The sequence below is a fragment of the Eleutherodactylus coqui genome, chromosome 3 (assembly GCF_035609145.1).
Source record: "Eleutherodactylus coqui strain aEleCoq1 chromosome 3, aEleCoq1.hap1, whole genome shotgun sequence".
NCBI classification, from domain to species: Eukaryota; Metazoa; Chordata; class Amphibia; order Anura; family Eleutherodactylidae; genus Eleutherodactylus; species Eleutherodactylus coqui.
In genome coordinates this window covers 251,547,141-251,684,441 of record NC_089839.1, presented here as the reverse complement: position 1 = coordinate 251,684,441, position 137,301 = coordinate 251,547,141, and the positions used below count along the sequence as shown (strand labels likewise).

At 45.6% G+C, this 137,301-nt stretch overlaps 2 protein-coding genes across 2 annotated transcripts; one reads left to right on the top strand and one right to left on the bottom strand.

Annotated features, from left to right (window-relative positions):
* Positions 1-31,033: 31,033 nt before the first annotated feature.
* On the top strand, positions 31,034-80,128 carry LOC136621646 (dimethylaniline monooxygenase [N-oxide-forming] 2-like). Its single transcript, XM_066597288.1, has 9 exons — positions 31,034-31,126; positions 38,165-38,300; positions 48,804-48,992; positions 57,379-57,541; positions 60,001-60,143; positions 69,411-69,610; positions 73,011-73,366; positions 77,504-77,576; positions 79,310-80,128. The coding sequence occupies exons 2-9, from the start codon at positions 38,169-38,171 to the stop codon at positions 79,659-79,661; spliced, it is 1,608 nt and encodes a 535-aa protein (XP_066453385.1). The 5' UTR covers positions 31,034-31,126; positions 38,165-38,168; the 3' UTR covers positions 79,662-80,128.
* Positions 80,129-89,425: 9,297 nt separating this feature from the next.
* LOC136621645 (flavin-containing monooxygenase 3-like) lies at positions 89,426-128,310 on the bottom strand. The gene is made up of 9 exons (XM_066597286.1): positions 128,192-128,310; positions 113,946-114,080; positions 113,185-113,373; positions 110,623-110,785; positions 109,541-109,683; positions 101,923-102,122; positions 93,214-93,569; positions 90,215-90,287; positions 89,426-89,943 (listed from the first exon to the last, which is right to left on the bottom strand). The coding sequence occupies exons 2-9, from the start codon at positions 114,075-114,077 to the stop codon at positions 89,601-89,603; spliced, it is 1,599 nt and encodes a 532-aa protein (XP_066453383.1). The 5' UTR covers positions 114,078-114,080; positions 128,192-128,310; the 3' UTR covers positions 89,426-89,600.
* Between the last annotated feature and the right edge of the window lie 8,991 nt (positions 128,311-137,301).

The following is a 137,301-nucleotide window of genomic DNA, read 5'->3' as shown; positions in this document are numbered from 1 at the left end:
AACAAAGCAGTTGTTTTGTATATGCAAACAGCTGCAATGTTCTCGGAGCTTTTAGCTGGTGTCCCACTGAGAACTGCCAGTGGGATACCAGCTGAAAGAATACTATCAGCGCCACCTGCTAAGAAAATCAGGGTGCGACGCTGATAAGAGTCATCGGTGATTTCTAGTTTGCTAGAAATCAGCGATGAACGAATAGTGCATGAACAGTGCACGATGGCTGCGTGTTTAGACACAATGATTATCACTCAAAAGATGGCTTTAGAGTGAATTTGGAGCTGTGCCTAAATGGGCCTTTATGGCTCATTAATATCTATGTTGGAGACAGATTCTTTTACATTACTGAAAAATAGTGCTGCATGCAACGCCTTTTTATTGGTAAAAGGCCAGACATATAACGGTAATCTGATAGACCCCTTTATAGTCAGTAGGGTCTGTTGGTGTCCAATGTGTGCTGGGTCCAGCACTGCTGTTAATTTCCTTGTACCTCTACTTAAAACTTTGACAACTGTTGCTCTTCAGTAATTCACAAATGCAGCGGTTTTGCTTATGCTCACTCCAGTGCTTGTCGATAACTAATATAAATATATTGGCCCACATTTTAGAAAAAGTCACACATTTTTGCACAAAAGTTTGCAACTTTTCTTGGCATTAGGAAGTTTTGAAAAGTGCTGTGAAAAGTGGGAAGACTTTATTAGGATTGGGCAATTATTAATTCTAACGTGGGCAGCATGGTGGCTCAGTGGTTAGCGCTGAGGTCTTGTGCAACCACATCCCCTGCATCCCCTATAGAAATCATTGGTATGGTACAGGGAGTAACCACAGTACCAAAGTTACTGGTGTTATAGTTTTACCTTCTCAGAGCATTGTATGGCACCTTATGCAGGCACCATACGATGCTCTGAGAAGGTAAAACCAAAACACCAGTAACTTTGGTACTGTCTTTTCACTCTGTGCCATACCAATGATTTCTAGTGATGAGGAGGCAGTGACACGTGCAGTTGGATCTATTGTCCCCCTTAAATGACCTGACAAAACGTTGGAAGACGACATCTTTGTACACATGGAGGGGTGTATGTAAATCCAATATGTTGCAGAGGGTCTACCAGATTCTGTCCAGATAAGACACCGCATTAATCACTCTAAACTGAACCTGAATTTGCAAACAGCGCACAGCCCGAAAGTCTGTGTTTAATAAGAATAATATTTTGTGCAGCGGGTTATACAGGTTATTCTGTGGGCCGCATACAATAGGGTGAATATTTCACGCATTCTCATTTCATCTTCAGTAGATGTCATGTTTGAAAAACAATCGTCCCTCTGGCTGCATGAAAGACCCCAGCAAAGTGATCTGCAGTACTGGCTGGCACTTAAGGCTCTTTTACACGTAACGGTTATTGGTCAAAAAATTGTTTGAATGAGTAAAAATGAACAATGAGCGTTCAGTGTTAATATGGCCAACAGTTGAATGATAATTCATTTGCTTATCATTCATTTTATGCAAACATAAAAATCATCGTTGGCTCGTTCGCTAATCGTTCGGTTTAAAGGGGTTTTCCAGGGAGAATAAATTGATGACCTATTGATGGTACTTAGTGGGACGTGTAATTCCTAGCTCACTGCCATCTTGGTTTGACCAGTCTTGAGTCACCCTATGATCCTAACTTACATAAAATCATCAATATAGCTCATTTTTATAAATAAAGCAAAACAAACTGTGCTTGGGAGTGAATACATTTTTGTTCTGTGCTTTATCCATCTTAGCAACTGTACCTTTGTCAACACATAATATTTTGGAAAAAGCCCTGGATGCCCAACATGTCCTTAAGTAAAGTTGTTGTGTGTCCTGACCCGATTTCCCGAAGAGTTGCCGGGAAGATCTTCACAGCTTATCTGGCTCAGCTTCTAAGTCTTGCTATGGCGTTTTTACATTTTTACAAGGTGGTTTCTGGAGGACTTGAGCATGTTTTACACTCCATTTAGCATTTCACCAGTTCCTGGGCAACCAAAAACGTTTCTACTTCTTTCTGTGGGCACCACAAAGTCTTCACTCAGTAAGGGCTCCTGTCCATGGATGATGATTCGCTGGCGGAAAATCGCCGTTGACTCACACTGTCTGAAGCTTTCCATAGCGTTGCTATGGAAAGCATTGGCCCCCTGTCCACAAGCGGAGAAGCATTGCGATTCTCCGCTGCGAATTGCCGGGATTCTCCGCGGTCAGCCTGTCATATTAATGGGATAGGCTGATAGCAGAGATCCATCTGCCGGCTCCTGCTCCCGGGCAGCGGCTCCTGCGCCCGTGATCCGCCGTGGGATACCACAACGCCCGTGGACAGGCAGCCTAACTGACAGTTAAACGGAAGTCTCAATGTTTGAATAAAACATTTTCCACTGCAGTCTGTCACACTCTTCTTAACTGCTTTATTATGGAGTGGCTATCGGTACTTTTTCTGGGGCTCGTTGTCATCGTAGTTCATAGAGGAGAGCCGAGGTCACACCCACCCCTGAACTGTACATAGTGTCTGCCATCTTTAATATAGATGCTACCTGCTGACTATTTAAAAATAATGGGACTCATTTAGCAAAATGCCTCAGAAATACTAGCCTTGCTGCCCATAGACTACAAAAAGAGCTCAATTTCAATTTCTTTACATCCTCTCAGAAAATTACATTGTATTTGTTTACTATGGACAACAAGGCTAGTTTTCTTATTTGACATTTTGGATAATTGAGGTTCTCATGCCGCCCTTGCAACTTTCTGGTTTGTTCTTTTTATTTGTTATATTTCTGGGTTCATCCAGTAAATTTCCTGGGTACCATATTATACCTTTGCACATATTTACCATCTCCCAGAGTGGACCTCTTTTTCATATGACTTAAAAGGTTGTCCAGAATTAGAAAAAATATGGCTGATTTCTGCTAGAATCAACACCACATACACTTGTATGTAGTATTGAGCCTAGTTTCATTCACATCAATAGACCTACGCTGTGATACCAGACACAGCCTCCAAGTATGGTGTTCCTCCATATATGGTTTTACCATGAATTATCATTGCAATCTTAATTAGTTTCACCTGTGCTAGTAGCGGAACCAGGGCAAGTCATGGCAAAGCCATTTGAGGTTTTGCTACTGTAGTGGCCTGAAGTGAATGAAAAGTTCCAGAGTGTGTTTAAATGATTTATGTCTGTCGGTGCTTTTGTAATGTCCTTGTTTTTCTTGCATGTGTATTGCATGTCTGAAGCCCCTCAAGGGTTAAATGTCTAGGTATATCTGGAAATGTATCCTTTGTGAGTCACATGATTGTGTTACAAATATGTGTTTGCAAGTTGCCAGAGGGGGAGATGAAAAAGAAGATGGGAGATAGAGAGAGTGAGATAAAGTAGAGCTGGAAGGAACTCAGACACCTTTATTCTGCGTGTGGGGAAGATGGAGGAGGCAGAGAGATTTCCGGATGCACAACCTCCACGGATGTAACTGCAAGCATCTTCAGTGCTGATGATGGGCAGAGAGAGAGAGAAAGAGTTGTTCGCATGCAAGTGTCCAGTTAGTTATTCTAGAGAAGCGCCCAGTAAGTTTATTCTAAAGAAGAGTCGCACCTAAGAAAGGAACGGTGGCGTCACCTGTGACAAATAAGATTTTTCAGGTAACTTTGTCCAGTTACCAACCCTGTTTATTTTTTCCTGTGAACTTCCACTGAATCGGGGAGGGTACGCTAGAGCCACTGTGACAAGTGTCCATCTCTACCCCGCCATCTCCTCAGCTGTGGGCCTGCTCTGCGGACCTCGTGAGTGTACATCTGGAAAATTCCTCAGAATCCAGTGAGAGTTCTCCTGTGTGCAGAATGTCTGCCAGCACATACAGAGCTGTACTTGCAGGTTACCCGCCATACCCATCAAGATTCTACTGGGGTGATGAGCTGGACTTGTTGGCGCTACTCCCTGCAATTTCTCCAGCTTCTCTGCCTGAGGAGGAAGAAAAGCAGAACCTGTTGTCTCCACGTCCAATACTGAGTTATAAACACCTTCTATTCAAGCCACTCAAGTCATGTTTGCTGAGATACTGGCTATGCGTGATGCAACTTGGATTTCACTTGTTTCCAAGAAAGGAATCCTTTACAAGTGCAAGACTCCTAAGGGGATCCAAGAGTTCCCGTACCCTCTATGGATCTTCATTCACATTGGTCCATTTTCCAAATTTCTATCTGAAGTACCTGATGAGAATGAATTTTTGTCCCATATTGAGACAATTTGGAAGGAGATTCAGATAAACTTTAGGAAGTCAGTGAGAGATTACAAGAGTGTGACAGACAGAAATCGATCAGAGGGTATTAGTTTCCGAGTTGGAGATTTGGATGTCCACTAAGAACATTAAGCTTAAACTGCTATCTTTTAAACTGGGGGTCACATTTCATTGGTCCGTACAAAATCAAAGAGAACATCAACCCTGCTGTTTTTATGTTAAAGATCCCCAGTTCATTTAAGAGGGCTGATGTTTTTTCACAAATCCTTAATTAAGAAGTATGAAAATCCTGTGAGTGGGGAGTCTTCCTCTTCCTCAGTTGTGGTGGATGGGAGTCTTCAGTTTGAGGTCAGTCAAATAACCGAGGAACTCATTACAAGATTTGGTACATTGGCGAGGGCACTGTCCTGAGTTCCAGCCATGGATGTCAATGTTGACCATCTTTTAAAGAGATTTCACAGACTAAATCCTTTTAAGCTGGGTCCTAAGGGTTCTGATGTCTCTCCCTAGAGGTGAAGTACTATCACTGCTCAACAGTAATGACAGGGTCATGGCATAATGATTGTGACACAGAAACAGACTGGCGGCACAATGTCAGTTCGCCACATTATGACACTTTTATGGTCGTATATCTATTATCCTTTTGGTTCCCCTGTCATTGCAGAGGGTTCAATTTGAGTAATATGTGGAGAATCCCTTAGGCGTTTTGTATTTCCCCTGGTTGGCCAATCTACTATAGTGGGAGTCTATATATTTCTGCCCCTGCTGCTGCTAAGTGTTGATTATTTATCTCATGTTGGGGAAGTTGATCTGGTCTATATCCCCCTGGGTGCAGTCATCTTAGGTAATATAAGTAGCTGGTGTATACATATTGCACACATGATCATATAAGAGGTATTTTTCCACGTGGTTCTCACCCAACTTTTTCTCTCCCAGTTCAGTTCCAACCAACTTTCCAGAGCTTCTGCACAGAGACTTTCCCTCACTCTGTGTTTCTCTAGACTTGCTTTTCACTTGCCAACAACTCTCTTACTGCACTTTTGACTGCTCCTTTACAATTTAGGCTTCAGCTGTGCGCCAGGTTCAGGTAATTCCTAGAATTGAAGTATACAAGTGACCCTGACAGCCATAGGTGTACCACTAGGGGTCACTGGGGTCACAATGACGACCAGCCCTTGTGCCGAGGGGGCTCAGAGAGTCGAGCAGTCCATAGTGGCGAACCTATGGCATGAGTGCCAATGGCCGCTCATCACAATAGTGCTTACTGGCCGGGGTGCTGCAGCTTCCCGGGCCGGTAATCACTCAGCGGCGCTGTTAGTGGTGCCAATCCTGTGCACACACTCTGACGTCAGTGTGTGCACCCAGGATCCTCCTCCCCTGAGTCCTCTCCTCCTTAGCTCCGCAGGAGAGGAAAAGGGAGCAAGGGTTCTGGGATGAGCGTTGAGAAGAAGAGCAGCACTGACAACAAGAAGGAGGTAAGTATATGGCTTGGGAGGAAGCTATTACTACTGGGGCTACTGAGGAGGTTGATATTACTACTAGGGCTACTGAAGAGGTTAATATTACTTCTGGGGCTACTGAGCCGGTTAATATTACTACTGGGGCTACTGAAGGCGTTAATATTACTACTGGGGCTACGGAGCCGGTTAATATTACTACTGGGGCTACTAAAGGCGTTAATATTACTACTGGGGCTACAGAGCAGGTTACTATTACTACTGGGGATACCGAGTGGGCTAATATTACTACTGCGGTTACTGAGGGGATTAATATTACTACTGGGGCTACTGAGGGCGTTAATATTACTATTGGGGCTACTGAGTGGGTTAATATTACTACTAGGGCTACTGAACAGATTAATATTACTACTGGGGATACCGAGTGGGGTAATATTACTACTGGGGCTACTGAGGGGGTTAATATTACTACTGGGGCTACTGAGCAGGTTAATGCTGTTGGGGCTACTGAGTGGGTTAATATTACTACTGGGGCTACTGAGGGGGTTCATATTACTACTGGGGCTACTGAGGGGGTTCATATTACTACTGCAGCTAGTGAGGGGGTTAATATTGCTATTGGGGCTACTGCGGGGGTTAAAATTACTACTGGAGCTACGGTTGGGTTAATATTGCTACTGAGGGGGGTTAATATTACTACTGGGGTTACTGTTGGTTTAATATTGCTATTAAGGTGGTTAATATTACTAATGAGGCTTCTGGGGTCACAATAGGGTCACTATTACTACTGGGGACAATATAGGGGTCACTATTACTACTGGCAGGCACAGAGGCTCTAGTACCCTGGTGTACCGCCTCTAGCTTGGATACAAGATGTGATACAGGTGGGAATGGAGGCTCTAGTACCCTGTTGGGCCACCTCTAGCTTGGATACAAGATGTGATACTGGTGGTAATGGAAGCTCTAGTACCCTGTTGTATTGCCTCTAGCTTGGATACAAGATGTAATACGGGCGGGTATGAAGGCTCTAGTACCCTGTTGTATCACCTCTAACTTGGATGCAAGATGCGATATGGCCATGGAGACTCTAGTACCCTGTTGTACCCCCTCTAGCTTGGATACAAAATGTAATACGGGCAGGCATGGAGGCTCCAGTACCCTGTTGGCCCGCCTTATATTTAGGATACAAGATGTGATACAGGCAGGCATGGAGGCTTTAGTACCCTGTTGGGCCACCTCTAGCTTGGATGCAAGATGTTTGGAAAGCTTATGATCCTGGAGGTCCGTTCCAACTCTACCATTCTAGGAGGATTTAGTGAATCCTGCACTAAGCAGGGGGTTGGACCAGATGACCCTGGAGGTCCCTTCCAATTCTACCATTCTATGATGATTTAGTGATCCTGCACTGAGCAGGGGGTTGGACCAGATGACCCTGGAGGTCCCTTACAACTCTACAATTCTATGATTCTGAAACAGGCAGATTTAATACAAGATGTTATACAGGCAGGTATGGAGGCTGTAGTACCCTGTTGGGCTGCCTGTACCTTGGATACAAGATGTGATATGGGCAGGCATGGAGGTATATAGGTTCAGCATATCATTCAATATTTGCTGCAACTGATACTCTAGATATTTCAAACTTGTAGGCTGTGGAAGTTGACATCTCAGATGGTCCATACATGTTCTATTGGTGATAAATCTGGTGATCGAGCAGCCACGGAAGTGGGACAATATTATGGGGGCTCCTGTTGTGTGCGGCCATGCATTATCCTGCTGGAAAATATATACAGTAGATGTATAACTTATACCAGCTGAAGATATATAATTAAATACAGGAGATATGAGCTCTCTGCAGGCCTATCTTTCAGAGTGCTATCGCATCTCCTAGTTTTTTCAATGGGGCTGGCGGCAGCAATGCGCCATGTGCTAGGCATGCATGATGTGATGCATGGTTTCCCCATTGTCAGCCGCAGCGGAGGATCGCTACTCGTTTTTGATACAAAAATGCCTCACATCCATGGCAAAATCTCAGGTTGGCGAGCGTGATATCGGGCTGTGATTCACGGCCCCATATTGAACTCATCTGTGTGAAATTAGCCAAAGGGGCTGCAAACAAATTTTTATGCAGTCCAGGAAATGAGTCATATTTAGAAAGCTTATGCAGAGGGGCTAGATCATGTATGTAAATTCGTTTTGCAGCTGTAGGCAGCACAATTTAGGTATGGGCACTTGTACGGGGGGAGGGCCCAAGCTGACCTTTTTCATCCAAGCCCATGAGCCTTTAAAGGGGTTGTCCCGCGGCAGCAAGTGGGGTTATACACTTCTGTATGACCATATTAATGCACTTTGTAATATACATCGTGCATTAAATATGAGCCATACAGAAGTTATATACTCACCTTCCCTACGCTGGCGTCCCCGTCTCCATGGTGCCGTCTAATTTCAGCGTCTAATCGCTCGATTAGACGCACTTGCGCAGAAGGGTCTTCTCTAGAGATGAGCGAGCATACTCGTCCGAGCTTGATGCTCGTTCGAGTATTAGGGTGCTCGAGATGCTCGTTACTCGAGACGAGCGCCATGCGGTACTCGTCTCGATTAAACGGGCTCAGCGGGACCAATCAGATGAGAGGCAGCAGTCACTCACCCATTCATAAATTCATGAATGGGTGTGTGAGTGGAATCTGTCTCTGATTGGTCAGGCTGTGACCAATTAGAGGCAGCTCATTCAGCAGGCGGGTATTTTAAATCCCCGGCTGCTGAATACTACTCACAGCTGTTCAGAGCAGTTCAGGAGGACTGCCGCTGGCCGCGCTGAAATCCGTCTGCCGGGACCAGGTGAGTATATATATATTTTTTATTTTTACACATTTCTGGATGAATTGCAGGGAAGGGCTTTTATATTTAACCCCTTCCCGACAATTCATCCCGCGATCGCCGGCAGCCCATTGCTTTCAATGGAGCCAGCTGTATTGCCTGCTCCATTGAATTCAATAGGCTAACATCGTTCTGCCGGGACAAGGTGAGTATATTTTTTAAAAATTTTTACTAGAAATGAGCGAGCACCAAAATGCTCGGGTGCTCGTTACTCGGGATGAAATTATCGCGATGCTCGAGGGTTCGTTTCGAGTAACGAACCCCATTGAAGTCAATGGGCGACCCAAGCATTTTTGTATTTCGCCGATGCTCGCTAAGGTTTTCATGTGTGAAAATCTGGGCAATTCAAGAAAGTGATGGGAACGACACAGCAACGGATAGGGCAAGCGAGGGGCTACATGTTGGGCTGCATCTCAAGTTCCCAGGTCCCACTATTAAGCCACAATACCGGCAAGAGTGGGCCCCCCCCCTCCCAACAACTTTTACTTCTGAAAAGCCCTCATTAGCATGGCATACCTTAGCTAAGCACCACACTACCTCCAACAAAGCACAATCACTGCCTGCATGACACTCCGCTGCCACTTCTCCTGGGTTACATGCTGCCCAACCCCCCCCCCCCGCACGACAGTGTCCACAGCGTACACCAAATAGTCCCTGCCCAGCCTTCAGCTGCCCTCATGCCACGCCACCCTCATGTCTATTTATAAGTGCGTCTGCCACAGGAAAAGCAGGCACACACTGCAGAGGGTTGGCATGGCTAGGCAGCGACCCCCCCATAAAAGGGGCGGGGCGATAGTCCACAATGCTGTACAGAAGCAATGAGAAATCCAATCCTGTGCCACCTCCATCTGGAGCTGCACACGTGGGCATAGCAATGGGGAACCTATGTGCCACACACTATTCATTCTGTCAAGGTGTCTGCATGCACCAGTCAGACCGCGTTTTTTAATAAATAGTCACAGGCAGGTACAACTCCGCAATGGGAATTCCGTGTGCACCCACAGCATGGGTGGCTCCCTGGAAACCACCCGCTGTACATAAATGTATCCCATTGCAGTGCCCATCACAGCTGAGGTAATGTCGTGGTTAATGAAGGTGGGCTTCGGCCCACACTGCATGCCCCAGTCAGACTGGGATTCTTTACAAGTGGACAGATGTAGTAACAACTCCCTGTGGACCCACAGCATGGGTGGGTGCCAGGAAGCCACCGGCGGTACATAAAAATATCCCATTGCATTGCCCAACACAGCTGAGGTAGTAATGTTCTGCTTAATACAGGTGGGCTTCGGCCCACACTGCATGCCCCAGTCTGACTGGGGTTCTTTACAAGTGGACAGATGTAGGTTAAACTCCGTGTGCACCTACAGCATGGGTGGCTCCCTGGAACCCACCGGTAGTACATAAAAATATCCCATTGCATTGCCCATCACAGCTGAGGTAATGTCGTGGTTAATGCAGGCGGGCTTCGGCCCACACTGCATGCCGCAGTCAGACTGGGGTTCTTTACAAGTGGACAGATGTAGTAACAACTCCCTGTGGACCCACAGCATGGGTGGGTGCCAGGAAGCCACCGGCGGTACATAAAAATATCCCATTGCATTGCCCATCACAGCTGAGGTAATGTCGTGCTTAATACAGGTGGGCTTCGGCCCACACTGCATGCCCCAGTCTAACTGGGGTTCTTTACAAGTGGACAGATGTAGGTTAAACTCCGTGTGCACCTACAGCATGGGTGGCTCCCTGGAAACCACCGGTAGTACATAAAAATATCCCATTGCATTGCCCATCACAGCTGAGGTAATGTCGTGGTTAATGCAGGTGGGCTTCGGCCCACACTGCATGCCCCAGTCAGACTGGGGTTCTTTACAAGTGGGCAGATGTAGTAACAACTCCCTGTGGACCCACAGCATGGGTGGGTGCCAGGAAGCCACCGGCGGTACATAAAAATATCCCATTGCATTGCCCAACACAGCTGAGGTAGTAATGTCGTGCTTAATGCAGGTGGGCTTCGGCCCACACTGCATGCCCCAGTCAGACTGGTAATATGTACCTTAACAGTAACCTCGTTGGTGGTAATGTGGTGGTGACTGCGGACCTGGTAGCGCGGTTTTATGTAGTTGGTTTTCGGAATGTGGCCAGGATTAAGTGGGCCGTGGCGGGGGGATGGTGGTGGTGCTCTCTTGTTGTGTCGTTAAAGGTGAAATTCTTGGACTGCCACCAGACGGACCAATGCAAAGGTATTTGCCAAGAATGTTTTCATTGTTGGAGGAGGAGGGGGATGTTTTGGAGGCACTATGTGTCCTCTCCACGTGTCCGTGGTTATATGCACCTTAACAGTAACAGCGTTGGTGGGAAATGGCCTCGCCGCCATCATGTCTTTGTGAAGCCTCTGTTTCCACACCCCAGTGACATACCATTAGCAGCGGTATAGGCAGAGCCCAGAATTATTAACATTTCAGCGGTAGCATTAGGGACAGGCCCCACTAACATATCACTAGCAGCAGTATAGGGGGAGCGCAGTCTTAGTTCCATTTCAGTAATAGTAGCACTCAAGACAGGCCCCAGTAACATTCCCATTGCAGCAGTTTAGGGAGATAACAGTCTCTTTCACATTTCAGTAGCTGCAGTATAGACAAGGCCCCAGTTACATTTATGTAGCTAAAGTGTAGGCCAACCCCACACACCTTTCTGTACCATGAGTGCAGGCGAAGAACATAGAAATTACTATGATTACACTGTAGGTGAGGGCCCAAAAAAATTGGTGTACCAACAGTACTAATGTACCTCAGAAAAAATTGGCCATGCCCAACCAAGATGGCAGGTGAAACCCATTAATCGCTTTGGTTAATGTGGCTTAAGTGGTAACTAGGCCTGGAGGCAGCCCAGTTGACCGAAAAATTGGTTCAAGTTAAAGTTTCAACGCTTTTAAGAGCATTGAAACGTATAAAAATTGTTTAGAAAAATTATATAAGTGAGCCTTGTGGCCCTAAGAAAAATTGCCCGTTCGGCGTGATTACGTGAGGTTTCAGGAGGAGGAGCTGGAGGAGGAGGAGGAGGAATATTATACACAGATTGATGAAGCAGAAATGTCCCCGTTTTGGATGGTGAGAGAGAACGATGCTTCCATCCGCGGGTGCAGCCTACGTATTGCTTAGGTATCGCTGCTGTCCGCTGGTGGAGAAGAGAAGTCTGGGGAAATCCAGGCTTTGTTCATCTTGATGAGTGTAAGCCTGTCGGCACTGTCGGTTGACAGGCGGGTACGCTTATCTGTGATGATTCCCCCAGCCGCACTAAACACCCTCTCTGACGGGACGCTAGCCGCAGGACAAGCAAGCACCTCCAGGGCATACAGCGCGAGTTCAGGCCACGTGTCCAGCTTCGACACCCAGTAGTTGTAGGTGGCAGAGGCGTCACGGAGGACGGTCGTGCGATCGGCTACGTACTCCCTCACCATCCTTTTACAGTGCTCCGGCCGACTCAGCCTTGACTGGGGAGCGGTGACACAGTCTTGGTGGGGAGCCATAAAGCTGTCCAGGGCCTTAAAGAGTGTTGCACTGCCTGTGCTGTACATACTGCTCGATCTCCGCACCTCCCCTGCTACCTGGCCCTCGGAACTGCGCCTTCTGCCACTAGCGCTGTCGGATGGGAATTTTACCATCAGCTTGTCCGCCAGGGTCCTGTGGTATAGCAACACTCTCGAACCCCTTTCCTCTTCGGGAATGAGAGTGGAAAGGTTCTCCTTATAGCGTGGGTCGAGCAGTGTGTACACCCAGTAATCCGTAGTGGCCAGAATGCGTGCAACGCGAGGGTCACGAGAAAGGCATCCTAATATGAAGTCAGCCATGTGTGCCAGGGTCCCTGTACGCAACACATGGCTGTCTTCACTAGGAAGATCACTTTCAGGATCCTCCTCCTCCTCCTCCTCCTGCTCCTCCTCCTCCTCCTCAGGCCATACACGCTGAAAGGATGACAGGCAAGCAGCATGGGTACCGTCAGCAGTGGGCCAAGCTGTCTCTTCCCCCTCCTCCTCATCCTCCTCATGCTCCTCCTCCTCAACGCGCTGAGATATAGACAGGAGGGTGCTCTGACTATCCAGCGACATACTGTCTTCCCCCGCCTCCGTTTCCGAGCGCAAAGCATCTGCCTTTATGCTTTGCAGGGAACTTCTCAAGAGGCATAGCAGAGGAATGGTGACGCTAATGATTGCAGCATCGCCGCTCACCACCTGCGTAGACTCCTCAAACTTTCCAAGGACCTGGCAGATGTCTGCCAACCAGGCCCACTCTTCTGAAAATAATTGAGGAGGCTGACTCCCACTGCGCCGCCCATGTTGGAGTTGGTATTCCACTATAGCTCTACGCTGCTCATAGAGCCTGGCCAACATGTGGAGCGTAGAGTTCCACCGTGTGGGCACGTCGCACAGCAGTCGGTGCACTGGCAGATTAAACCGATGTTGCAGGGTGCGCAGGGTGGCAGCGTCCGTGTGGGACTTGCGGAAATGTGTGCAGAGTCGGCGCACCTTTACGAGCAGGTCTGACAAGCGTGGGTAGCTTTTCAGAAAGCGCTGAACCACCAAATTAAAGACCTGGGCCAGGCATGGCACGTGCGAGAGGCTGCCGAGCTGCCGAGCCGCCACCAGGTTACGCCCGTTGTCACACACGACCATGCCCGGTTGGAGGCTCAGCGGCGCAAGCCAACGGTCGGTCTGCTCTGTTAGACCCCGCAGCAGTTCGTGGGCCGTGTGCCTCTTATCTCCTAAGCTGAGTAGTTTCAGCACGGCCTGCTGACGCTTGCCCACCGCTGTGCTGCCACGCCGCGCGACACCGACTGCTGGCGACGTGCTGCTGACACATCTGGATTGCGAGACAGAGGTTGCGGAGGAGGAGGAGGAGGGTGCTTTAGTGGAGGAAGCATACACCGCCGAAGATACCACCACCGAGCTGGGGCCCGCAATTCTGGGGGTGGGTAGGACGTGAGCGGTCCCAGGCTCTGACTCTGTCCCAGCCTCCACTAAATTCACCCAATGTGCCGTCAGGGAGATGTAGTGGCCCTGCCTGCCTGTGCTTGTCCACGTGTCCGTTGTTAAGTGGACCTTGGCAGTAACCGCGTTGGTGAGGGCGCGTACAATGTTGCGGGAGACGTGGTCGTGCAGGGCTGGGACGGCACATTGGGAAAAGTAGTGGCGACTGGGAACTGAGTAGCGCGGGGCCGCCGCCGCCATCATACTTTTGAAGGACTCCGTTTCCACAACCCTATACGGCAGCATCTCAAGGCTGATAAATTTGGCTATGTGGACGGTTAACGCTTGAGCGTGCGGGTGCGTGGCAGCGTACTTGCGCTTGCGCTCAAACACTTGCGCTAGCGATGGCTGGACGGTGCGGTGCGAGACATTGGTGGATGGGGCCGAGGACAGCGGAGGTGAGGGTGTGGGTGCAGGCCAGGAGACGGTAATGCCTGTGTCCTGAGAGGGGGGTTGGATCTCAGTGGCAGGTTGGGGCACAGGGGGAGAGGCAGCGGTGCAAACCGGAGGCGGTGAACGGCATTCGTCCCGCCTTGTGGGGTGCTTGGCCATCATATGTCTGCGCATGGTGGTGGTGGTGAGGCTGTTGGTGGTGGTTCCCCAGCTGATCTTGGCGCGACAAAGGTTGCACACCACTGTTCGTCGGTCGTCAGGCGTCTCTGTGAAAAACTGCCAGACCTTAGAGCACCTTGGCCTCTGCAGGGTGGCATGGCACGAGGGTGTGCTTTGGGAAACAGTTGGTGGATTATTCGGTCTGGCCCTGCCTCTACCCCTGGCCACCGCACTGCCTCTTGCAACCTGCCCTGCTGCTGCCCTTGCCTCCCCCTCTGAAGACCTGTCCTGAGCAGGCGTTGCAAACCAGGTGGGGTCAGTCACCTCATCGTCCTGCTGCTCTTCCTCCGAATCCTCTGTGCGCTCCTCCCTCGGACTTACTGCGCTTACTACTACCTCACCGATAGACAACTGTGTCTCATCGTCATCGTCCTCCTCACCCACTGAAAGGTCTTGAGACAGTTGCCGGAATTCCCCAGCCTCATCCCCCGGACCCCGGGAACTTTCCAATGGTTGGGCATCAGTGACGATAAACTCCTCTGGTGGGAGAGGAACCACTGCTGCCCAATCTGAGCAGGGGCCCGAGAACAGTTCCTGGGAGTCTTCCCGCTCCTGAGCATGTGTCATTGTAGTGGAGTGAGGAGGCTGGGAGGAAGGAGGAGCAGCAGACAGAGGATTCGGATTTGCAGCAGTGGACGGCGCAGAACTGTGGGTGGACGATAGGTTGCTCGAAGCACTTTCTGCCATCCACAACAGGACCTGCTCACACTGCTCATTTTCTAATAAAGGTCTCCCGCGTGGACCCATTAATTGTGTGATGAATGTGGGGACGCCAGAAACGTGCCTCTCTCCTAATCGCGCAGCAGTCGGCTGCGATACACCTGGATCAGGAGCTCGGCCTGTGCCCACACCCTGACTTGGCCCTCCGCGTCCTCGGCCGCGTCCACGTCCTCTTGGCCTACCCCTACCCCTCAGCATGCTGTATTACCAGTGATTTGATTTCCCAGCCAGGAAATAAATTGGCGCAAGCCTGCTGTTAAACTTAGCTGGCTGCGTATGATTTTTGTTTAAGTTCTCCACCCAGCACACACGTACCCAGAACGCTGAGGACAGTCAGAGGCAGGCCAAATAGAATTTTTGCCCTTTTTTTTTTTAAAGGAAAGGCCCACTGCCTATATTCAATCAATAATAAATGTGTTGTGGCGCTGCTGTGTGTCACAGAACTGCAGTCTTGCACTGTTATGAACTGCAGCAGAGCGGTGATTTCCCAGCCAGGAAATAAATTGGCGCAAGCCTGCAGGCCAAATAGAATTTTTTCCCTTTTTTTTTAAAGGAAAGGCCCACTGACTATATTCAATCAATAATAAATGTGTTGTGGCCCTGCAGTGTGTCACAGAACTGCAGTCTTGCACTGTTATTAACTGCAGCAGAGCGGTGATTTCCCAGCCAGGAAATAAATTGGCGCAAGCTTGCAGGCCAAATAGAATTTTTTCCCTTTTTTTTTAAAGGAAAGGCCCACTGACTATATTCAATCAATAATAAATGTGTTGTGGCGCTGCAGTGTGTCACAGAACTGCAGTCTTGCACTGTTATGAACTGTAGCAGAGCGGTGATTTCCCAGCCAGGAAATAAATTGGCGCAAGCCTGCAGGCCAAATAGAATTTTTTCCCTTTTTTTTAAAGGAAAGGCCCACTGACTATATTCAATCAATAATAAATGTGTTGTGGCCCTGCAGTGTGTCACAGAACTGCAGTCTTGCACTGTTATGAACTGCAGCAGAGCGGTGATTTCCCAGCCAGGAAATAAATTGGCTCAAGCCTGCTGTTAAACTTAGATGGCTGCGTATGATTTTTGTTTAAGTTCTCCACCCAGCACACACGTACCCAGAACGCTGAGGACTGTCAGAGGCAGGCCAAATAGAATTTTTTCCCTTTTTTTTTGTTAAAGGAAAGGCCCACTGACTATATTCAATCAATAAAATATGTCTTCTGGCCCTGCCTACACAATTCTGCCCCTGTAGTATTACTGCAGGGCGCAATGCTCTGCACGGCCGATTTGGAAAAAAAAAAAAATGTGCAACACTGCTAACAGCAGCCTCCACACTACTGCACACGGTTAGATGTGGCCCTAAGAAGGACCGTTGGGGTTCTTGAAGCCTACACTAACTCCTAACACTCTCCCTACAGCAGCTCCAACACGATACCACTGTCCCTGATCTCTGTCACAACGCATCTGAGGTGAGCCGCGGGAGGGGCCGATTTTTATACTCGGGTGACACCTGATCTCCCCAGCCACTCACAGCAGGGGGGTGGTATAGGGCTTGAACGACGCAGGGGGAAGTTGTAATGCCTTCCCTGTCTTTCAATTGGCCAGAAAAGCGCGCTAACGTCTCAGAGAGGAAAGTGAAAGTAACCCGAACATCGCGTGGTACTCGTTACGAGTAACGAGCATCCCGAACACCCTAATATTCGCCCGAGCATCAAGCTCGGACGAGTACGTTCGCTCATCTCTAATTTTTACACATTTCTGGATGAATTGCAGGGAAGGGCTTATATATTTAACCCATTCCCGCTGCAGGGCGTAAGTTTACGTCCTGGGAGCGGGGTACTTCCCGCAACAGGGCGTAAACTTACGTCCTGGAGCTAGCGCGGGATCACATATGATCCAGCGCTATCCCGCAGCGGGAGCCGGCTGTCAGTCACAGCCGGCGTCTCACTGCAACAGCGGGGGCGCATGGGAGATGCGCCCGCCACTGTTAACCCCTTCCCTGCCGCGATCTAAGTAGATCGCGGCAGGGAAAGAGTTCACAGCGGGAGCGCGGCTCCCTCTGTGTCTCCGGCCGGAACTCGCGATGTCATCGCGAGAGCCCGGCCTGTCACCATGGCAACAGGACGCCAGACACTGGCGTCCTGTATTGCCTATGCCTTGGATCGCTGTATGAGCGATAAGGCATGGGAGAGCAGTAGCTCTGCCATGCCTTATGACAGCGATCATCAGGGCAGTGGTTAAAGTCCCTCAGAGGGACACAAACAGTGTAAAAAAAAGAAAGATTTAAAAAATGAATTAAAAAAATGTAAAAAAAAAAAGAGTAAAAAAACCATTTTTTAAGCTTTTTCTCAGATTAGCATAAAAAAAGGTAAAAAAAAATAAACCCCCACATATTTGGTATTGTCGCGTCCGTAACGATGCGTACAATAAGTTGCACATGCTTTTGACTGTGCACGGAAAAAACGCTAAAAAAATGCTAAAAAACTGAGGCAAAATGCTCATTTTTAGCATTTTGCCTCACTAAAAACGCAATAAAAGTGATCAAAAAAGCCGTATGTACGCCAAAATGGTACCAGTAAAATCTACAGCTCGTCTCGCAAAAAATAAGCCCTCATAGAGCTCTGTACATCAAAAAATAAAAAAGTTACGTGACTTTGAATGCAGCAATTTAGAATAGAAAAAAGATTTCCAAAAAAAAGGGTTTTTATTGCAAAGTGGGAAAACCTAAAAAAAATGTTAGAATTTTGGTATCGTTGTAACCGTACCGGTCTGCAGAAAAAATGGAAAGTCTCATTTATGCTGCATGATTAACGGTGTAAAAAAAAAAAAAAAAAATCTATGGCAGAATTGATGCGTTTTCTCTCTCTGCTATCATTAAAAAAAAAAAAAAAATTTACAATATAGTCTATGTACCCAAAATTGGCATCGATAAAAACTACAGTTCGCCCCGCAAAAAACAAGCCCTCATACGGCCACGTCGATGGAAAAATAAAAAAGTTATGGCTTTTGATAAACGGAGAAGAAAATCCGCCAAAAATTGTTGCGTCCTTAAGCCCAAAATAGGCCATGTCTTGAAGGGGTTAAGCCCTTCCCGACAATTCATCCCGCGATCGCCGGCAGCCCATTGCTTTCAATGGAGCCAGCTGTATTGCCGGCTCCATTGAATTCAATGGGCTAACATCGTTCTTCTCTGCCACAGCTGTTACAGCTGTGGCAGAGGAGAACGATCTTTATGCTGACAGTGTGGGGGGTCTCACTCTTGCCACTATTGTGGCTTAATAGTGGGACCTGGGAACTTGAGATGCAGCCCAACATGTACCCCCTCGCCTGCCCTATCCTTTTCTGTGTCGTTCCCATCACTTTCTTGAATTTCCCAGGTTTTCACAAATGAAAACGTTAGCGAGCATCGGCGATATACAAAAATGCTCGAGTCGCCCATTGACTTCAATGGGGTTCGTTACTCGAAACGAACTCTCGAGCATCACTGAAAGTTCGACTCGAGTAACAAGCACCCGAGCATTTTGGTGCTCGCTCATCTCTAGTCTTCTCCCTTCTGGTCGGTCCTGGCACGAGCGGCGTTCTGGCTCCGCCCCCTTCTAAGCATCATCGTGTAGCTCCGCCCCGTTACGTGTGCCGATTCCAGCCAATCAGGAGGCTCTGATAGCAATCTCTGATAATAATAATAATAAATATATATATATATATATATATATATATATATATATATATATATATATATATATATGTGTGTGTGTGTGTGTATGCACACGCGCAAGCATGTGTCTGTAGCTTTTACTATAGGCCTCAGTTATGTCTATTGTATTTTTAACCTATTTATAGGTGTCCACCTAGGGACAGTGTAGGTGGCTCAGATTTGGGATGTCAAGCTACTCTTATCAGGGCGATTGCCCTGCCTTAGGCAGGGGTTTTCCCTCTTCTAGCTGATAGGGCTAGATTTCCGCATTTTGTCTCCATTGTTTTTGGGGGGGGGGGTTTCAGTGTTATACGTGGGACTGACTGGTGTTAATTTGTCCTGTGTGAACACTGCCTTGCGTCTGTTCTGGGCGTGATACTTTAACATTCAGCACAAACGTAACAGTCGCATGTCACTATTGCAGTGACCGAGACACACCATTGAGGAGATGTCGGGGGTAGTTGTTAGGGTTTTCACGGTGGCACTACAAAACTCCTCCCCTGAGGGATGCGTGCAACCCCCGGCTATGGCACCACTAGGCCTCTTACAGGCAACGCTATGACAGCAGTTACCTGAATAAATTGTGTAGTGGGCTTAAATAAAGATCTCACGGGTGACGCCACCATTCCTTACTCCACAGGATGTCTGACGGGAAAAGTAAGAAAGTCCACACACAGATATTTAACAACTACAGTCACTGGGAACGGTCAGAGACTGGAACTTTACTTTTAGAGATTATAACTTCTTACACTAGTGCAGGAATAACAGGTTACAGAGGTCAGGGAGGAGAACACAGGAGGAAACTGGGGCTACAGTCTACATTATCTGTATGACTCCGCTCCTGGACACTCCCACTCCGGGACACAGGATGACACCGGGCCTACAGTCTAAGTCACATGTGTCAAACACAAGGCCCGTGGGCCGAATACGGCCCGCTGCCTCGTTTCATGTGGCCCGCGGCCTGCCGATGCTGCTCACCACTAAGCTATTACCAGCTGGGGTGCTGCAGCTCCCCGCTGGCATATTAACATTTTTCACAACACTTCTGCCCTATTCAGCAATTCCAGCAACCTGGTTGGTTGTTTGGTGAATCAGCTAACCCAAACAACCAATCAGGCTGCTGGAACTGCTGAATAGAGCAGAAGTGATGTGGAAAATGTTAATATGTGAGCGGAGGGGAAGCAGCTCAGACAGCAAGGAGGAGGTATGTATGTGGTTTAGGGGGGCTAATGTGGTGGCTGCTGCTGGGGGGGGGGGGGGAGTTAATGGTGGCTGCTGAGGGGGGAGGGGGTTAATGGTGGCTGCTGAGGGGGGGGGGGGTTAATGGTGGCTGCTGAGGGGGGGGGTTAATGGTGGCTGCTGAGAGGGGGGGTTAATGGTGGCTGCTGAGGGGGGGGGGTTAATGGTGGCTGCTGAGGGGGGGGGTTAATGGTGGCTGCTGAAGGGGGGGTTAATGGTGGCTGCTGAGGGGGGGGTTAATGGTGGCTGCTGAGGGGGGGGGGTTAATGGTGGCTGCTGAGGGGGGGGGTTAATGGTGGCTGCTGAGAGGGGGGGGGTTTAATGGTGGCTGCTGAGAGGGGGGGGGTTTAATGGTGGCTGCTGAGAGGGGGGGGTTAATGGTGGCTGCTGAGAGGGGGGGGGGGTTAATAGTGGCTGCTGAGAGGGGGGGGGTTAATGGTGGCTGCTGAGGGGGGGGGTTAATGGTGGCTGCTGAGGGGGGGGGGGTTAATGGTGGCTGCTGAGGGGGGGGGGTTAATGGTGGCTGCTGAGAGGGGGGTTAATGGTGGCTGCTGACAGGGGGGGGTTAATGGTGGCTGCTGACAGGGGGGGGGTTAATGGTGGCTGCTGAGAGGGGGGGGTTAATGGTGGCTGCTGAGAGGGGGGGTTAATGGTGGCTGCTGAGAGGGGGGGGGTTAATGGTGGCTGCTGAGAGGGGGGGTTAATGGTGGCTGCTGAGAGGGGGGGGGGGTTAATGGTGGCTGCTGAGAGGGGGGGTTAATGGTGGCTGCTGAGAGGGGGGGTTAATGGTGGCTGCTGAGAGGGGGGGTTAATGGTGGCTGCTGAGAGGGGGGGGGGTTAATGGTGGCTGCTGAGAGGGGGGGTTAATGGTGGCTGCTGAGAGGGGGGGTTAATGGTGGCTGCTGAGAGGGGGGGTTAATGGTGGCTGCTGCTGGGGGGGGGGGGTTAATGGTGGCTGCTGAGAGGGGGGGTTAATGGTGGCTGCTGAGAGGGGGGGTTAATGGTGGCTGCTGAGAGGGGGGGTTAATGGTGGCTGCTGAGGGGGGGTTAATGGTGGCTGCTGAGAGGGGGGGGGTTAATGGTGGCTGCTGAGAGGGGGGGGGTTAATGGTGGCTGCTGAGAGGGGGGGTTAGTGGTGGCTGCTGAGAGGGGGGGTTAGTGGTGGCTGCTGAGAGGGGGGGTTAATGGTGGCTGCTGAGAGGGGGGGTTAATGGTGGCTGCTGAGAGGGGGGGTTAATGGTGGCTGCTGGAGGGGGGGGGGTTAGTGGTGGCTGCTGAGAGGGGGGGGGGGGATTAGTGGTGGCTGCTGAGAGGGGGGGTTAATGGTGGCTGCTGGAGGGGGGGGGTTAGTGGTGGCTGCTGAGAGGGGGAGGGATTAGTGGTGGCTGCTGAGAGCGGGGGTTAATGGTGGCTGCTGAGAGGGGGGTGGTTAATGGTGGCTGCTGAGAGGGGGGGGTTAATGGTGGCTGCTGAGAGGGGGGTGTTAATGGTGGCTGCTGAGAGGGGGGTGTTAATGGTGGCTGCTGAAAGGGGGGGGGTTAATGGTGGCTGCTGAGAGGGGGGGTTAATGGTGGCTGCTGAGAGGGGGGGCTAATGGTGGCTGCTGAGAGGGGGGGTTAATGGTGGCTGCTGAGAGGGGGGGGGTTAATGGTGGCTGCTGTGAGGGGGGGTTAATGGTGGCTGCTGAGAGGGGGGGTTAATGGTGGCTGCTGAGAGGGGGGGTTAATGGTGGCTGCTGAGAGGGGGGGTTAATGGTAGCTGCTGAGAGGGGGGGTTAATGGTGGCTGCTGAGAGGGGCGGTTAATGGTGGCTGCTGAGAGGGGCGGTTAATGGTGGCTGCTGAGAGGGGGGGGTTAATGGTGGCTGCTGAGAGGGGGGGGATTAATGGTGGCTGCTGAGAGGGGGGGATTAATGGTGGCTGCTTAGAGGGGGGGATTAATGGTGGCTGCTTAGAGGGGGGGTTAATGGTGGCTGCTGAGAGGGGGGGGTTAATGGTGGCTGCTGAGAGGGGGGGTTAATGGTGGCTGCTGAGAGGGGCAGGTTAATGCTGGCTGCTGAGAGGGGGGGTTAATGCTGGCTGCTGAGAGGGGGGGGTTAATGCTGACTGCTGAGAGGGGGGGGGGGGGTTAATGCTGGCTGCTGAGAGGGGGGGGGGTTAATGCTGGCTGCTGAGAGGGGGGGGGTTATTGCTGACTGCTGAGAGGGGGGGGGGGTTATTGCTGACTGCTGAGAGGGGGGGGGGGGTTAATGCTGGCTGCTGAGAGGGGGGGGGGGGGTTAATGCTGGCTGCTGAGAGGGGGGGGGGGGGGTTAATGCTGGCTGCTGAGAGGGGGGGGGGTTAATGCTGGCTGCTGAGAGGGGGGGGGGTTAATGCTGGCTGCTGAGAGGGGTGGGTTAATGGTGGCTGCTGAGAGGGGGGGTGTGGGAGATATCCTATATGTTCACCATTTTGTATATATTTTCTGTTATCAACTGTGAATATAATGTATTTTCTATAATGTTTTAAACCTCTGGGAGAAGGAACATCGCCCCCCCACCTCCACAGCTAGTGCCGTGTGCTCAAGAACTGGAAAAACCGGTTCTAACTGGCCAAACCTTTTTAGGTTGTCTTGGACAGCAGAGAGGAGAAACACAGGATGTTCTTCTCACGAGGACATATTCAAGAATGAACTGAGCGTGCTCACTGAAGTTCCTCCCAGATGGATGACACCACAAGCTACCTCACAAATACCTCCCTCTGAGGACAACCAATCAGCACGCTAAATAATTGTAACTGTATACTTCCTGGGTGGAAACTTATTTAAGTTTCAACGCGCGCAGAATAAAGACAGACTCTTTTGGGAACACATGATGTAGGCCGTGTGGTCTTTGAAAGGCTCTCCAGGCCTGTACACATATTATCTTAATTTGGAAACGCACAGTATATCGAGATAGCGAATTTTGCGCTAACAAATTTGGAGGCACCGCTGAGATAATGAAGATACAGAGATATGAAGATATTTCATCGTTATCCGGACACAAGGGGACTTCGAAGCAGAGACGGACAGATAATGAGCTCGAACAAGGTAATAAGCTATTCTTGTACCTGTCCCATCTCTCCCTCTCTGCTATGATCCGCCCCAGGCCGGGTGAGTTGAAATATGATAAGTCTGTATCTAAAGAACTATGAAATAGATATACTGTGTTGTTTTTATGTTGTCTGTGAAGGAAATGTCCTGAGTGAAAGAAGGTGTGAGCTATGGGGGTTTATATATTCTCTGTAGAAGTGAATGGTGCGAACAGACTGCAGGTTAATAAGGAACAAAGAATGTGTAGAATAACTTGTTAAAAGAAAGCAAAAAGGAAAGTTGATATAAGCAATTTTAGCTGAAGGTTATAGTAGTGAGTAAAGTTGCTGAGAGTGTCCATGCGGTGAGTTTCCATTGTTCAACATGTGGCTGAAGAGGTCTCCCTTTGTTATGTGGGGGGAGGGGTGCACATGGAGTGCTTGCATTTGCCATGTCTGCATACATCAACTCAAGGGAATTTGGGCTTGGAGTAAAGATGTGGGCGCGCCAGAGAAGTCTCCTCCGATTATGGCAGGCCAAGCAGGCTGTTGAGGTTCCACAATGTGGTGCCAAAAGTACAGATCTGCGCCATGAGGTGCGGGAGTAGAGAATCTCAATTAATTATTTTTTCCAATTACGACAAGATGGGCAGGGGTGAAATTGTAAGTGCTTATTAGTGGTAAGCCAGACCTGTGTCGTGAGTTGTGGGAAAAAATATGACTCGCAAGCAAATTCAGTGAGATGATGTTTGTAAACATAACTGGACACACAAAAATGGGAAAGGAAAAAGCAAGTCAATGAGTTAAGGAAAGGTAGAAGGTTTAACAATGAACGGTGAAAATGGCTGCTATCTGGAGTGGTGAATATAAGTATGTGGGTGGAAATGGGCATAAGTTGTATTGTGTTTGTCATTGGATAGCCTATTCTGAACAAAATATGTAAAAACCGCGGTACATAAGAGTTTTCTTATATATATACTTTGTTCAATATGGGAAGTTCTATGAACAGTAAATACAATCCCAGTTTCTACTTCACATGATATACTTATCAGTCTATATATATGAGTGAATTAAAACCCCAGTGAGTGTGAATTTGTGTGTATAAATGAAGGGCCCGTATGAGAGTTAGATTGTGTTATATGGTGTGTACTGTCTGTAACCAGGAATAAAATGAGGCAAGAAAGACCAAACGCTGAGCCAGGCCACAGGGGGTGGAGCTAGGTGATGTAAGGAGATGGGAGGGAAGAACAATAGGAAGAGGTCCTGCTCCACCCTCCACACAGACCAGCCTAGGAGAGAAGAGTGTCTCCATTTTAAGTGGATGTTGGTATATATATGTATATTGTGGTAATGTATAGAGGGAAGGTCACTCTTAGACTCCATGTTAAGTCTCTCACTTGAACAAATGTAGGTGGCCAAAGGAGGGGCATCTAATTTATTTCTGAGGGTAGTTGTGTGAGATAATAGTCCAGGATTGCCACAGTATATATATATATATAGGTTCTTTGAGTATGTGGAGAATTTAAAAATATTGAGTTGTGTTATTTTGAATATCATTGAATTAAGATACTAAAATGAGATAGTTGTGTACTTGAGACACCTGATAAGTACTTTAGTCAAATTAATAACAAAAGTTCTATTTTAGAGAGTATCTCATTTTCAATTAACAACAATATTTTACATGAAAATAGTTACATTTGAAAAATAAGTAAATTTTTAATGACAGAATTTGAGTATATCCCAAATCGTATCAGGGGTACGAGTCCCTTAGTAAACCAGTAGTTAACCATCATTGGTGCAGTTGTTATGGTTGTAGTTTGTAATAACAATATTTCCTCTCCTGTTTGCAGTATGTTTCGTACAGGTACCAGAGGTGGTGTGGGGCCCCTTTAATATCATGCTTCCTCAAGGGGTCATAAAATACTGCACAGAGTACAAACTAAACATCTTTCAGCTTCCAGACTAGCTATGTATGAGACTGCCCTGCTAGCACCCTCACATATCGCAATCCAGTGGGGTATAGTTCCAAATGTCGTTTCATGTCTTTTACTGAATTTAGAAGGTTGAGAGGAGGGGCAGCAGGTGCAGACCATGACATTAAATAGCAAGCACATGGTTGTATGATTGTAGAAACACAAATGAAAAGAGAAACTGGGTGTCCTAACAATAATGTTGTAACTGCCATGATTAATGTAAATCTTGAGTTTTACCCATAGATGGTTCCAAATATCGGTGAAATGGACAAGTAAAACAGGCTATGCAGTGGTAACCAACAGAAAGAGGTAATTATACAAAAACCACTCTTTTCCTCCTGAGAGACTCAGTTACTCAGGAAATAGAGGTGATGGCGCTCACTGAAATATGTAAGCTGGCTGCAGGTAAGACTGTTTGAGTCTGCACCGACTTAAGGTACACATTGGGAATCGTACACGATTTCACATCTTATGGGGCACAGTGGACGTTTCATGGGGTCCTCGAGTAAGCCAATCCAGAATGCAGAAGCAGTGTCTTTGTTCTACAAGGTTTTAGCTCTTTCCGCACAGGTGACTTATCATCAGAGTCCAGGCTTATGCCACAGAGACAACCACTGAGGCTGGAAGGAACCAGAGAGCAGGCACCGCAGCAGCCTGACTTCCCTTGAATGAGGTAACGGCTGGTAACCTGCTTGCACCTGAAACAGGTGTAGATATTTCTCTGTTGCTTGAATTACAGGAACAGGCCTCAAAAGAAGAAAAAGGAGGAGTGGAAAAGCGAGCGGAATGCTACTGGGGTCTGGCAGAAAGGTAAATGCCTGTGCCTCCCCTGCACGCTGTGCACCATGATGTCACACCTGATCCCTGAGCTAACCGATTCATCCAAGGAGGTAATGTGTGGTATGGTGTCTTCTGCTTGGCTTACCCCAGGGTTCAACACTGCTGCAATAGGGTTTGTACAGGGGTGCATGATATGCGCCCATTACAATCCAGGCCAATTGGTCAAGGTACCTTCTCGATGCGAGCCAGACTATCTGTATCAGTGACTGCAGGATGATAGCATACAGCTACCACAGGTAGGTGTTTGGAGTTGTTGGTTTGCATAGACCTCTTTTCATGTTAGTTGGAGGCGTGGCTTGAGAAATAAAAATAAATAAAATAAAAATAATTTTTAACACGCCAAAAATATGACCTAAAAATATGTTTTATGAAAGTAATTTTGAATATTTGGGTACACCAGAAGTAATAATAAATAATAAAGGTAAACATTTTATTAGTCATCTACTTGGTTAGAACCACGCCTAAATGTAAGACTAAGTTGAGGCCCTATGAAGGTTTTTGTTTGGTAATGCTGCTGTAATAGGCCTACGCTTATTCCAGGCCAAAAAGGAGGGCCTCACCTCCCATGTGAGTGCCTAACATCAGGAGTTATATCATCTGTCACTCATAAATGTGTATTCTCCGTGTTTCCAGATCAAAATGCAAAGAATCCTTTCAAGTGCTGTTAACCACTACGGTCTCAGTGAAACTTCAAGAAAAGCTAATTTGGGTTCATGTCAGACATTGAATAAAGATAATCAAGGAAGGGGACAAATGTGGCCCATAATCCTTTGTTATATGTAGGACCCCTGCGGTCATTGGGCTGTCATTTCTCTTCTTCCTCATAAGGGATGTGGTAAATACGTAACTACTGATGGAGAGGATCATGACAAATCTAGGAATGGGATGTGGTAAATACGTAACTACTGATGGAGAGGATCATGACAAATCTAGGAATATTGCATTGTGGTGCAAATATAATTGGCTATTTGTAGCCCTCCATTTTGTCCTTCATCCTCCATTTTGTATTTTCCTTTATTCTCCATTTTGTATTTTCCATACGAATAGCTATGAACATTCATGTGGCCTTCAAAACCTGTTTGGTGTAGGAAGCTTTGATGTAACTGAAATGTGACAGAACAATGCTACCTGCTTTTACTACAATTCCATTTGTATAGGTTTGTTTGAGCTCTGTCCATATACATTGTATGGCCAGGAATCTGTTGTCTTGATAATCCTGTGATACCATCAGCATTGTCTAGGGAATTGAGTTGTTGATTCTGAACCTTTGATCAATGAAACTGGCTCCTTCAGATGGTGGGGGGTCTCAGACTGATAACATCTTGGTTTACAAAGCTTGGGTACGACTAAGCAAGTTTTAGTGTATAAAATAGGACAAAAATGTCAACAGATACAATAAGGTAGCAGTAAGTGTACCAATGTTTCAGCCATATTGTGTAATCAGACCAATGTTAACATGTAACAAACAATATAACCTGAGAACACACTTGGAAAGCCAGTCACATTCAACATGTTGTATGTCATTTAAACTATGAACAAGGTGGCTTATGCAGAAAATGTGGAATAAAGATCAATCTTTCAGGAGCCATCTATCTAAAATACCGTTGGGAAAACTGTAACGTGTTGTGTGGTATTTTCCATATCCTGGATATCACCCAGCAGCAGGAAGGGATAAGGCAGGAGGCAGCCACATGGCGGAGGTGACAGCTAGGGTCCCCTGTAGGTGGTAGGGAAAGGCCCGAGAACACAAATAGGAAGGAAAAACCATCCAGGAGAATGAAAATACGCACAACAAAGGAGGGAATTGTGGGAGATATCCTATATGTTCACCATTTTGTATATATTTTCTGTTATCAACTGTGAATATAATGTATTTTCTATAATGTTTTAAACCTCTGGGAGAAGGAACATCGCCCCCCCACCTCCACAGCTAGTGCCGTGTGCTCAAGAACTGGAAAAACCGGTTCTAACTGGCCAAACCTTTTTAGGTTGTCTTGGACAGCAGAGAGGAGAAACACAGGATGTTCTTCTCACGAGGACATATTCAAGAATGAACTGAGCGTGCTCACTGAAGTTCCTCCCAGATGGATGACACCACAAGCTACCTCACAAATACCTCCCTCTGAGGACAACCAATCAGCACGCTAAATAATTGTAACTGTATACTTCCTGGGTGGAAACTTATTTAAGTTTCAACGCGCGCAGAATAAAGACAGACTCTTTTGGGAACACATGATGTAGGCCGTGTGGTCTTTGAAAGGCTCTCCAGGCCTGTACACATATTATCTTAATTTGGAAACGCACAGTATATCGAGATAGCGAATTTTGCGCTAACAGGGGGGTTAATGGTGGCTGCTGAGAGGGGGGGGTTAATGGTGGCTGCTGAGAGGGGGGGGTTAATGGTGGCTGCTGAGAGGGGGGGGGGGTTAATGGTGGCTGCTGAGAGGGGGGGGGGGTTAATGGTGGCTGCTGAGAGGGGGGGGTTAATGGTGGCTGCTGAGAGGGGGGGTTAATGGTGGCTGCTGAGAGGGGGGGTTAATGGTGGCTGCTGAGAGGGGGGGTTAATGGTGGCTGCTGAGAGGGGGGGGTTAATGGTGGCTGCTGAGAGGGGGGGGGTTAATGGTGGCTGCTGAGAGGGGGGGGTTAATGGTGGCTGCTGAGAGGGGGGGGGGTTAATGGTGGCTGCTGAAAGGGGGGGGTTAATGGTGGCTGCTGAGAGGCGGGGGGTTAATGGTGGCTGCTGAGAGGCGGGGGGTTAATGGTGGCTGCTGAGAGGGGGGGGGGGGGTTAATGGTGGCTGCTGAGAGGGGGGGTTAATGGTGGCTGCTGGGGGGGGGTCACTATTAGGGCTTGTTCACATGGGTATTTCGGTAGCACAAATACGTTGTGTATTTGCGCAATCAAAAATCACTTATGCCTGCATATTAGGGCACGCAAAAAAAGAGCGCAGATGGGCCCACTGAGATGGTGCCCAAATATGCAGTGAATACATAGGTTTCCTGCGCATTCACCACGTATTTGCGTGGCCCATTCACTTCAATGGCTTATCGGGGTGCGTAGTACGCAACAAAGTAGATCATGCTGTGTGAAAATATAAATCATGTGAATGAACTCACTAAAATCAATGGCTTCTATTCACTTCATATGATGTACGCAAATACGCTTGCGTGAAGGAGCCCTTACTATGCTGTCTTCCATTCGGCCCTTTGAAGGTCACCATAAGCCTGATGTGGCCCTCGGTGAAAATGAGTTTGACACCCCTGGTCTAAGTTATCTGTATGACTCCACTCCTGCACAACACGCACTCCAGGACACAGGATGACACCGGGCCAACACTCTAGGTTATCTGTGTGACTCCGCTCCTGGACAACACACACTCCAAGACAGAGGTTGACATCAGGCCTACAGTCTAGTTTATCTGTATGACTCCGCTCCTGGAAACACACGCTAAGGGACACAGGAAAAAAACGGGCCTACAGTTTAGGTTATCTTTATGACTCCGCTCCTGGACACACACAACGAAGGAGGACAGAACACTGCACTGACACTCACTTGCATACAGGTGTCTGAACACTGCACAGCAGGCTCCTTCTCTCTTTCTCTCCTAGGTTAAGTCATCTGGGAACCTCTCTTCTTCTTCCATCCTTCAGCACATGAGGTTTGAAGGTACCCCCATTCAGCCGACACTCTCCCTCCACACACTACCATTGAAGAAAAATGGAACCCCTTACTCTCACCTTACACTCATATTTATACCTTACATACCCATGTGACAGGACAATTGATTACAATTTTCAGACATATCCCAGACATTAACCTCCTACATGCTGCAGCTGTGCAATACACATAACTAAAGACAAGACAATTTGCACAGAGCATCCACATAAGGGCTTATTCCCACAAGCGTATATCGGCCGGCGTTTTCACATCTGGCCGATATACGCTTCCATCTAAGCAGTTTCCCCTTCCCTCCCACTCACTGGCTCTCTGCCTCTCTCCTCCACTCCTGCGTTTGCAATCACAGGGGACAGGACAGGGGCGAAGCGAACCTCCGTTATCTTCCGCCCACTCCCATTGCTGGCGATGGACAAGGGGCAGGGAGAGGGCGGGAGCTTAGCCCCACCCCGTCCACTTCCATTGCGAAACACTCAGAGGGGAGGAGAGAAGCAAAGAGTTGGTGAGTGGGAGGGACAGTGTATATTGGCCGGGCGTGAAAACACGGCCGATATATGCACGCCTGAATAGGCCCTAAACGACATGACATGTATGACAGTTATGGAGGGGCCAGATATATGTACTTCGGGCCACTACACTAGGTTTTTTCTTTTGCTACAGCTTAGATTTCCTTTCACAGCAATGGCGTACTTGAGAGATGAAAATTTGCCATGGATTATGTGTCCGTAGCAAATTTCCGCAGTGTGAAAATACCCTGTTACTCTTAGTTGCAATTTTTTCAAGCAATGATTATGCATTACACTTAGTTATCTACTGTACATAACCTTTGGCCATACACTTGGTATATATTGTACTGCTCTCTTATGTAACCTTACCAGCACAATGATTATGCAACTTTTTCTGCTCGTACCCGCTAGTAATGCATCACCTGAAACACCAATAATGGGATCCACCTCTGTATGACTACGTTCACATTAGCATTGGGGGGTTCAGTTTTCCGGCTCCCATGAAAATGGAATCCCCTGGCCAGAGGCGTAACTTGAGGCTCCTGGGCCCCAATGCAAAACCTGTAACAGGGCCCCCAACTATAATGCTCTATTCATAGTACTGGGCTCCCTATATGGAGAAGAGAGGCCTTATGGGCCCCCTAAGGCTCCTGGGCCCGGGTGCAACCGCATCCCCTGCATCCTCTATAGTTACGCCCCTGCCCCTGGCCAAATGGATCCATTTTATGATGGAAACAAATGACTCCAAATGGACCCCATAGATTAAAATTTAGGTGCGTTCCGTTTCCGTTCTGCTATCCGGCATTTTCCAGACAAAATCGCTCAGTATGCTATTTCATCTAGGATTTTAATGGATTTCACCAACATTAGCTCCAAATGAAGCCCCCAACACTGATGTAAAGAAAAGCCTATTTTAGTTCACACTTTGCTTTTTCTTCACTTAGCCTAAGCATAGAGCAATTGCCTTGGTAGATCTGAACGAAATGTTTTTCTGGGTGAATCATTAATTTCTCCAGTTGACCTTAGACCTTTTATTGCTTGACATGAGACAAGAAGCAAGATGCAGAATACTTTCCTGCAGAACGAGTTCTGCTGATGGATTAGATGGGTTATATGGCTAGTTTCACAGTTTATGCAACAGATGGTGCAAGAGAGCCGTCCGATGAGAACTAAAGAAAATACTTGATTTTCAAGGAGGAAGGCCTTTGGTGTTCACAACAGCTGAAACCAGCCAGTAACTAGGGTAAGGCAGTAAATCTGTCTGTATTTGTCTTGTTATGGGACCTATTAACCACATATGCTACTGTTGCCAATGAGTCTTGCGGTTTGTTTGCATTAAGCATAATTGTGCTGTATTAGTAATGTTTGCCATAGTTATTAGCTATGACCTAGAGAGAAAGTTCTCCGGTCACAACTAGTACCTATTAGACTGCGCACTAGAGGCTTATAATAGACATTTAGGAAAACAAGGATTTTCTTGTAGGACGTATTTTTTGGGTTTGGAAGTTATCTTCCCTGTTTAATTCAAATGCGCTAACATTCCCGCGTGCGGACAGGTTGGGATTTGTGCACAGAGCTAAGCCATAGGGACACCTTGCACGGCTGTACATGTAGTATGTAGGCTGATGTGCTTGTGTACGAGCCTTGTTGGGTGGCACATGTACAGAGTTAGGGCGAAGGTCTCCTTCTCACGAGCGGATATACGGCGACAGCGTTTGTATGTTTTCACACCTGCTCAGTATAAGCGCCTGAATGGGCGTTTTTCCGCGTTTTCTCATCCATTCACACGACCGTGAGCGTTGTTTATAGCGAAAAAATACGCCGCACCCCTGAAATTCCTCGCTTTGCCAAAATCCTGCGATTGCCTTCCAGTGCCTATATAGAGGCACCTGTAAGCTTTTTGCAGCATTGGACACTGCAAAAATTCCCCCCTCCTGAGAGCCATGCGAGGTCCTTTGAGGTCTCATTGAATACAACGGGCGAGGCATTCTGAGGGAATGTCAAAAATAGAACATGCTACAATTTAGGGATTTATTCACGTGAGCGAAAAAAATCATTCATTAGAATAAGTCCATTCAAAAGAATGGAGTTCATATTTGTGCGAGTTTTGTGCGTATCGAAATGCACAAAACTCTTGCAAGTGTTTCGCCTGTGTGAATGTGTCCTTCGGCCTCATGTCCAAGGGCGTTTTTTCACTGTGTATTATGCGTGCATTGCATGGCCATGGGATACGCATTGAATGGAGTTAATGAAAGTCAATGGACTTTGTTGATACATATTGGATCTATGGAAAGAAAATGAGTTTTAGGGCTTATTCACACGAGCGCGTTTGTGCACACATTGCACAGAGAATAGAACTCATTGTTTTCCATGGGTTCATTTTCACTTGCTTTTGTGCATGCATTTTGCGCTGCCAGGGACCATTCACATCGGCGGAGGACGCTCCAGGGCCATGATTTAACCCCTTAACGACCAGCCCATAGTGTTTTTACGTCCTCCCGAAGTGGGCTTTATTCTCTGAGGACGTAAAAACATGTGTCCTGCAGAGAATAATGCCCCTCGGGCTGTGGACGTGACAGCTCCATGCTGTCGGTGTCCGCAGGTAGCTGACAGCATGGAGCTATCATCCCGGGCTGTTCGGACCCCCCCCCCGTCATTGCGATCGGCGCTATGCAATGGATAGCGCCGATCGCAAAAAAAGTAAATAAAAGTGCCCAAAAAGTTAAAGATTCAGCTGCTCCGATGGATCGGATCCATCGGAGCAGCTGAAATTACTCACCGAGGTCCGCGGCACGGCTCCCCGCTGTCCCGATGCTTCGGGCCCCGTAGCCGTCCTTCTGCGTATGCGCGCCAGGCGGCATTACGTCAGCCGCATGCGCAAAAAGTGTAAAAAAAGAAAAGTTTCACCTCCCTTCATGGATCGGATCCATGAGGGGAGGTGAAAATACTCACCTCAGGTCCGCCAATGTCCTCCGGCCGGTGTCGGGACCCCCCGCTGGCTTCTGCCATGTGCCGATGTGGCGCGCATGTGCAGAAGCCGGCGAGCCCGGCAAATTCAAAATCTCCCTGCACCCGGCTGTCACAGATAGCCGAGTGCAGGGAGATATGACTGGGGACCGCTGTATGCGGTTTCCAGTCATATGATCACCGTTATCCATCAGATAACGGTGATCATATAAAGTTAAAAAGTAAAAAAAAAGTTAAAAGTTTAAAAAGTTAAAGTTTCATCTCCCCTTACGGATCGTATCCATAAGGGGGGATGAAATTACGTACCCAAGGTCCCGGATTTGTTCCCTGGTGGGATGTTGATCCGTGGACCTTATCCCAGCTTCAGCGCATGCGCCCGTCAGTATGATGGCGGACGCATGCGCAAAAGTGAAAGATTGCCCAAGAAATGTAAAATCTCCCTGCTGCTGGCTACCAAAGGTAGCCAAGAGCCTGGAGATGTCACGGGGAGCCGCGGTATGCGGTTACTGGTCACGTGATCGCCGTTATCCAATGCATAATGGCGATCACGTAAAAGTTCTTTAAAAAGTGGCAGTTTCATCTCCCCTCACCGATGCGATCGGTGGGGGAAGATGAAACATCTTCTCGGAGGCTTCCGCATTTGAATCCAGATGCGATTATCCTCCATGGACCCTTCCGGCTGCTGCACATGCGCCCGCCGGCAAAATGCCGGACACATTCGCAGGAGCCGGGGAGCCCAGGAAATTTTAAATCTCCTTGCTCCCAGCGACCAACGGTCGCTGAGTGCTTGGAGCAGTGACCGGAGACCTCGTTGAGCGGTCCCCGGTCACGTGATAAAGTAGCGATCTAAGATTAGGCCGGTCACACATGACCGGAGAGGAATTACGGGTTCTGCAAGCGCTTGATCACCGGTAATCCACGGATCAATCGCATGCATTGGATTACACAATTCCACCCAATTACGGAATCCACTCGCAGAAACAGAACACGGCATGCTATATTTTACTGCGGATATCCGCGACCTAGAGCCCATTGTGCTCTATGACCGCGGATATACCCGCAGCCCATATACAAACACATTGTGTACGGGCTGCGGGTACCCGGGTCATCTCTAAGCGACGGCACGGGAAATATAAACAAAAAACCGCCTGTGTGAGTACGCAGTTATGCGCAGTACATTACGCGGCTGTACGCTGGGTCACAGCCGGGCTCACAGCTGGAATCCGCTGCGGGCCTCCGCAAGCAGATTCCACATACGGCTGCGTGAGCCCGGCGTTATTCAGACCGCTACCTGTAATCCGTAATTTACAAGAAGCCCCGGAAACGCTCGCCTTCCTGCAGTTCCAGGAGCAGCTTGTTGAGCGCCTTCTCTGTGAGACCACCGCACCGCGCAAAATTACAAAGCCTCACAGAGCGCCACTTTTTACACCCCATACCTGCTGCTGAGGTTACGAAATACCCCCCAAAATACATGAGAGGAGGGGGGATACCCGGTTTTCTTGCCCCATGTGCCCATCCCAAGCAGCCTCCGTAATTACCCCTGTCTTCGGACATAAAACGCAGTTTATATTATTACCTTTATCTAATATTTAGGGAATGCCAAAAAAATGGGGATGGCGGGGGGGATTATTTTTAGGAAGTCAATTTTTTTTCTGTATAAGTGGGCAATGGGACCTGGAATTTATTCAGTTCTGCCCAGAAATCCAGCGGGCATTCCCTCCATTATGGGCCTAGCCATGTGTCCTGTAAGTAGATTAGGGCCACAATGGGTATGTTTCTGAACACGGGACAAATGGGGGGATCCATTTTGGGGTGAACGTCTTCATTCCTATGTACACTGTAAAAAAAACCAAAACAGTTTTTAAATTGACAAAATTGCCAAACAAATGAAAATCATAATTTTTTCCTTTTGCTTTGCTTAGATTCATTCAAATACTTTGGGGTCAAAATGCGCAGTACACCCCTAGATGAATTTGTTAAGGGGTCTAGTTTTCAAAATGGGGTCATTTGTGGGGGTTCTCTATCGTTTTGGCCGCTCAATGGCTCTACAAGTGGGCAATGGGGACTGGAATTTATTCCGTTGTACCCTGAAATCCAATGGGTGCTCCTTCCATTATAGGCCTAACTATGTTTCCTTTAAGTAGATTAGGGCCACAATGGGTATGTTTCTGAACACGGGACAAACGGGGGTATCCATTTTGGGGTGAACGTCTTCATTCCTATGTACACTGTCCAAAAAAAACAGTTTTTAAATTGACACAATTGCCAAAAAAATGAAAATCATAATTTTTTCCTTCTGCTTGGCTTAGATTCATTCAAAAACTGTGAAGCCAAAAAAGTCATCATACCCCTAGATAAATTTGTTAGTGGGTCTACTTTTCAAAATGGGGTCACTTGTGGGGGTTCTCCATCGTTTTGGTCACTCAATGGCTCTACAAGTGGGCAATGGGGACTAAATCTCCTTCAAGCAAAATTTCTGTTCCGAAAGCCACCGATTGCTCCTTTCATTTTGGGCCCCATTGTGCATCCAGACATACGATTAGGGCCACAATGGGTATGTTTCTGAGCACGGGAGAAACAGGGGTATCCATTTTGGGGTGCAAGTCTTCATTCATATATGTGCTGTACAAAAAAACTGCTTTTGAAATGACAGAATTACCAAGAAAATGAAAATCGTAATTTTTTTCCTTCGGCTTGGCTTAGATTCATTCAAAAACTGTGAAGTCAAAAAAGTCATCGTACCCCTAGATAAATTTGGTAAGGGGTCTACTTTTCAAAATGGTGTCACTTGTGGGCGTTCTCCATCGTTTTAGTCACTCAATGGCTCTACAAGTGTGCAATAGGGCCTAAATCTCCTTCAAGCAAAATTTATGTTCCGAAAGCCACCGGTTGCTCCTTTCATTTTGGGCCCCATTGTGCATCCAGACGTAAGATTAGGGCCACAATGGTATGTTTCTGAGCACGGGACAAACAGGGGTATCCATTCTGGGGTGCAAATCCTAATTTTCATGTGTACTATAGAAAAAAGTCCTGTCTTTAAAATGACATATTTGCAAAAATATGAAATTTTAGTTTTTCTCTTCTAAATTGCATTGACTCCTGAAAAAAAACTGTGGGGTTAAAACACTCATGACACCCCTCAGTGAATACGTTAAGGGGTGTAGTTTTTAAAATGGGGTCATTTGTGGGGGTATCTATCATTTTGACTCCTATGAGCCTTTCCAATCTTGGATTGGTGTAGGAAAACAAAGTGTTCCTCAAAATGCTGAAAAGTAATGTTACATTTGTACGTCTCCTAAATGGTTAAAAAAAAACAAAAGTTTTTCCAATGTGCGCCCAAAATAAAGTAAACGGATGGAAATATAAATCTTAGCAAAAATTTCTATATTATGTTTGCACATATTTGAGATATTGCAGTTGGAAATGTGAAAAAATGACGATTTTTTTCAAAATTTCCCCCAATTTTGGCGCTTTTAATAAATAAACACAAACTCTATCAGTCTTTTTTTTCCACCTAAATGAAGTACAACATGTGGCAAAAAAGCAATGTCAGAATCGCTTGGATATGCAAAACCTTTCTGGTGTTTTTCCATGCTAAAGTGACACGTGTCAGATTTGCAAAATTTGGCCTGGTCATTAAGGCGCAAACAGGCTTGGTCACTAAGGGGTTAAAATGCTGTGCAACCTAATTAGTCGATGATGTTATTGATTTCCCTGTTAGGGCACCTACCCACTTGCGTTGCCAATTTTCGCGCGTGAAAAACGCGGCGTTTTCACGCGTTTTTTGCGCGTTTTCCACGCGTTTTTCGCGGCGTTTTTTGCAGCCCTCCATTGACAATCATGGGTGCATTAAGAGAAAAATAAGGAGACATATGCAACTGACAGTTCCTATGTGAAGAACACATTCTATACTAATTGCTCTTGAGAAAAAACGCAAAACATCACAGGAAAAAAAAATCGCAAGTGGGTAGGCGCCCTTAAATTGCACAATTTCACATGGATCAAATGTGCATCTGCGCACCCCCTATGTTTCGATCCTACCATGCTTCTGCAGCATTTTGGCAGCATTTTTGATTTACGTTTCAATTGCTGTCAAAAAATGCTTCCTGAAAACCCCATTCGTTTTCCCATAGGTTGCACCGCTTTTGTAGTGTGCTTTACAGCTGTGCAGCTTTTACAAGTAAACCCATGTGCCTCACCAGTAAAAGCCCCAACCCTGAACACTGCAGGGCAGGCAACAATATCTGTGCATGTGTGCTCCACTGCATAATGTCAGCACAGGGATTAGGTTACCATGTTTAGGCTGAAGAAACAAAAGGCAAACGTTTCTCTAGTTCAACCTGTTCTCCTCCAATTATCATTGGGGAAGCCCAAAAATGTACATTAGGCAGAAGACAATTTTCCTCATCTAAGGCACCTTACATCCAGGCTGGAATTAGAATGCAGAACACAACGAAATCCGCAGTTGCAGAATTTCACGGACAATCCGCAGGTCAAAGCACAGCTTTTGTTTTGGTAATCCAAGCAGGTTATAATTCATTTTCAATTTTGCTATAAAATCAGCAGGTAGCCTATGTCCTGGGTGCGTCCTATGTCCTAATTCTGGCACATGTGTAAAGGTCCCTTAGGGCTTATTCACACAGGTGATTTTGCGCAGGAATGCGACCATTAGAATCAATGGTTTCCTTTGGAAACATTCAGACAAAAGGATTTTAGCCGTGCAAAAAAAAAATCTTAACTAAAAAGATGGACATGAGTGACTGAATTTCAGCAACTCTAATTCCCTGCAGCATTATAAGTTCGGACCTGACCTATCTTTGGCATGCAAAGAAGCCACAATAGACTCCTATGGGAGACTATGTGAGGCAACCGGCAAAGGGAGTCTTAGGAATGGTTGTGATTGGTTTATCAAGTACCGGTCTGATTGGCTGAGCTGCGGCGCTCGAGAACCAATCACAGCCAGCATTTCCTGGTGTCGGGGATTTTAAACCTCCAATCTAGGAAGGGCTGCCTGAAGACTACAGAAAAGGGTGCCGGAGCAGCAGAGGAGACGGAACGGACAGCGCCTGAAGGGTGATGTATTATTTTTGTTTTTATGCAGATAGGGCTTATTTTAGGGCTTTTACAGTAAGATTGCACATATAGGGGTAACCTATTATAAGTATATACGTGTTTGTTCTTAGTCCTGGAGTTTTAACCATTTATTATTAAATTATGTTTTAAATATAAGGGATTTCTTCTTAGTATTTTTTAGTTCAAATTAATTCCACTTGCAAATGTTCAAATTAAAGAAGTACCCTGTCTGTGTTTTCAGCACTATGGCTTCGACAGTGGCTATAATTGGTGCCGGCTGCAGTGGACTCACAGCCATCAAATGTTGTCTGGATGAAGGTCTGAGCCCGACATGCTTTGAGAAGAGTGATGACATTGGGGGACTATGGCGGTATACAGTAAGTAGAACGATCACTGAGAAATGTAGCATTTCTATATCAGATGTTTAACCTTTGAAACGAAATCCGAAAGTTCAATTATAATCAAGATTTCAACAAGATTAAGCAGAGTGAAGGTTAAACAAAAAGTTGCCAGTTTCAGCAGGTGATTTGATCTGGTGCAATCTCTTGCTTCCTACAAAGTTTGAACTTCCATGTAGAAATTAAAGTGGTCGAGAGAACAAATCAACGAGTAAGGCCCCCTGTACACGCACGGAAATTCCACGGCGGGATTTCCGGCAGAATTTCCGCCCGTGCTCGCCTACATTGGATTGCATTACAATACGCAATCCTATGCAGACGGCTGCGATTTGTCCGCGCGAAAACACAAGCGGAAAACAAAATCACGTCATGTTCTATTTCTGTGCGGGTCTTGCAGAGGCCCGCACAGAAATGTCAGTGGTGACGGGCCGGCTCCTCTCTGCACATGCGCAAGGCAGACAGCACAGAGAGGAGACGCCGGGAGCGGGTAAGCCGCAGGCCTCTGCAGGGGCCTGGGACCACATCCCACTGCAAGAATTCTCGCAGCAGGATCCGACCCAGCCGTCTGCAAGTGGCCTAAAGCAAATTGTTGCATAAGCAAATATCCGATACCTTGTATCTTTAAGGCTGCCTGTCCACGGGCGTTCTTGCATTGCTTTATCCGCGGCAATAATCCGTCCGTGGGTAATGCAGTGCACACTTTCCATAGCGTTGCTATGGAAAGCGCAGCCCCTGTCCATGAGCGGAGAATCATAGCGATTCTCCGCACACGGGATTCAAATCGTGGCATGCCGCAATTCTCCGTAATGAGCCTATCTGTCAGATAGGCTCGCCGCAGAGAACTGACAGCGCCTCCCCCCCCCCCCTCATGCCTGCTGCAGAGTATTGCTAGTGCTATTCCGCAACGGCTGTGGACAGGGGGCCTTGCTTTTGTCTATGACCTGAACTATGCATACCTTTGTGGGCAGGGATTTTCTGTATCACAGATGCCTTGGCTGCTAGTGGGCAATGTTCTGGGATGTAACTATATCGGCTGCTATTGCATCTTGGCTTGTGGGGGCTCAAAAGATCCATCTGTAGGGAAAGAAACAAACAAAAAAAATCTATTTTACACTTTTTAGGCATCAAACTGATTAACTTCTCACAGACTAATGCAGAAAGGAAAAGCCCTTTAATTTTTTACAATGGAGCCCCCATTGGCATGAGATCTGATAGGGGTTCATGGGCAAGAATAAATGTATATAATCAATTATTATTTATGAACTGCATTTTCCAGGTGGACTTGACAGTAACGCTGTACTAGAAGTTACAGTATAATGTACAGTTATTTAAATATTGGTACAACATTTTAACCCATTCATAACTTTTTGTCAACTAAATCTATTGCATTGATGTGCCTTATATTGTCATAGCATCAGTGCAAAACAATAGAAGGCTGCCCTCTACTGATTGATGTTCGTATAACTTTATAAAAGTGTCAAGCGAGATAGACGAGCATTATCATGAGTGTTCGGCCTGGAATAAGGCTTCATGTACACGGCAGGACCATGTGCGGAAGGCTGTATTAAAGTACATAAAGTTTATGCGGCACCATAGAAATAAGCTTTCCATGTGCCATAGTGTGTTGCTCCATGCAGCACCGTATTATGGGGCTCTTCTGTAGCCTAGTTCCACAATATGGCATACAATAAAGGCTTTGAATATGAGCCCTTAGGATTTCATTTGAACACAATGCAACCTCCAATTTCACAACATGTTCATACAAACTAAGTCATTAAAATATTAAATTATCCCCAAAAGAACGGTAATGACAACACAGATGAAATCTTAGCCACAATTTAATCTGTAAATTTCTGTTTGCTTTGGCTACATTTTGCTATAGTTTTAATTGTAACCTCTCCATTTCTGAAACTTCGCAAACTAACATATAGTCGAGTCATGTGACTGTGAAATAAAAAATACTAGAAATATTCCATTCAGTAAGTGTCCATGTTTGCACAATTTCTATTCCCTGATAAAGTGAAGAGTGGCATGTTTGCTAAGAAATGTTACAACATGTTGGTTAATATACTTGTGCAATAACAAGTTTTAGTTCTTTAGCGGCCAGTCTGTTTTATATTACACTGCATTAACCCTTTGCAATCCAATTTTGGATTCAGGATTTCCTAGGGGGTTTTCTTTCTGCCATTATACAATGGCGCCATCTGCTGGCTAGAGCCATTACTGCGGTAAGTGACATGCTGGAGAGGCCCCCCCGACAGCAGAGCAGCCAGTAATTTACAGTAAGAATACCCTGCCGGACATCTTCCGACATCAGAGCTCTACAGCCTTCAATCAGAATGTCTTTAGATGTCAGGCAGTGGATTGGAAAGGGTCTGTATATGTAGCAGGTCCCGGGTAAGGAGCTCGGGTACTTTTAGAAAATGTGAAATAAGGAAACGTAGAAACAAGAATTAAAATGTTTTTACTTGAGGATAGATAGTATGGAATAGTCCACACCAGCAAAACAAGCAAATCATAGAATAGTGATAACTACCTACTGACTGCCAGCTATTGGTACTTTTATCTAACTCAGCAATAACTTCACATTGACAATGGTTATCGTTGTATTCACAAACATCACAAATTAAAAGATCAACAAAGAAATCAAATAGATCCCCATAATAATTTTTAAACCACCGCAACTAAAAGCTCATGTATACCAGCCGATAATCGCAAAAGAAACATCGCTAATCGGCGATCGTTTTAGCGATAATCGGTGCGTCTAAATGTGCGCCCATTAGAGATGAGCGAACGTACTCGTCCGAGCTTGATACTCGTTCGAGTATTAGCGTGTTCGAGATGCTCGTTATTCGAAACGAGTACCACGCGATGTTCGAGTTACTTTCACTTTCATCTCTGTGACGTTAGCGCGCTTTTCTGGCCAATAGAAAGACAGGGAAGGCATTACAACTTCCCCCTGCGACGTTCAAGCCCTATACCACCCCCCTGCAGTGAGTGGCTGGCGAGATCAGGTGTCACCCGAGTATAAAAATCGGCCCCTCCCGCGGCTCGCCACAGGTGCATTCTGACATAGCTGAGGGAAAGTGCTGCTGGTGCCGGAGCTGCTATAGGGAGAGCGTTAGGAGTTTTTGTAGGCTTCAAGAACCCCAACGGTCCTTCTTAGGGCCACATCTAACCGTGTGCAGTAGTGTGGAGGCTGCTTTTTGCAGTGTTGCACATTTTTTTTTTTTTGTATATCGGCCGTGCAGAGCATTGCGTCCTGCAGTAATTTTACATTGTCCAGGGCCAGTAGTGGTGAGGCAGGGACAGAAGACATATACAGTGTATATAGGCAGTGGGCCTTTCCAAAAACATTTGGAAAAAAAAATCTATTTGGGCTGCCTGTGACCATCCTCAGTGTACTGGGTCTCTGCTGGGGGTAGTTGTCCTAATTCATACGCAGCCAGCTAAGTGTTACAGCAGGCTTGCGCAAAATTCTTTCCTGCTTCTGCTGTGCGTTCCGTAAGCGAAGTCAGCCTCCAACTACAGGCCAATAAGCGGCACATTTAATTACAGCGTTCTGTTTCTGCACTACTGGTAATACAGCATGCTGAGGGGTAGGGGTAGGCCTAGAGGACGTGGACGCGGGCGAGGACGCGGAGGCCCAAGTCAGGGTGTGGGCACAGGCCGAGCCAGTGCGGTGGCCAGGGGTAGAGGCAGGGCCAGACCGAATAATCCACCAACTGTTTCCTAAAGCGCCCCCTCGCGCCATGCCACCCTGCAGTGGCCAAGGTGCTCTAAGGTGTGGCAGTTTTTCACAGAGACGCCTGACGACCGACGAACAGTGGTGTCCAACCTTTGTCGCGCCAAGATCAGCTGGGGAGCCACCACCACCAGCATGCGCAGGCATATGATGGCCAAGCACCCCACAAGGTGGGACGAAGGCCGTTCACCGCCTCCGGTTTGCACCACTGCCTCTCCCCCTGTGCCCCAACCTGCCACTGAGATCCAACCCCCCTCTGAGGACACAGGCACGAGTTCCTACTGGCCTGCACCCAAACCCTCACCTCCGCTGTCCTCGGCCCCATCCAGCAATGTCTCTCAGCGCAGCTTCCAGACGTCGCTAGTGCAACTGTTTGAGTGCAAGCGCAAGTACGCCGCCACGCACCCGCACGCTCAAGCGTTAAACGTGCACATAGCCAAATTGATCAGCCTGGAGATGCTGCCGTATAGGCTTGTGGAAACGGAGGCTTTCAAAAGCATGATGGTGGCGGCGGCCCCACGCTACTCGGTTCCCAGTCGCCACTACTTTTCCCGATGTGCCGTCCCAGCCCTGCACGACCACGTCTCCCGCAACATTGTACGCGCCCTCACCAACGCGGTTACTGCCAAGGTCCACTTAACAACAGACACGTGGACAAGCACAGGCAGGCAGGGCCACTATATCTCCCTGACGGCACATTGGGTGAATTTAGTGGAGGCTGGGACCGAGTCAGAGCCTGGGACCGCTCACGTCCTACCCACCCCCAGAATTGCGGGTCCCAGCTCGGTGCTGGTATCTGCGGTGGTGTATGCTTCCTCCACTAAACCACCCTCCTCCTCCAACGCAACCTCTGTCTCGCAATCAAGATGTGTCAGCAGCAGCAGCACGTCGCCAGCAGTCGGTGTCGCGCGGCGTGGCAGCACAGCGGTGGGCAAGCGTCAGCAGGCCGTGCTGAAACTACTCAGCTTAGGAGAGAAGAGGCACATGGCCCACGAACTGCTGCAGGGTCTGACAGAGCAGACCGACCGCTGGCTTGCGCCGCTGAGCATCCAACCGGGCATGGTCGTGTGTGACAACGGCCGTAACCTGGTGGCGGCTCTGCAGCTCGGCAGCCTCATGCACGTGCCATGCCTGGCCCATGTCTTTAATTTGGTGGTTCAGCGCTTTCTGAAAAGCCACCCCCACTTGTCATACCTGCTCGGAAAGGTGCGCCGGCTCTGCGCACATTTCCGCAAGTCCAAGACGGACGCTGCCACCCTGCGGACCCTGCGGACCCTGCAACATCGGTTTAATCTGCCAGTGCACCGACTGCTGTGCGACGTGCCCACACGGTGGAACTCTACGCTCCACATGTTGGCCAGACTCTATGAGCAGCGTAGAGCTATAGTGGAATACCAACTCCAACATGGGCGGCGTAGTGTGAGTCAGTCTCCTCAATTCTTTACAGAAGAGTGGGCCTAGTTGGCAGCCATCTGCCAGGTCCTTGGAAACTTTGAGGAGTCTACCCAGATGGTGAGCGGGGATGCTGCAATCATTAGCGTCACCATTCCTCTGCTATGCCTCTTGAGAAGTTCCCTGCAAAGCATAAAGGCAGACGCTTTGCACTTGGAAACGGAGGCGGGGGAAGACAGTATGTCGCTGGATAGTCAGAGCACCCTCATGTCTATATCTCAGCGCGTTGAGGAGGAGGGGGAGGAGTATGAGGAGGAGGGGGAAGAGACAGCTTGGCCCACTGCTGAGGGTACCCATGCTGCTTGCCTGTCATCCTTTCAGCGTGTATGGCCGGAGGAGGAGGAGGAGGAGGATCCTGAAAGTGATCTTCCTAGTGAGGACAGCCATGTGTTGCGTACAGGTACCCTGGCACACATGGCTGACTTCATGTTAGGATGCCTTTCTCGAGACCCTCGCGTTACACGCATTCTGGCCACTACGGATTACTGGGTGTACACACTGCTCGACCCACGGTATAAGGAGAACCTTTCCACTCTCATACCCAAAGAGGAAAGGGGTTCGAGAGTGATGCTATACCACAGGACCCTGGCGGACAAACTGATGGTAACATTCCCATCCGACAGCGCTAGTGGCAGAAGGTGCAGTTCCGAGGGCCAGGTAGCAGGGGAGGTGCAGAGATCAGGCAGCATGTACAGCGCAGGCAGGGGAACATTCTCCAAGGCCTTTGCCAGCTTTATGGCTCCCCAGCAAGACTGTGTCACCGCTCCCCAGTCAAGGCTGAGATGGCAGGAGCACTGTAAAAGGATGGTGAGGGAGTATGTAGCCGATCGCACGACCGTCCTCGGTGACGCCTCTGCCCCCTGCAACTACTGGGTGTCGAAGCTGGACACATGGCCTGAACTCGCGCTGTATGCCCTGGAGGTGCCTGCTTGTCCTGCGGCTAGCGTCTTGTCAGAGAGGGTGTTTAGTGCGGCTGGGGGAATCATCACGGATAAGCGTACCCACCTGTCAACCGACAGTGCCTACAGGCTTACACTCATCAAGATGAACAAAGCCTGGATTTCCCCAGACTTCTCTTCTCCACCAGCGGACAGCAGCGATACCTAAGCAATACGTAGGCTGCACCCGCGGATGGAAGCATCGTTCTCTATCACCATCAAAAACGGGGACCTTTTTGCTTCATCAATCTGTGTATTCTATTCATCCTCCTCCTCCTGCTCCTCCTCCTGAAACCTCACGTAATCACGCCGAACGGGCAATTTTTCTTAGGCCCACAAGGCTCAGTCATATAATTTTTGTAAACAATTTTTCTACGTTTCAATGCTCATTAAAGCGTTGAAACTTGCATCTGAACCAATTTTTATTTTACCTGGGCTGCCTCCAGGCCTAGTTACCAATTAAGCCACATTAACCAAAGCGATTAATGGGCTTCACCTGCCCTCTTGGTTGGGCATGGGCAATTTTTCTGATGTAATCCAATTAATTTTTTGCCCACCTGCATTAAAGCTGACATTACATCAGCTGTGATGGGCAATGCAATGGGATATATTTATGTACCGCTGGTGGCTTCCTGGCACCCACGCATGCTGTGGGTCCACAGGGAGTTGTAACTGCATGTGTCCACTTCTAAAGAACCCCAGTCTGACTGGGGCATGCAGTGTGGGCCGAAGCCCACCTGCATTTAATCGGACGTTACCTCAGCTGTGATGGGCACTGCAATGGGATACATTTATGTACAGCCGGTGGGTTCCAGGGAGCCACCCATGCTGTGGGTGCACACGGAATTCCCATTGCGGAGTTGTACCTGCCTGTGACTATTTATAAAAAAACGCGGTCTGACTGGGGCATGCAGACACCTTGACAGAATGAATAGTGTGTGGCACATAGGTTCCCCATTGCTATGCCCACGTGTGCAGCTCCCGATGTCGGTGGCACAGGATTAGATTTCTCATTGCTTCTGTACAGCATTGTGGGCTATCGCCCCGCCCCTTTTAAAGATGGTCGCTGCCTAGCCGTGCCAACCCTCTGCAGTGTGTGCCTGCGGTTCCTCCTCATGGCAGACGCACTTATAAATAGACATGAGGGTGGTGTGGCATGAGTGCAGCTGAAGGCTACGCAGGGACACTTTGGTGTGCGCTGTGGACACTGGGTCGTGCGGGGGGGTTGGGCAGCATGTAACCCAGGAGAAGTGGCAGCGGTGTGTCATGCAGGCAGTGATTGTGCTTTGTTGGAGGTAGTGTGGTGCTTAGCTAAGGTATGCATTGCTAATGAGGGCTTTTCAGAAGTAAAAGTTGTTGGTGGGGGGGCGGGCACTCTTGCCGCTATTGTGGCTTAATAGTGGGACCTGGGAACTTGAGATGCAGCCCAACATGTAGCCCCTCGCCTGCCCTATCCGTTGCTGTGTCATTCCCATCACTTTCTTGAATTGCCCAGATTTTCACAAATGAAAACCTTAACGAGCATCGGCGATATACAAAAATGCTCGGGTCGCCCATTGACTTCAATGGGGTTCGTTACTCGAAACGAACCCTCGAGCATCGCGATAATTTCGTCCCGAGTAACGAGCACCCGAGCATTTTGGTGCTCGCTCGTCTCTAGCACCCATCGTGCGCTTTTCGGGCACGGTTAGCTGATCGTTAAATTCAGTCCAACCTAAAAATCGTCCTTCACTCTTATCAGCAGTTCTCCACGGAAAGTGTTGATATCATTGTTTCCCCTTGGAGAACAAAGGATCTGAATGCAGATAATAGCCCTCGGGCTATTAACTGCATTCAGGGAAGGCTTCATTTGCACACTTAATTGGTACTTAAGTAGTTGAGTAACTACTTAATAGTTTATGCAAAATGATCGCCCAAAGCTGTCACTCAAACTGTCATTTGAGCGACCTTTGAGCGATCATCTGCTTGTGTAAATGGGCCTTTAGTGGTCAAGAATAACACAGTCCAACCGATTTGTTAGCCACATTCCTTTGAAGGAAATATTCCCCTAACTTGTCTCAGTCCAAAGTAATCAGGCCCTTGTGAGCCATACACTCCGCGTTGTAATCGACCCATTACATGGCGCACACTACCTAGTCAGAGACCGGTCTCTTACGTGTCTTATTTTATGAGTAGCTCAAGCGAGTCCTACTCACAAGCTTCATAGTGTGTGTATGTGTGTGTGTGTAGCGGTGGTGGTGGGGTCTCAACCTGGTTATTATTCTCTTAGATAGTCCCTAGGAGTTCCAGTCTGCAACAAACATGTCCTGAAGCTGGGCGGTTTGGCAGCTCATTGGATCAGAAGGTTCTCAGCTCCACCAGTCCTCAGCAACAACTCACTCAGCACAGCCAAACTGTATCCCCTGAACTCTTCACCAGCAGCAACTCCTAGTTCACTGCTAAGCCTTTTGATATAATTACTCAAAACCTCTTTCTAGACGTTTCCGCAACATTCTTCTTGAGCATACTCAGTAAAAGTCCCTAGGATATAGTGATTCCACTGATTTTTATTGACCAAAGTCACAGACTGTATTGACTCTAGTGGCCAACTTTAATATTGCAGTCTGTCCATTGACTTTAATCGGACTGGCTTTACACTAGTCATAGCAGGGGCAGCGTGCTACGTATGAATAATGAAAAAAAACTGTTCATTATAGTGTGAATGAGAAAACATCTATGCCATGTACCAAAGCATTTGCAACATTAGCCTCTGCGTTACAAGTGAAAGAAATTGCTAAATTTATAAAAATCCTCAAAGCTCTACAAACATCCTCTACACCATCCAGTTGTTCATTTGATCAGTATGCTTGCCCACTGAGCTGATTTCTGCAGGAAGCAAACAGCTCCTTTCTCACTACAGTGGCCAGGCTTGGTATTACATGCAAAGGTCCTATTCTCTTCAATGAATGGGAACTTTGTCTGTAATACAGGGAGAAATCAGCTCAGTACATAAACCCACTTGCTTGATGAACAGCTGATTGGTGGTGGGGGTCTCGAGCACCTGACCTCTGCCGATCTCATATTAATGGCCTATCCTGTAAATAAGCCATTAATAGTTTATAACTAGACAATTTCTTTAGTCAAAGTCAAACAACAAGTGTCCTTTACCTAGTACCTCTGTTATAGGCATTAGTGGATGTCATAGAAATCCTATGCTCATCTTATCCTATCATCTTGATATGCTGTTATACCTAAGGTGGGGGGACCCCTCTAAACTGACCATAGATGTGCAGATCTTCATTCAACATGATCGTTCTATAAGTACAATTATATTTCACAGGAAGCATAAGATATATCTAGTCAATTGCTCTGTTAACACCATCATGGGCATTGTTAATAACTGCTGACCAAGAACATTTGTACGTCACAGAAGGGGAAATATAAAAACGTAAAGACAATCACAGAAAATGGCCATATACTTACTGACTAAGGAGGGCAGATGACTGCATCCCCTCAACATGCAGGTATCAAACTACCAAATGAGGGAGCTAATTCCACCTGTGAGGGACACCGATGAGACAGTCACTCACACTGCCTCTTAATATAGAGGGGGGTAGCTGCTTGGTGTATACTCCCACACAGAGTGGATACAAAGTGGCAGACCATTCTGATACATTTAGTCCACCATGCAGACCAGCAACCTATTAATGATGCCATAATAGTTTGGCGGGTTGCCCTGCACCTCAAAAAGTGAACCACATTGGTACTGCCACCCTGGGCTCCCCCTGGCATTTTAAAGCCACACTGCATGTGAATGATAGATAATAAATGCAAGGTATTAGTTGGATTTTGGCCAAGATACATCAGCTCACTAACTGCGTCAAGGTTCTTTCCTTATAGTGAGTGCCTACACTACTATAAATATGTCACAGAAGGGGAAATATAAAAACAATCACAGAAAATGGCCATATACCTACTGACTAAGGAGGGCAGATGACTGCATCCCCTCAACATGCAGGTAGCAAATTACCAAATGAGGGAGCCAATTACACCTGCGAGGGACACCGATGAGACAGCCACTCACACAGCCTCTTAATATAGAGGGGGTAGCTGCTTGGTGTATACTCCCACACAGAGTAGATACAAAGTGCCAGACCTTCTGATACATGTAGTTCACCAAGAACATTTGGATTAACTATAATTTTTTTTACTATTAATATAAAGATTTACAGAACCAATCACACTGCAGCTATAGCCTTTGGTCTCTAACCTATTTGTATGACTATTTTATATATAAAATTAACTTTTACTATGATGTATAGTACAAGCTCACTAAAATCTGGTTATTGTCTATCTAATCACTAACAGGAAATGGTGGAGGATAAAAGAGCAAGTTTATATAGCTGCGTGGTTACCAACAGCTCCAAAGAGATGACTTGTTTTACAGACTTCCCAATGCCAGACGATTTCCCGGCATATTTGCACCATTCAAAGGTCATGGAGTACCTAAGACTTTATGCTGAACACTTCAGACTCCTAAAGTATATCCAGTTCAAGGTGAGGCCTTTCTCGTTCTTCCTATAGATGGAAATAATCTTCGACGCTTGACTAAAAATACTAATTACAATATGAAGCGATAAGAAACAAATGGGAAGTTGCAATTTCAGTTTTGCCTATATTAGTCACCAGATTATCCAGATGGCTGCTCAGAGTAAAACTAGAATTTTGCTAAGGATTATGTCCTATTTCATCCACCCTTTATATCAATTGAACAGGGGTCCATTTTTCATATAGCAGGACACTGTAGACAGAGTAGACTTAATAGCCCTGTCTAGAGGTGTAGCGAGGCTTTTCTTTATCTTGTGCAAAAATACAGTTTACTCCCCCAAGACTTTATCTTAAACCAACAAGTACAGGGACTTCTTGGTGCCCATTATCCACATGCCTTCACAGCTATGCCAAGCCTTATTGTATTAGAACTAGAGATGAGCGAACGTACTCGTCCGAGCTTGATGCTCGGGCGAATATTAGGGTGTTCGGGATGCTCGTTACTCGTAACGAGTACCACGCGATGTTCGGGTTACTTTCACTTTCCTCTCTGAGACGTTAGCGCGCTTTTCTGGCCAATTGAAAGACAGGGAAGGCATTACAACTTCCCCCTGCGTCGTTCAAGCCCTATACCACCCCCCTGCTGTGAGTGGCTGAGGAGATCAGGTGTCACCCGAGTATAAAAATCGGCCCCTCCCGCGGCTCGCCTCAGATGCGTTGTGACAGAGATCAGGGACAGTGGTATCGTGTTGGAGCTGCTGTAGGGAGAGTGTTAGGAGTTAGTGTAGGCTTCAAGAACCCCAACGGTCCTTCTTAGGGCCACATCTAACAGTGTGCAGTACTGTGGAGGCTGCCTTTTGCAGTGGTGCACATTTTTTTTTTTTGCTATATCGGCCGTGCAGAGCATTGCACCCTGCAGTAATACTACAGGGACAGAAGTGGTGGTTAGGCAGGGAGAGTGTTAGGAGTTAGTGTAGGCTTCAAGAACCCCAACGGTCCTTCTTAGGGCCACATCTAACCGTGTGCAGTAGTGTGGAGGCTGCTGTTAGCAGTGTTGCACATTTTTTTTCCAAATCGGCCGTGCAGAGCATTGCGCCCTGCAGTAATACTCCAGGGACAGAATTGTGTAGGCAGGGCCAGAAGACATATTTTATTGATTTAATATAGTCAGTGGGCCTTTCCTTTAAAAAAAAGGGAAAAATTCTATTTGGCCTGCCTCTGACAGTCCTCAGCGTTCTGGGTACGTGTGTGCTGGGTGGAGAACTTAAAAAAAATCATACGCAGCCAGCTAAGTTTAACAGCAGGCTTGCGCCAATTTATTTCCTGGCTGGGAAATCACCGCTCTGCTGCAGTTCATAACAGTGCAAGACTGCAGTTCTGTGACACACTGCAGGGCCACAACACATTTATTATTGATTGAATATAGTCAGTGGGCCTTTCCTTTAAAAAAAAGGGAAAAAATTCTATTTGGCCTGCAGGCTTGCGCCAATTTATTTCCTGGCTGGGAAATCACCGCTCTGCTGCAGTTCATAACAGTGCAAGACTGCAGTTCTGTGACACACTGCAGGGCCACAACACATTTATTATTGATTGAATATAGTCAGTGGGCCTTTCCTTTAAAAAAAAAGGGAAAAAATTCTATTTGGCCTGCAGGCTAGCGCCAATTTATTTCCTGGCTGGGAAATCACCGCTCTGCTGCAGTTCATAACAGTGCAAGACTGCAGTTCTGTGACACACTGCAGGGCCACAACACATTTATTATTGATTGAATATAGTCAGTGGGCCTTTCCTTTAAAAAAAAAGGGAAAAAATTCTATTTGGCCTGCAGGCTAGCGCCAATTTATTTCCTGGCTGGGAAATCACCGCTCTGCTGCAGTTCATAACAGTGCAAGACTGCAGTTCTGTGACACACTGCAGGGCCACAACACATTTATTATTGATTGAATATAGGCAGTGGGCCTTTCCTTTAAAAAAAAAGGGCAAAAATTCTATTTGGCCTGCAGGCTTGCGCCAATTTATTCCCTGGCTGGGAAATCACCACTCTGCTGCAGTTCATAACAGTGCAAGACTGCAGTTCTGTGACACACTGCAGGGCCACAACACATTTATTATTGATTGAATATAGGCAGTGGGCCTTTCCTTTAAAAAAAAGGGAAAAAATTCTATTTGGCCTGCAGGCTTGCGCCAATTTATTTCCAGGCTGGAAAAACAAATCACTGGTAATACACCATGCTGAGGGGTAGGGGTAGGCCTATAGGACGTGGACGCGGGTGAGGACGCGGAGGCCCAAGTCAGGGTGTGGGCACAGGCCGAGCCAGTGCGGTGGCCAGGGGTAGAGGCAGGGCCAGACCGAATAATCCACCAACTGGTTCCCAAAGCGCCCCCTCGCGCCATGCCACCCTGTAGAGGTCAAGGTGCTCTACGGTGTGGCAGTTTTTCACAGAGACGCCTGACGACCGACGAACAGTGGTGTGCAACCTTTGTCGCGCCAAGATCAGCTGGGGAGGCACCACCAACAGCATGCGCAGGCATATGATGGCCAAGCACCCCACAAGGTGGGACGATGCCCGTTCACTGCCTCCGGTTTGCACCACTGCCTCTCCCCCTGTGCCCCAACCTGCCACTGAGATCCAACCCCCCTCTGAGGACACAGGCAGTACCGTCTCCGGGCCTGCACCCACACCCTCACCTCCGCTGTCCTCGGCCCCATCCAGCAATGTCTCTCAGCGTAGCGTCCAGACGTCACTAGCGCCACAGTTTGAGCGCAAGTACGACGCCACGCACCCGCACGCTCAAGCGTTAAACGTGCACATTGCAAAATTGATCAGCCTAGAGATGCTGCCGTATAGGCTTGTGGAAACGGAGGCTTTCAAAAGCATGATGGCGGCGGTGGCCCCGCGCTACTCGGTTCCCAGTCGCCACTACTTTTCCCGATGTGCCGTCCCAGGCCTGCACGACCACGTCTCCCGCAACATTGTACGCGCCCTCACCAACGCGGTTACTGCCAAGGTCCACTTAACAACAGATACGTGGACAAGCACAGGCGGGCAGGGCCACTATATCTCCCTGACGGCACATTGGGTGAATTTAGTGGAGGCTGGGACAGAGTCAGAGCCTGGGACCGCTCACGTCCTACCCACCCCCCGAATTGCGTGCCCCAGCTCGGTGGTGGTATCTGCGGGGGTGTATGCTTCCTCCACTAAACCACCCTCCTCCTCCTCCTACGCAACCTCTGTCTCGCAATCAAGATGTGTCAGCAGCCGCACGTCGCCAGCAGTCGGTGTCACGCGGCGTGGCAGCACAGCGGTGGCTAAGCGTCAGCAGGCCGTGCTGAAACTACTCAACTTATGAGATAAGAGGCACACGGCCCACGAACTGCTGCAGGGTCTGACAGAGCAGACCGACCGCTGGCTTGCGCCGCTGAGCCTCCAACCGGGCATGGTCGTGTGTGACAACGGCCGTAACCTGGTGGCGGCTCTGCAGCTCGGCAGCCTCACGCACGTGCCATGCCTGGCCCATGTCTTTAATTTGGTGGTTCAGCGCTTTCTGAAAAGCTACCCCCACTTGTCATACCTGCTCGGAAAGGTGCGCCAGCTCTGCGCACATTTCCGCAAATCCCACACGCACGCTGCCACCCTGCGGACCCTGCAACATCGGTTTAATCTGCCAGTGCACCGACTGCTGTGCGACGTGCCCACACAGTGGAACTCTACGCTCCACATGTTGGCCAGACTCTATGAGCAGCGTAGAGCTATAGTGGAATACCAACTCCAACTTGCGCGGCGCAGTGGGAGTCAGCCTCCTCAATTATTTACAGAAGAGTGGGCCTGGTTGGCAGCCATCTGCCAGGTCCTTGGAAAATTTGAGGAGTCTACCCAGATGGTGAGCGGGGATGCTGCAATCATTAGCGTCACCATTCCTCTGCTATGCCTCTTGAGAAGTTCCCTGCAAAGCATAAAGGCAGACGCTTTGGAATCAGAAACGGAGGCGGGGGAAGATAGTATGTCGCTGGATAGTCAGAGCAACCTCATGTCTATATCTCAGCGCGTTGAGGAGGAGGGGGAGGAGCATGAGGAGGAGGGGGAAGAGACAGTTTGGCCCACTGCTGAGGGGACAGATGCTGCTTGCCTGTCATCCTTTCAGCGTGTATGGCCAGAGGAGGAGGAGGAGGAGGAGGGGGAGGAGCATGAGGAGGAGGGGGAAGAGACAGCTTGGCCCACTGCTGGGGGGACCAATGCAGCTTACCTGTCATCCTTTCAGCGTGTATGGCCAGAGGAGGAGGAGGAGGAGGAGGAGGAGGAGGAGGAGGAGGAGGAAGAGGATCCTGAAAGTGATCTTCCGAGTGAGGACAGCCATGTGTTGCGTACAGGTACCCTGGCACACATGGCTGACTTCATGTTAGGATGCCTTTCTCGTGACCCTCGCGTTACACGCATTCTGGCCACTACGGATTACTGGGTGTACACACTGCTCGATCCACGGTATAAGGAGAGCCTTTGCACTCTCATTCCCGAAGAGGAAAGGGGTTTGAGAATGATGCTATACCATAGGGCGCTGGTGGACAAACTGATGGTAAACTTCCCATCCGACAGCGCTAGTGGCCGAAGGCGCATTTCCGCGGCCCAGGTAGCAGGGGAGGCGCAGAGATCAGGCAGCATGTACAGCGCAGGCAGGGGAACACTCTCTAAGGCCTTTGACAGCTTTATGGCTCCCCAGCAAGACTGTGTCACCGGTCCCCAGTCAAGGCTGAGTTGGCGGGAGCACTGTAAAAGGATGGTGAGGGAGTACGTAGCCGATTTCAGCACCGTCCTCGGTGACGCCTCTGCCCCCTACAACTACTGGGTGTTGAAGCTGGACACGTGGCCTGAACTCGCGCTGTATGCCCTGGAGGTGCTTGCTTGTCCTGCGGCTAGCGTCTTGTCAGAGAGTGTGTTTAGTGTGGCTGGGGGAATCATCACGGATAAGCGTACCCACCTGTCAACCGACAGTGCCGACAGGCTTACACTCATCAAGATGAACAAAGCCTGGATTTCACCAGACTTCTCTTCTCCACCAGCGGACAGCAGCGATACCTAAGCAATACGTAGGCTGCACCCGCGGATGGAAGCATCGTTCTCTCTCACCATCCAAAACGGGGACATTTCTACTTCATCAATCTGTGTATAATATTCCTCCTCCTCCTCCTGCTCCTCCTCCTGAAACCTCACGTAATCACGCCGAACGGGCAATTTTTCTTAGGGCCACAAGGCTCACTCATATAATTTTTCTAAACAATTTTTATACGTTTCAATGCTCTTAAAAGCGTTGAAACTTTAACTTGAACCAATTTTTCGTTCAACTGGGCTGCCTCCAGGCCTAGTTACCACTTAAGCCACATTAACCAAAGCGATTAATGGGTTTCACCTGCCATCTTGGTTGGGCATGGCCAATTTTTTCTGAGGTACATTGGTACTGTTGGTACACCAATTTTTTGGGGCCCTCACCTACAGTGTAATCATAGTAATTTCTATGTTCTTCGCCTGCACTCATGGTACAGAAAGGTGTGTGGGGTTGGCCTACACTTTAGCTACATAAATGTAACTGGGGCCTTGTCTATACTGCAGCTACTGAAATGTGAAAGAGACTGTTATCTCCCTAAACTGCTGCAATGGGAATGTTACTGGGGCCTGTCTTGAGTGCTACTATTACTGAAATGGAACTAAGACTGCGCTCCCCCTATACTGCTGCTAGAAATATGTTAGTGGGGCCTGTCCCTAATGCTACCGCTGAAATGTTAATAATTCTGGGCTCTGCCTATACTGCTGCTAATGGTATGTCACTGGGGTGTGGAAACAGAGGCTTCACAAAGACATGATGGCGGCGAGGCCATTTCCCACCAACGCTGTTACTGTTAAGGTGCATATAACCACGGACACGTGTAGAGGACACATAGTGCCTCCAAAACATCCCCCTCCTCCTTCAACAATGAAAACATTCTTGGCAAATACCTTTGCATTGGTCCGTCTGGTGGCAGTCCAAGAATTTCAACTTTAACGACACAACAAGAGAGCACCACCACCATCCCCCCGCCACGGCCCACTTAATCCTGGCCACATTCCGAAAACCAACTACATAAAACCGCGCTACCAGGTCCGCAGTCACCACCACATTACCACCAACGAGGTTACTGTTAAGGTACATATTACCAGTCTGACTGGGGCATGCAGTGTGGGCCGAAGCCCACCTGCATTAAAGGGGTTGTCCCGCGGCAGCAAGTGAGTCTATACACTTCTGTATGGCCATATTAATGCACTTTGTAATGTACATTGTGCATTAATTATGAGCCATGCAGAAGTTATCAAAAGTTTTATACTTACCTGCTCCGTTGCTGGCGTCCTCGTCTCCATGGTGCCGACTAATTTTCGGCCTCTAATGGCCAAATTAGCCGCGCTTGCGCAGTCCGGGTCTTCTGCTGTCTTCAATGGGGCCGCTCGTGCAGAATGCCGACTCCGTGTAGCTCCGCCCCGTCACGTGCCGATTCCAGCCAATCAGGAGGCTGGAATCGGCAATGGACCGCACAGAAGAGCTGCGGTCCACGGAGGGAGCAGACCCCGGCGGCCATCTTCAGCAGGTGAGTATGAAGACGCCGGACCGCCGGGATTCAGGTAAGCACTCTCCGGTTTGTTTTTTTAACCCCTGCATCGGGGTTGTCTCGCGCCGAACGGGGGGGGGGGGGGGGGGGGGGGAGTTAAAAAAAAAACAAAAAACCGTTTCGGCGCGGGACAACCCCTTTAACCACGACATTACCTCAGCTGTGATGGGCAATACAATGGGACATTTTTATGTACTACCGGTGGGTTCCAGGGAGCCACCCATGCTGTAGGTGCACACGGAGTTTAACCTACATCTGTCCACTTGTAAAGAACCCCAGTCAGACTGGGGCATGCAGTGTGGGCCGAAGCCCACCTGTATTAAGCACGACATTACCTCAGCTGTGATGGGCAATGCAATGGGATATTTTTATGTACCGCCGGTGGCTTCCTGGCACCCACCCATGCTGTGGGTCCACAGGGAGTTGTTACTACATCTGTCCACTTGTAAAGAACCCCAGTCTGACTGGGGCATGCGGTGTGGGCCGAAGCCCACCTGCATTAACCACGACATTACCTCAGCTGTGATGGGCACTGCAATGGGATACATTTATGTACAGCGGGTGGGTTCCAGGGAGCCACCCATGCTGTGGGTGCACACGGAATTCCCATTGCGGAGTTGTACCTGCCTGTGACTATTTATAAAAAACCGCGGTCTGACTGGGGCATGCAGACACCTTGACAGAATGAATAGTGTGTGGCACATAGGTTCCCCATTGCTATGCCCACGTGTGCAGCTCCAGATGGAGGTGGCACAGGATTGGATTTCTCATTGCTTCTGTACAGCATTGTGGACTATTGCCCCGCCCCTTTTATGGGGGGGGGGGGGGTCGCTGCCTAGCCATGCCAACCCTCTGCAGTGTGTGCCTGCTTTTCCTGTGGCAGACACACTTATAAATAGACATGAGGGTGGCGTGGCATGAGGGCAGCTGAAGGCTGGGCAGGGACAATTTGGTGTACGCTGTGGACACTGTCGTGCGGGAAGGGGGGGGGGGGTGGTTGGGCAGCATGTAACCCAGGAGAAGTGGCAGCGGAGTGTCATGCAGGCAGTGATTGTGCTTTGTTGGAGGTAGTGTGGTGCTTAGCTAAGGTATGCCATGCTAATGAGGGCTTTTCAGAAGTAAAAGTTGTTGGGAGGGGGGGGGGGGGCCCACTCTTGCCGGTATTGTGGCTTAATAGTGGGACCTGGGAACTTGAGATGCAGCCCAACATGTAGCCCCTCGCCTACCCTATCCGTTGCTGTGTCGTTCCCATCACTTTCTTGAATTGCCCAGATTTTCACAAATGAAAACCTTAGCGAGCATCGGCGAAATACAAAAATGCTCGGGTCGCCCATTGACTTCAATGGGGTTCGTTACTCGAAACGAACCCTCGAGTATCGCGATAATTTCGTCCCGAGTAACGAGCACCCGAGCATTTTGGTGCTCGCTCATCTCTAATTAGAACTGATACCTTCTGTGACAGATGAGTAAAGTATTGGAAAGCATTAGCTGTAATATAAAAGGTACTTGGACTTACCATCGTCTGCTACTGTGCGTGCAGATTATGCAGCACCTATCTAACGGGACCTGACCCAGAAAATCCAAATGTAGACTAGTGCAGCTCGTACTTTGGGTTGTAGTAACGCATATATTACATTGGATCTGATTCTGCGCCAATCACCAGAATTCTATTTGTTAACACTAAGGTACTACATAATTAAACAGTTTATGGCAATTCTTGCAGATGTGAGTAATAGTAACAACACTACTATTTTTTTTTTAAAGACCGAAGTGTGCCGTGTGACAAAGAGTCCAGATTTCTCCAAGACAGGTCGATGGGAAGTTCTAACAGAGAAGAATGGTGAAAAGAAGAAGCAGTGTTTTGATGCTGTTTTAGTCTGCAACGGCCATCACGTAGATCCATATTTGCCTTTAGAGTCTTTCCCAGGTAAATAACTAGTACACCTTAATGAGACTGATAACCCACTATGGGTATGTTCACATGTAATAGATTTGTTGCAGAAATTTTCTGCTGTAAATTTGGAGAAAGCCACAGCAAATCCACATCAAAACCTGCAGATTCTGGTTCAAATTCTTAGCAGGTTTCCCTGCAAAAAACAGCTAAGCACCTACAATTAAAAGAAAAACCTACATGCTCATGTTCCCTGGTGGTCCAGTGGCAAACTTTCTGTTTCTCTGCTGTTCTCTATACACCAGTCCTCCAGCTGGTCAAGACAAGGGATAGGCAAGGAAGGCAACTGCCCTAGGGCGTCACCCTAATTCAGTGAGTTGGGGGGTGCAAATTACTTGAAACTAAAACATTTTAAATGGATGAAGCATTGCACCCTGGACACTGCAATTATGTTATCACCAGGCTGATCAATGTTCTGCCTGCACCCAGCCCCAGCACTGTACTTACCATGAATATGCTGGGACTGAATGCAGGCAGAACACTCACTGAGAAGATTAAGGAGATGGCCAAGGATGGAATGCAGATGAGACCAAGACCTGCTTTGAAACCTACAGTATTTTTGCAGTCTTGCAAAAACACTATCCCATTAGTATTTTTATCCCCTTCATGCCCTGTGCAGTAATAGTGCGCTGCAGCTCACATACACTGTGTGCCACCATACTATTATGGCACTTAGGAGTTGTGTCTGCACCATCACTTGCAGGTGCCAACTAAATTATACAGCTGCAACCTTCCCCAAATGGCTGAAAATGTAGAAAACTCAGATTCACACTGTTTAACCACCTCGATTACGTGGCCAGTGCTGTCAAAATATTTAACTGAGGGAGGTAGCTCCATCTGCCATCCATGATGTAATCATGGAGAGCCAATAGGTCGCAACTGGAGTCCTTTTGTCTTAAACTGGAGAACATTGGCTTTGCTATTGGGTTACAGAATAAAAGTTTAAAAAATAAATTTTCTCCTCATTTTAATTTTTTTTAAACAAAAAAATTAGTTAAAAAAACATAACTAATAACATGAAACAACACTTCATCATTGGAAGTCGGGGGTGCAGAAATCGGTGGGAGACTAGGAAAGAATTGTTGGGGGGAGGGGAATATAGTGTTTGGTTTTTCTTTTTTTAATTATAAGTTTTGAGTGGATTTTTTAACTTGTGGATTTTGCTGCATAAACACAGAAAATCTGTAGCAAAATCCACAACTATTGGGTTTTGCTGCGGATTTTGACTTCCCACTTGCACTCAATAAAGCAAATTTCCATGCTGAAAAGTTCCAGTGAGTTAAGATTTGGCATCTCCTCTGCTCTGTTGCTAGTATATTCGACTGCATTTCCATCAGAAATTCTGGTTGGAAATTCCACATCATTTCTGTCCCATGTCGAGGTTTCCCAATGTTGACATGACTGAATAAGGACACATAATAGATATCTCTAAGCATTTATTTTCAGAGCTGTATTGTCTCTGTGAAGGAAACAATCAGTCGGTGGTGCTGTCTGCACCCCCATTTAATGGTTTCCATCTATGATAATCCTAGTATGTAGGTGATTGTTACTATTAGTAAATTGCTCTTATCCAATGCTGTCAATTACTATAAATTCCATTCCATTAATCAGCAACTGCGACAGTGTCCCCCGTGGTGGCCGCAGTAGTGACGGTGTCCCCCGTGGTGGCCACAGTAGTAACAGTGATCCCTATAGTAGTACTAGGGATACTGCACAGCCAGAGGCCAATAGCAACCCTCCTACTGGACTCTGGTCAGCAACAACTGCTGAGTCTGTGACTACTGGCCTCTCACCTTGGTGCAGACATCAACGGTCACAGACTCTGCACTGCATCGCCAGATTAGAGCTACAGGTGAGTAGAATTCCTTTAAAAGGGGTTATTCAGACAGTGCCCGCCGGGTTGGAGCAGAAGCCACTGCTCCGACCCTTCTGTAGTAGCCAGTGCTCACAATTGCAAACACAGTTCTCACTGAAATCAAAGGGAGCAATGCTTGTAATTGCAGGTTGGGGTCCCATTAATTTCAATGAGAGCTGAACTTGCAATACCAAGTGCTGGCCAGTACCCACGGGCTTAGAGCAGCATCTTCCACTCCGGACTCAGCACATCAGGGCGGGCCCTGCCTGGATAACCCCTTTAAAGTCTAGTGCACTGCCAGTGGGACCCACTGGGCTGCCCAACTGGCAACACATTTTTTGGAGTAGTGCAGTATATTGGTTAACCCTTCACCTCAGTTAATCCCCACAATGCCAAATTGTTGGAATTTTACTATATTGAGCAATGCAGATCAAGTAAATCATACTTACAAATTGAAAAAAGAAAGGAGCGGCACAAGAAAACAACACGTTCTGTTCCAAAAATATCATTCTTCTACAAGAGGTAACATAAGATGTGTTTTATTCTATGGATTGACTTGACTTTCCTATATTGTTTTCAGGTATTCATGATTTTAAAGGCCATTACATCCACAGCCGTTTTTATAAGAAATGTGAAGATTATCGTGGGAAGACCGTATTGGTTGTAGGAATTGGAAATTCAGCAGGGGATATTGCTGTGGAAATTAGTGCAATGGCTAAGCAGGTAAAGTCTCTTTCCATAGCTGGATATTGTTTTGTAGACCCAAGAAACAATAAAACCGTGATCGTGGCGTCTGACCCGACTACAAACGGGAAGACCGTCAGACATTTTTGTTCAGAAAAATACAATTGGAGGGAGTGCTGGTGACATATGAACAATACAAGTAGTCAGCACTACGTCAATATAGAAGGTGACTATACTAGCTTCCAGATGATTTTGGATCCCACCTGTCCTTATCTATCCATAGGCACAGGCAGAAAGCAGAGGACCTTATGCAAGAACAGTTTAATTCCAATGGTTAATTTGAGGACAGTGAGATGTTAGTTGCAGACCCTCTCCTTCAGGACCTTTCAGAAAACCCTGCCTACCCTCTTCCAATTGTTCGCCATGGATGAGACTCATTAGTGTAATCTACTATGTGTAAGCTAACAAACATTAGGGAGCACTTCTATTTTTATTTTAAGGGGAAACTAACTTTTTAGACAACTCTGCCCCTTTTTATTAATATTACATGCTTTTATTAAACTTTTTCTAAATATAACAAGAACCGCCCTCAAGGAGGGCAGCAATAAACAGGAGAAATGGGAAGGGGGGGAGGGGAGGGGAAGAGGAAATAAGGACATTGCAAAGAAACGGAATGAACTGAATCAAAAGAAAATCAAGGCAAATGGTTATAACATATTTCTTTAACTTCAGTCCAGTTTGCGAGCCGGTGTCTAGAATTTGTTTTAGCAAAAGTGTGAATTTGTTTCCAGAAGGAGTATATTTGGGAGGATGGCCATAAACAATAGAAGTGGTCTGTAACTGCCTTCCCACATCTAGAACAGGTTGGTTCTGAGATCTCCAATAAAAAAAGTTTATTTTGACGGAGACGTATCCTTTCTGAATGTTAGGGTCGTTTTCCAATAGGAAAAAGAAGGCAGAAATCTAAGTGTCGCACTTAAAGGGGTTGTCCCGCGGCAGCAAGTGAGTCTATACACTTCTGTATGGCCATATTAATGCACTTTGTAATGTACATTGTGCATTAATTATGAGCCATACAGAAGTTATAAGAAGTTTTTCACTTACCTGCTCCGTTGCTGGCGTCCTCGTTTCCATGGAGCCCGTCTAATTTTCGGCATCTAATGGCCAAATTAGACGCGCTTGCGCAGTCCGGGTCTTCTTCTTTTCTCAATGGGGCCGCTCGTGCAGGATGCCGGCTCCGTGTAGCTCCGCCCCGTCGCGTGCCGATTCCAGCCAATCAGGAGGCTGGAATCGGCAATGGACCGCACAGAAGCCGTGCGGTCCACCGAGGGAGAAGATCCCGGCGGCCATCTTCAATCGGTAAGTAAGAAGTCACCGGAGCGCGGGGATTCAGTTAAGCGCTGTGCGTTTTTTTTTTAAGTCCCTGCATCGGGGTTGTCTCGCGCCGAATCGGGGGGGAGGGGGGGGGAGGGTTGAAAAAAAAAAAAAAACGTTTCGGCGCGGGACAACCCCTTTAATGTCTTAAGGATAAAGGTTGGTGTCAGTTGAAGATCATGTATTTGCGAGATCGCCAGTGCCTGAGGTGTCAAGGCATGTTGTAATTGTGGGTGTAAAAACACGTAGAACTTTACTAATTATGCCCTTTATCTGCATTTGAGAATAGAGTTTGGCTCGAAGCCTATCAGTTCAGTTGTCCTTGGTGAGTTTATGTGTTATGCTTATAGCACAGCTTTGTAATTGCATAAAATGAAAAGTATGGGAATGCCCAAACACAAAAAGGGTACATACTTGGTTGAATGAGATTGTTCTAGAACCAACCACATCTACAACCATTCACAGTCCCCCCAGCTGCCATCCATAAAAAAACGGGATGCTATTTACCATCTTAAAAGTTGGAGTTATCACAAAAGGATTGAGCCATAGAAGTCTGAGTAAATAGCTGCAGTTTGTGTCACATGATCACTCAAGAAGGCCAAATAGATATAAATAAGAGGTTGGGGGTATAGTCAGGTGCCAGGGCTGAGTAGGAAAGTGCACTAGCTCTATCAAAGACTGACTATCGATCGGATACTTTTCCAAGATGGTGAGTGAGTATGTGGAGAAGTGCTGCATCTAATCCCATAGGACACAAATGTTCGCTGTTAGATTGAACAACTTCATATCTTGAAAAATGTATGCCCCCCTCCAGATTTGGTCTACCTTAAAATATTTAATCCAATTCTGGGCTTCTTTCCCTGCCAAATAAATGAACAAAATTGTTTGAGGGCACACTCCTTCACAGGTCACAAATATAAGGGTAAGACACTAAATAAGTATAATACTCGTGGAAAGGCTATCATTTTGATAAGGTTTGCTCAACCAATAGAAGACTAAGTAAACTTTCCCCATGCTATCAAGTCTTCCCAAAGGGAAAAGAGACAGAGATTGGTCCTATACAAATTAGAAGGAGATCTAGTGATTTGAACCCCATGGTATGTAAGAGAGTGAGATTGCCAACATGAGAGGAAATTTCATATCTACATGAGATGGTCCCATCAAAAGCAATGCCTCCGATTTAACTAGATTACTCTTAAAACCCATCAATACTCCTTTTTCCTATATTTCAGCAAGTAACATACACAAGGTATCCTGAGGGCTAGCGACGAAAAGTATTAGACCAACGGCAAAGACTATAATCTTGAGTTTGTGTTTTCCAAATTGAAAAAGTTGCCAGTTCTGTAAATACCATAATAGGGGGTTAATGCCAAATTAAGTGAGAGGTGATATCGGGCATCCCTGATGGGCTTCCCTACTAGGCACGATAGGAGTAGATAATAAGTTTTCACAAACAGTCGAGTGGCTGCATTGCTGTGAATATTGCCTAGAAATTGAGGAAAAATACCACCAAAGCCTTTATAACACAGGGAAGTATTTAGACTTTGCCAGGAAATCATATCAAAGGCGTCTTCAGCATCCAGGCTGAGATGCATAGTTGTGGGAAATTTGCTTTGTTTGGCCAAAACTGTAGCAGCAACCACTGTTCTGATGCCCATAGTATAGTGATGCCCCAGGTGAACACTAATTGTGAAGAAAAAACTAGGTTGTGTAAAAAGGCATGTAATCTATCTGCAAGGATTTTTGTCAAGTTAACAGTTTACGTTGAGCAAGGAAACTATACTAATTTAATAGCCTGTGTTTATCCTATCAGTTTTGCAACATGCTTTCATTATTTTTTTTTCCACTGTAAATCAAGGTTGAAGTGCAATCTCTCTGCAATCCACTGCTTGTTGTTTGTCATTCAGCTTCTCTAGCAACTAGGGCATTTAGGATGTTTCTTAGCTGTAGGGAAAGGACTGTCTTCAACTTCCCTGCACTCACTCTGCTCTCAGATCTGCAATTAATGTGTACACAATCTCTGTCTCTCCTGATGTTATATTTACCATAACCTACTATGTAAAGTTCTTTATGTTGCAAATATTACATGTGTCTCCAGTTTGCTGTGAGCAATGCATAATTATTATTGGATTGATCTGTATTAGCTGCTTTACTAGTGCTTGTGTATTTGCATGGTCATAGTAAAACAGGCGATAAAAATCAATCCAATAATAATTAAGATGTTTTGGCTATAATATAAAGATACATGCACATACCAAGTTAGGTAAATAAAACCTCTGGAAAAGTAGAGATTTTGTACACCCTGACTGCAGGTCTGAGAGCTGTGTGAGTTCAGGGGAGATGTCTGTGAAGACAGACAATCCTCCACAGCTAATAAGACATCAAAATTTCCTGGTTGCTGGAGAAGCTCAATGCCTAACCACAGACAGTGGATTACAAAGGGGCTGCACTTCAGACTTGATTTACAGTGGTAAAGCAAAAATAAAAATGAAAGTATGTTCCAAAATTGAGATGCACAGAGGCTATTAGAGAAACATAAGTTGTCTGTAAGGTTAGTATCCTTTTAAGATAGCAATGACCCCCATTTCCTGCAGGACCTCTGTGCATCTGCAGAAGTTGCTCATTATATGATATACCCATCACTGCCTCTGTTACTATGGCCTATTCCTAGGTAACTGCCAAACCTATGATGTGCCTCATTATAGCCTTAAAGGGGTTGTCCCGCGCAAGCAAGCGGTGTTAAGCACTTCTGTATGGCCATATTTATGCACTTTGTAATATACATCGTGCATTAAATATTGGCCATACAGAAGTTATACACCTACCCCCTCCGGTGTTGGCGTCCCTGTCTCCATGGCGCCGACCGAAGCCTTCTTCTCCCTCGATTAGACGCGCTTGCGCAGTCTCCTCTTCTGTTCTGTGGAATGGGGCCGCTCCGGCATGCGCAGAAGACCTGTGCGGCGCAAGCACGCCAGAGCGGCCCCATTCAACAGAACAGAAGAGAAGACTGCGCAAGCGCGTCTAATCGAGGAAGAAGAAGGCTTCGGTCGGCGCCATGGAAACGGGAACGCCAACACCGGAGGGGGTAAGTGTATAACTTCTGTATGGCCAATATTTAATGCACGATGTATATTACAAAGTGCATTAATATGGCCATACAGAAGTGCTTAACACCGCTTGCTTGCGCGGGACAACCCCTTTAACAAAGTTTATTACAGAAACGGAAGGAGTGCTATAACAAACCATTGATGATAGTGGAAAGTGTCTTCTTAAAATGAAGGGTTGAGGAAAGGCAATTGCCTTAAGATGGATTGTAAACACTCCTCTCAATCCACATTTAAGAAACTGGTAAATTCCATTGCCCCATTTAACCATCTTGATATCCATCAAATGAGAAATCCAGCAGTGTTTCTGAGCTGATATCAGTAGAGACAGACATCGCAAATCTTCTTGGTCTATGACCTTTAACATGCCCTGTTATTGAATTACATCTGGCAGCCTTGCTTTGCCCCGAAAGCATATGGCCGTGTACTTTGTATCTATAGCCCCAGTGAGCATATTGCCCTTGGACCTAGATTATTTTCATTGGTGGTTTTAGGCATCTTCCAACTTCTTGGGGAGATAAAGTGCACAATGTTGTACATGTGAGATGCCGACCACAGCCCCGCTTTGTCAGTCTGAGAAATTTCACCAGACAGTGAATGCTCTGTTGCCCTCTATGTATTCAGTTACTGCTTTTTGAATAAGCTGCTATCATATGTGCTTAAAGGGGTCTTATAAGACTCAGATATTAATAACCTACCCAAAGGATAGATCATGAATATAAAGATCAGTGAGTGTCTGCCACTTGGAACCCAAACTTACCAACTACTTTTGAAGTGATACTCAGGCTGTTTCAGTGCACTTTACATTTATAGTGGTTGTGCCAGGTATAGCTGCTTAATCTAATTTACTTGAATGCGACTGAAGTACTATGTGATAGATGAATGTGATGTCCCATATAAAGAAAAATAGAAGTGGAGAAGAGCTCCTCTCCACTTCTATTTTTCTTTATATGGAATTTAGCCGTCTGACATCGGCCGTTTGAGGACGGAGCTCCCGTTGAAACTCAGATCTCCCTGCTACATTGGAAGATACTACTGATGAGGTGAGCCCATATTTCTTTTTTGGCTTATTGTGATGTCCCATACCTGCGAAGAAACCATAGCACTAGGAGGATGATCCCCCTAATCTGATATTGGTGGGGGTCCCAAGAGGCTGACCTCCACCAATCTCATATTGATGACCTATCACCATTACTTATTTGATAGTATCATCAATATTTGTTTCCATTTTCCCTAGAGGGACACGGTCATGGTATCTATGATAATACTTTATAATTACAGGGGTACTGTAGGGTGAAAAGGAGGTTCCCAGGTGGGGCTGCCTTTCTCAGGGTAATTACTGTATTTTTTGCTCTATAAGACGCACTTTTTTCCCCTCCAAAGTGTGTGTGTGTGTGTGGGGGGGGGGGGGGGGGGGGGGTGTTGCTGCATCTTATAGAGCGAATGTGCAGAAAATTCGTTGTGATACCCATTTTTAGCGCGATCACAAATTTAATGCGTGGCCGTGATTTAGTAAGCGCAATTGCGCGTTAAACTCGCAATCGTACGAACAAATGTGCGATCAGTCAGAAGTTTTCTCTCCTCCGCACTGCTGCCCATATGTACCGCTGATTAGTGGTGAACGCCGGTGGGCACTACTGCTGCTCCCTGCCTCCACCAAACGGCTTTTTCCCTCCCTGCTGTGACATGGAGCGCCGATTTTTCGACCTCTGCTTCTGCTTTTGCTAAGTCGCCCGACACTAACCCAGTGCTGTCCATGGGTGAGTTGAAAATATTTTTTCCCTATTTTCCCACTCTAAAACGGGTGTGTGTCCTATAGTACGAAAAATATGGTACTTTACTGACTGTAGGTTTGAAGTATAGGGCCATTTAGGGTAAGTGTAATTCCTCCTTTTGTACACCCTCCGCCCTTTCACTCTATTTGATAAAATATATTTAAGCCCCTGCACTCTAGCGTGTCTAATGCCTTGTGCAGTCCATGTTAATGCATTGACAGCATAGGGCCCCATTATGGGGCTATGAGGACATGCACATCAACATTTTTTCACATGGACCGATGGCATGTCTTGTTGCTGTCCGCATCACAAGAAATAGGACAAGTCAATGCAGGTTAGCATGCTGCCTCAGTGTAAATTGGACCGCACATGGGTTGGTGGTAGAGATGAGCGAACCTACTCGTTTCGAGTAATTACTCGATCGAGCACCGCGATTTTCGAGTACTTCAGTACTCGGGTGAAAAGATTCGGGGGGGCGCCGGGGGCGGGGGGAGGCGTGGCGGAGCGGGGGGTAGCAGCGGGGAACAGGGGGGAGCCCTCTCCCCCCCACTCCCCGCTGCAACCCCGCACTCACCCACAGCGCCCCCTGAATATTTTCGCCCGAGTACGGAAGTACTCGAAAATTGCGGTGCTTGGGCAAAAAAGTAGGTTCGCTCATCTCTAGTTGGTGGTCATGTGCTATCCAATGCGAATTGGGTTTGGGCCTTTAAGCGCAATTAGCATTTGCACCCAGCCTTATGTTGATTCATTTTTGCTTATACAACCGAATGGCTATTGGATTTATGATACATTTGGTGTTGTGAGTTCTACCCCCTTTGTATGGTGTTAATATTTGACAAATTTCTAAGAGCAGGGGTATCCTTACCAGTTTAGTAATGTTTGATAAGTTATATTTTAATGATGATGCTTAGTCAGCGAGGTATTTCTTCAGTGACTTAATAGTGCATCATAGCATCCATCATAAACGGAAACCACAATAAAAGTGTGAACATAGTATGAATGTGCTTCTTGAGTCCGGAGAAAAATCCAGTGTTCATCAGACTTTTCTTACAATTGTCCCCAAATTCTCTATCCTTACAAATACATGTAGGGTGCTGGGGGAATCCATTGTCTGAAGGATCGGACACTGTGTCATGGTTTCCATTGAAATAGGGGAAGTACTATGCAAATATGAACATAAGTCTTTTAAATGGTGGCAAACAATGAGTTTGCCTCAAACTGATAAACATTCTTGCCCCATCTGTGCCCTCTATTTAGTGCCAGACTTTAAATTCTTCTTATGTTTAGTTGCCAAATAATTTTGGTATTCATTTTACATATGGGCTCATAGTGATGGAAGAGACCACATAAAGCAGACTAAAATCTGTCACATGTATCATTCCATTCTCTATCTCAATTTGCGTTATTGGTCACATTTTTCTAAGGGCTCTTTCATACGAGCTCTATTAGCACGCCTTAGAGGTACGCACAGAAAGCGCTTCTATTAGAACCAATGGTTTCCTATAGAAGCTTTCAGATGAAGGATTTTTAGATGCGCTAAATCCTTGCGCCAATCAAAGATAGGACATGAGTGACTACAATGCCTGCATCTAAGGTCCGTGCTGCGAGTAAAGATACGACCAGACCTATCTTTGGTGTGAGCTGCACAGGAGTTTCCATTGACTCCTATGGGAGCAAGAGTCTATGGAAACTCCTACGTAGGAATAGAAGATTACAAGTCATTAGGAGGATTATAGCGGGACATATAAAACTTAGAGTGCAGAAGCACATTTTAAATATCCCGCTGTAAAATCCTGTTAGTCCCTGTGCGGATGGGGGGGGATGCCCTAGAGGGTTAATTTCATCTCCCTTGGTTGCCTTAATCCCTGCGGGGACTAACAGGAATTTACACCTGGACACTTAAAAGGTGCTTCTGGGCTGCAAGTTTTAAATGTCCCGTTGTAAACAGCAGTGACTACCTCCAACCACACTGCTGGGTAATTCTACAGCAGCAGGGGGCAGTAGGGGACTCATTTCACCTCTCCCCCCAGCATGGGAATCCCAAGGGATTTTCCCATAGCAGGCTGCGAGAAGGGGGCAGAGTTTAACCCATAGCAGGGAAAGACAGCGGGGCTATGAATTATTTCCCCGATAGCTCTGCTCTCTCTCCCTGCTATGGGTAAATCCCAAAGCCCTGCATGGCTTCTTCTGTCTCTCCTCCTGGAGCAGCTGCGCTTTTTTAAGCGTAGCTGCTCCAGTGAATGGATGATTTTAAAGCGCATGAAGCTCGGGTCTTCTGCACATGAAACACTGCCTTTCACGTGATTTTTAGTGCAGTGTTGGCGTGTTTTCTTTGCACACTTATACTGCGCTAAAACAGCACTCGTCTGAAGAAGCCTTCATAGTATGTTCACATATAGCAGCTTTGTTGCACAGATTAATGCAGTTGGGGATCTGTCCCATAAATCTGTGTGGAGCAGTTTGTACGGAATATGTATTAATTTCTATAAACGCTAATTGTAATTAGATGTACAGAACAGTCTCCTAAATATCTGCAGCAAATCTTCCACAAATGAATGGAACCTAAAGTTGACATGATCAATATGGTGCCTCGCGAGAGTTCACCAAAGGCATTAGAGCTTTTTTAATTTACAATTATAATTAGTAGATTAAGCATAAAATGATACAAAGAGGAAAAGGTTAAACTAATCACTGCTAATCTATTACTAATGCTAAATACCTGGAATATTGTGCAATCTTCCCCTAGGGCATACATTCGTGAAATTGCATTTTAAATGGTCCATCCACTACTGAATACAATCTATCAAATGTTACTGGATAAATTCACTTTTTAATGGGCGCTAACATAATGGTGATTTTTGGATTCATTTGTCCCAAATAATGGTAACATGGCAAAAACTGACTTAAAATGATAAATTAAGTGGCTCTTCTTTTTTTACTTCAGAATAGAAGTATCCAGAGCATGGCATCTGAAGTTGAGAATAAGTCTTGAATGAATATATATATGAATTTTTTTTATATTGTATATATTCAGCATTTGGATTTTCTTCCAGGTATACGTGAGTACCAGACAAGGTACCTGGGTAATAAGCCGCATTTACCACGATGGTCTACCCATAGATATGTCCCTCTCAACACGCTGCTATTTCTGGATCAGTAGTTCTTTACCTGCTGGACTTTTACACAAACTCCATGCCAAGCAGATGGGCAGCTGGTTTGACCATTCAAATTATGGCTTACAACCTGAAAATACGTAAGTTCAAATTGTGAACATTCTGGATTAATCTTAGTTCAAAATTATACAATTTCATATTCTATTTTTTCCACCACAAAGGAAAGTCCTTGAACAATAGTGGTCAAATAGTTCACATACAGAAAAATAACATGCAATTGAAAAAGGTATGCAATGACGTACAGAGCCTTGTAAAGGAGGCTGTATGGCAACACAGTCCTGTGCAACTCCATACAGACTCTCAGGGTCTCCATGTACTGCTGTATTAGGTTTCATCTGAATAAGAAAGATGGAACAATACCTCTGCAGTGTCACCTATCGGTGTATGGTATTCTGACTTGGTTTTCAATTCCCAATCATTGCTGTAAAGACCTGTATAAAGGTTTGGACATTGATTCACAGGAATGCTGCCATCCAATAGGTGGCGCTGCAGAGGCATTGTGCCATCTTCCTTATTTGCATATATTTCCCAGTGTAGTATGTATGGCCTTTATAAGTCTCCTCAATGACCTTCTAGGTGTTCTCCCTAATGAGTGATGATACCCCTCCTGACACATGTTTCGTCTGGTACTGTATTATATATAACTCTGTAATATGGCATGCAATGGAGCATGAGTATCTGCAACGTGCGACAAGCAAGAAGAGGCCTGCTATTACGATCATGTGGGCAAACTAAGCGTTGGGGCCCACACGATCATGATCAAGAGAGATGCACGCACACGGGTTTCAAGCAATTGACCATGTGCTACAAGAAAAGATGACATGGCCCTACCTGAGCGGGGACAATGCCCCTATAAAGGGTGGCCCAGCGGTCTTCGGTATTGAGCCCTAGCTGCTCCTAGGAACCACGCCATCAGAGCAGGACACATACAGATGCCACATGACAGGGACAGAACAGGACACACAGAGCCAGAAAACACAGCAAACAGCCAAAATGCAACCACTAATAGCAGATGATAGGCTATATATGAATACCAGGTATTCAATTACATTTTGATCAAAACGTGGAAGCTATCGGGCCACTTCACAGCTTCTATCTATACTGCTAGTTCCTACACTAACCAGGAGTCCAGCAGCACCGGACACAGATCACACAGCAAGCTGCGACATGACAGGACCGGACACAGATCACACGGCAAGCTGAGACAGGACAGGACCGAGCACAGATCACCCGGCAAGCTGCGACAGGACGGGACCGAGCACAGATCACGCGGCAAGCTGCGACAGGACGGGATCGAGCACAGATCACCCGGCAAGCTGCGACAGGACGGGATCGAGCACAGATCACCCGGCAAGCTGCGACAGGACGGGACCGAGCACAGATCACCCGGCAAGCTGCGACAGGACGGGACCGAGCACAGATCACCCGGCAAGCTGCGACAGGACGGGACCGAGCACAGATCACCCGGCAAGCTGCGACAGGACGGGACCGAGCACAGATCACCCGGCAAGCTGCGACAGGACGGGACCGAGCACAGATCACCCGGCAAGCTGCGACAGGACGGGACCGAGCACAGATCACCCGGCAAGCTGCGACAGGACGGGACCGAGCGCAGATCACAAAGCAAGCTGCAACAGGACGGGACCGAGCACAGATCACCGAGCAGGCTGCAACAGGACAGGACCGAGCACAGATCACCCAGCAAGCTGCAACAGGACAGGACCGAGCACAGATCACACAGCAAGCTGCGACATGACAGGACCAAGCACAGATCACCGAGCAGGCTGCAACAGGACGGGACTGAGCACAGATCACAAAGCAAGCTGCAACAGGACGGGACCGAGCGCAGATCACAAAGCAAGCTGCAACAGGACGGGACCGAGCACAGATCACCGAGCAGGCTGCAACAGGACAGGACCGAGCACAGATCACCGAGCAGGCTGCAACAGGACGGGACCGAGCGCAGATCACAAAGCAAGCTGCAACAGGACGGGACCGAGCACAGATCACCGAGCAGGCTGCAACAGGACAGGACCGAGCACAGATCACCGAGCAGGCTGCAACAGGACGGGACCGAGCACAGTTCACCCAGCAGGCTGCAACAGGACAGGACCGTGCACAGATCACCTAGCAGGCTGCAACAGGACTGGATTGAGCACAGATCACTCAGCAGACTGCAACAGGACGGGACCGAGCACAGATCACCCAGCAGGCTGCAACAGGATGGGACAGAGCAAAGATCACCCAGCAGGCTGCAACAGGATGGGGCCGAGCACAGATCACCCAGCAGGCTGCAACAGGACGGGACCGAGCACAAATCACCCAGCAGGCTGCAACAGGACGGGACCGAGCACAGATCACCCAGCAGGCTGCAACAGGACGGGACCGAGCACAGATCACACAGCAAGTTGAAGTAGCATGACTACTCCCCCTGAACACCAGACAAACACTGACAGAGCTGGGTTTATATGTGAGCAAAGACCCAGGGGATTGAAACCTTAGTACTACTGGTCCCAACAGCACAACGTAACACCTGCAGTCTCTGAGTGGTTTTTAAGAGGTGGCTGAGGAACAGTGTCACGGTGGCGATGAGTGCAGCGTGCTCTATGTAATCTTGCGCACAGATGAAGCTGAACAACTGGATATGGACGACTAATGGAATTAGCTGAATGTGCTGATTTAAAAGCTTTTGGTAGTGAAGAAAGACTAACACACACGTGTGTAAGTAAACTGCAAGCACACCATTTACTTTTGGAATGTGGCAGTCTGCAGGAATATTAAAATGTGTATATGCAAGTGTTACTGGTTTAACCAAGCCCTGGGGAGACAACACCTGAGATAATGGGGAGCTGTAGAGAGAGAACTGACTATGACTGACAACGACCCCCATCATTTGACTAACAGTAATTTGCCAACCTGACACATAAGCTAAAAAATCTAGTGCTCTCTTGTCTGAAGGATGTCTTGTCTCTGCAGCTGGTAATTCTGCAACTTTACTGACTGTTTGATAGAAGCTCTGCTTGAAAGGGATTTCAGGTCTTGAAGATAACAGCAGGTTTCTCTCTCAGCGTAATGGGTAATTAATTAGCTACACACAGTGATTCTTGCAGTGGTCATTACGCGTCTCTAGTTACAAGACCGGGAAGTCATTAAAATGGCTTCATATGGCTCCTGGCATTCTTCCTTTGCTTCTGGCTTGTTATACTCCCTTCCAAAATGGAACTTGATGGTAAGTCATAAAAAAACCCTGAACCTTCCGCTTTTCAGTGATGTGCGGATTGTGTTCCTGTCTTTTATAGTTTGTAAATAAATCTCCCAATCTGTTCCTTCTTTTTGAATGACTCTGCGTATATATTTACATCTTACCATGTAATGGGCATATTGAAACTGTGAAATATCTACTTTATGCATGTATGTTACACAATCAAGTAAGGCTTTATTACAATATAACTAAGATTCAATTGTATGTTGAATAAACAGGTCGTTGTTAAAAGAGCCGATGGTTAATGACCATTTCCCCAGCCAAATCTTATGTGGAGCAATAAGGATAAAGCCGCACATCAAGATGTTTACTGAATCCTCCGTCATGTTTGAGGATGGATCTACAGTGGAAGGTTTGGATGAAGTTATATTTGCAACCGGATACAGCATTTCCTTTCCATTTCTTGATGACTCCATTGCCAGAGTGAATGATAACCTCATTACCCTGTACAAGAATGTATTCCCACCTCACCATGAGAAACCTACGCTGGCATTTATCGGGCTTGTCCAACCTCTTGGTTCTCTCCTGCCAATATCTGAGCTTCAGGTCCGCTGGGCTACCAGGATTTTTAAAGGTTTGTTTAATTTTTCAATAGCTTCTCATTTAAGATATTTGTCATAATCTCAAGATCAGTTTTTTTTTGTTTTTTTTTTTAAAAAAGAGAAGAGCGCGGCCGCAGCGTAAAGAAAAAATAAATAGACATGCTGCATATTGTAAAGCCGCAGCCGCGGTTCCTGCCTGACTTACCGCAGCGGATTGGCAGTCCCGTGTGGACGAGATTTCCGAGAAATCTCGTCCACATGGCTGGCTAACCCCGAGATTAGCGGCTACAGGCGGATTTGCCGCGGCGAAATTCCGTGCGGAATTTCCGCGGAAAATCCGCCCTGTGTGAACCCAGCCTAATAGTGTGAGAATGAAAGATCGCAGCGCTTCCTATTTTTGGGCAATTCTGTTACAGAATATTCCAGTATTTCCTAAGACAGATAAAAAACTAAATCTCATTGCCCTTGCATGTACATGTGCTTTCCACATCAGTGCGATTTTCTATTTTCATTTATTGGAATGGCATGTGATTTTCACATTTGTGAAAATTGCAAGTACAGAGATGCAATGCGTTTTTCTTGCGAAATACATCCCAATTACAGAAAAAAATTTGCAGGTTTACAAGTGCAATATCTGTCCGAGTTTCTCAGACCGAGGGCTTATTCATACGCTAGCTCCCGTCCTCTCAGTTTGCCAATAGCCGGCAAGGGACGGAGAGGGGGAAGGAGTTTAGCAGAGCTAAACTCTCTCTCCCTGCCCGACGGTATCTGGGGCTCGGCATATACTCCCCGCCGTTTGAACAGGTGCATAAACGGGAGATGCAGCATGCAGCCATAGCTTGGTCACAGCTGCCTCTCGTTCATGTATTTTTTTTTGTTTGTTTTTTTCCGGCTGCGCTGCATATCTGACCGACTATTGCAGCACCCATATGAAGGAGCCGTCATATATAGCACTCATCCTAGATATGTCCCATAATAAACATTCTATGTTTCGGTCTAACCCATTTCAAGATTAATGTATTAAAAATGGTAAGGAAAAACACCCAGGAGGTAATTAAGACTAACATTCCATGTGGCAATCTTAAAGGGACCTTGTCACCCCCCCAAAGTAACATAAACGAAGTTATGGTGCTGTTCGAGAGGGTGATAGGGAGTTGGGTAATGTATTACGGTATTGTATATGTTATACTCACCCGCTCTCCTGATCACGCGCTGTCAGAACTTTTAATAAAATAATTAAAAGGATTTTCTGATATACACGTATTTAAAGGGGTTGTCTGAGTTATGTAAAGTGCATCTCAACAAGTCCCCTATGGTGTAAAATAGTAAAGCAGCTGATATGTCTTCCTGCTTGTCCACCATCGGCAGCTCTGGGTCTACATGCTGAGGTTCTCTTTACAGGCTGCAGTCAACCTGAGCCGTCTCCAAGCAAGCTACTGCAGCCAGAGCTAGGAGGGGTTAGGCAGCAAGGGAAATTAAGATGGTAGTCATGATGACTCTGCTGCTCCTCCTGGCACGGTGGTAAATGTGGTCTGGACGTGGTGCTACACAGTGGCACATTTTGGCAGTTCTAACTGCATGCTGCCCACAGGGTAAGATGGTGATACCCCAGTGGGGCGCTACAGTGGAGTTGGTTTAGGGAAGATGTTATTTTCTCATGCTGCCAGTCCGTGTATGGCTAGGGACGCACGCCAAACAAAATAATAGATATAAAAAAAAAAGAGTGGAGAACTAAACAAAAATGGGGGAATAACCTCTGTCTTGCCTGGAGTGCTTAGTGTGGTACCTCAGTGCAGATGTTAACGATGTAATAGATGGTGGCAAGTGACTCCAGTAGTCGGGCCGTACAGTAAACCAAAACCATTTTATTCTTCCAGAGCAGATGAGAGATAAACCCAACTTGTTTCATAGAGACTTTAGTAACAACAGTTACAGCTACAGTCATTAATTACTTCTCCAGATCCTCAGGGACGTGATACAGGGAAATGCATTTATTCTCTGTGCATTGCATTTTAGCTCTGTTCCCTGGCTGGGCCTGACTCTGACTGACATGTTTTCTTTTCTGCTTGGTGCCTAGGAATGGCTGACTTAGATCTCCTTCTACTCTCCTCTTATCTCTTTCCTCTGTTACTGAAACGTTCTTGCTCTTGAGTACTCACTTCAGATGTTCAATTTCCCACTGCACTGGCTTTCTCCTTGTTCCTCCCTGGCCTCTCTCGAGCTGAACCTTAGCTCTCCACTTGGAAGATTGACCTGACTCTGCCCACTTTCCTTTTTATACTGCCAAGCTAGCTCAACCTATGATGGAGATCTAAACTACCAATGCCAGGCTATCTACTCTTTGCTAAGCCTGGCTAAACATGCCCCTGACTGTTGCTAGGTGACCTGTAAACACCAGAGGCTGGAGAATATTGCCATAACAATAAAATATATACAATGTCATAACTTCTTTTACACTTATTAAAGATCACCTTAAGACCTGATTGTAAGGATATAGTCGGCACAGCAAGCACTGGAGTACTCAACTCTGGGGTACTACAGCAGCATCAGCAATAAGCTTTGAGTTCTGCTATTAGCTGCAGCAACAGGTTTATGGGACATCTCAGGCTGTCTGCAGCCTATAAACAAGAATTACAGCTGAGACTCGTAGCCACCAGAGAGTGACGAATGAGGAGTATCAACTTCTTTATCTCACACCATTGGGAACCAATTGAGATGCCCTTTACACATCTTGGACAACCCCTTTAAGCATTAGTGGCAGTGGATGGGATGACTTGGATATAAAAAAAAAAACCCTCTCTGCTGCTACGTTGCTTCCCGGCCGCTGCTCGTCGCATTCTGGGTTCTGTTAACAAGTACTGAAGTGATCACGTGGATTGTTTACTCATATGACCACTGCAGCTACTAGGAGGCCAGACAAGTATGCCATCCATGACGTCCTATAAATAAGCCCCAGGGCTTCTACGTTAGAAGGCCAAGTGACAGGTTTACAAGATGCTACCTGTAAGATGCCGAAGCAGCAATAGGGTGCCATGGCGAGTGTGTTAATTTTATATAGTTTAGGGCAAGGGGGACAAGCTGCATCATTTTAGAATAAACTCACTTTGAAATTTGACTCTGAGCTGAGCTCTGAGTCGCGAAGCCGGCCGTACCGGCCTCTCCCTCTCCTATTTGTTTATAGGCAGAAAGTTGTGACTCTGCATGCCGCGGGTGGACAGATGGGGGGCGGCCCGCCTCCACGACTCAGAGCTTAGTCAAACTTCAAAGTGTGCTTATTCTGAAGCACTGCGGCATTTCAAAATTAAACATACACCTGGACAATGGGTTTTCCTGTCTTGGGTACATGCTGCCTGAACAACTGTCAGCATGAACCTGGTGAGAAGCCTTTTAAAGACAACCCAAGATGCTCCTCTTGATATATATGGTGCATTTTCTTCCAGACTTCAGCTTAAGGCCTTGAATCCACAGGTGGATCGGATTTCGCATGTGGCAGCCCGCAGTGAAAGCCAACCGTGGCCGAGGACACTGCTTACCCGTCCGGGTCTTCTATTTTCTTCACTGTGGATGCGCTGACCAGCGTGCCATTGCACATGCACAGTGGAGTTTTTTTATTTTAAACTCCTTCTCTCGCAATTGAATTGCAGACGGGCCGCAGGTCAGACGGCTTCCATTGACTTCAATGGAAGCTCTCCCTGCAGGACCTGAACTGAAATGGAGCATGTTGCGATTTGCTTTCTGGACCAAAAGGTCCGCAAAACAAATCTGCATTCTTTAATTTATGTGCGGGTGCCCATGCTTCCCTAGGAGTGGCTTGATTTGAGGATCTTCTGCTCATCAGATCCGCCCGCGTGTTCTTTGGGCCTAAGACTGGCATATGAAATACCAATCTTAATAAATCTCCCCCAGTATGTGTTTGCTTGCCAAAAATGAATATCCATGTTTCTTACATTTTCCTTTATGAAATGTTTTGTTGCCTGAAAACAAATGCACGGGGGTTAATTGGGTCAGAATACTCTAATTTATGTACTCTTCTTTTATGTTAAGCTGTATCAAATGCATGAGCAAAATTACAATAACACTTCAACTACAGAGTACACAACTTTACATGATTACATAGATGAATTTAACAGATTCTCTTTAGTTTACAGCATGTCATTTTGCAATTACAGGGGCTTCACAGTTACCTTCAGCAGCAAAAATGGAAGCCCACTTTAGGAATAAAGCAGAATACAACATAAAGCGGTGAGGTTCTATCTTAAATTATTCTGTTGGTAGTTCTATAGGAAACCTGTCAAGTCAATGACAAAGTACTGATATGATTCAGGTTTCAGGAGATAGCAGTACATACCGTAGTTTGCAAATCCAACAGTTTGTGACACTATCACCAATGCACCATACAGAGGCAAGCCTTGGCATCTACATATTACAGCTGCAACACCTACTCAGGATTGCCCCCTATGGGGCAGAATGGAGTGTCACTCTGAACAAACGGCTCCCATACTGGTGGACTCGAGCTGTCCATGTATTTCTTGGATTGTTGTTTCACCTGCAGCAGCCACAACCGAGAAAATGTATTATGACATAATGGCCATTTATATAAACTCCTGGCTGACTACAGCATCCCCAGGCCAAAATCAGCTGCTTGCAAGGGTGCTAAGAGCATGACCTGGGATGAGCTTATTGGCCCCGCCGCTGCATTTTAAAAGGGGTTATCTCTGTTAAGACCATCCCGGTAACATACAAATGTATCATCCAACAACATACAGTGACTGCACATAATACTTTAGCTCATTGAGTGTGTAGAACAACCTTGAAGTCTACATTGTGGAGTACTGTCGGCTAGAAGCCAAGATCACCAAGCGTAACTAACTTTTGCCATGTTACGTGCAGCAATTTTCTTGAGAAGACTGGGAATGGTCGGTGAAATTAAGAGGAAAGGCCATCCAAGAACACATTGGCTTGATACCAACATGTGCCTGAGGGAGCTCAAGGATGCAGTAATCAATAGATCTGTATGGAGGAGGATGATCCATAGAATAACTGAAAATTGATCTTAACTGAACGTACAATTAATTTGATTGATATCTCAATCTGCCCATAGAATTTAAAGGACACAAAGTTTCCAAAGGGGTGGTTTTTTTTTTTCCTTTCGGCATATATTTTTGGATACCTTTGCTTTTCAAACCATGAATTACATTGGAGGGGGTTGTGATGCCCCCCAGGTATGCAATGCAGCTGTACTGCCTGTCCTGCTACCCTTTCCCGGGCCTTCATAGAAAACATTGAAGTTCCTCACACGACTAGTGATATGTTTTTATTGGAAGAGCTATTGTTTCCATTCTGGAAAAGGGAAATTAGATGAATAGATTTCATTCTCAAATTAGAGTCTAGCAAGCAAACAGGAAACAGGCGAGCACGGTTATTTGGCACCATATAGTAGGAATACTTTCTAACTAACAGAACAAATGTGCAATAGATTATGTAGTCAACTATTGAGTTGATTTAGTTAGCAGCATAATATAAAATATGTTTGGAGTCCAATTAGTTCCAGTTTTTTAACCATATTAATAACTGGATGTCCTGCTAAAGTTCTAACATGAAAGAATAATGTGGTACGGACACATTTGGCTATTGCTTTCAAATCATTCCATGATAGATATAATTCAGCACATGTGAACATGACCCTAGAAAGAGCAAAAACTAGGGATAAACTTCTCTTTCTTGGAAAAAAAGGGGTGCAGCTATAGAGGCAGAGGAAGCTGTCATACCTGGCCTCCTGTGAACCCTCAGCTACATAAGATGACACAAGTATTAAAGGCACATGGTACGGTAGATGGGAGATTTTTGTTTTGAGGCCCTGGAAGCTTAAAGTTGAGACTAGGCCTTCTGTATTCTAGAAATAACATACACATAATGCATTGTGCTTTGTTGTAGTCCACCAGGATATATATCCTATTCCAATTATGTTTCCACAGGTTTGGAGAGGGCAGAAATCAGACTTTACAAACGTACTTTATTGAGTACATGGATGAAGTAGCTGTGGAGATTGGCATTCGCCCCAATATTATACGTCTTTTAATCACGGATCCTAAACTAGCACTGAAGGTTTTCTTTGGTCCATGCACACCATACCAGTATCGGCTAACAGGTCCTGGCAAGTGGAGTGGGGCAAGGGATGCAATCCTGAACCAATGCAGCCGAACCATAAACCCAGCCAGGACCCGTGTTGTTCAGAAATCTGCAGACTCTAATTCAGTGATTAGACACTTAGTTGTCCTCTGTGGGTTGGTAATAGCAGTTGTTGTAGGATTCTGTAAAACCTTTTAGAGTTTTTTTTTTTTAAACTTGTACCTAAAAGAAGTTTGAAGAATTATTGCATTCTGTTTCTGATCAAAAATAGTCATCATTGCAGGGGTTCTTCGAGACTTACCTATGGATGACCGATCCTCAGCATAGCATAGTTGATCGGGGAGGTCCGCCGTTCATATGGGCATTGGTATAAGCATATAGCACTGTCAACATTGCAGCAGCCCAGTCTGGTACTGCAGGCATGGCTCCCATTGTATTCAATAGCAGTTGTGCTTGCAGTACCAAACTGGATTGCTGCTTTTATATTGACAGTGCTATGTGATTCCAGCGCTGTCCATTCTGACAGTGGGAATCAGCTGGTCAGCAGAACTCCAATCAACTTTTGATGGCCTATTCTTCGATTGGGTCAACAATGGTAAAAGTCCAGGAGCACCCCTTTATTTTAATTAACTTTTATTCCAATATTAAACAATTTTAATCTAAAACTGCTCAGCTGTTTAAATAGAAAATATGGTCTAATAAAGTTTCAATCCAATCATCCCTAGTAATTGCCATAGCTCTTTGTTATAAGATTAGTGGGAGGTATTCATCATATGAACAGTTGGCATTACTACAGCTTGGCAAATATTTTAACTAGTGATCGGAGATCTTGAAAAAGAACAGTCAATACTTCTGAATAGTTCCCATTGTTGGTCACTCTGAAGTATTAGCTTATAACCACTAACATTTTTCATTTGTGTTTATGAACTACTGGATTTATCAAGATCTCACTCATTGCATTCCATCACCTTGTATTCGCTTAGAGGGAGCCGGTCATGTCTTCACAGTGCCAAGTTTGTGATGCTGTTAGGGGACATCACAGGTTGGCGGGTAATGTTTTTTTTATACTTGCCAGCTTCCACGATCCAGCGCTGTCACTCCCTGAAGATGGCGCACAGCATGAAAATCTGCCTCTTTTCAGAGTCCCATGTGTGCCCTCTCCCATAGACTTGTATGGGAGAGCACACTAACAGGACTTTGAAAAGTGTTTTTTTTTCACGCCACACACCAATTTCATGGGGTGACAATGCTGGATCATGGGAGCTGGGGAGTATAAGAAATACATTGCCTGGCAACTTGTCACATCCCCTAACAGCACCATAAGTTAGTTTACAGCGCTGTGGGGACGTGATGCGTCCCCTTTGATACTTCAATCTACAAAAAAAAGTGATTTTTGTTGAAGATATATATATATATATATATATATATAAAATGTAGCATCTATTCCCATGGTCTATTGTTCTGATGGAAGTATATTGTATGTAGATGTAGCTAAACTACATCATCTTTCATAAAAAGACTGGCTGCAGCTTAACCCCCTAGTGACCAAGCTTTTTTCATTCTCTTTCCCCCCCCCTTTAAAAAATTGTAACTACACTTTCTTTATCCATCAGTGTAGCTGTATGAGGGCTTGTTTTTTTGCAGGACTAGTTGTATTTTTCAATGGTACTATATGTTTCTACGGCACTCAAACTGCAACAAAAATGACATGATATCTTTATTCTATGGGTCAGTACGATTACCAAGATACCAAACTTCAATTTTTTTTTTAATTTTTTGCTGTACTACTTTTATTTTTTTTCAAATAAATTACATTTTTAAAAATTATTTTCTGTGCTCAATATCTTAAATTTTCACTGACATAGTTGTGCGAGGGCTCATTTTTTCTGGTATATCCTGTAGTTTGCAGTGGTACCATTTTGGAATAAATACAACTTTTTGATCGCTTTTTAATGCATTTTTTTCTTGGAGACAGGGTGACAAAAAAAATGCGCATTTCTGGACAACATTTACCGTGCGTGGTAAGTAATGCATTATTTTGATAGATTGGACTTTTATGGACGCAGCAATACCAAATATGTATTTTTGTTTTATGATTTTAGATTCTTTTATTTTAAATATGACAAAAGGTGTTTTTTTTTTTTAAATATTTTTTAAATAATTAGTAAAACTTTGTTTTCAGTCTTTACCTTTTTTGGTCTTGTGATGCTTTGATTGCTCCTGCAGTATGATGTAATGCCATAGCCATATGGTGGGATTTAAATGCCGCTGTCAGACTTGACAGCGGCATTTAAAGGGTTAACAGCCCCAAGGAGCATTGCAGCTTATCAGGTCTGTTGCCGCTGGGTGTCGACTGTAAGAAACAGTTGGCCCACGATCTCACTTCATACATTGGCCACCGATAAGGCGTACCCGCACTCACAAAGGGGTTAAAATGTATGTCATGTCATGAAATGGGATAACTCAACAGATTTCAGGTTCAGTTGCACCTTGTCCTTAGCAGCTGGGGCAGACAATAAGAACATTGCCTGGGTGCTAAACAGTTTTTAACCATACAACCACATCTGTGAAAGCATTAAAACTAGCGGTACTTATCTGTCCTCGGCTCCAGCGATCCAGCCCCACAGTCCTCCCGATGTTTGTTTGGGAAAGGAGATCACCTAACCACTAGTCAGTAACAGGCTATAGCAGTCAGGTGCTGTTCTCCTGGTATTACTGCTATGATGAAGGCAAGAGAATGGCACCTGACCACTGGGGGCTCTAATTGGATGCAGCAGTTAAGTGATTTCCAAATACCAGGAGGATCGTGGGGCTGCATTGAGGCTGAGCACAGGTAAGTACCACTAGTTTTCACAGATGTGGATCTATCGTCAAAAACTTGTTTAGCTTCCAGACAACTCCTTTAGGGCTTATTCAGACGAACGTATATCGGCCGGGTATTCAAGCTGGCCAATATACGACGTCCCTCTCTTCAGAGGGAGGAGGCTGAAAGAGCAGGGAGCAGCGCACTGAGATACCACCCCCTCTCCGCCCCTCGGCACTATTTGCAATAAGAGGACGTGGAGCTATGTTCTGGGAGTTGGCTCCGCCCCCTCCCATTGCAAATATTGCCTAGGGGCGGAGAGGAGGCAGAGAGGGGGCGGGAGCTCAGTGGACTGCTCCCGTCTCTTCCAGCCTCCTCCCCTTGCAGAGAGGGATGCCGTATATTAGCTGGAGTAAATACGTGGCCGATATACGGTCATCTGAATGCGCCCTTAATCGTATAGATGGCCTGTAGTGCTTGAAGCGCAAGAGCACCAAGTTATATCCAGAACTCAACATTTTATAAAAATACCAGAAACACCTAAATAAGATTTTTATTGAATGCCTGGATCTATTACTATTAGAGTTGAGCGAACATACGCTGGCGAGCTTGATGCTCGTTCGAGTATTAGCGTACTCTATGGTGCTCATTACTCGAACGAGCACCATCGAGTACGCATCAAATCGCGTTCAACCCCGCCCCAGCTTTTGGCTCCATCCCGCTGCGACGTGCCTGTTTTGACCGCTCCCTGCCACAACGCAGCGCACGTCATTTGAAAATGTTTGGTCTGGCATGGAGGGGGAGAGACGAACCAAGAAAAAAAAAGCTCAGGACCCTGCGTTCCACATACAAAAATGCTCGAGTCTCCCATTGTAGTCAATGGGGTTCGTTACTCGAGTAAAGCTCTCGAATTTTATGAAAGGCTCGACTCGAATAACGCGGACCCGAGCATTTGGGTGCTCGCTCATCTCTAATTACTATCTTACACCTTACTATGAATGTGAGCAATTTGTTATAAAATTGTAACAGCACCCTCATGTTTATAAGATTGGCTCGAAGATCTATGCTATCAGCTGAAAGTGCTCATAATGAGCCCTAATGGTCAACCAGATAAAGCGTCACAGAAATCAATTCAGAATACCCCCCACTCCTCCTACATACCTGCTTGATTGGCGGCACTCATCCAGTAGTACATTGGACCTTCTTTGGCCCTCAGAACCGCAGCGATTCATAGTGGCATAGATTCTGCTAGGTGCTGACATTGTTCAGCATGAATCTTGGCCCATGCAGACAAGATACCTTCCTGCAGTTGCTGCAAAATTAGATGGAAGGTTTTGAGATGCTCTTAACAACCGACAGGAATGGTTCATTTATTCATGCTGATTGTGCCAAATTCTGACACTGCTATCAGGGTTAGTGCAACAGAAATTTGTCCGATTTGAGTGAAATTTTGCAGAGCGTTTTTCAGCACCGGGCGACGAACACTAGCATGAATAAAAATCGAAAAGTCACCGACGTCCCTGTAATTTTGTGTTGCCAATAGCAACCAATCATAGCGCAGCCTTCATTTCTTATACTGTTGAGGTAAAATAAAAGCTGTGCTGTGATTGGTTGCCATTTCTTATACTGCTGAGGTAAAATAAAATCTGTGTTGTGCTTGGTTGCTATTTGTCATATTGCTGAGGTGAAATAAAAGCTGCGCTGTGATTGGTTGCTAGAGTTCAGTTTTCCTTTCTTACACAACTGAGGTAAAATGAGAGCCGCTCTATGATTGGTTGCTATGGGCAACATAAATTTTCTTTTGGGCAGCTTTCATAACAGTGCGGTGCTAGGCTCATTTTTGTGGCCCACTTTGTGTATTCCAGGACCGCTAGTCATAAAATCACCATATAATGCATCGGTATATCACCTAGTATGTATGTGAACATATATACATATATATATATATATACACACACACACTTTTTTTTATCACACAACACACTGGTATATCACTTTGTATATAAAACAAATGCACACACAGTAAAGCCTTCCATGAACACCCCCCGTCTGACAAGATCTCCTTCCCATGAAGACCAGATTTTTATGCGGCTGATTTCCAAGTACATTATAGTTCATGTGCAGTGGCCTTCTTCAAAAAGAAAAGGCTGCCTATCATTCTGATGGGTGGCCATCTTTTTTGAACAGGTCTTTGGCAGGCTGTTCTTTGTAAAGACTGCATGCAATATTTATTTTGCCCTTCTCCGCACTGCTGTGCCCAATGAAATCAAATGCAGTTGGAGACAGCAAAGTTTGACAGAGCACAAGAGAGCCAGAGGAAAAGAGGGAGCTGCCATCTTGCATGATGCATCCCCTTAAGGAAGGCCATGCAGGGCTGTAAGGTGCTGCTAATTGTTATTAGCCATTTAGCTGTTCATGACCCTCAGCGACCCGAAAGGTTCCCTCCCTCCATGTTTTTTGGTTTTGTGTAACGGTATATTATATAGAACGTCCCGTGAGAGGAACGCCAATATACCCTGTGGGTTAGTGCAAATAATGACTCTACCCACGCATACGGCTGGAGTTGGAAGGGTATAGTGCATGGACCTGTCATGGTGGCATTTACCAGCTCTTGGTCCCAGAGGGAGTTACCGCAGCAGAGGATAGGGACAGTAGTCCTCAGGATGAGGGGGGGTAGTACTTGTCAGGTTTGTGATGCCACCATTCCCACACCGTTATTATATACGGCGGAATAATAAACACAGATTTGTGTATCGTACCTCGGGTCCTCCGGAACAGTTGAGACCCGGCAAACTTTACTTGTATGAACCCGGAACAGGTAATTACAGGTATCATTCACTTGGAAAACATTACAGGCAGAAGGTCAGAGGTTGGCAGGCAAAAATACACAGGAACAATATGGCCCTATAGTCTACGTTATCTATATGTCACCAGTCCTGGACACAAAATATACTCCGGAGGAAATAAGAAGGCATGAACCTCTCCACAAACACTCTGGCAAGAAAACACTTAGTATAAGGCTTAAACTAGAAGCACCCTGCACATTCTCCACATGGATGTAACAATCCCATACCTTTGTGTGGTGATCCTATGAGCGGACGGCCGCACAGGAAAAAAAAAAAGGAATGCCTGTAGTGTGAACGGGTGCCTGTTTAAGTAGCAATTTGTGTTTGGTGTGCTCTCTCTCTCTGGGCAGACTCACTCCTCTACATCCACACTCAATGCGCTATGGGATGTCGTTCTTCCCCTTCCATCTTCTCCAACATGGAGGCTGACAGTGCTTCCATGCAGCTCTTTGTTAGCTCCCCAGTTGAAGAAGAAGCAGAAGACGACCAGAACTCCCCAGATCTGAACTCCTCTCCTGCTCTCAGACACTCACATTTATAACCTCACTTGTACCACATGACACAGAAAGATAAATACATTCAGCAGCAGAGCTGACAGGCAATGATTTTAGCACAGTTAACACTTCAGACGCTGCAGCTATGCATCCACATAAGACGATACATGTGTGACAATTATGGATGGAACCAGGATGACATTCTGGAACACTACATTTGCACTGCTTCATTCAGCTGTGTGATATCCATGCCATTATCAGCTTTGACAGTATCGGCCATCGTGTTCTTTGGCGGCCGGGTCTTCTTTTGCCACTGATCTATCAAAGCATTATAGATATTTCTAGCAACTCTGCTCACATTACATGGCCAAATCCGTGAGCCTGAGCCTGACCATCTTGCCCTCCACTGATATATCGGGTCTTATACGATTCAGGACTACTCTGCTTATTACTCTCGCTTTCCAGGGCATGCGCAGCAGCTTTCGCCAGCACCACAGCTCCAAAGCATCAATCTGCCTTTTATAAACATTTTTCGCAGTTCAGCTGTCACATCCATACATGGCTATGGGGAAAACGGTGGTTTGTACTATCCTGCGTTTAGTTGCTATGCTGATATCCCTACTTATCCAGATTTTGTCCATGTTTAGCATCACACTTCGCCCCAATGCTATCCTATGCTTTCTCTCTGGCATAGATTCTCCAGCCTGGTCATTTATTGAGTCAGGGAAGATGAAGTCTCACCCACATTCTACGGCTTCATTGTCTATTTTGATTTGAATTTGGCCATTTTTTGCAGCTATCATAATTTGATTCTTCTTTAAATTCAGGTAGAGGCCCATTTTTCCACGTTCAGTTTTAATCTTCAATATCAGCTGCTTCAGACCTGCTTCTGTTCCTGCAAGCAGAGTTGTGTCATCTGCATAGCGGAGATTGTTGATGTTTCTTCCACCTATTTTCACCCTGGATAGAAGGGAGTCAGAGGAGGAGAGTTCACAAGCTCTACATGCAGCAAGCAATATATTTAGGGCTCCTTCACACGAGCATATGCACAATTGCGCACGCCTCAGCGTAAAGTATTTGTGCTCTGAACTAAGCTTTTTTTGCATGCTCAACGGCATATCGTACTGTACTCTGAGCCTGCAAGGCTCGTTTTTTTTTTAACACGGGATACAACCACACCATGATCTATTTAGCCTACTGAGATCCAGATGGATTCTTTTTCCAATGACATTGCGCTGAGTATTGCCCAGTTTATGTATTGCATGCAAATTCACGTTTTTTTGGTGCATGCAAAAAGAGGGAGATTTGAATGAACCCATTGAAATCAATGGGTTCTATTCTCTGTATATTGCATGCACACATTTTCTGCATGCAAACAAACACGTGAATACGCCCGTGTACAGGAGCCCTTAAAGTGAACAGAGCTCAGCCAGTGTGGTTAGCTTAAGCACGGCCTGCTGTAACCTTATGAGGAAGAAGCATCTTTTAAAGAAAAAAAAATTAAGAAAGCTGGCAACAAAAAAGGATACTGTAAAGTAATGCCTCATTTACATTTGCATTGAAGGGTCCATTAGGAGCCTCCATTGCAGATTCCTTTAAATTACTTGGGGGAAAAAATAGCGCAGCATGTACACCATTTTGTCTGGTTAAATTGTAAACACAACAACAAATCTTATGGACCCCCAAACTTCTGTCAAGCACCAAAATTCTGGTGCAGTAAAAAGACTGCGGAAAAAAATGTAGATAATTAGTTTGTCTGTTATATATAAGTTATAAGACTAGGTACATGGCCGAGATACAAAGAATACTGCAACCTGTGCTACATGCATTGACGACAAGGTGTGGAAGTGTTTCATTGGTTTACATTTATTTGTTTACTGTACAATACACGTGTCCTAACTGCATTAAAAACTTTTACTAGTATTCTTTATACATTTTCCTTCCATAAAACAGATTTTTTGCAACTTTGAATAAAAATCTCAAAGTGGTCTCAATACACAGTTTTTATATATAAGTGTACTTCTTGTGTCATTACATTTAAGTGAATGGCCAAACAATGTAAGAGGTGGCTAGGCTAATGAACCAGAATGAGAAACATCGTGTCAGTGGCTCTATAGTCTGGCTTAGGGCACCTTCACACTGGCGATAAAATCGTGTGAGATTTGTGCATTGCGAGACGAATAAATATGAAACTAATTCTTTTGAATGGGTTTATTCATATTTGTGATGTTTTCCTGCATAGCACCACGTTGTGATCTAGAAAACGAATCGCAGCATATTCTATCTTTTGGTGATATCACCCATGGTCTTCAATGGGGCCGGCGGCAGCACCACCGGTCGCATTGAAATCAATGGGAGACCATCACTATCCCCTGCCAAAGCTGTGATATGGGAGAAGATCGCTATCTCCTGCCACGGCTGTGACAGCTACGGCTGGAGATTCCTTCAGCCCTGCTGTGATGCGAGGCGGTTTCAAGCGTCTCACATCCAGGGCTTTTCAGAAGCATTCCGAGGGCGATGTCTGGCCGTGAATCACGGCAGGATATCGCTCTTGCCAGTGTGCAGGAGCCCTTATGGAAGGTCCTGAGTGCGGAACCTTCTTTCTAGGATGTAAACAAGCATACATACAAGATTCTAATAAAATATTAATTGCTAACAAAAATGTACAATTTCTTAGAGTCCGTATTACTTGTTGCTCCTTTTTCCTTTTCTCTCTTCTCCAATAGTATTGTCCTGTTAAACTTTGCCCATGCTAGCCCCCGATCTGCGCAAGGTAATTGATGGGACCAAAACAACCCATTATATGCATGCCGAGCGAAAGTATACTCTCACATTCACTTGGATATGTGCAGGTTCGGATTCAAACAAGTTAGCCAGTAGAGATGAGCAAGCATACTCGCTAAGGCAGACTACTCGAACAAGTAGTGCCTTACTCGAGTACCTGCCCGCTCGTCTCTAAAGAGCGGGGGGAGGAACGGAGGGGAGATCTCTCTCTCACTCTCCCCTCCCCCCCCCCCGCTCCCCCCTGCTCACCGCCACAACTCATCGCTCTCCCCCGCCGGCACCCGAATCTTTAGAAACGAGCGGGCAGGTACTCGCATATGGCACTACTCGCTCGACTAGTTTGCCTTAGTGAGTATGCACGCTCATCTCTATTAGCCAGCCGTCACCATACCCAGGTCCCATTATATGCTGGAATGTGAACCACATGTTGACTTACTTGATTGTCTATACTACAGTTGCAGACTATAAACTGTGTATTGTACACCGTATGCACTGGGTAAATTTGTAATATGTAATTTACATGTTATATTTCATGTTAAAAATGCAATTAAATACTTATTGATAAAAATGTAAAATTTAGGGCTCCTTCACACTGGCGATTGTGATATCGCCACGCAAAAGTCATGACTTTTTCCTGCAATTTTTTGTGCGTCTGAGCGTTTTTTTCTCTCAAAAAAGCATCGGTGCCACTTATGATTTTTTCACACTTTTTTTTCGTCAATTATGCGGCGATATGTTTAGTGTGAAAGTCGATAGGACATTCTACTGTTAAAAATGGATCGCATTGCACAAAAATCGCAAGTTCGTGCTTTGCGATTCAATAAAAAAGAGGCTCCATAGGGAAACTTGGGAGATAGGGCATGCCACGATTTTTTAATCCCGCAACATTGCATGAGTGAAAACATCGCAATTGTGAAGGTAACCATTGAAAATCATTGGTTTCATAATTCTGCGTTTTCACTTACATTGCATGAAAATCACACAATTTGATCACCCGTGTGAAGGCGCCCTAAAGGATAAAATGATCAGCACCTATTGATGTAAAAAATATTTCATATCTCACGGTAGAGCAAAATATAAAGAGAAACCAGTTTCTGACTGTCCAGAGACTAAATGTCCAGGTGGCCATGCTTGGTAATGAAGGGAGGGAAAACTTGTGGTCGGGAAGTGGTTAAATATAAGCACTGTTATAACAGTAGGGCCAACGAAGTTAAGCCCATGCTAAAAACAAAGCAAGAAGGAGCAAGGGCAAAACTAGAATCTTGACTAAAGTAGCTATCGAAGAGGATTCCTGATGAGCCGGGACGACCCTCATTCTCATTGCGGCAATGGTTCTATTCCACTGGTTTAATATAGCCTTCCGGGATCCATCCCATTTTCCTGGTCCATGGAGACGAAACTGATATGGGCTACAAGGCCCAAAGAATACTTCCCATGCCAATTTTGGATCTGTAAGGCTGAGACGTGAAAGATTGGGCTTGCATCCAATAAAAGAACTTAATTCATCCATGTAAGTGACAAAATCAGTGGATAGTGTCTCACTGCGACCAAACCTGCAATGTGTAAAAAAAGAGAGAATGATGTAGAATTCCAAGTCTATCGGTCCTAAGTTGACAGCCTGACAGTACAACAATGTCTTCTATGGTCAGCACTGTATATCCCTTCTGTTTAAGATGTGCTGCTATATTCCTTGTACTTATAGGTAAGGTTGCGGAAGACAGGAGAATTATAAAAAGCAATGTTACTACTATGAGTAACAAAGTGTCAGTGAACATCACAGTTCTTTTTACAGTAGGCCCAACAAATTAATATAAAGCAGCCTACCAGTTCTTTTTATCTCCCTCCTCTTCATTCAGTTCATCAATCATTATTTCTTTTGAAGGCAATTTGCAAGTTCCTGAAATTATATAATAACAAAAAATTACAATATTCATCATAATCCCCATTTTGGCTTGGAAGTAATTTTTCTTCCCACAAAGTCAATGAACTATGGAAATTAAATTAAGCACATTTTCTGAGCTATTTTTATTGATGGCCCATTCTCAGGATAGGTCATCAATAGCTGATTGGCTGGGGTGTATTGCTCAGGACCCTGTCTGATCAGCTGTTCTGGTGCCTGCTATCAGCGCCACAACACAGTACACGGAGTGGAAGCAGATCCCTCTGTCCCATGTAGTGGTTGGCGCATGTAGTTGCAGGCGCAGCTCTCTTTGATTTTAATGGGAGAGTAAGCACACAGCAGTCTGAAAAGAATCAGATTTTCAAAAAGCATCATCGGGACACCACAGGAACAGGGGAGTGGGTGAGAATAAAAAAACAAAAACAAACAAAAAAACACATCACCCGGCTCCCCATCACCCCCCTAAACAGCACCATAACTTAGTTTATGGTGCTGTTCGGAAGCGACAGGTTCCATTTACGTACAGGTGTTTTATGGTATGTTCATAGGTGGAGGATTTACTAAAAAAAAAATTCTGCTGTGGATTTCAGTGACATTCAGAGCTGAAACTTGTGGATTTGTACGTAGATTATCACCATTCAAGCTTAACTGGTGAACACCATGAATTTTTAGTGTGCAATCCATAGGAATAACGTGCACGCTGAAGATCATAAACTCTACGGTACGTTCATTAGCCCTTTCCAATCCAGTTTGTATCCTGGTTTTCCTAGGGGGCTTACTCTTTCAGCCATTACACAACAGCGCTATCTGCTGGCTAAAGCCAGTACTGCATGAGGTGACACGTTGGATAGGCTCTGACAGCAGAGAAGCTGGCAAGATACAGCAACAGAACCCCGAAGGACGTCTTCCAACATTGGAGCTGTACAGCCTTAAATCATAATGTCTTCAGATGTCAGACAGTGGATTGGAAAGGGTTAATCCATGTTGTGTGAATGGGGAATAAATTTAAACCTATTTACATGCATTTGGGAAGGAGTTGCAGCAGATTCGGTTTGCATTTATGAGCGGATACTGTAAGTCCAACGGAAAAAAATCATCTATATGTGAATAAGCCTAAGGGCTTATTTCGACAAACGTGGTCACAATTACGCTCGGTGGCACAGAGCGTATTTGTGTCTGAACGAGGGGAATCCCTTCCCCTTCGCCAGCTTTTCAAATGCCAGAGCGCAGGAGTTTAATAACCACAGAAAGATTGGTGCCGCCCGATTTTTTTCCTACACATAGTATCCACTATGGGCAGGAAAGATAGGGCAGGTCCTATTTTTTCTTGTCTGTAAAATTAACGAGCAAGAATCTTCCTATTGAAATCAGTGTTTTTTTTCTATTTGTTATTTTTTTTTTTATCACAGCCACATAAGGGGATAAAACCCTGTTTGTCTGAATCCACCCTTAGTGTTACTAAACTCGGAATCAAAATCTGTAAGAAATCCTCAAAAATACAGCATGCTACAAAATAGGTTTTCGTCAGCACTTAAAGTTTTTTTTGAGTTATTCAACAATGTGGCAGAGGACGTGAAAAGGTTAAAATAAAAAAATAAAAAAAAAGGTATACTGACTACTCCATTCCCACTGCACATATCCTCGCCACTGGTCTTTGTTTACAAAAACATCAGCAGTGACTTGTCTACATACACACCTGACTGCAGCACTCAATCACTATACACCCCTGAGATCTGTGATTGGCTGCAGTATGTAGACAAAGACCAGCGGTGAGGGTGTCGCCGGCAATGCTGGAACGGAGAGGTGAGGTAATTTTGTTTATTGTTTTTTTAACATTTGATGCCCTCTGACACACTTTTGTTTAACTTGGAAAATCCCTTTAATATTTTACATGGTCTAGCAGAAATAATTAATCATTAGACAAGACCTTTTACTAAACTGTTTAACCAAGTCCAAGCATTCGGGCTGTGGCCGTAGTTGCTCGTTAGAAGATTTCTCTTCCATATATGAATGAGCATTTCGGTGCAACAATATATTATCACACTCATAAAAGTTGTTTTTTCAACTGCTGCCAATAGCAATTTTTACTAAAAATTTGTGTTCAAAAAGGTTAGTTGACATCAGAACTATCTTTTCCATGATTCATATGCTGCAGAATGTATTCACTAAAAACTGAAGAATGGAATGCCAGTATTGGGTGAAGCTCATTCCGTAATGTATGAATACCAACTTAAAGAGATTCGGGACACTCTTGCATTACTGCACCCAGTAAACCTATCCTACTGTGCGGGAACATTATTCTTTTTGCATATTTTATCTTCTCCATGACATGGCTGCAACGCTTAATGGAGTAGCCCTGCTACATGCACGTCAGACACACACAGCTCTGCTACGTTGCTTTCGCATATGAGCTGCACGTGATTTACGAACTTCAGCAACTTGCTGAGGAGACATGTTCGCTCGTAGCTTTCGCATATCTACAAGAAGAAAACCCCTTTTCAAAATTCAAGTGTCCTGGTGATCAACTAGTAGATGCAGTTCCAGCTTCTCAAAACCATCAATCAAGCAGTTATCTCTCGGGATGTTACATCCAGCCATGCATTTCCCTTGCAGTAGATGTAACATCACTGCACAATAGGTTGAGTTCACTACAAGAGAAGCCACTTATACAGTACTTAGGGTCATTTTGTTCTTGCTCACCAATGGGTTCCAAGCAGATGATGGCCCTCTTTGACATGCAAATACAAAAAGTCACGGAATGGGATTGCCGATACCTCTTGATATTGAAAGATTATGGGACAAAACACCGATTACGGTTATGCATGTAATCAAACTTTGAAATATATTCTGCAATGACCTTTTATAGGGATAGCTTTTGTTGTTTGAAGTACACCACACTATAAAGTTATTTCTTCATACATACCATTAATAACTCTAACGGCCCATCGAGCCTGCACATCAGAAGTTGGTGGTATCCCTCCTAATGACTGCACCAATCCAATGACTGCCAATGTTGGCTTTTCTAATTTAGGGGGGAAGACTCCTTTATATAGTGAAACCTTATTCTTATCGTTTTTGACAATGGAGTCATCCATAAATGGATAAGCATAGCTGTAGCCAGTAGCAAATATGATTACATCAATATTCTCCATCACAGAACCATCTTCAAAGATTGCAGAGGTTTCAGTGAATTCTCTGATGTTGGGTTTTACAGTCACAGTGCCACATGTAATGGAGGCTGCCAGGTCATCGTTAAATACGGGCTCTTTCCTTAGAGACCTGGAAAAGAAATAGGAAGAAAACCTCACTGAAAGAAATATTATATATATATATATATATATATATATATATATATATATATATATATATATATATATATATATATATATATATATATATATATATATATATATATAAACTAGACTGTAGGATTTGGGGAATTCCTTTTCAATATCTATATTACTTAAAAGATACCGTATGTTCAAGATTTTTAGGTGCCTTCTGGAATAAGATATTGATGGTCTCCCTTAAGGGCCTTTTACACAGGCCAGTATTCTGGAACACTCATTAGTCCGATCATTGCTCTGTGTAAAGGTTCCAGCACTCAATCGTCAAACAAGAAAGTGCTCATTTGCCGAATGATGGCATCTTTTATACACCTATATGCAGAGCATGTAACTCACACGGACTCCGATAAGTGGTCGTTAGCACTTTGACTAGTAGTTATTTGGAAATTACAGTACCAGTGTTTCTGGTGGTGCAATGTGCCACACAGCCCTGCTACATGCACGTCACACACACACACACACACACACACACAGCTCTGCTACGTTGCTTTCGCATTTGAGCTGCACGTGATTTATGAACTTCAGCAGTTCACTGAGAAGACATGTTCGCTCGTAGCTTTCGCATATCTGCTGCACAAGATTTACAACCTTCAGCTAGTGGCTGAGGTGAAATCATGGCTTGTCGCTGTGTCATGTAAGCTGCATTAGCTTCACGGCGGTGTTGGACCCTTTGTGGTGACAGGTTTGCACAACAGCAATGGTTTGTTTCAAAACTGGATAACGGTTCATGATTAGATGAAGGCTCGACTGGTGCTGGTGGCATTAGCACTTGAGATGACAAAGGGGTTGTGTGGGACTTTTACTATTAATGACCTATCCTCAGCATATAGTAGATCATCAGTTGATCAGCAGAGGTCCACTACTAAGGATCAGCTGTTTGCTAGGCTAATATCCACACTATTAGCACAGGAAGCAGATAGCGCTGTCAACATTGCAGTGGCCCAGCTTAGTACTATGGGCACAGCTCCCATTGAGGTCAGTAGGAGCTGTGCCTGCAGTACCAACCAGTGTGGACAGTGCTGGCAGCAGCCATAACAGCTAACCAGGTGAACGGCTGATTGGTAGGGATATTGAGTGGTGGACCCCAGCTGATATACACTTGATGACCTGTCCTGAGGATAGGTCATCGATAGTAAAAATGCCAGCCAACCCCTTTAAGCCGGCCATACACATGATATAACTGTCAGGTTGACACCATCTCTCCCGACATTCTTGTAAATATCCATATTTGGCTCAATTAAGTGTTCAGATTTATTTCAGTAGGAGAAGGAGGAGAGCCACTACTAGTCGACAGTCAGAAAACCACCATGTACATTAAATTCTGTGGGATCCTTTGTGATTAAAAACTTGTGTATATGGACAGGTTTAGACTAGAGATGAGCGAACGTACTCGTCCGAGCTTGATATTCGTGCAAATATTAGGGTGTTCGGGATGCTCGTTACTCTTAACGAGCACCACGCGGTGTTCGGGTTACTTTCAGTTTCCTCTCTGAGACGTTAGCGCGCTTTTCTGGCCAATTGAAAGACAGGGAAGGCATTACAACTTCCCCCTGTGACGTTCAAGCCCTATACTACCCCCCTGCTGTGAGTGGCTGGGGAGATCAGATGTCACCCGAGTATAAAAGTCGGCCCCTCCCGCGGCTCGCCTCAGATGTCTTGTGAGTTAGCTGAGGGAAAGTGCTGCTGCTGGTGCTGCTGTAGGGAGAGTGTTAGGAGTGAGTGTAGGCTTCAAGAACCCCAACGGTCCTCCCCAGGGCCACATCTATCCGTGTGCAGTACTGTGGAGGGTGCTGTTAGCAGTGTTGCACATTTTTTTTTTTTTTCAAAATCGGCAGTCTGCAGAGCATTGCGCCTTGCAGTAATAGTCCAGGGACAGAAGTGGTGGTTAGGTAGGGAGAGTGTTAGGAGTGAGTGTAGGCTTCAAGAACCCCAACGGTCCTTCTTAGGGCCACATCTATCCGTGTGCAGTACTGTGCAGGCTGCTGTTAGCAGTGTTGCATATTTTTTTCTTTTCAAAATCGGCTGTCTGCAGAGCATTGCACCTTGCAGTAATACTATAGGGAGAGAATTGTGTAGGCAGGGCCAGAAGACATATATTATTGATTGAATATAGTCAGTGGGCCCTCCGTTTCCCAAAAAGGGAAAAATTGTATTTGTCCTGCAGGCTTGCGCCAATTTATTTGCTGCCTGTGAAAAGTCTCCGCTCTGCTGCACTTCATATAACTGCATTTCTGTGCAACACATATCTTATCTGATTGAATATAGTCAGTGGGCCCTCCGTTTCCCCAAAAGGGAAAAATTGTATTTGTCCTGCAGGCTTGCGCCAATTTATTTGCTGCCTGTGAAAAGTCTCCGCTCTGCTGCACTTCATATAACTGCATTTCTGTGCAACACATCTTATCTGATTGAATATAGTCAGTGGGCCCTCCGTTTCCCCAAAAGGGAAAAATTGTTTTTGTCCTGCAGGCTTGCGCCAATTTATTTGCTGCCTGGGAAATCACTGGTAATACAGCATGCTGAGGGGTAGGGGTAAGCCTAGAGGACGTGGACGAGGACGCATAGGCCAAAGTGAGGGTGTGGGCACAGGGCGAGCTCCTGATCAAGGTGTATCGCAGCCGACTGCTGCGCGATTAGGAGAGAGGCACGTTTCTGGCGTCCCCACATTCATCGCCCAATTAATGGGTCCACGCGGGAGACCTTTATTAGAAAATGAGTAGCGTGAGCAGGTCCTGTCGTGGATGGCAGAAAGTGCTTCGAGCAAGCTATCATCCACCCACAGTTCTGCGCCGTCCAGTGCTGCAAATCCAAATCCTCTGGCTGATTCTCCTCCTTCCTCCCAGCCTCCTCACTCCACTACAATGACACATGCTCAGGAGCGGGCAGACTCCCAGGAACTGTTCTCGGGCCCCTGCTCAGATTGGGCAGCAGTGGTTCCTCTCCAAGCAGAGGAGTTTATCGTCACTGATGCCCAACCATTCGAAAGTTCCCGGGGTCCGGGGGATGAGGCTGGGGACTTCCGGCAACTGTCTCAAGACCTTTCAGTGGGTGAGGAGGACGATGACCATGAGACACAGTTGTCTTGCAGTGAGGTAGTAGTAAGGGCAGTAAGTCCGAGGGAGGAGCGCACAGAGGATTCTGAGGAAGAGCAGCAGGACGATGAGGTGACTGACCCCACCTGGTGTGCAACGCCTACACAGGACAGGTCTTCAGAGGGGGAGGCACGGGCAGCAGCAGGGCAGGTTGCAAGAGGCAGTGCGGTGGCCAGGGGTAGAGGCAGGGCCAGACCGAATAATCCACCAACTGTTTCCCAAAGCGCCCCCTCGCGCCATGCCACCCTGCAGAGGCCGAGGTACTCTAAGGTCTGGCAGTTTTTCACTGAGTGCAGACGACCGACGAACAGTGGTGTGCAACCTTTGTCGCGCCAAGATCAGCCGGGGAGCCACCACCAACAGCCTCACCACCACCAGCATGCGCAGACATATGATGGCCAAGCACCCCACAAGGTGGGACGAAGGCCGTTCACCGCCTCCGGTTTGCACCGCTGCCTCTCCCCCTGTGCCCCAACCTGCCACTGAGATCCAACCCCGCTCTGAGGACACAGGCACTACCGTCTCCTGGCCTGCACCCACACCCTCACCTCCACGGTCCTCGGCCCCATCCACCAATGTCTCGCACCGCACCGTCCAGCCGTCGCTAGCGCAAGTGTTTGAGCGCAAGCGCAAGTACGCCGCCACGCACCCGCACGCTCAAGCGTTAACCGTCCACATAGCCAAATTTATCAGCCTTGGGATGCTGCCGTATAGGGTTGTGGAAACGGAGTCCTTCAAAAGTATGATGGAGGCGGCGGCCCCGCGCTACTCAGTTCCCAGTCGCCACTACTTTTCCCGATGTGCCGTCCCAGCCCTGCACGACCACGTCTCCCGCAACATTGTACGCGCCCTCACCAACGCGGTTACTGCCAAGGTCCACATAACAATGGACACGTGGACAAGCACAGGCGGCCAGGGCCACTACATCTCCCTGACGGCACATTGGGTGAATTTAGTGGAGGCTGGGACAGAGTCAGAGCCTGGGACCGCTCAAGTCCTACCCACCCCCAGAATTGCGGGCCCCAGCTCGGTGCTGGTATCTGTGGCGGTGTATGCTTCCTCCACTAAAGCACCCTCCTCCTCCTCCTCCTCCGCAACCTCTGTCTCGCAATCAAGATGTATCAGCAGCAGCAGCACGTCGCCAGCAGTCGGTGTCGCGCGGCGTGGCAGCACAGCGGTGGGCAAGCGTCAGCAGGCCGTGCTAAAACTACTCAGCTTAGGAGATAAGAGGCACACGGCCCACGAACTGCTGCAGGGTCTGACAGAGCAGACCGACCGCTGGCTTGCGCCGCTGAGCCTCCAACCGGGCATGGTCGTGTGTGACAACGGCCGTAACCTGGTGGCGGCTCTGCAGCTCGGCAGCCTCACGCACGTGCCATGCCTGGCCCACGTCTTTAATTTGGTGGTTCAGCGCTTTCTGAAAAGCTACCCACGCTTGTCAGACCTGCTCGTAAAGGCGCGCCGGCTCTGCGCACATTTCCGCAAGTCCCACACGGACGCTGCCACCCTGCGGACACTGGAACATCACTTTAATCTGCCAGTGCACCGACTGCTATGCGACGTGCCCACACGGTGGAACTCTACGCTCCACATGTTGGCCAGGCTCTATGAGCAGCGTAGAGCTATAGTGGAATACCAACTCCAACATGGGCGGCGCAGTGGGAGTCAGCCTCCTCAATTATTTTCTGAAGAGTGGGCCTGGTTGGCAGACATCTGCCAGGTCCTTCGAAACTTTGAGCAGTCTACCCAGGTGGTGAGCGGCGATGCTGCAATCATTAGCGTCACCATTCCTCTGCTATGCATCTTGAGAAGTTCCCTGCAAACCATAAAGGCAGCCGCTTTGCGCTCGGAAACAGAGCCGGGTGAAGACAGTATGTCGCTGGATAGTCAGAGCACCCTCCTGTCTATATCTCAGCGCGTTCAGGAGAAGGAGGAGGAGCATGAGGAGGAGGGGGAAGAGACAGCTTGGCCCACTGCTGACGGTACCCATGCTGCTTGCCTGTCATCATTTCAGCGTGTATGGCCTGAGGAGGAGGAGGAGGAGGTGGAGGATCCTGAAAGTGATCTTCCTAGTGAAGACAGCCATGTGTTGCGTACAGGTACACTGGCACACATGGCTGACTTCATGTTAGGATGCCTTTCTCGTGACCCTCGCGTTACACGCATTCTGGCCACTACGGATTACTGGGTGTACACACTGCTTGACCCACGCTATAAGGAGAATCTTCCTACTCTCATTCCCGAAGAGGAAAGGGGTTCGAGAGTGTTGCTATACCACAGGACCCTTGCGGACAAGCTGATGGTAAAATTCCCACCCGACAGCGCTAGTGGCAGAAGGCGCAGTTCCGAGGGCCAGGTAGCAGGGGAGGTGCGGAGATCGAGCAGCATGTACAGCCCAGGCAGTGCAACAGTCTTTAAGGGCCTGGACAGCTTTATGGCTCCCCAGCAAGACTGTGTCACCGCTCCCCAGTCAAGGCTGAGTCGGCGGGAGCACTGTAAAAGGATGGTGAGGGAGTACGTAGCCGATCGCACGACCGTCCTCCGTGACGCCTCTGCCACCTACAACTACTGGGTGTCGAAGCTGGACACGTGGCCTGAACTAGCGCTGTATGCCCTGGAGGTGCTTGCTTGTCCTGCGGCTAGCGTCTTGTCGGAGAGGGTGTTTAGTGCGGCTGGGGGAATCATCACAGATAAGCGCACCTGCCTGTCAACCGACAGTGCCGACAGGCTAACACTCATCAAGATGAACAAAGCCTGGATTTCCCCAGACTTCTCTTCTCCACCAGCGGACAGCAGCGATACCTAAGCAATACGTAGGCTGCACCCGCGGATGGAAGCATCGTTCTCTCTCACCATCCAAAACCGGGGACATTTCTGCTTCATCAATCTGTGTATAATATTCCTCCTCCTCCTCCTGCTCCTCCTCCTGAAACCTCACGTAATCACGCTGAACGGGCAATTTTTCTTAGGGCCACAAGGCTCAGTCATATAATTTTTCTAAAAATTTTTTATACGTTTCAATGCTCTTAAAAGCGTTGGAACTTTAACTTGAACCAATTTTTCGTTAAACTGGGCTGCCTCCAGGCCTAGTTACCACTTAAGCCACATTAAGCAAAGCGATTAATGGGTTTCACCTGCCATCTTGGTTGGGCATGGCCAATTTTTACTGAGGTACATTAATACTGTTGGTACACCAATTTTTTTGGGCCCTCACCTACAGTGTAATCATAGCAATTTCTATGTTCTTCGCCTGCACTCATGGTACAGAAAGGTGTGTGGGGTTGGCCTACACTTTAGCTACATAAATGTAACTTGGGCCTTGGCTATACTGCAGCTACTGAAATGGAACTAAGACTGCGCTCCCACTATACTGCTGCTTCGGAATTGTTCCTGGGGCCTGTGTTGGCTGCTACTATTACTTAAATGGAACTTAGACTATGCTCCTCCTATACTGCTGCTTCGGAATTGTTACTGGGGCCTGTCTTGAGTGCTACTATTACTGAAATGGAACGAAGACTGCGCTCCCACTATACTGCTGCTTCGGAATTGTTACTGGTGCCTGTCTTGAGTGCTACTATTACTGAAATGGAACGAAGACTGCGCTCCCACTATACTGCTGCTTCGGAATTGTTACTGGGGCCTGTCTTGAGTGCTACTATTACTGAAATGGAACTAATACTGTGCTCCCCCTATAATGCTGCTCGTGATATTTAAGTGGGGCCTGTCCTAATGCTACGGCTGAAATGTTACGAATTATGGGCTCTGCCTATACCGCTGCTAATGGTATGTCTCTGGGGTGTGGAAACAGAGGCTTCCCAAAGACATGATGGCGGCGAGGCCATTTCCCACCAACGCGGTTACTGTTAAGGTGCATATAACCACGGACACGTGGAGAGGACACGTAGTGCCTCAAAAACATCCCCCACCTCCTCCAACAATGAAAACATTCTTGGCAAATGCCTTTGCATTGGTTCGTCTGGTGGCAGTCCAAGAATTTCACCTTTACCGACACAAGAGAGCCCCCCCACCATCCCCCCGCCACGGCCCACTTAATCCTGGCCACATTCCGAAAACCAACAAAATACAACCGCGCTACTAGGTCCGCAGTCACCACCACATTACCACCAACGCGGTTACTGTTAAGGTACATATTACCAGTCTGACTGGGGCATGCAGACACCTTGACAGAATGAATAGTGTGTGGCACATAGGTTCCCCATTGCTATGCCCACGTGTGCAGCTCCTGATGGCGGTGGCACAGGATTATATTTCTCATTGCTTCTGTACAGCATTGTGGGCTATCGCCCCGCCCCTTTTAAAGAGGGTCGCTGCCTAGCCGTGCCAACCCTCTGCAGTGTGTGCCTGCAGTTCCTCCTCATGGCAGACGCACTTATAAATAGACATGAGGGTGGTGTGGCATGAGGGCAGCTAAAGGCTGCGCAGGGACAGTTTGGTGTGCGCTGTGGACACTGCGTCGTGCAGGGGGGAGGGGGGTTGGGCAGCATGTAACCCAGGAGAAGTGGCAGCAGAGTGTCATGCAGGCAGTGATTGTGCTTTGTTGTAGGTAGTGTGGTGCTTAGCTAAGGTATGCATTGCTAATGAGGGCTTTTCAGAAGTAAAAGTTGTTGGGAGGGGGGGGGGGCACTCTTGCCGGTATTGTGGCTTAATAGTGGGACCTGTGAACTTGAGATGCAGCCCAACATGTAGCCCCTTGCCTGCCCTATCCGTTGCTGTGTCGTTCCCATCACTTTCTTGAATTGCCCAGATTTTCACACATGGAAACCTTAGCGAGCATCGGCGATATACAAAAATGCTCGGGTCGCCCACTGACTTCAATGGGGTTCGTTATTCAAAACGAACCCTCGAGCATTGCGAAAATTTCGTCCCGAGTAACGAGCACCCGAGCATTTTGGTGCTCGCTCATCTCTTGTTTAGACCAAATGGGACGAACTTGGAACATATCCAGCACTGTTAGAAGAATATATTTGTAATATACTGCCTGCATATTTTTAAGACAATACAGCGATATTCATCTTTATGGCTCATTTTTTAGGACTTTCTTTATTAAGATGGAGAAGCATAGCAGTCAAATACTCCAATGCTCCAATGCATATCCCTCAAAAATAGCCATGTTCAGAAGGCATCAGCTTCACAGAGTAAAATGTATGTTCGGATGGAAAAAATGAAGCAACCTACTTGTTCACAGGTACCAGGCCATAGTGGCTGTGGTTGAATCTTTTTTCCATTGTATTTTCATAGAGCCAGTCAGAAACTACTCTTGGTAGAAAGCGGCTTAGGAAAGACTGATAACGGGTAAGATAAACCATATCCCAAGGGTAACCATTATCCCAAACACGACTCATAATCCAAGAGCCACTTCTGCTGCTTATCACAACCTGAAAAAAAACAAAACATTTTTTATTATAGACTGTTGGTGACATAGTCTTGCTACAATTCCTCGTCCAATGTACACTTGACATCTCTACTGAATAAGTCACTTTAAACGGTATTCCGGAGACTGGGCAAAATTGTGAAAGTTTCCCGAACATTTTCACTTATTGCCATATTTCAAAGTCCCATCGAAATCATAAAATTTTCTTTGCCGACCTGCACCACCACCGTTTTCCAGCCAGCTTCAGATTTCCACGTTTCTTAAAATGGCCACCCGGGAGTGCAAAATTACATCTCCCACAATGCCCCTTTGCTAGTTACTGATGATGTAGATTCACAACGGTGTCATCGTTATATTTGACAGCACTGAGCATGCCTGACCAGTAAACAGCGGAGCGTACAGGTCAGAACCATGACTATGCTGCTCTCCTCACTCACTATAGCTTCAGACTGAATAGCTGACTGTTCTCTTCTCTGACTAAAAACTCACTACTTACTCAGGCACACTTGAAATTATCCTCTAGGCTCTGGCACTGCTAAACAACTAGCACACCAATCACTGAAGCCCACACTGCTGTCACCCTACAGCTTGACAGCCTATCAGAGTGCCCAGCTAATCTGTGCTGTTGCCCTATCAGAGCTGAATCTGCTGGCAACCAATGAGAATTAACTGGTTGCCAAGCAGATTATTAATAGCTTAGTTGCAGGGTAGGTTAACCAGTGGTTAACACCTGCTTGCCTTGCAGAAATTAAACACCGGCAAATAGCAAAAGCGCTTTTGTAGAACCCATTTATGGGCCACTACAACTCCCCCCTACTTTATGGTTCAGAAAAGTTTATTGTCATTATTATTATAAAAAATGCCAAAAGTCACTGGTTCAATCATACACTGTCACAAACATTTTGCACAAACATAATGCAATACAAATGCTCATAAAATTAAGTGAGATATAACAACTAAGAAAAACAGTGTTTATCCAGTCAGTAGTGTGTACACAAGATGGCGTAATGGTTTTAAGCCCTATCTCTCCACGTGAGAAACAAGGACCAAATAAAGCAAGCTCCTACCTAAAATGGAGGGAGTAATTCAAAAAGGAAAATAAAGGCCTACGGCGAGAACAAAGCAAAAGCAAAAAATAGCAGGTGAAAGTGACAGAAAGAGGATAATTATATCCTGGGTATGGGGGACGGGGGTAAAGGAGGGGAGGAAGGGGTTGCCCAGTGTGAATCCATCTCCAAACTACAAAGTTAGAACGAAGCTTTGAGAACCAGACCGCCAATTAGGATATTTAAACACCATTATGAAGCCAGGACTCTGCTCTAGGAGAAGAGCAGAACTGAATCCAAGTTGCCAAGATTTCCATTTTCTGGGGATAATGTGTCTCATTGCAGTTAGGAGGAAATTTAAGAGTGATCGTTTGGTCTTTGCGACTGAGCCCAGTATCACTGAAAGGAGTGCCATTTCTGGTGAGAACTGAATTGTGTTCCTGCTAACCTAATTATAGAGCGTGTTCACCTTCCAGCGGTCCGAGATCAATGGGCATGACCACCATAAGTGTACATGAGTGCCCACATCCCTGTTACATCTCCAGCATCTATCCGAGTACTGAGGGAAGATCCTAGGCAATCGCACTAGAGTTCTATACTACTGGGTGAGGATTTTAAAATTAAGCTCCTGGATTTTGCCAGACACTGACATTTTACTGTGTAAGGATAAAAGCTTTGGACCAAGACTCCTTTGGTAATTCCCGACACATATCTTTCTCACATCTTTTTATATAGGTCAGATCTTCCTCTTGTGACTCTCCCTCCAAAATTAGACTGTGCAAGGATGAGATCTTGCAAGTTCCCCCATAGGGGGACAGGCTTAGATTCTCAAATGGGGTGAGTGGGGCCAGCAATCTGCTTGATATAATGTGCAACCTAAAGGTATTGAAACCAAGCTCCCCTGAGAGGGCACCCCTGCTCCAACAGATCCCCCAACAGCCTAAGAACCGTTCTCGACATCAGGTCCCTCATTCTCGGAACTAAGCTCCCCAGTCTGTCTAATAAAGGACCAACTCTGAAAAACATTGATAAGTCCAGGTTACCCACCAGAGGTATTAGAGGTCCCAGCCTAGAAATCAGGTGCATTCTGTTGTATCTACCCCCATGTCTCAAGGAGACTCCCTATAAATGGGGACAGCGCCAGTACCCAGGCTCTGCTCCTATCCGGTAACCAGGGAGCGCCCGCCATGTGGCAATGCACGAATATCCGCTCTGGTTCTACCCATAATTGTTCTTGGCTATTATGGATCAAGTCCAGAACACACTTGTTCAATGCAGCTTTGTAGAATGATGGAAAGTCTGGGAGGTTCGCACCCCCTTGACTCTTATGTTGGTTTAGGATTCCTCTTTTCAGCCTGGGTTTACTACTCCCCCAAATATAGGGGGGTTAAAGAAATCAAGTAAAATAGGAGCCAGCGCTTCTCCAAACACCCTATAGAATCCTTGGGTCCGAGGGAATGTTGGTCCATAATTAAAAGGATTTGAATACAAACCAAATAAATCCACCACTAATGTTTAGGATGGGGCTTGTTTGTTGGACGTTTCGAGATGGCTTAATTTTATGAGAAGACCCTCTAGGCAGCCTTTCTGTCTCTTTAATCGAGACCTATGCGATATGAGAACTCCTCTATCAACAGATTGTAACACCTCCCATTTAATTGGGTCCGGGGTATTGTCTAACTCGTGGTTCAAAATAAAATTTTGGTAGTCCAGTCTAGGGTAGGTGTTGAGGCAGTAAGTGGAAGCTATAATCCCTCTTCCCAGGATGCAACAAACACCGCAAATCTACCAGTCTCAGACTAGCCAATTCCCTGTGGAGTCTACGCATTGCTATGAGGGAAACCCCTGACTTATCCTTAGAGTCTAGTGCCCTCTACTTTAAAGTCAAACTTACTCGCCGTCTTTTCCTCCAGGACGGGGCAGGTGGATGATTTTCAATGAGCTATGGGGCCCTTATGCATACTCCCCAAAGTCTACTCTATGCATATTAATTCATCATGCATTATAACATTATAGCAATAATATTGAGGACAAATTGATGCAATCCACCAGGTGGGAGAAAAACACAAGCACAAATCACCGCATGAACTTAGGACAGCATACAGTATAGGCACTAGCGTCATTTTCTTGTTTGTGTTCTTCGAAGGCTAAATAAACAGCCTTTAAATAGGGTGACACACTTAGGCCTTATGCACACGGCCGTGACGTTTCCGCAAGCGGAATGCCGCAGCGGAGTCCGCAACGGCGCCCCCCAAAGACCCCATACTTACCTCCGGATCCATTGTGCAAAGTCCTGCATGACGCTCCAGCCCGCATGTGCAGTACAGTGCATGACGCGCCGGCAGTGTCACATGACACTCCGGCGGTGTCACATGACCCGCTGGCAGCATCATATGATGCGACCGGCGGGGCACATATTCACGCTATACTTCCGGCTGTGCTACAGCGGAAGTATAGCATGACGGGCGGCTTCCATTGACTGCAATGGAAGCTGTCCGCGTGTATACCCGCGGCAAATAGGACATGTCGCGGGCAATTTCACGCTGCAGAATTCCGCAGCGTGTACATTGAGCTATTGGGCTCAATAGAACTTAATAGCTGTGGTGAAACGCTGTGGATTTCCGTCACGTTTAACGAGGAGGAAATCCAGCCATGGGCATTAGGCTTTAGTCCCTGGACCCAGGTAGAAAGCCTAACTACCTGTTTTGAGTTGTATCGTCCCTAGTCAAAGTTTGGGGCACACAGGCCATAAAACTCTTGGCTGTGCTGACTAACAAACTGGTAAGTCAAATGAATAAACTGGGGCAAGGATCTCTGAGAAGTTCCTTAGGGCACAGTACTTAGAACATTGCAAACATCTGAGTAGTTCCTCAGGCCACAGTTCTGGAACAATTACTAAACAAGTCACTTTGTAGTCCCTCAAGGCACAATTCTTGAACATTGCAAAATCCATAAAAAGGGTAAATAAAGCAGTAAAACTGTACACAGTAGTTTCTTTAGTCTCAGTATCTCACAGGTGGCTGTCCAATATTGCACCTCTGTGAATGTTACACAATCTGGATGGCTTTTTCTTTCTGTGGTTCAACTGACATTTGTAATCCACTTGGTGAGGGGTTGATATTGCGTACTGGATTAGGTGCATAGTCAAGGTCATGAACGGTCCTAAGTACCAATGTCAATGGGTTCATTGGGCCAAAAATTAGGACAGTAGCCTTAGTCTCTGTCTCCTCTAGGTTAGAAACTCTTGTTTCAGGATTGTCTGTTGGGGTCTCGTCTAGGAAACATGGTTTTTATTTGTTTCTATTAACTAATTTTAGTTCTCCATCTTCTTGGGCTATATAAGTCCTTGTCAGGACAGGGTGAGTCCAAAACTGTATAGGGTATGTCTTCCCAATGAGTGTCCAGTTTTCCAGTTCTTTGCTCCTTGTTTAACCAGACTTTTGATCTCTTCTGTAGAGGTTCAGCCTTGGCATGTCGGTTGAAGTCAGCTTGTTGTTGATATCGTACTTCTTCCATGTGGTTATGAACTATTTCCGTGGCTTCGTGTAAACGTATCTGGTGATTGTGAACTCAGTCGGTAGTCGGTAATGGGTTTAGGTCATCAGTCACTTGTACTCCTAAGGATAAGTGTGCTGGTAATCTGCCTTGTCTCCTGAACATGTCGTAATAAGGAGTGTATCCAGAAGGGCAGTGCACAGTATTATTGTACGTGTAGATTAGCTCTGGCAGGATAATAGGCCAATCTGCTTTCTTGTGCGCTAGTTAAGATGGTCCGATTCATCTTCTAGCGCATGGTTCCCCAACTCCAGTCCTCAGGGACCGCCAACAGGTCATGTTTTCAGGATTTCCTGAGTGTTGCACAGGTGATATAATTATTGTCTTCACCTCAGACATTGTCACAGGTGTTCTTACTATAGGAGATCCTGAAAACATGAGCTGTTGGTGGTCCCTGAGGACTGGAGTTGGGGACCCCTGTTCTAGCACAATCCATTTCCATGAAGGTGCTATGCAGTTCTTAGTTTTGTACATTGATATAGATGGCATAGTTATTAAAAGAGTTGGGAATAGAGATGAGCGAACGTACTCGTCTGAGCTTGATACTCGTTCGAGTATTAGCGTGTTCGAGATGCTCGTTACTAGAGGCGAGCACCACGCGATGTTCGAGTTACTTTCACTTTCATCTCTGAGACGTTAGCGCGCTTTTCTGGCCAATAGAAAGACAGGGAAGGCATTACAACTTCCACCTGCGACGTTCAAGCCCTATACCACCCCCCCTGCAGTGAGTGGCTGGCGAGATCAGGTGTCACCCGAGTATATAAATCGGCCCCTCCCGCAGCTCGCCACGGATGCATTCTGACAGAGATCAGGGACAGTGCTGCTGGTGCCAGAGCTGCTATAGGGAGAGTGTTAGGAGTTATTTTAGGCTTCAAGAACCCCAATGGTCCTTCTTAGGGCCACATCTGACCGTGTGCAGTACTGTTGAGGCTGCTTTTAGCAGTGTTACACAATTTTTTTTGGACAGCCATTATCTATTTATCCTTCTCTGCAGAAGTATCGCATCCTGGTGTATAGTGGGGATGCAGACATGGCCGTCAACTTTCTGGGCATTGAATGGTTTGTGAATGGACTCAACTTGGAGGTAAGCAGACTTAAGTGATCATGTAGGATACTGTATTAAACATTTTCTGCATCTTTCATACAAGTTTTATATCTGCTACTCAGTAATTCTTTGTGATTTGTATTTACTTCTGTATGTACAGCCGGTGGGTTCCAGGGAGCCACTTCTAAAGAACCCCAGTCTGACTGGGGCATGCACATACCTTGACAGAATGAATAGTGTGTGGCACATAGGTTCCCCATTGCTATGCCCACGTGTGCAGCTCCTGATGGCGGTGGCACAGGATTATATTTTTCATTGCTTCTGTACAGCATTGTGGGCTATCGCCCCGCCCCTTTTAAAGAGGGTCGCTGCCTAGCTGTACCAACCCTCTGCAGTGTGTGCCTGCGGTTCCTCCTCATGGCAGACGCACTTATAAATAGACATGAGGGTGGTGTGGCATGAGGGCAGCTGAAGGATGCGCAGGGACAATTTGGTGTGCGCTGTGGACACTGGGTCGTGCAGGGGGGGGGGGGGTTGGGCAGCATATAACCCAGGAGAAGTGGCAGCGGGGTGTCATGCAGGCAGTGATTGTGCTTTGTTGGAGGTAGTGTGGTGCTTAGCTAAGGTATGCATTGCTAATGAGGGCTTTTCAGAAGTAAAAATTGTTGGGAGGGGGGGGGCCCACTCTTGCCGCTATTGTGGCTTAATAGTGGGACCTGGGAACTTGAGATGCAGAACAACATGTAGCCCCTCGCCTGCCCTATCCATTGCTGTGTCGTTCCCATCACTTTCTTGAATTGCCCAGATTTTCACAAATGGAAACCTTAGCGAGCATCGACGATATACAAAAATGCTCGGATCGCCCATTGACTTCAATGGGGTTCGTTATTCAAAACGAACCCTTGAGCATCGCGAAATTTTCGTCCCGAGTAACGAGCACCCGAGCATTTTGGTACTCGCTCATCTCTAGTTGGGAATCAAAGGCTAGTCCTTGGTTCATTAAGATCTTTTCTGGGCATCCATACGGGAGTAGGAAGTTTCTTCATAGTACATTAGCAGCTGTTTTGGGTGTTAGACCTCTAACTGGGCTGCAACAGTGAACTTGGTTCTACATCTGATTCTACTTGGCTCGATTTTAAGGCAATCTACAGCTACAAGTTCTAGTGGTTGTCTAGTCACTATTGGATGTAATGGAGTTTTTGTTTTGTTTAATCTTCTTTTGGAACTGTAATAAGTGCCTTTCTCGGCCATTAAGGAAAGCACTCATTGGTTAATACAAACTCCTGCGAAACGCGTTTCTGTGCTGTATCAGCATAGCTTAATAAACAATGTGTTGGGATGGAGGAGAAGGCTGTAGGGGAGAAGCACAGGGGAGAGGAAAGGGGCGCAGATAGATGTGTAATGGGGGGAGACATGGATGGGGGACAATTGTGATGTGATAAACATTGTTCTGTGCAGGAGAAGAGATGGTGATGCACTAGACACGGTTCTATTAAATATTATAACATTATGATCGCACTAGTAGTGTTTTAAGCCACTAAAATATTACTGTGACCCCGGAGACAAAACATGACAATGTAACTCTCAGACCAAAAAAGATGAAATATCCAGTATCAGTTACTGTGAGTAATTCTGCCCCAATGTGTTTCAAACTGTTAAATAGCAGGAAAATAGCCAATAACTAAACTCTGCAACTGCATTCACTTAGATGAAAGATGCAATGAAGAATTTAGTTTTTTTGCTTTTGTTCATAAAAACCGTATTGGCTTGTCTTACCTTTTTAGCTGTCCGTCCGAGTTCAACAGCGATATCTGCTCCAGAATTACCTAAACCGACAACAAGCACGTTTTTTCCAGTATACTTAGCTGGATGCTTGTAATCTCTGTTGTGCATGTACTGGCCTTTAAACTTCTCAATACCTGAAAAATAAAAGATTAAAAAGTTTACAGTGATACTGAATGTGTGCATAGAATCTGCAATTCACTAGTTTCTAAAACAGTCCTAAAGCGGTCCCTCACTTCGGTACCAGAGATATTAGTTTTGGAATGAGAGCCCAGTGGAGGCCATCTAAAGAAATGCAAGAAAAATGTGATAGGACGGGAATAGAACATGCCGTGAATTTTTCATGCAGACCAGGGGGCTGTATTAAAAAATATCCACATGTATAGCCTCATAGGCCTATAATGGGGTCATGCGCTGTCTGTGGATTAACATGGACAACACACTGACCCAAATTTGATAGTGTGACGAAAGTCTTAAATTTTAGCTCCAGTTACATGCTGCGCCGTGTTGTACCTCCAGTTGGGAGAGAGGGTAGCTTGGTAGCATTGCCATTCATATGATGCCTTAGGCCTCATGTCCACAGGCGGACCCGATTCCGCAGCGGAATCATACCCTGTCCGTGGCACACTGCCGCATATGCACAGTGGAGTTTTTTTTTTTAACTACTTTCCGGTGGTATCTGTGCTCCATCCGCAATGTTAATTGCAAACGGGACACGGATCATATGGCTTACATTGACCTCAATGGAAGCAGTCCGTGTGAGATTCGCACTGAAATGGAGCATGCTGCGATTTTTTTTCAGACCAAAGGGTCCGCAAATCAAATCTGCATGCTTTATTTCATTTTCAGACATCCATGTATCAATGGGCAGCTTGATTTGTGGATTCGGCAAATCAGATCCTCCCGTGGACATCAGGCCTTAGAGTTGAATTTTGATTCACTCATACATTTTGGACTATGTTTTATTTAACAGTTCATTTAGGATAACTTAAAATCTTCAACATTTCAAACAATATGATGTAAATGTAACAATGCCTACATGCTTTAGTGAAGTATTTTTGTAAAATATGGCATACCACAGAAAGATTGAAGGGGAATATTGGGATAAACATGATGACCAGTGCAAATGAGCACAGCATCAAAGATGGCCGACTTCTGTTTTCCATCATGTTCTGTAACAACATTCCATTGTCCGGTTGTAGCAAAGTCAGGTCGTTTCTCTATGCGGACCACGGCTGTCTAATAGAAAAACGGATGTTACTACTATTTAAAGCTGCCATTTCAGGAACAGATTTAGCTACGTATTGCAGAGAAAATAGATGGTGTGAAAAAAGCAATGGAAACCAATGAGACTCAAAGTCAACGCTTCAGCAGTAAGATGTAATATGAGGCTCCAGTTAAGGTTCTTTAATAGAGATGAGCGAGCATACACGGTAAGGCGATATACTCGAGAGAGCATCGCCTTTTTCAAGTACCTGCTGGCTCGTCGCTGAAGATTCGAAGGGGCCACGGGGGTCTGGGGCAGCGAGGGGGAGCGGGGAGGAGACAGATCTCTCTCTCCCGATCCCCTCTGCAACCCCCCGCAGCCCCCCCGAATCTTCAGGGACGAGCCAGCAGGTACTTGAAAAAGGCGATGCTCTCCCTCGAATATATCGCCTTACCGAGCATGCTCACTCATCTCTATTCTTTAAACATTGAATTTAAGTAGAATGTAGACATTCAGCTAATTCAATATCCAATTTCTTGTGTTATATACCATAACACACATGTATTAAAGGTTCTTGCATGAATAAAGCACTTATGGCCTATTCTTAGGATTGGCTATAAATGTTTACTCATGGGGCTGCAATACCCAGGACCCCATCAGACACCCGAATAAATGGGCTGCACCCCAGTGGCCCCTTGATTCTTTACACCAGCATAACTTCTCTCGTGTACATGTGACTGTGCCTAAAACTACAGCTCACCCCAACTCGTTTCATTCTGATGATAGTTGGGAGTCACTGATTTAGACCTACATCAAATACATAAGGATAGGCTATCAATGTTCTATATACAAAAAGTCCCTTTATGGCTTAGCTAGTTGGATTTAGGAGATTTGGACATTTTGGAATTCTCACAGTAGTTTCACTGAAATTCTAAGACAAAGTTGCTAATTTTTCCACATACTACTTTTGCGCAAAACGGAGCAACTTTTATTTTTTGCACCTCCGTTGAAAAACGTTTAAGTGTGGGCTTAGTGGGAAGGGCAGTGCCTCTCACAGTTCAATACATTTACACTAGAAACTGACAAACTATAGTGCAAATTTATGCAAGTTTGTGGGGGCTTAGTGGGAAGGGCAGTGCCTCTCACAGTTCAATACATTTACACTAGAAACTGACAAACTATAGTGCAAATTTATGCAAGTTTGTGGCTAGCGTAGATTTGATAGTCCGGCACACGGGAAGGGCAGAGATGCACCCAATTTATTCAATTAGGCACCCTATGAACAGTAAGGTAGACTTATTTGTTTGTGCCTAGATCTCGTTGTTTAATCTGACAAAATTCAGCTAATTTCTGGCTCATAATGTTGCTTCAAGTTTTAGACCCATTTATGAAGCAACTTCACCAAAAACTAGCAACGAGCAAATTTTTGAAAAGATTGGTTTGTCTGGTTCGCCAAAGTTTTGCAAAAGTTTGGTTCTGTCTAACTTAGTTCAAACTGAAAGTTCACCAAAACCTCCTAATGCTGGAGTATAACAGTGTCATACAGGGCTTTTATGGCTCTTTGCTATTGTTATACACTTGTGTTTAGGACTGGAGTTAAGCAAACCAAACTAGTAGAACCTTATTTTGGGTAACTTTGCTATAAGCTCAATTTGGGTTTGTGCCAAACTGAACTTTTAGCAATGTTTGACCTGAAACAGGATGCTAACAAAAAACAAAGAGCCTAGCTTGACAGGGGGCCATGGCTTATTGGTAAAGGGGTGTGGCTTCATGGCTAACGGGCCATGGTTTTTAACTAGAGATGAGCGAGCATACTTGCTAAGGACAATTGCTCGATCGAGCATTGTCCTTAGCGAGTATCTCCCCGCTTGGAAGAAAAGGTTCGGCTGCCAGCGCGGGTGACAGATGAGTTGTGGCCATGAGCAGGGGGGAGCTGGGGGGGGGGGGGGAGAGAGGGAGAGAGAGAGAGAGAGATCTCCCCTCCGATCCTCCCCGCTCTCCCCCCGCCGGCAGCCGAATCTTTGCTCCCAAATGGCCAGGTACTCGCTAAGGGCAATGCTCGATCGAGCAATTGCCCTTAGCAAGTATGCTCGCTCACCAATTTCCCCTGTTCTGTATGCCCCTGCTTTATAGTACATATTGTGCAAAATATACACAGCAACAGAGTGAACAGAAGAACAGGGAGTTTGCACTGCAGCTATAGAGAGATACATATCAATGGCTGCAAAGAAATCTACTTCCATAGATTTCTATTAAAGTAGTTTTATCCTTGCAGTTACTTGCTAGGAACATCATATGGCTGTATTACGAGTTCTCTGCTTTAGAGCTGCTCTCAATGCCAACAGGTTAGCACAATTTTTAATGAAAAAAGGATTTACAATTCTTTCATACCATTTAAAAAGACAATTTTACAATTTTAGAAAATACTTACTTTGAACTGGATGTGCCTCAACAGATCAAAATGTTTGGCATACAGCTTAAGGTATTCCAGGAACACAGTATTGTGCATGAAGTTTGGGTATTCATCCGGTATAGGAAAGTCTGGATAGCACATCATTTCTTTGCAAGCATTTGTGAATACTGAATTGTAGATACTAGCCCTCCCATCTTCTGCATGTTCCTACAAAGAACATAGTGACATGGAAGTTTAGCAAACAACAAAAGCAATAAAACAAAAAAAGGGCACACTGTATGTAAGCGCCTTCCTTTCTCGCTATTCACAAGATCTGCTCTTCGAGACTGGATCTACAATACCTGCATATTACAATGTTAAGCGGGTTATTCAGGACAAAACGATCTTTGGAAACCTGCTAAAAATGTTGCAAACATCTAAGAAGGTATTCCCACTTCACCCGACCCCTGCTGTTCTCCTTCTGCTAGCCTACTGCTCTCCACTGCTTGTTTCAGTGATGACTACCATGTCACCAGGGCCTACAGCCTATCATCATCCGTAGTAAGTCAACTCCACTAATATATCTTCCGAAATAAAAAATTAATAGAAGCCTTGTAAAACGGAGACCCTTTTGGTGTATGACAAATGAAAGTGAATGGTTCCATTTGGGAGTTATGTCTGAATACCATTTATGGTCCCAAGACAGATACCCACAGCAATGCATACAGAAATTCTCTGTGAATGCGCAGTCCTAAAAAGTTACTAATGCCATGGAAGAAGAAAAACACCAAGAAACATACCATAAAGTTCCATAGTCCACCAACGGAGTCGCTCTTCTCAAAGCAGGTTGCCTTAAGTCCAACTTCTAAACTGCATTTAAGAGCTGCAAGTCCACTTATACCAGAGCCAATTATAGCTATGGTTGATGCCATGCTCTGAAGAAAACAGGAAATTGCTCTTATATTTTAGTTATTTATATTCTTGCACACAAATCTACATAAATACTACAAATGAAAAAATATATTTCTGAAACCTTGTGGAGATTAGCAGTTAGGCTCAAAGTGTAAGATGCATAAAAGGATCTAGATAGAGATGAGCGAATATACTCGTTTCCAGTAATTACTCGATCGAGCACCGCGATTTTCAAGTACTTCCATACTCTGGTGAAAAGATTCGGGGTGTGTCGGGGGCGGCGTGGTGGAGCGGGGGTAGCAGCGGGGAACAGGGGGGAGCCCTCTCTCCCCCCCACTCCCCGCTGCAACCCCCCACTCACCCACGGCGCCCCCCGAATCTTTTCACCCAAGTACGGAAGTACTCGAAAATCGCGGCGCTCAGGTGAAAAAGGGGCGTGTCCGAGTAGGTTCGCTCATGTCTAGATCTAGATCCTTCAAGTGTAACCTATTTGGAAATATATACAACCCTTTCTCTCTTTACCATCACTACTCTTAGCCAGTTGAGGTTAAGAAAATCCAAGGTAATAGCTACATTTGTATCTCTTCTATTTGTTGTAACCAGATTTTGGGGGGGGGGGGGGATTTATGGGACCACCTGAGTCAAGTAAACCTGGATGAATCTGAGGGAGTAACCCAATAGGGGCAACTGGGATCATGAGGGCTAACTGGTGGCTGTCGTATTGTGGGAGACTGACTTATTCTCAGGAGCTCTGATGCCAGTAAAGAATGGTAAGGCAAAAAATGTGCCTAGCACGTCATGTAAGGGTTGCTTTGCTGCAGGCCTGCCTTCTTTTTTTCCTTTTTTTTGCTTCAAGCAGTGGTGATGGAAGACAGACAAAATTTCCATTGCCCCCAAAACATTAAAATGCTGTGTATGACAACTTTATTATTTTACTATAGACATTAAAGTAACATCAGGCCAAAACATTTTTCGATCAAAAGTAATAAAAAACACCCATAGAAAAAAAAAAGAGCACCAAGAGTGGATCAACACGCTTTGTAGGATACCAGCCGAAAGCGGCTTATGCTTTATGTTTTAGGGGCACTATTTTGCAATGCTGTTCTTTGGCACACTTTTTGTTGGAAGATCCTGTGTCCAGATGTTACTTTAAAGTAAAATATATAGTTATTGGGTCAGTTATGTTTTTATTAAAATGCAGCATGCGCTAGATGTGGCATTTTCTTTCTCCAAATGCTTCTGTATATAACTTCAAAAACACCAAAAACAATCTTTGGTACAAAAGGTTACAAAGTAAAAAACCCCAACAAAAAGTTTACTAAAAACGCATGGAATTTTGCGTATGCATTTTGCAACATAGAAGGAAAAATGAAAGTGAAGGAGGCCTAACCGTAATAGGACCCCAATGCATAGTCAAACAGACAATAGTGGGTCATGCCGCACATAAAGATTTATAGGAATTGTGCAGTTATCTATGGTAACAGTTTAGATCTCATCATTTTTATCCATGACCCTCAAGATGTATGGATTGGATAGCATAAGACAAACAGTGGTGCACATTTCCATATAAAACACTATTAAATACATAGTGTAACTCCTCTAATCTTATTACTTGGTTTAGGTGTGGTTTTTCTGCAGCAGAATTTGACATGGTTTTTCAGTAGACTTCACCCCTTCAACTGAAGATGTGCAATTTGTGGCAGATCTATGTCAAAATCCATATCAAACGGTGCGGCTTTTGATGTTAATTAATCTGCTGTGGAAAATCGGCAGCAAATCTAACTATAAATATACCCTTAAAAAATGTCTGTTTTAGGATCTCTAATACACCCAATCCCTAGTATAAATCTATTAAAGATGTCGACCTGTATGCCAGTCAATCCATATGCCAGAAACTTCCACCACAAAAGATGTATCCAAATGTATTTATTACACCATATAGTGATATACAGTATAATACAATACGTTTCAACCCTCTCTGGGGTCTTCATCAGGTAAAGTTGCTCCATGTACTCTGCAGGTCTTTTATAATTGTAACTGTATATAGGGGCCGGAATGACCCCAATCATTTCCATGACGGCTTGAAGCTGGTGGTATTGGAGGACAGTTACGCTGACTGATAATTTGGTGTTTATTAGAGTTGTGCCCATAAGTGCACAATTCTATTAGGTGAGAGTCTTTGGCGCAGAGTGCTAAGGCAGCAAAAATGCAGTCCTAAGCCCTCGCTGGTTCAGGTAGCCGGTTCAAGGCTGACTCAGCCTTCCACCCTTCCGAGGTCAGTAAAATGAGTACCCAGCTTGGTTGGGGTAATAAGTTTGAAAAGCTTATTACTTTAAAGCCCTGCGGAATAAGTTGGCACTATACAAATAAGATTTTTTTTACATCGCTAAAATTATTGGTTCCCTACCATTACACTTAGATCTGTGCCCTTGTCTATACTCCCTTTTTGCTTCCACTTTATTGTGGTCCAAGCATACCTAGTTCTACAATTAACATGCCATGGGTAGTTTCACACACAGTCTTGTAGCAGGTTTTCATGCCGTATTTTGAGCCAAAGTCAGAAGTGGATCCAGCAGGAAGAAAAAGTAGAAGTCCTTTAGCTATATTTCCTATTTCTTTTGAATCCACTTCTGAGTTTGGCACCAAAACCTGCATCCGAAACTCCAAGTCATTACTTTAAATTAAATCAAGCTGTGTACATATATCCTCCCTCCGTCACACTTGAATCTACAGTTGAATAAACAGAAAAGCATTTATTGTAGAGGAACCTCTCTGCTTATAATCAGATAAAATCCCATTAAATCAGTAGAATACGCATTTACATAAATAAAACATTAAAATACATATTGAGTCAGGTGACCTTGAAATAATCAATGACTCTAGACCTTTAGTGGAACATGTCTCTTCTGTCAAAGTATGCACAAATATGCCTCCACTGCCATATTAGTAAAACTCTATACTTTATATGTAATGCAATGCTATGACAAAAAAAGTACATATGCAGGGGGACCCAAAATCTACTGACACTTCAACATGAAAAATATCTCCACAGGAGCTTTATTAGTAGATGTATGTACCGTAGACAAAGGATGGCTGTAAGTCATGTCTGACTTCTGCAATCACATTAGGTGCTCAAAGTGGTCACCATTAACACCCGAATTTCCAACACCACTTCAATATGGTCTTGTGTTGCTTTAAAGTCAAGCATGCTTCCGCCATTTTATTTGACGCTCCTGATGGTCACATGGTGGCCTTAGCAATCATGCGACTACTGACATTTTTGGAGACAACATAATACTACACATTGCCGCCATTATTTAATTTGGATTCTAAAAAAAAGGCATAGATAACCACTATCGAAGCGTGTGTACATTTTTTCTGTATATCAATGCAAATCTATGCTGGCTATGTACAGTACCAGCTGGGTTGAATACTCCTACAATAAAGCAGTCCCTCTCCTGTGATCTTGATGTGTAGGTTCAGTAGGTACTCCCCAAAGAGTCCACAGGCGCAATTATACGTTATATATAACTCCTTCAGATAAATGAAACTGATTTTCAGTAAGAGAAAGTTTGTAATAAAACTTGGATTCCTATAATGCCCCGAATTCTGATCAGTTGACCCGTGATCGGGCTGGGACACTTACACCCTGGCCTAAGGGTATATGCAAACAGCACGTTTTCAGACATGCTGACGAGTGAAAGTATGTAATGAGACTTTACATAACCTGGGGCGAAGATTCAGTTTGTTCTCTTATCCTCTATCCAAATACCCTGGCCAAGGTTCTCCTTACTGGCACCCAGCACAAGCATCTTCCCTTCTAGCTATACCCCTGCCATAGGTCTTTGTCCCAGTTAAGAGCATGGCTGGGTTGGTAAATGAAGGCGATGTGATATGTATAGAGTACAACAGTTCTCTAATCCATTTTCATCTGTTGTAGACTAATCAAAGTCATTTTGTGTTAACTGATCTGGCTAAACTAGTACTTATTAGGAAATTATAGTACCACTGTTTCTGGTGGTGCAGTCTGCCACACAGCTCTGCTGCATGGTACATCCATTATAATAGCCACACATCTCACACACAGTTCTACTACATCCATCTTGATTCCCACACAACACACACAGCTCTGCTACATGGTACATCCATTATGATCCCCACACATACATACACACAGCTCTACTACATGCATTCTGATTCCCACACAAGACAAACACAGCTTGACTCCTCCCACAGCAATGATGTCACCGCAGGTCCTTCAGCTCACCAGATCTCTGTGGTGGCGGTAGGTCAGTGTCTTCTGTCAGGACAACTGAGTTGTGTCTGGGATAACGGCTTAGTTGTATTCTCATATTATTATTTTGGGCCTCCCTTTCCAACTGTGTTTGGAACTGTTCTTCTATTGGTCAGGCTCTGTGTTTTTTATATCCTGTAAGACCTGCAATGATTTAACCAGGGACCAGAGCATGAGAAGAACCCACATACAGTACTTTCTACCAAACTGCAGAATGGCTCTTCCCACAGCAGCCCACCGGATCTCTGTGGTTGGGGTAGGTCAGTGTCTTCTGTCAGGACTGCTGAGTTGTGTCTGAGATAATAGCGGCTTAGTTGTATTCTCATTTTGTTATTTTTGCCCTCCCCTTTTCAAGAGCCCTAGCTGTGTTGTTCTTCTGTCGGTCATCCTCTGTATTTTATATATGTTGTAGGACATTCGATGACATCACCATTTGTCATCATCGCCATGCTGCAGTCCATGTAGACCTTTATATAGCATCCTCTCTACTACATGGAAACCAATGACAAAATAAGGATGCTCTCTTTTGCTTTCCACCAAACTGCTGCCAGAAATCAGCCTGCTATGTATGGCGGATTTGCTATTTTCACTTCAATGTGAAATGAAACAAACTTAAACGTGAAAGTACAAATTAGAATATAAAGTTTTTAGTTTCAAAAACATTTGTGCTCCATTTTTCTGATACAGAGCTCAAATTGCCTGTGTAGTTATACAATAACTGCACTTTTTACAAACTTTTGACATGTCAGACATATCAAAACTTTTGATCAGCGCTGCCAGAGACCCCCGCTGATCACTTAAACATGGGTCTGTAGTGTTCACCTGAGTGGTGTATCCCTTCAGCTGTCTTATCTTGGCAGCTGAAGACGGACACAGTTCTATAGAAGATGTCTATAGACTTTTATGTATCCGTCTTCAGCACTAAATGTCCCACTATAAACTTAGGGCTCCCTTAATCCCCGCAGGCACTAACATGAATTTACAGCAGGACATTTAAAATGTGCTTATGGGCAGCATGTTTTAAATGTCCTGCTGCAAGCAGCCAGGGAATCCTCCAACCCTGCTGCTGAGCAATTCCCCAGCAGTGGATTTCCCAAGAAATTTCCCTATAGCGGGGATAGAGAGGAGGGCGAGGTTACAGGGCTTCCCCGAGAGCATGGGAAGAGAGGGATCTACCCTATGCCCTTCTAATCCCACCCCTCTCCCTTTGCTATGGGGAATCCACATAGCCCCACCCCCTCTTTATAGCCTCACCCCTCTCTTTGTGCTATGGGGATATTCCTCAAGGAATCTCCATAGCAGGGAGAGAGAGAGTGGGGCTTTGGGGGATTAACCCATAGCTGTGAGAGAGCGGGGCTATGGGTAAATCCCCAATATCCACTCTAACGCTGCTACAGGGAAATCCCGAAGCCCCGCGGGGCTTCATCTTTCTGGGCTCCTCCACATGTGCCGATTTCGCCCTTGCCATCCTTCTGAAAGCAGCCCTTGCCATCTTTCACATGGAAGCAGCCTTTAGTAAGTCATGCTGCTAAACTCCCTCCCACCTCCCTTCTCCGGCCGCTGTCATAGGCACCCATAAGAGTCTATGGCAGCAGCCGCCGTATTCCGGCTGAAGATAGTTTCTGGCTGGCGTAAAAGCATCTGGCCGGAATGTGCACCTCATGTGCTATCTTTGCCGGCCAGACGGTTTTATGCATTGGAAATATGCCCATCTGAACTGATGCATTGGAAACCAATGCATCAGATGGGTAGCATATATCGACCAACTGTGAAAATACAACCAATATACGCTCGTGTGAAAGAACCCTCAGAGGGAGAAAGCTGGCTGCTAGCCAGAAACGCTGTTGAAGCAGCCATCAGAACTGGCAACCTGAGGTCAGGCGAGGACCAGTTTGGGCCCATCACCTGTCTGATAGAGGAGGACGCTCTCTGCATGCCCAAAGTAGGGTTAGTAATGGAGACCCTGTGGGTTCAGAACCCTGGACATTGTGTGCTGTATATGTTTGCTGTGCTGTGACATGAAATAAATGCTGACAGGCACCAGATTTAATGAAGTTCTAGTCTCTGGAACGTTTGTACACGTGAGGTGCCTGCACACAGGCGGATTTGCATTGTCGAATCCGGTGAAGGCGTCTACCTCTGGATTCCGCAGCATAACCTGCTATTGCAAAACACGATTTCCTCTACACGAGCGGAAATCGATTGCAGCATGCTGCATTTCAGTGCGGATTCCGCATGGATAGCTTCTATTGAAGTTAATGGAAGCCGTCCGATCCCCAGCCCTTCCGCAGTGCGTAGTGATGACGTGGGAAAAGCAGAGATTAAAAAATAAATAAAAAAAAAAAAATTCTCTACTGCGCATGTCCGTCAGCTCGCAATACAGATAAAAAGACTTCAGGACAGCTATGCGTGGATGCCGGCTGTGCCGTGTCGGATTCTGTGTGCGGAATCCGTCCCGCCCATGTGCAGCCGGTCTACATTTGACCCTACAGAAATGTATCATGGCAGCCAACAAGATAACCAGGCTTACAGCCAATTTAAGATACCTTTGCAGAGGGCGGTTAATGCCCAAATTATCGCTGGAAACAGTAAATTTAGGCGATAATTGTCTTGTGAACAAGCAGACGCCAACATAGCACTGAGCGACAAATTAGCACAACTAAAAACCAAGTGATTGTTTCACCAGGAATATCACTCATGCAAGGGAAGATACTAGAGCAGCGCCTCTCCTAATCATAAACCACTAATGAGTAACCAGGAATGCTGAATGCCACTACTAACAATCACCTTCTATTGAGATGTCATTTTTTTGTTTTAATTTCTTTAAGCCAAAAACGCTAGAAATAAATCTGAAATATCAACTTAAATTTGCTGAAATAACCTTTTATCCTTATGTTTTTCTTTAAGGTCCTTTTAGATGTTTACTTGCGCAGTTTTTGAACGGACATCAAACTTGTATGCCATGTAAAAGATCCCATAAACTTGTGGTTGGCGAAAGTGTGGCAGAATGTTCACTAGTGTACAGAAAACTGTACCAAAAATGCTTTGTTTTTCCCAATTTAAGGGCTTATTCACATTGGCGGAAGTCTGGCGCAAGTTTTGTGTGACGTACAAAACTCGCACTAGTATGAACTCAATTCCTTTGAATGGACTTATTCACACGAGCAGCTTTTTCCCTTGCAGCGATGCTGTGAGGATGAAAATCACAGCATGTTCCATCTTTTGGCGCTCCCTCGGAACGCATCACTCGTTGTTTTAAGGGACATTAAAAGGCATTGCATGGCACTCGCATCCTGTGCGATATACAAGAAAGTGCAATGTGATGTTTCCCATTGAAATCAATGAGACACACTTGCAATCCTCTGACACGTGACACGCAATTTCAGAGAAGCGCAATTTCTGACACGCAATTTCACAGAAGCAACGCGAGCCGGTTTTGAATGAAAAACGCCTGACACCGGAGTGAAAAATTGATATTGGCAAGCATGATATTACCTCAGTATAGATCACCAGTAACTTATCAGTGGAGGTTCACTGCTTGGGATCCCTGGCGATCAGCTGATCGTACAGCAGGCTGGATATCATCCATGGGTAGGGCCAGTGTAGATCCCTGTCCCAGGTTCATACCAGGTTTACTTTAAAGGGGTTATCCAGGCAACGCCCGCCAGGATACACCGGGGGGGAGCAGAAGTACTGCTCCAACCCCTGTGTAGTGGCCGGTACTCATAATTGCAACCACAGCTCTCATTAAAATCAATGAGAGCTGAGCCTGCAATTATGAATGCCAACCACTACACACGGATCGGAACAGCACTTTCACTCTGACCTCGGTATATCCTGGCGGACGCTGCCTGGATAACCCCTTTAACTATCAAGTTGCAGCTGCAGTCCAGACTGCCTTCCTGTGAACTGCAGCTGACACTCGGAGGCTTGTTACAAAAAGTCCCCACGTAACCCTGGCCTTAAAGGGAACCTGTTACCAACTAAACTAAGTTATGATACTTATACTTTAGGTGAAGGGGCAACAGAAGAGCCTATTCTCATACTCGCCTGTTCTCCCTTTCCAGATATTTTTTTTGGAAGGCTGTGCACATGCACTCCCATTCATCTCTGCAGAGAGTCAGGCTTGCTGTGCCCATGACGACTTCACCAGGGGACACCGTAGGGACGGGGTTTCGTGTGAGTCTGAGCTACAGTTCCATGGACTCCATAACACCTAATCTATAAGCACCATGACTTGGTTGCCTATCTCTAAAACAAAGGGATACTCCGGTCTTGGGATAAAATCCAAAGTTTTATTCAATAGTCCAATAAATACAACATTCCAGGCAATCAGACTTCGGCTTCTTCTCAAGCTATTAGACCAGATAGAAGCGGAGGTCTGATTGCCTGTAATGTTGGTTTTATTGGATTATTGAATAAAACTTTGGATTTTATCCCAAGACCGGAGTATCCCTTTGTTTCTGATGTTCACTGTGCTTGAGCCAACACTTCTCTGGAGCAGATCCTAATAGTAAGACTGTTTCAATAGCAGATAATAGGGCTCATTCACACAGGCGTATTTATACACAGTAAATAGAACCCATTGATTTCAATGGGTTAATTCACATATGCATATTTTTACGCTATTTGTGATTGTTTTAAAAAAATGCACAGCACATCCTATTTCGGACTTCAATTCAAGCGCAAGTAAGAAATATGTTGTGCAATTCCGTAAAAAAAAAATCTGCACCTCATTAGGCTAAATAGCCTTTTAAATTGGGGTGTGGTAGTGTCGCATTGCAAAAAACATGCTATGTGGGTGCAAAAGGTACAGTAAAATGTATCCATACATGCGCAAAAAAAGATTCGTTTATAGTGCAAAATCTTTGTTACCCATAACAACCAATCACAGCACAGCTTTCATCACTGGGCTCTCGCTGGCTTCTCGCTCAGTGCTTCATCTTTTATATGAAGCGCTGAGCGAGGAGCATTTACACGTAACGAGAAGCCCAATATCCAGCGATAGTTTTTGAGCTGATTGAAAGTCAGCTATAAACAACCACAAACAAGTTATGAGCAATTTTTTCCATTTACACTGAACGATTATCACTCAACCTTGTTGGTTTGACTTGTTAGATTGTATTGCATATTATATAGTCGTTAATGCGTTCACCATGTAGTGACTGCGTTCCCTTCGGTCATTTACCTATTGAAACGCACTAATCCGTTTACCAGATACTGGTTGGTTTTCCCCTGTTCTCACTTCAACCTGATCAACATGCAAACTATTCTGTCTAAACCAATGACACTTGTAGTATCATGGTCTGAATCTCATATATGCTTGGAATTATTTTTTATTACTAGTTTTTTTTTTATTACTGATATTTTTAACCCTTTCCAATCCACTGTCTGACGTCTAAAGACATTCTGATTGAAAGCTGTACAGCTCCGATGTAGGAAGACGTCCGGCAGGGTATTCTTACTGTAGATTACTGGCTGCTCTGTTGTCGGGGGCCTCTCCACCATGTCCCATACCACAGTACTGGCTCTAGCCAGCAGATGGCACCATTGTATAATGGCAGAAAGAGAAAGCCCCCTAGGAAACCCTGAATCCAAAATTGGATTGCAAAGGGTTAATTGCTTTGAAAGTTTGTTTTCGTTGTTGCATCCACGACTCATCTCAGCAGCAGGGCCCCTTTTTCCTTCCTAGGGCTCGTTCACACGGGGGACCTAATAGTGTAAAAATTTTGCGCGCAAAAAGAAAACGCAGCTAAGGCCTTGTTCACACGAACATAGTTTTAGCGCAGTATAGGCGTGTGATAAGAGCGCATCTAATAGAAATACATGGAGGAATTTTGGATTGCTAAATACTCACACATAACAAAGATAGAACATGTGACTACAAAGCTCGCATCTAAGGTCCGTGTTGCGCGAAAAGATAGGACCTGACCTATCTTGTCCGAGCTGCGCAGGAATTTCCATAGACTCTTATGGGAGCTGAATAACACGCACCACGCAGCTTCCAATCGCCTGAACGGGCAATTTCAATGATAATTAAGCTTGAGACTTAATAGCTGGAAATCACCCGTTCACACTATTTTTAGTGCAGCATAGCCTCTGTCTTCACGCGCCTATACTGCGCCAAAGTCACGCTAGTCTGAACGAGCCCTAACTGCGCAAAAAATCACGGGAATAGATGATTTTCCACAGTCAAGACTCGAGCCTCATTAGTGTGAAAATCGCCCGCGGGACATGTGTGATGCAAAAAAATGCGCTGCCAGTCGGAATTCCCACGGTTGGTAGAAATCCTCCTAATGTCTATTATACAGACACCTGTCTCGTTTTTCAAGCATCGAACGCAGCCAAATTCCGTCCCCCTCCTTTTTTCTCTAGCTCCCATAGGAGTCTATGGACAGCGTTTAGCGCACCAAAGATAGTTTAAGAGCCTTCCCCTTGCGTATTTTTGCATCTGCCACAGACTTCTATGGTAATTTCGCTGGGCAGAATGCAGGAAAATAGAGCAGAACTTTTTTCTTTAAGTGCACATGAGATGCGAGCGCAAAACGCTCTTATGTTAACAAACCCGTTTAAATCAATGGGTTCTTTTCTCTGTATTAACGTGCGCAGATTTTGCGTGCACGAATACCTACGCAAATATGGCCATGTCACTCTGCTCTTAGATAAAAGGTCATCTTCCTTCAGGGCTATAACATGTGGCACAAGATCAAAGTAAATGGGAGAGGTCCAATGATGAAAAGGTGAATGTCCTGCAACTCTTCTGTAATATGTGTAATATCGAACCAACGTCACCCTGTGTCATCTGACTAACACCAGTGCCAGAGAAAACCAATGCCAGGAGCTAACTGACCTGTTGGACAACTGTGATGGAAGGTTCCCAATAGAAGAAGCTGCTCACAGTGTGTCCTACTGCTGGGGCCCTACTAATAAGCCTTAGGGTCATTAACTTCTCACCAAACTTTGCATAAAGCTATAGTACAGACATATATATGCAACTTTCTAGCAGGTCTTATCAGAGGAAAAAAAAGCCTCTTTCTCCGCTTATCGGGCTCCTATTCTTCTCCCCGTTTAATACATTCCGACTTGGTGGACAAGACAGACAAATGCCTAAGACCGGTTTCATATCTGCATCGGAACCTCCGGTCAAACTAGCGAAATAAAAATGGCTGCGTGCAGAGTCTTTCTTTTGTCTAAAAGGCCGGGCAGCTGAGCGGAAACAAATGGACCCTATATAGTCAATGGAGTTCGTTCTGCGCTATTCGGTTCTGTCCTGAGACAGAGACGTTAGGAAAGGGGATTCCTTTAGCCGGCTTCCCGAACGGAGCAGGAATGCAGGACCCCAGGAGCAAGTATGAAAACACCCTCATTCACATCTGCGTCGGATGTTCTGTTACAAGCTTCTGTTGTGGATTCTGCTGAATATAAGGGAAGATACGGTATAGTGCAGAGTGCTGCGCTATTGTTCCCAGTGAAATGTTTGACACCATAACAGAAACTCACCAAACCCTATTATGGTCACGCTATTCCTCATGTCAGCTTAGTCTGAAAAGTCACATAGTCAGAGAAATGGTGTGGCCATCTTTGTTTCTCCAGGACTGGAAGGTCACTTGAATACATTCTCTATATATCAGGGCACTTTCACAGGGCAGTGATTAGCTTCCATATTTATATGTCAAACCCACAAGTGGGTTACAGACGTGCGACACTTGGTCATGATAACTTTCTTCGACAAGCCATTTAAAAGTTATTGTAAAGCAACTGAAAGGGTAAAAAGCGCTTGCACATAGGGCTGAAATAAAGTTCAAGGCCTCTTTCATACGGGCGATGGCGATATCGCCGTGAGAAAATCGCAGCTATATCGCATCTGTGTTCTGTGAGATGTTACGGCATTTTCTCATGGTGATACTGCAATTTAGTGTTGCTACAAAGTCACAAGACTTTGTAGCATTCTTTGCTGGGATTTTTGGTGGGGTTGGAGGGGGCTTGAAATATAATCTCTACCCCCAAAATAAGCCCTGGCTGCATTAAAAAAAAACAAAAAAACATCACCAAACAGGCACTATCCGCTCCACTGCACTTCTCCTCGCAGGTCCCCAACACACTTGCTTCTAGTTTTCCACCAGCTCTTCCTGGTCAGGGGTTCAAAGACCCGGCCTCCAGGAAGCACTTGCTCTGATTAGTACCCGAGCGCTACGGCTCAGCAATCACTGCAGTGCTTGATTAACCAAACACAGCCATCGCATTGAATGGCTGTGAATGGTTGTGCAAGGCACTTGCAAGGAGAAGTGCGGCGTAGCCTGTTATGTTATGTATTGTGTTTGTTTTTTTGCAGCTAGGGCTTAGTTTAGGGCTCAAACAGTAGGATTTCCTACTGTAAAAGCTGCATCGCACTGCATGAAAACCACGTTTTGCTGCGATGCAACACAAAGAAAGGCCCCATAGGGAAACATGGGCTACAAAACATTGCAAATTGCGGCAATATTCAGCAGGACGCAATTTTTTTTCTTGCAATGTAGCAGCCTACAAAACATCATTAATGTGAGGGAACCCATTGGGAAGCATGGGCTTCACATACATGCGATATGTAGTGCTATCGCATCGTGAGAAAATCCTGCAATTTTGTCGCCAATGTGAAAGCGGCCTAATTTGACTTTTAACGTAAATCTATATTTAGGTTCCATTCTTGGAAGCAAAATACCGACCTGCAGGGATCCTTCACAAAGGCATATCTGCAATTACGCTTCCACTACGGAGCGTAGTTTAGCATGAACAAGGTAAAAATCTTTTTTTTCTTTTTACCTTTCCAAATTCCACTCTATTCCATGCGAGTTTGAAAAAAAAAAGCAGGAAGGCAGATCTCGCCCAATTTTTCTTGCATGTAGTATTAACTATGTGGGAGAAAGATATGGCAAGTCCTATATTTTCTCCAAATTGATTTGCACCCAAAAAGTCACCATTCTGGGGGCAGAATCTTGGTGCAACACCGGAACTAAATGTTCCCCATATGCCAAGCAACAGTATCATAAAAACAATTAGAGAGCGTAACATTATGGAATTTACCCCCTTCATTCTTCTATCCATTCTACCCCCTTCATTCTTCTATCCATTCCTTATTTCATTACAGGTTTCAGATTGCACAGCCAAGGATACCTCTCCTTGCTTTAGGTGCATTTAGACAGAAGGATTACTGTTTCAAAAATCGTTCAAACATACAAAAATCATTCAGTTAGAACGAGAGTAAACAACTAAAGGAGGAACGAGAATCGTGCGCTTCTCGTTTGTCGTTCCGTTTCAGACGGCATAAAAACCATCGGCGTGCTTGTTGGCTTCTCGTTGCGTTTAAACACTTAACGTTCAGTATTTCACATAGAAATGTGAAACAACCAACGAAGAGTTAAATGAGAAGTTCACGATTCCCAACAATTCTATATTTGCCTGCCTACACAATTGTGAATGAGTTGGTGATGACGTCACTAGCTCGTTCGGGCAAATGAAAGTCATGAGGTTCTCGTTAGGTGTAACAGTAACGCTGCACGGAATTTTCTCTACTTCATTGAACTGCTATTTTGGATGAGACAATGTTACAAGTCTATGGTGAATAGAAGATAAGGGCACCATATGTCTCCAGTACATTATGCGGAGTTTAGGATACCACAAATATATATTGCAAAGTGTCTCAGGACATTGTTGATATCCTTAAACATTGGCAAGCACAGTTTTTGCCAGAAACAAATCTTGCAGATTACTAGGAGTTATTCCAGAGTGGTCACATCTACAGCGCACACATCTTTACTGCTATACATGGGATGTTTAATAGTATCCGACACCTGTGTTACTTACTTTTTGCTGGTCTGGGCTGAGAGGACGTTTTTCTTTTTGGGTGGTTTTTAAGCAGAATTAACAGACCCCTGACAGGACATTCATCCGCTGCTAGTTCTGTATTTTCCGGCTGCCAAGAATTTTTTTATACATGTTGCATAACAACCCTTCCAGACTCCTCCCTGTCAGAAGGGGATGTTAGATTCACAGTTGCTATAATACGTCTATTAAGCAATGAAAAGGTTGCAATACGATAAGTCTGCAGGACTATAGATTTCAGCCATGTGCATTGAATTAGATCTGGGTTAGTCTGGGAGCATTGATGGTTTAGCAAAGTGCATCACTAACTGGATTGCGGATAAACCCCTTTTCTACATATGTGCTAACAACCTCCAAACGCCCCAATAAAGTCCAGGACACTCCCCATCTGTTGGTTTAATTAGCCAAAGCAGCCCCTTACTCCAAAATATTAAAACAACATACAAAGTGTATAATAAAGCAGGATAGGGGGTCATTTAAAGGTGATTCAAAGTCTTACCACTTCACACTAAGGTGGCGGCACACAGGCTTATTTGCGTGCGGAATACACAGCGAATAGAAATTATTGATTTCAATGGTTTCCTTCACACAGTTTTTTTTCTCCATGCGCATTTTGCACGAGTGCAAGGAAAATGCGGCATGCTCTATTTTGGTGCGCAATTGCCTACAAATAAAACCTGCCGCACATTTACTTTCTGTCCCTCTTACTGGAAGAGATGAATGGTATCCTACCTTCCCTGGTTGTATTTGTAGGCTTAGTCTCAAGAGAGGAGAATTCTGAGAGGTAGGAACCCAACATTCCCAGGTTGAGATTTACCACCTGGTATTAGCATTAGGACCCATCTGGGAGCTTGGTCACTTGGATGTTGGTAGATGGGCCAATGTAATTTGATCAAATTATATACTGAGAACCTTGCATTATTTAATGTGGTTTGAATATAGATTATAGGTATGTATATTTCTGATAGTAAATTTATTTTACGTGCTGTTGCCATTGTTGGTTTCTGCTTCTACTGTATGTTGCAGCCATGGTTTAACGTGCACCTATATATTTCTATTGCCAATCACAGCCAGCACTTGACCATTCACAGCTATTCAGTGAATGACATCACTGAATGGCTGTGATTGGTTTATCCTGCACCGGCTGTGATTGGCTGGTGCTCGATCCAATCACAGAGCTTACTTACACAGCACTGACGGCGGGGGAATTCAAAGCCGAGCAGGGAGATGACAGTGGGTAGAATTCTCAAGCAGCTTACCGCACCGCCGGGGAGACCATCGCACCAGGGACACAGACGCTGGCAAGGAGGTGATTTTGTGTTTTTTTTTTACCTAGTATATACTTGAGTATAGCTAGGCTTATACTTGAGTCAATATGTTTTACCAGTTTTTTGGGGGTAAAACTTATTGACTTGGCTTATACTCTGGTCGGCTAATACTCGAGTATATACAGTAGATCCGAAAGTCATTTAACTGGAAATGTATAATTTGCACATCCGCAGAGCAGAAAGAAAACTTCAAGACAGGTACGTGGGGGTAAATACTGGGACACGGGGTCTGATGCTGCTGCAAGATTTTGCAGTCGGAATCCGACCCGGCCCAGGGGAATGAAGCCTTAATCTAGTGTCATGAATAAAGATGAGCGAGTATACTCGCTAAGGCCAACTACTCGAGCGAGTAGTGCCTTAGCCGAGTATCCTCCCGCTCGTCTGTAAAGATTCGGCTGCCGGCGCGGGTGACAGGCGAGTTGCGGCAGTGAGCAGGGGGGAGGGAGAGAGAGATCTCCCCTCCGTTCCTCCCCGCCGCTCCCTGCCCGCTGCCGGCAGTTGAATCTTTACAGACGAGCGGGAGGATACTCGGCTAAGGCACTACTCGCTCGAGTAGTTAGCCTTAGCGAGTATACTCGCTCATCTCTAGTCATGAATCTTCCTTTGTATGCTTACTATGACGTTAATACTTAAACATTAAAGCTCATATGCAGAATATATATATATATATATATATATATATATATATATATATATTAGCTTACCCGTCGCGCGTTGCTGCGAAGACAGACAGACATACATTCGTTTTTATATATCTAGATAACCAATCACAGCGCAGCTTTTTTAGGTTACCTCAGTGGTATAATATATAACAACCAATCACAGCGCAGCTTTCATGTTACCTCAACTTTATAATATATAACACCCAATCACAGGACAGCTTATATGTTACCTCAGCAGTATAAAATATAACAACCAATCACAGTGCAGCTTTCATGTTACGTCAGCGGTATAATGTATAACAACCAATCACAGCACAGCTTTCATGTTACGTCAGCAGTAAGAGAAATAACAACCAATCACAGCGCAACTTTTATTCTGCCTCAGCAATATAAAAAATAGCAACGAATCACAGCGCAGCATTCATTTTACCTCAGTGGTATAATATATAGCAACCAATCACAGCACAGCTTTTATTTTACCTCAGCATTCTCAATATCCAGGAATTGTCTTGTGATACGTTCGGCGGATGCATCATTTTGTAGTTGAACACGCCTCCCGTTGCTCGTAATGCCTTTTGCTTTTGTGCTTGAGATGGAAATCAAACGATCTTTGTCTGGGGGGGCATAACTGTCGACGACGCTCGCACACGCGCGCGCCACCTATCGTAGGATAGATTTACTATGCCAGTAATCTTCCCAGGAATGTACTCAACTTCCCATTAACTTTTCCTATTTATGACATAATCAATGCTCGTGCCAAATTTCAAGTTTCTATTACATCGGGAAGCGAGAAAATTCGATTCCGTACGTAAAATTCGGACGCCAATTGAATAATCGAGTTGGGACCCATTAACTTTTCCTATGTATGACATAATCAATGCTCGTGTCAAATTTCGAGTTTCTATTACATTGGGAAGCGAGAGACTTCGATTCCGTACGTAAAATTTGGACGCTAATTCTTTTGCGCATAGAATTGAATAATCGAGTTGGGACCAATTAGCTTTTCCTGTTTATGACATATTCAATGCTCGTGCCAAATTTCGAGTTTCTATGACATTGGGAAGCGAGAAAATTAGTTTCCGTACGTAAAATTTGGACGCTAATTCTTTGGCGCATAGAATTGAATAATCGAGTTGGGACCCATTAGCGTTTCCTATTTGTGACATATTCAATGCCCGTGCCAAATTTCAAGTTTCTATGTGAGAAAATTGCATTCCGTACGTAAAATTTGGACGCTAATTCTTTTGCGCATTGAATTGAATAATCGAGTTGGGACCCATTAGCTTTTCCTATTTATGACATAATCAATGCTCCTCCAAATTTCACGTTTCTATTACATTGGGAAGCGAGAAAATTCGATTCTGTACGTAAAATTTGGACGCTAATTCTTTGGCGCATAGAATTGAATAATCGAGTTGGGACCGATTAGTGTTTCCTATTTATGACATATTCAATGCCCGTGCCAAATTTCACGTTTCTATGACATTGGGAAGCGAGAAAATTCGATTCCGTACGTAAAATTTGGACGCTAATTCTTTGGCGCATAGAATTGAATAATCGAGTTGGGACCCATTAGCGTTTCCTATTTATGACATAATCAATGCTCGTGCCAAATTTCATGTTTCTACGACATTGGGAAGTGAGAGAATTAGTGGCAGTGATGGAAATCGAACTGTCGACGACGCTCGCACGCGCGCCATTTATCATAGAATATTTGTACCATGCCTATAAGCTTCCCAGAAGTGTACTCAACAACTTCCCAAAGTTTCATGGCGATCGGATGAATGGTGTAGTAGCGCATAAAGGACAAACAGACAGACACGCACGCACGCACACAGACATACATTCAATTTTATATATATAGATATATATATACACACATACACACACACACATTATATGTACTCACTCACACATTTTTAACAGCTGCTTTAACCCCTTGACAGCCCATTGCCTTTTTATGTCTTAGTTTAGTGGGCTTTAATCCTCAGGGCCATAAAAACATGCTCCCTCTGTGGATTAAAGCCCCGTGGGCTGAGGATGTGACACCTCCATGCTGTCGGCTGCTGGAGGTAGCCGACAACCTGGAACTATCAGGGGGGCGGCGGCCAATATGGCAGATGCAAGCGCAGAAGCTGGAGAAGGCCCGCAAAATTTAAAATCTCACTACTAAAAGGTAGCTGAGAGCCTGGAGCAATGACCGAGGACTGCAGTTTGTGGGTACTGGTCACATGATTGCTGTTAACCAATGGATAAGGATGATCACGTAAAAGTTAAAAAACAGTTAAAGTTTAATGCTCCTTTCAGTTTGGGCCCCGTTGTGCGTACGGACATAAGATTAGAGCCACAATGGGTATGTCTCTGAACACAGGACAAACAGCGGTATCCATTTTGAGGTGAAAGTCTTCATTCATATGTGTGCTGTGCAGAAAAAACTTTTTAAAAGGACAATTGACAAAAAACTAAAATCATAATTTTTTCCTTCTGCTTTGCTTAGATTCATTCAAAAACAACGGGGGGATTAAAATATGCAGTACACCCCTAGATGAATTCGTTAAGGGGTCTAGTTTTCAAAATGGGGTCATTTGTGGGGGGTTCTCTGTGGTTTTGGCTGCTCAAGGGCTCTACAAGTGGGCAATGGGGCCTAAAACACCTTCAAGCAAAATGTCTGTTCTGAAAGCCACTGGCTGCTCCTTTCAGTTTGGGCCCCGGTGCATACAGACATAAGATTAGGGCCACAATGGGTATGTTTCTGAACACAGGACAAACAGGAGTATCCATTTTGGGGTGTAAAAAATAGGTCTTTAAAATTGCATATTTGCAAAAATATTAAATCTAATTTTTTTCTCCTTTAAATTACATTAACTACTGAAAAAAAACATGTGGGGTCAAAATACTCCTGACCCCCTCAGTGAATACATTAAGGTGTGTAGTTTTTACAATGGAGCCATGTGTGGAGGTATCTATCATACTGACACCTACGAGTCTTTGCAATCTTGGCTTGTTGTAGGAAAACAAAGTGTTCCTCAAAATGTTGATAAGTAATGTTAAATTTGTACGTCTCCTAAATGGTTAAAAAAACTAAAGTTTTTCAAATGTGCATCCAGAATAAAGTAAACAGATGAAAATGTATATCTTATCAAAATTTTGTAGCGTAAGGTTTGCACATATTTTGAAACTGTTCCTAATTTTGGCATTTTTAATAAACATACACAAATTCTATTGTTCTATTTTTACCACCTAAATGAAGTATAATGTGAGTCGAAAAAAAAGTCAGAATCACTTGGATATGCAAAACCTTTCACGGAGTTATTCTATGTTAAAGTGACACGTCAGATTTACAAAATTTGGCTCTGTCACTAAGGCACAAACAGGCTTCACCATTAAGGGGTTAATAAAGTTCAGCTGACGATTGGTACAAGGCCATTTCAGAAAAGAGGTAACAAAGCTAGAAAGAACTGGCTCATCTTCAATTAATTAACTGAAGTATGACATTTTGGTCAGAAATACAGAATATTTTATTCTGGTGCTGAATCCTTTCTGCATATACAGTATCTTGTTAGCCTACTGTAGTAGCCCTTCCTTCTTAAGGGACAATCAGGCTGCCAGTCCTGTCCAAACTGCTAACAATTGGGGTATGTTCACCTAAAAAAAAAAAAAATCACGTTGAAATCTATGTATGGAATTTATAGTAAAAATAGTGATCTGGATCAAACCGGACCACGGCATAGCTACTTTTGAAAAGTCAATTCATCTGCAAACCTGAATGAAGACCCCTCTATTACCTTAAACTGCCACAGCTTTAAAAGTCTTGTCCAAAGTGGTATAAAGTAATTTTACTAATACTTCAACAGACTGGGATATGACAATGTGATATCTCAGACACCTATAATAAAGTAGGGAAATTATAGAAGCGTGATAAATGTATTATCTATGCTTATATAGACTGCTAATTCCTCTTGTAGAGTTTGATTCACTCCAGCTCTCAGGTTACAGCGCTCTATAGAAATAAAGACTGAATTGTACTATGCTATTCTTCTTTCCTGTACTAGATACACCGTGAAAAGGATAATCAGCTCACCTGGTTAACAAACTACAGCTCATACACAGAGATCCCCGAGCCCTTCTGGATGCAACCAAAGGAGAAAATGAAGTAAAAGATCCAGCAAGAGACTCTGCTGAAATTATTGTTCATTGAAAACAAATAGTTAAAAACTCAAAAATGGGTAATGCGCCCCTATAACTGCTGACAACCAACTGCGATAGCTGCAATAAAAGCTAACTCAGATTGCGGCAGCTTAACTGCTTAGATGCCGTGGTCAATGCTGACAGCTAATTGTAGAAGGAGACTCCTCTGGTGCCCCTACAATGCCCCCCACAATGCAAATGCAGGGTTCTAATGAGTTGCTATGACAGCCTGGGGACATTTGATGGCTCCAAAGCCTTCCATGGATTTCAGAAGCACAATATACTGCAACATTGAAGTATTACATTATGCTGTGCAAACAATCCACTTAGTAAGAACAGGTTTAACCCCTTGAGTGGCGGGTTTCCTACCACCCTGTCGTGCTCACCAGGGCAGGTTTTTTAAAATGGTCTAATCATTGAATTTCAACTAATTTTGCAGTTGCGTCTCAAGAGCCATAACTTTTTCATTTTTCCATTGACATGGCCATGTGAGGGCTTGTTTTTTGCGGGACAAGTTGTGATTTTTTAAACAGGGGGGAGGAAAAAAAGAAATGGGGAAAAAAGAAAAAAAATGGCCATGTCATTAAGGGGTTAAATAATGTATTAACTTCCTTCTCTGGGTCATTACGACGCACATGGATACCACATGTGTGATTGTATTTTTGATTTTTTTTTACAAAGTAAAGAGAGACAAGTGTTTTTATTATTTTTTTTATAATTTTTTTAACTTTTTTTTTTTAATTTTTTTTTTGTCCCTTTAGGGGACTATCACAGGGACCCATCAGGACCCCTGATCACATTCCGGGGGTCCGATGGTGACAGCCCTTTACATGCTGCAGTGACAGCCCTTTACATGCTGCAGTCACATAGACTGCAGCATGTAAAGGGTTAACACAGCAGAGATCGGAGGTTTTCTCTGATCTCTGCTGTAAGAGCTAGTACCTAGCTGTCCTCTGACAGCCAAGCACCAAGCTCTCCCTGCCACAGAGACCATCGGCTTGCTTCTGACAAGCCGATGGTCTCTATGGCAACCTGTAAACAAAGCAGGAGATTGCCGACACATCGGCAATATCTTCTGCTGGTTTTTCAAAGCCCTTGCTTTGTTCTGTGTGGGTCTGTGCAGGCAGAGCACACTGTCACAGCTTGTGGCATTGTGCTCTGCAGCTCCCATAGTGATACATAGGCCGGATATCTTCCGGGCTATGTCGCTATGAGCAGTGGAGCTTGTACTGGAAAATTTCCGGGCGTGCCACTCAAGGGGTTAATAATTAGTAAGTAATGAATAGGAAAAAGGAAGAATAGATTTAACATTTTTTTTAATATAAAGAAAATACAATTTCGAAGTCCCCCTTTTCCCAGTTTTCATTAAAAATAAAGCACTAAAAATAAACATGGTTATTGACACATCTGTAAAAATATGAAATATTAAAATGCCACAAGTTTTCTCCAGCTGTAAGAAACAAAATGCTATACCACAATAGCTTTTTTGGGGGTCATCCCAACACCCCAATAGTGATTAGTGTGTCATATGTACACTACATGGAACATTTAATGATACCACTGAAACATAAGACTCATGCAGGCAGAAAAGTAAAAAAAAATTCTAAGGTGGGGAAGGAAAAATGAAAATTGGCTTTTTTTAAAAGAGGTTAAAGGGGTTGTCCCGCGGCAGCAAGTGGGTCTATACACTTCTGTATGGCCATATTAATGCACTTTGTAATGTACATTGTGCATTAATTATGAGCCATACAGAAGTTATAAAAAGTTTTATACTTACCTGCTCCGTTGCTAGCGTCCTCGTCTCCATGGTGCCGACTAATTTTCGCCCTCCGATGGCCAAATTAGCCGCGCTTGCGCAGTCCTGGTCTTCTGCTCTCTTCAATGGAGCCGCTCGTGCAGAATGCAGGCTCCGTGTAGCTCCGCCCCGTCACGTGCCGATTCCAGCCAATCAGGAGGCTGGAATCGGCAATGGACCGCACAGAAGAGCTGCGGTCCACGGAGGAAGAGGATTCCGGCGGCCATCTTCACAGGTAAGTATAGAAGTCACCGGAGCGCGGGGATTAAGGTAAGCGCTCCGGTAAGCTTTCTGTACGTCCCTGCATCGGGGTTGTCTCGCGCCGAACGGGGGGGGGGGGGGGGTTGAAAAAAAATAAAACCGTTTCGGCGCGGGACAACCCCTTTAAATGGGGTATTACCATCTGAGACATTTGTAGCATATCCACAGCTAATGCCATAAATATCTGATAGGTAGGGAGAATGGAGGTCTATTGATGCCTTGTTTGACACTCTAGAGAGTAGGAGAGGAGATGGAGCCGTGGCTGCACATCTGTGCTGTTCACTATTGTAGTTTATGGGAGTTGGGAGGAACTCTGCTGTTTCTGTGTTCTCCCATAGTTTTGTATGAACCCGCACCAGTCGGAACAGTTAGGACATACAGTATACTGTCAATATGCCATAAATGCCCTGCCATCCTCAGTCCCCTTAGTGATGCTTTTGTATAAAGTCATATGTAAAGACAATTGAAGGGGTGAAGTCGGCTTTGGGTCTGCATCAAAATCTACAGCAATAGTGCGGATTTTGACAGAATTTGGTGTGGATTTTCCATTGCCAAAAATCTGCTACGCATGATTTTATTTTTATTTATGGAAATGTCCCAACTGAACAACCCATGAAGCTGTAGGAGAAATATATTACACAGTATTCATACAAATGTATATACACTACACCCCACAGAAATCTTGTACGTTGGAGGCATGATGTCTATTTCTGGTTGAATGCTGGGGTTGATAAGAGCTTCAATCTATGATTGGTGAAAGTATGGATTCAATACACACAACATCCCCATATACACTGTATGTGATTTCTTTTGACTGTCATTGAGTCTATGAAGAGAACAATATTGGTACAGTACAAA

Bases quoted from the DNA above. Each gene is read 5' to 3' on its own strand.
- LOC136621645 (XM_066597286.1), bottom strand. From the start codon at position 114,077: ATGGCATCAACCATAGCTATAATTGGCTCTGGTATAAGTGGACTTGCA. The intron at 102,123-109,540 runs GTAAGACAAGCC...GTTTTTTTTCAG, and splicing joins TCGGACGGACAGCTAAAAAG to GTTGTGATAAGCAGCAGAAG. The intron at 93,570-101,922 runs GTAGGTTGCTTC...TTTCTTTTCCAG, and splicing joins GGCCTGGTACCTGTGAACAA to GTCTCTAAGGAAAGAGCCCG.
- LOC136621646 (XM_066597288.1), top strand. From the start codon at position 38,169: ATGGCTTCGACAGTGGCTATAATTGGTGCCGGCTGCAGTGGACTCACA. The intron at 57,542-60,000 runs GTAAATAACTAG...TATTGTTTTCAG, and splicing joins GCCTTTAGAGTCTTTCCCAG to GTATTCATGATTTTAAAGGC. The intron at 60,144-69,410 runs GTAAAGTCTCTT...ATTTTCTTCCAG, and splicing joins TTAGTGCAATGGCTAAGCAG to GTATACGTGAGTACCAGACA.